At 39.6% G+C, this 105,712-nt stretch overlaps 2 protein-coding genes across 5 annotated transcripts; one reads left to right on the top strand and one right to left on the bottom strand.

The window, feature by feature from the left end:
• Positions 1-16,395: 16,395 nt before the first annotated feature.
• Positions 16,396-50,079, bottom strand: LOC118234078 (sorting nexin-3). 3 transcript variants are annotated; one of them, XM_035430402.1, is made up of 5 exons: positions 49,766-50,079; positions 28,988-29,083; positions 28,119-28,243; positions 26,099-26,142; positions 16,913-17,043 (listed from the first exon to the last, which is right to left on the bottom strand). In XM_035430402.1, coding segments are annotated over exons 1-5 (429 nt in total). In that variant the 5' UTR covers positions 49,928-50,079; the 3' UTR covers positions 16,913-17,041. The 3 variants fall into 3 exon arrangements, with proteins under 3 accessions (XP_035286285.1, XP_035286301.1, XP_035286293.1); XM_035430394.1 differs by lacking the exon at positions 26,099-26,142 and having other exon boundaries at positions 16,396-17,043; positions 49,766-50,044; XM_035430410.1 differs by lacking the exons at positions 26,099-26,142; positions 28,988-29,083 and having other exon boundaries at positions 16,396-17,043; positions 49,766-50,067.
• Positions 50,080-75,914: 25,835 nt separating this feature from the next.
• Positions 75,915-97,995, top strand: afg1la (AFG1 like ATPase a). 2 transcript variants are annotated; one of them, XM_035430111.1, is made up of 13 exons: positions 75,915-76,068; positions 76,836-77,059; positions 78,712-78,763; positions 80,413-80,514; positions 90,682-90,812; positions 90,997-91,096; positions 91,311-91,369; positions 91,754-91,836; positions 92,337-92,407; positions 92,855-92,955; positions 93,486-93,626; positions 93,947-94,060; positions 96,993-97,995. In XM_035430111.1, exons 1-13 carry the CDS (start codon positions 75,960-75,962, stop codon positions 97,119-97,121), a joined length of 1,416 nt encoding a protein of 471 aa, XP_035286002.1. In that variant the 5' UTR covers positions 75,915-75,959; the 3' UTR covers positions 97,122-97,995. The 2 variants fall into 2 exon arrangements, with proteins under 2 accessions (XP_035286002.1, XP_035286012.1); XM_035430121.1 differs by lacking the exons at positions 75,915-76,068; positions 76,836-77,059; positions 78,712-78,763 and adding an exon at positions 89,351-89,463.
• Positions 97,996-105,712: the final 7,717 nt, after the last annotated feature.

The following is a 105,712-nucleotide window of genomic DNA, read 5'->3' as shown; positions in this document are numbered from 1 at the left end:
TGATTGATACTACATTTCAGGTTTTTTTTATTTATTTGTAGTTTTGACTGCTTTCAAGGTTACATGCAACTTTATACACGCTAAATTAGCTACAGTAGAATCCACTTAATTGCATAAAAGAATGAGACAGTAGACAGTGCTGAATGCCACTCAGGCGTCTGCTAAAGACGTGATTTTCAACAGGATTAAATTCCATAAAAATATCCGAAATATGTTAATGATAGTTAATTCAAATATGCAATCTCTTTACAATGGCATGGATTGGAAATAGTTCGGAATTTGGCAATTGTATGCAAATACCCAAATTGTATGGTTCTTCCACCCGCTACTGAGGCTCCTGACTGTTTGTTCAATGAATAAAGCGTATAATTGCCAATATGTCTTGTTTGTTCCTTGTTACTGATAGAGAGTTCACAGGGTTTTCGCCAGTGTATTGCAAGCCCGGCGGCACGCCGGCCCTAAGTTGACCCCCCACAGGGCCTAAGCATCGGGGAATTTTTTTTTTTTTTAATGTATTTTTAAGATGTTTTTAAACTCCAGTTACAGTGGGGCGGCTCGGTTGAAAAGCTCACCAGCGACATCTGTTGGTTAAAACGTGAACGCAATAGGAAAACAGCAGGTCTGAGATCAGTGTTCTTTACCCTCATTGTGCGTGGAGTGACATTCAACCTTTTTACAGTCTCTGCATTCAACACGCTTCCAACTATCACAAGCTAACGTCACCTAGCAAGCCACCATTTCTTATTTAGTAGGCTAACTAACCTCGTTACAAACTGCGTTATCACTTCATCTCGTTGGTAAGTACATTCCTTTTATATTAATTAAGCAGTGCGTAGGTAACGTTAAACTAGTAGCATGAATGTAACGTTCGATATATTGTAACATTAAATGACTTATTTATCGCCAACGAAATAACGACTTCACTTGTTTATTAATAACGTTAGCTTGATGACATTGATGTCCGCGACAACGCTGTCATAAAAACCGTTGTTTCCCTCCCAGCACTTTCGACACAAGTAATATCGGGAAAATCCAAAAATTTCTTCTTACGGTGAAGAGCGCCAGACCGGCAAAGAAATGTGTTAACACAGCGGCAAAATTAGGCTATATCTAGAAATACCATCTTTGGGTAAAAAACGCTACGGTTGAGGTGCAGGCACTCTTCAGGTTAAGAAGAAATTTCAGGATTTTTTCGATATTGCTTGTTTCTAAAGTGCTGAGATAGAAACAACGATAGATTTACACAGGAGCCACATCTGTCCAAAATGTAAACAAGTCAGGCAGTTTTCACGGTCAGGAAAAATTTTATGACAACGTGGTCATGTAGCTAACTTAGCTAGATAGTCAAACAGTCAGTAACACAGATACTTCCTTGGTGCCATTTAGGGATAATGTCAAGGAGGAAAGGTAGCCTACTGTTAAATGTTTAAATGTGCCTAGCATTCCAATGCTTGTTGTAAGATTCAGTAGCCAATCAGGACTTGAATACAAGTTTTTTGTAGAGTGCAAAAACTGTGATATTATTTATTTAAATTTAATTTAATTTAATTTCTTTTGTTGTTGAAAACACAACATTCCAAGACTGTACATTGTTGTCAGATTCTCTGTAAGACTCTGCTATGCTGTAAGTAGTTGTTGATTTTTTAAAATGCGTGTTGAATAAATTACTTATTTATAACAACATTCACACCCACGCCGGGCCCCGTCAAAAAAGACACTTGGTCACCGGCCCGTGCCGGGCCCTGTCAAAAGATACTTGCCACCGGGCCTAACAACTTTCCTGGGGGAAACCCTGGTTCAATCATCCAATCCCCCAAACAACTCAAAACAATAGAGTCAATACCAACAGGAGAATACACTGTTTAACATTGGCAGAGAAATTTGCCACATTTCATTTGGGACCCCACCCACATAATCAGCTGTGCTGCTCATCCCACAAATGCATGATCCTTACAAATGGGACATCATTGTAAAGGGAAATGAACAGGCTTTCCAATGATATAAGATACAATGCTAATAATACAGTAACAACAGAGATATGATCGACCAAACACAAATTTCCAAACTTTTTTCAGTTCTCCAGGGTGTATTCCTGCCTCTTGCCCAATGCACGCTGGGATAAGCTCTGGCACCCCCACGACCCTGCTCAGGATAAGCGGCTATAAATAATGGATGGATGGATGGATATATATATATATAATTGCTTCCTTTGTACAGGTATAAGAAAGCTTTCAGTATCTAGCCTTTTGATTGCCATTATGGGGCTGAGAAATAAGAAAAAACAGTCGGAAACATAGACCAAAGCATAGGCTTACCAAAATCAACTGTTTGGAACATCATTAAGAAGAAAGAGCACTGGTGAGCTCAGTAATTGCAAAAAGCCTGGTAAGCCAAGGAATCAGAGCTTTCATCCCAAAACATTTGTGTCTTTAATGGGAACATGGGAAAATGTACTTTTACATAACCCTGCTGTGCGCTATGCAGTTTTTTTGCTATCGATGCAAAAAGAAAAAAATAATTTAAGAGTTTTTGGACAGCTTATAGATTCTCGTCAGTGTGGTCCACTAGACCTTGTCTTGTGATCACGTGGCAAAAATGCAGGAGAAGTGACATCATTACAGGACAACTTTAAGAGAGTGCATTACATGAAATGTCACAGTGAGTAGGAACACTTCAATTTTTTATTTGTATAGCGCTTTTTACAGAGAACTGTCACAAAGAAGCTTTACAGAGTAGCAAGGCAAGAAACAAAGCAAAAAGAGCAAACGGTGGTGAAAAAAAACAAGAAATCTCGAGAGGAACCCGGCTATAGAGGGGGAGCCCATCCTCCACTGGCCAGCCTGGTGTAAAGTAGGCTAGTAGAATGGAATGTAGCAGAAATGCCATAAGGGATCTATAGCAGCAAATAAAATGGGTTAAGCAGGTTGCAGTTGAGGTGAGGACATAGGGATTTTGCAATTAAAATGGCCATCAGTGAAACACAATACCACTTCTCTCTATAACCCCCAAACATTAATCTTAAATCCTGATTTGGGATCTCTTGGTAAAGAGCCAATTTGCAGGTTTTGCTGTGAAGGGAGGAGATACAAAAGGTATGAGGTCCAGGTACAATATTTTTTACATCTCAGGAAAAAAGCTCATTTGCGCCTCTTTAAAAGTTATTGGCTAAGTTTATCAGAAGTGGGAGCATAGTTTTTTTAAACCCAATTTTAAATGTCCAGTCTGTAAGTCTGTCTCATCACTGTCACCATCTTCTCTCAAGGCAGGACAAGCATGTGCTGTCCTCTGAAGCATGTATTGCCAGTCCATCAGATGAGCTGCACTGTCACTCCGTTGGAACGATACATGCCCATGCTTCATGTTCAGCTGCCAGGTTCAGGTGGCCAATCAATAAGATAATGCCAGATGGGTTTAAGCATTTCTGAGCCCCCATGAGATTTGACATGTACAGACAAGAGTACATACAGTGAGCTCCATAATGTTTGAAACAAAGCCATATATATATATATATATATATATATATATACACTGAAGAAAAATATAAATGCAACATTTACCAATTTCGAAGATTTTATTGAGTTCAAAGGTAATAAACATAAATCAGTCAACTGAAATAGATTCATTAAGCACTTATCTATTGATTTCATGTGATTGGGGATACATATATGCATTTGTTAGTCACAGATTCCCCAAAAAAGAAGATACCATGAAATGAATACCGAAATGAATACCGATCAGTATCTTGTGTGACCACCATTTGCCTCATGCAACGCAACACATCTCCTTCACATTGAATTGATCAAATTTTTGATTGTAGCCTGTGGAATATTGTTCCACTCCTCTACAATAGCTGTACAAAGTTGTTGGATATTGGTGGGAACTGGAACACCCTGTCGTATGCGCCGGTCCAGAGCATTCCAAACATGGGTGAAACGTCTGGTGATTATGCAGGCCATGGAAGAACTGGGACATTTTCAGCTTCAAGGAATTGTGTACAGATTATTGCAACATGGGGCCGTGCATTGTCATGCTGCAACATGAGGTGATTGCGGTGGATGAATGGCACAGCAATGGGCCTTAGGATCTCATCACGATATCTCTGTGCATTCAAATTGCCATGGATAGAATGCACTTGAGTTCTCTGCCCATAGGGTATGCCTGCCCATACAAACGCCCCACCACCACCATGGGCCACTCTGTTGACAACGTTGACATCAGCAAACCGCTCACCCACCCGATGCCATACACGCTGCCTGCCATCTGCCCTGTACAGCTAAAACCGTGATTCATCAGTGAAGAGGACCATTCTCCAGCGTGCCAGTGGCCATCAAAGGTGAGCTCTTGCCCACTCACATCAATTGTGACGCCAAACTGCAGACAAATCAAGACCCTGGTGAGGACGTCGAGCACGCAGATGAGCTTCCCTGAGGTGATTTCTGACAGAAATGAATGAAAACAGTTGTGTTTCATCTGCTGTCCACGTGGCTGGCCTCAGATGGTCCCGCAGGTGAAGAAGTCAGATGTGGCGGTCCTGGGCTGGCGTGGTTACACATGGTCTGTGGTTGTGAGGCCTGTTGGACGAACTTCCAAAATCTCTGAAATGATGCTGGAGGTGGCTTATGGTGAAGAAATGAACACCCATTACTCTGGCAACAGCTGTACAGGACATTCCTGCAGTCAGAATGCCAATTGCATGATCTCTTAACTCTTGAGGCATCTGTGACATGGTGTTGAACAACAAAAAACTCAACATTTTACAAATCTTTGAGGTATTATTTAAATGCATTAAAAATGGCTGCAAAAATAAAAGTGTTTATATTTTGTATGATATTTTTGTTCAGTGTATTTCCTTCAGGTTACTGAAGTGGATGTGTAATGGAGCGAGTCCTCCGTTCCTTAATATTGCGCAAATGATATGTGTAATCTTGTTTACCACAAGGACACGTAGTTTTTGGAAATGGTTTTATTTTTTTCATTGTTGTAATTGAATTGGTGAAATGTTTTTAACTGTTTCCAGGAACTGGTTTGCAGTGTAGTTCTGCCGTTCTGAAAACCCGACCTGTAAAATGTAGGTTAAAGTTATGATTCAAAGCCATAGCTGGGGTGCCACGGTTTATGTGCTACACTGGTTGCTAACTACTAACTAGGCACGTAACTATAAATAATACTGCTGTTGGATTTAACACAAATAACCAGAACATTAGTGTTTGTAATTTTGGTTTGGAAATGCGCACAAGAAAATTAACGTAAAAGGTGAAATGTAGAAGTACAACTTACCGCATTGTTCGGCTGGTTTGGTGGTGTTGGCAGTATCCAGGGACGCAAAAGAGGCGGCGCGGTCTTCTGCAAAACTTTATTGATTCAGGAGAACGTTACAATACTCTAACAGATGTGGGGGGAGACTGTAACCACGGTTTGTCTTCTGTTAGAAGTGTTAGTGTGTTGTGTGTAAATATTTTTACATTAAGTTGTACAATATTGTTATAATTTATATTTTACAGGTAAATATGGTAAATTGTATAATTGTAAACTTTAATTGATTTCTCTTAGTTGGAATGTTCCAGGGGAGGAGCTTAGGAGGGGAATCTATATAAGCCAGTCCCAATCATTTAGTGAAGGAGAAGAGCTGAGGAGGCAAGGTTGTACGATGAAACAATATAATTGAGTATACAAAATGTTTATACCTCTTCATTGTTTTTTTTTGTTCTTTGTTTCCAACTGTTTTGTTTGTAAGATGTTCTGCCGGCCGTAAATTTTTCCTGCACCTGTGAAAAAAATAAATCCCTCAGTGGAGGTGTGCACTTGAATTTTGTGTGGTTCCATTACTGCGGTATTCGCTCGACCATCCCGTCATAGGATGTAACAAGATCTTAACAAGATCTGGAACGAGGCAGTTCTCATATAATATGTATGGCAGAGAGAAAATGTAAAGAAGCTTGTGACAGTAGTCATTCACTTCCAGTCCTCTGGAAAAGACGGCAGCAGACTAGAGAAATTAGAATACTGCACCTGGCAAGGTAAGAAAGCAAAAACATTGCTCCAGCTATGTGGTGCGTGGTCACCGCTCACCTATACCTCCACGATTGGGGCGTCAATCCCAAAAGTAAAATTACGACCATTGCCAATAACTATCAGCGTAACAACACAACAGATAATGTCCAATCGTCATTGTTTATTCAATACAGAGCCTACAGCCCTTGACATGAACCCTTAACTTTTAGCCTACTTTGTGTTTTTTATGTAACAAAATCATGACTTACTTGTACATTCATTGGCATCAGAGCATTTGGCATGCATACATCCAATTAACCATTTCTTCATGGTTTGAGTTTGACTCTTGGGGTCCACCACGTGTTCTGAAAACTTGGTCCTGGTAACCCACTGTGCATGCTGGTTTCTATTCCAACTAATGTCTTGACTGGTCGCCCCCACCACTGCGGTCCAGCCCCTCTTTCATCATTGCCTCCACCCTGCCCACATCCATCGCCACCTGCTGCTCCCCACCACCGCCACCTGGCCCCGCCGATCATCTGAGCCACATTATGAACCCTGTAAAACTGACTGACATGTTGGTCAACAATCAACACCCTGAGCCGACCAGAGGAGGATGGGTTTCCCCCTTGAGCCTGGTTCCTTCCGAGGTTTCTTCCCATCTGCCACTGTTGCCTTTGGCTTGCTCCTGTGGGGGTTTAGGCCAGGGTTGTCTGTAAAGTGTATTGTGACAACTGCTGTAAAATACGCTATACAAATAAAATTGAATTGATTGATTGATTGATCAGTTTATTAAGAATATGTTTAATTATTCTATTGCAGGTTTACCTTGCTGCAATTTACTTTACTTTAAATGCTTCATTTTTCACAAATGGTTTAGTTTCAGTAACTAAGTGTCACTCAGCAATTAGGTGTCAATAATTTAATCAATTTAGAACGTGAACTCTTTCTAAAGTAATTATTTCTCATATAGTACATTACACAGAAGGAAAACATTGGCTGACTTGAAATGCTCTGGGATGTAAAAATGGAACACACATTCTTCACAATGTGCATAAACATGGCTATGTTAAGAGGGAAGAAAGTAATGTCTTACCTTTCTGACAGTGGGTGTGTAGCTTTCACATACAACTGGTGCAGGACTTTTCTGTTACTGAACACTTATAGCTCAGACTAAGAGTGCCGACTGTATGCAAATATAAAAGCAACATTCAGCTCGACCGCAAGTCCAAGTGGTAGTAACGGTATTATTCAAGACTGCTCGTATTTTGACAAAATTTTCGTTTTTTTGCATTGACAGAATTCATATCTTTTGTTCAGAAGAAAATGTAAGATTAATACCTTATGACTTATTGAAATATATTCAGCTGAAATTAACACCCTAATAGGCACCATGTTTTAGTTTTAGCCCTCTGCATACCAAAATCCAGGCAATTGGGAGACCATAATTGCTACAGCCACATTACAAAGTGTTTTGTATATGGTAAACATAATAAAGTAGGTATTTTGCTCCAGACAGAACATAACAGATAATAACAGGGTTGCATTTAATTGTAATGTTTAAGTTAAATGTCTAACAATGCGTCAGTTGGCTATGTTGGCCACCTGTATGAAATGTCCCAGGGCTCAACTGCCAGTAAGCATCTTGTTTTTCACTTTGTTTACAACCTAACTGATGATGCAAAACCATGCAAGTACTGTAATATACTGTTTGTTATTGTGGTCAGCTGTATCACCTATAACCTACATTTCACAGCTTAAACCTACATTTCATCAGCTTAGTGCACAGCGCCTAGTGGTCAGCACACCGGCATGCCTCGATTGTTCACCTCAGACATTCATTGCTCCTGCAACCAAAGTATGAGTTGAAAGCAGAAACACTTTGTTTTAGTCTCATTAGTAGACGATACACGACAACTATACCGAATACGGAGTTTCTAAGCGCCACTACTGTCGCTCTGGTTGTTCATTTAACAAGCACCCCCTCCGTGCTTGTTAAATGAACCGTCATAGCAACAAGATAAACCTAAGATATGCCAATACATCAGTGAAAACGCTGAATAACGAAATAAACAAGACAAAATTTTGAAAAATTATACCATTCTACAGTCAATATCTGGGACTAAATATTGAATAAATATGCAACCTTGCCATTGGTTTTACGAGTAGAGATGTCCCTTAGTTTTAAGACTGAGTGGTCATATATTGTCTTGGACAATCCATTTGTGAAATAATTGTGCATTTGTGATGCCTGGGTACCTTCCAGAAATGCTGTGGGTAATACCACGTGTTGTTTACGGCGTTGTCACCCTTTTTAGTACAGTCTGGCTTGATTGACAATTCAATAATTCAATAGCTGAGAGTAGCCTATAAGCTTTCGTCTAATTTTGCTTTTGGAATAGCGTTTTATAGCTCAGTGTAACCGAAAGTTTTCTCATCATTGCATTCACTTACCCACTCACTCTGTGGTAGCAGAAAAAGACACTGCCCCAGGCGAAACATTAAAAATGTTATTTTTTTGTACTTTTTTGGAAAATACTTTCATTATTGAGGCCTACTGATCATAGCTCAGCCATATGTTTGCTGATAGACCTAGCAGACATTGTTTTCTGGACAGAAGCAGAGGGAACTGTATCATTGATTTACTATCTCTGTCTCTACTGAACACAAATACAATTTAATCATCGCTATGTATTACTGCTCAAAATATTTCAGTTATATAGTATGGGCTCCAAAAAACAATGTGAGATAGGTCAATCAGCAAACATATGGCTTAGCTGTGCCCAGAAGTTCTCAATAATAATAGTATTTTCCAAGAAATTACGAAATATCATTGACAACGTTTTCGTCAGGTTCAGCGTGTGAATGTGTAAGTGAATGCGATGATGAGAAAACTTTAGGTTACTCTGACCTATAAAACGCTATTCCAAAAGCAAAATTAGACATGTTATACATCGTTAGAAAGTTTATACTCTCACCTACTGAATAAATGAAGTGTCAATCAAGCCAGACTGTACTAAAAAGCGAAACAACGCCGTAAACAACACGTGTGGTATTACGCACAGCTATTTTGCAAGGTACCCAGGCGACACAAATGCACGTATGTTTCACAAACAGATTGTCCAAGACAATATATGACCACTCAATCTCTAAAGGGACATCTCTACTTGTAAAACCAATGGTAAGGTTGTATATTTATTCAATATTTATTCCCAGCTATTGACTGTAGAATGACATGGTACCCATTCTTCTTATTGTAAAACTTGGCTGCGCTCCCTTTTGTTACGTCACTTCCGGGTTTGGTGTTGATTCACTGGGGTCTTCAACCTGCAATATACTTTTTAATAATGACGCTCTTGGAGACTCACTGGGGGAAAATTGCCCAACATGGCAACCCTGGTCTCTACTGGAGCGCTGATTGGATAGTTGAAAATGCCTTGAACGATTGGCTCTCCATACCGGATGCGTAAAAACAGTGCCAAAAGTCTGTATGTGTAACTTGCTTCTTGTAAATTGGGAGTTGCATATAGAGGGAGTTTCGCACGTAAGAACTATTTTGCATTCGTACTTTTTCCGTTCACAAATGTTAATAAACCACTTCAGATCACAAAACACATGTTACATTACATTACATTACAGGCATTTGGCAGACGCTCTTATCCAGAGCGACGTACAACAAAGTGTATAACCATAACCAGGAACAAGTATGACGAAACCCCTAGAGAGGAGTACCGGTCCAAGTACAGGGAACAACCGCATAGTTCAACTTGGACCCTGATGGTTAAACTGATTAACACTAACAACGAGAACGATGTAGATTTTAATTTACAGACTTGACCCTCCACCCTCACGAAAATCTATATCCACAAACACAACATTTCTTTACAGGTTCAACTTGCAGAGTACAAACATGAACCATAAGTTGCAAGCACAAGTCATTGCTTACAAGTACAAAATACTTTGTTTCAGTTTCAACTCGCAATGTACAAACACAAACCATAAGTTGCAAGCACAAGTCATTGCTTACAAATACAAAATACTTTTGGCATTAATTTGAGCCCATAAAATAGCCTACGTTATTTTTGAAATTGAGTGTCTTTAAATAGGTTAGTGGTCTTTTATAATGAGGATATTTCACACTGTAAGCGTTGTAATGTAAGTGTTCTTGATTGCTAAGTAGTTTTGTGATGTATGCAACAGTGATGACCTGAGAATTGGAACATTGCCAAAACGTGGTGGCCGGTTGAAAATTGTTTTCATGTCGTCCCATCCCCAAACATTACATACTGTGGATTACAGTAATACATACGAGAGTTAATTATTACACATTTAGGTACTGTACCGCATTGTGTGACAATGTTTTTGTTAATTATTTTTTAATCTGATGTCAATGTTTCATCTTAAACCTTCTTAAGGGGCTCATTTATATGCTTTATAATGCACAAAAAGCTTTTTATTCATTTTTGGAGAGATTTTGGATATGTTTCTTGACCCCTATATATTTGAGACCACTGTATTGACGGATGCTTGTAATTCCCACTTGAAAATGATGCAACAGTGAGTTTTTTTTGTTGAGTCAAAACAGTTGATTTTTTGGCAAAATACGTTTATATTGTAGAGAGACGAGGCTCCATCAATAAGCTGAGACACAAGCAATTCAAACTCAACGTAACTTTATTGAGAAATACATCCCAGAAACAAGCCAACCGCCAGATCCACCCACTTTCCATAGCAAACAGCGGAGTAGCCCCAAAATACAACACCACGGGCTCACTCACAGTAACACATATAAAACTAAACTAGACAGCAACAAACACCATCCAGTTAACACAGAAACACATATTTACGCATAATAACTCCACTATTTACACATATTTAACACTTCGTAGTCCTGCAAGCACTATTCACAAAAGTCTGCGCGCCGTGCATTCTGGAACCTGCAGGAACAGCCCTGGGACGTCACATTATGTTGTGATTTACAGCAATGTGTAACCCATGTTACTAGGCCTTAACTAGGAGACGGTAACAAAGTAATTATTGCAAAATTGATATTTTCCATAAAGGAAATAACTTAGGGTGGATTTACAAACAAAATAGTTCACTGTGAGTGAATATGTTATCCTCTTTTTGGCCTATTCAGGCCGGGTTTTTTCCTTTCTCCCTGTTTGTGTATGCTTTGTATTGGATTCGACATCTTCGAAGGAGAGTGGACTTCTTCTGCTGCTTCTCTGCGCTCCTACAGTGGTGGTAGATTTCAGCAGTTGTGGCAAGCCAAGCTAATTGATGGGACGATCTGAACTGTTATTTTCATCTGAAATCCTGGTAGGACTGATCATTGCCAGAACACTGAAGGATACATTTCATAGACTATATTTTCATTCCTTTCACTGGACTGACAAAAGAATAAAAGGGATGCACTGTTCATTACTCAAGTCATTGTTTCATTGGTTGAAGAACTTTTATTGATCTGTTGATTGATATTGATATTTGGGGAATTGGTACTATTTCTTTTAAAAGGTATTTTGATACATTGATGTTAAAGGAGTAACATGGTGGTTGAATGTGACACTTACCAGTTGTCTTTAGGCAACAGCAAAACAAATGTGCATAATTTTTCTATTATTCAGTCATTTAAATGTATTTTAAAACATATTTTTCTGAGCCTAAATTTCCCACTATAAAAGTTCACCCGAACTGTCTGGGCGTGGTAATGAGAACTGTCAGTTAGCTACGATTGACAGACCGTGCCCCGTTACCATAGCTACCCCCATGATACGCGCTCTTTTTGGGAGACTGATTTTTCACAAGCTAGCTAGCTTAGTAGTATATCAAGTATCGACAGCTAAGGACGTTGACTTATATCCAATAATAATTTTTGCTAGCTAGCTAGCTAGCCAGCCAGCCAAGTTAAGATTAAACCACAACTATAACGTCCTTATGAAAGCAAACTAGCTAGCTAACGTTATCGATAACATTACATTATGAAAGCAAACTACATAGCTAGAAATTAATATAACCAACCAGAGATAGTCTAATAGTCCTTAAAAGGCACTCTAATAAGTGAACCTAACGTTAGTCAAATATTTGCATTGGCTTGCCTGTAAGCCAGCGGCACAAACTATGAGTCACGAGTTATCCATTTAGAATGAGCTATCACAGCAATCTGACTGACTTTAGGGATGGCAAAACGTAGTTTTAGAATGTCGCCAGCAGTGTACGCACATGAGCTTGACAATACATTTTTCACAGAAAAGGTAGTTTGTCGCCTTTTTTTTGTTCATGACAGTGGTGATAGAAGTGACAATAATTAAGCGGTGCTGTGCTGTTAGCCTTTACTGATCGCCGTACAAGGTTAATGTGAAGTAGCTAGCACAATCAGACAGCTCTAACCCATAAAAATGTACTTTGAATGATACTTACTCAATCGAACGGTAAATCTGAAAAACATTTGATTACAGTCAGCGGCACCGAAATTTTCTTTCACACCGTCAACAAACGGCACAAGTCCCAGTAGAAGATTGAATTAAACCTTTTAAAGTTATATATTTTCTGAAACGTTATCGATTTCGCTTGGCCACAGTGAGTGAAACTAGGCGACCTGAGCGTACAGTTTTTATGTAAATTACGTCAGAAGGATTTAGCCTTGTTGTTTGCTACCTAAACTTCACAGCACACTTGTAGCAGGACGGTGTGTCCAGTCAGACTTCTTTACGGGGCGTGGAAAGGGGAGTGATTACTGTACTTGTGACGCACTAAGTTGACGTACATTCTCAACCCACTGAAAATAGGACGATAAATTTAATAGATATAGATAGCTATAGACATACTTTATTGAATTTGTCCTCTGCATTTTGACCCATCCTAGTTACTTAGGAGCAGTGGGCAGCCACAGTGCAGCGCCCGGGGACCAACTCCAGTTCTGAGGCCAGTGCCTTGGTCAAGGGCAACTGCAGGAGTGCACCTAACATGCATGTCTTTGAATTTAAAACACATATTTCTCCAAAAATAAAGAACGGACATATTTAATACTTTACTCATCGTGTTTCTTCAATGCCTCTTGTGCAAATAGCACATAAAACCGAGAAAGTGTGAAAACCACCATGTTACTCCTTTAAAATATATTTTGATGTATATACATTGAGGTTAAAAGGTGTTTTGGCAATACACAAAAAGGGTTTAGCTCATGGAAAAAAAAACCCATAGCGTGTGAGTTAAACTAGTTGGGTAGCTTAACCCTAGGACAAACACCAATATAGGATAACTTAGATTCTAAATAGATCTATGACTAAGTAACCACTAACTACGATCTACTAACTGGTGTTTGGTTATACACCGTGAGTGATTCCATTCAAGAAGGGAAGCAGTACATTGATTTACGGTTATTATATGTTTCATTATTTATTTTTTTAAATATACAAACAGTTAATACATGTTAACTTTTCTCAAACTGTTGGTCTGTGAGTCTTCTTTACTCTTGCTACCTAATGCTTACTGCTTGATACTCCTTTCTCCTGTGAACAAACCTAAAGTCTCTGATGCGCTGGTCCATATGACTACTGATCGATGTAGATGTAGAGATACACGTGTCTGTACCACCCAGTGTCTACTATAGTAAGCTAGAGCTGAGCCTGTTTACAAATGCATAATTTATAAATTTTGAATAGATTTGGAGACGCTGGGTACACTGCTTAGTTTTTGCTTCATAGATCTTTAGTAGTTCTACATATCCACCCTAAGATTTTATGAACTTGTGGTCAAGGAATTTTTGATCCAGGACATGTATAGTTTAACCTGCTGTATATATGCAATCTCTCAGTATTTCATTACAAACTAAAAAAAAAAGAGCAAATTCATTTTTGTTTTTTTCCCTAGACAATTGCATTTGTGGCACTTTATTTCTTCCAAAATTATGAATATAAACTAATCAAAGTTAGTATTGTAAATGGTACAGATGTCTTGCTTCTTTAAGCATTTTTTCAAGTCTCTGTAGTGTTCACACCTGGAGTTATAAAGCTTTAAATAGGGTACCCCCTAAATAGGCAAGGATGGGTCAGATTTGGCATGTGCGCTAAGGGGTTAACTGGCTGCATGTATTGCTTTGCTCAAACATCTACTGTAGTTTAATCCTTCATTTTTTAAATTTGGAAATTTTGTCTAGGTGTTGTAGCATGCAGATAGCCCCACTCCTGCCTTCACTGATTACTTTAGCTTCACATACATTGTTTTCATTTGTTCACAGTTCAACAATCTTTTCCTGCATATAATAAAGGGCAGTGATTATGTATGGGCACCATGGTAATTGAATTTTTGGTATTTTCCAGTGGCTATCACTGGTTAACAACTTGCAGTAAAATCCAGCACTCAACACAGTCTAAGACTCTAAATTAAACAAGGGGTCAGGCTGATTTTAGTTTTTAAGCCGCAAAACTGTACTGGTTTTTATTATCTTATTGTTTTTATCTGTTCTATTGCATTCCTTTTGGGGTGAGAGGTGAGTTTTCCATAAATTATGTCCATTTTGAGTTATGGTTTCTTTTTTCTTAGTACTGTAAATAACTATGCGTTACAAATTTATATGAACAGTACAATATATATAATTATATCTTAAGTGTCAGGACTGGAGATTGGAGGGAGAGGACAAGTGCCACCTTAAACTATAGCAGTACTCAGTTTGGTATTACACATTAATTTCTTATAGCCCAAATTAGATGACGGCATTTAAAAATAGCATTCTCTTAAATTACTACTTTCATTGGTCACTAATTCAAGGTGCAATGCTGTAACACCTACACCATTGGACAGCATGGACTCTTCGCACTTTGATACAAAAAAATCCATATCGATTGGTAAAACCACTAGAGATAACAAAAGAAATAACAAGGTAGTCTCCTTCCCCAAAGGGCTGAAAATTACACCCCAGGTGGATGATTATGGTATTTTATAATCCAACAACTGACCGCAACAAGTCACACAACTGCTGATACTACAGTGATGGTATTGCTATCCCTAAAATCTTCCTGCTCTTTGTATACAGGCTACAAAAAGTCATTTTTTATTATGCATTATTTCCATTAAGCTGAAAGCATTTTCATGAGCATTTGAAAAACAAGCATTTCTATGTAAGTAAATAAAAAAATTATCTCAATCGCAAGCTGCTGCAACTCTCTCTAAGATCTACCCATCAAGATTTTTACCCCTGCTTGGAAACCCTGTATACAGTACAGCAATCATACATGTTGTGTTTTTCAAGCTCATTTACATAGCTTTCGAATATAGCTTACGGGTTACTTTTAGCTGAAACTACGGCTAAGCTATTCTACTGCGTACCGACTTGCTTTCACTTTGCATTTTAGCATAGCACATGAGTGGACGCTTAATGCACACTTTATTGGAGCTTTGTTTATCGGCAAATGCTTGCTTAAAAGACACTGCAGTAGTGATAAAGGGCATAATATTATGGTAAATTGTTTACGACTTTATACTGTCATTTTCCTCCTTGTGAGCTCTGCTGGGATCAGGTTTACAGCTGACAAGCCTCATTTACAGCTGCCTGGCAGATGATTGCAGGTCGGAGCACTCAGCATGGTGATTGTTTTCAAGTGAATATAGTTTGTGCAATAACTAACCATTATGAACACATTTAGCTAATTTGCACATAATAGCTTTCCAAAAGGACAGCAATAGACTGAAATACAAGGCTTAGTGAAAAAGAGAATAGGTAAATACAGTATTTGTTTCATGGTGTTCCAGAGGGTACCACCCTCTATTAACACCTGGATGTTGAATATGGCTGGGAAAAAATATATACACAACATTCCAATTTGGAGAGGTTTGGTGCCATTTGGAGAGGTTTTGGGGACATTTGGGCCCACCTTTGGGAAAATGTGTGTCAAATTTCACTGCCTTGTTCAGTCCACTCCACTTTTTTCTTGGTGTTGTATACATCCTGGGGTATAATTGGAAAAAGAAACCTGGTTTCATCCAGCATTAGGAGTACATATAAACACTACAGAATAAAACAAATACAAAAATGATTTTTGGACTTCTTTGTTGTTTTTCAGAATAAATATGCCCTGTATGTTTACAGAGTGAGACTCCCATAGGATCAGGGGATTTTGTCATTTTGGTCATAATGTGCTCTTTATTTTAAGCTTTGAACCATGTCTGTTCTGTATATAATTTTGGAGATAATAGGGTTTATTGAAGATGGGGGAATTCTTACAAAAAGCCCCGGATTTTAAGTGGGCTTAAGGGGTTAAGTACCTAATTTCAGCTACCACATTTTACCTCAGAAAGGTCCATATGAACTGATACATTTTAATAAATGTTGAAAATGAAATACCATGTCATATGAAGACATTAATGTATTTCAAAATAACAGTGTTCCAAAAAAGCCCAGTCGTCTATCATGCATACAAATTTGTTCCACTTGTTTTATTGGAAAGTTTTAAAACAAAATGGCACAGCAGTGTACAAACTTTTAAAAATGACAGTCTCTTATTGCCTCAGTGTGTTCTTGATAGAAATTCATTTACAGGCTCCAAGTGCTGGTAGACTGCACACATAATATACATCATAAAGTGAACAAGAGTTGTGCAGACAGCCAAATGGCGAACAGGTGAGGCAGTTTGTGCATGTGGATTAGATATGGTAGTGTAGCATGGGCGTTGTTCATTAAAATGACAGATTTTGCAATACAGAATATATATTAGAAAAATACCTTACTGGTAAAGACAACATTTCACACTGAACTTGTGATATTTCAAGAGTAGATAATGTATTAACCATACTGTTTGCTTCAGAGTTCAGTTCTAAAACAGAAGCATTGTGTATTAAGCAAAATAAAGAACTCTGATCTGAAAATATTTCAATCAAGGCTTAAAACGGATCACTCTCAACTTTGGGATACACAATTTGGACATAATCAAAGCAACTTGCAATAAAAATCAGGCTTGTCGGACTTTGGAGGGTGTGTAATTTTTGTCCAGAGACTCATCTTGTAAAAACATGTGGAGGCAGCGTTCGTTTTGAGCCAAGGGGTGTCCTGCCACTCTGAAATAAGAAAGCCAAAGTCAAACAACACATTCATGAGCAGCAGCAAGACAGAAACATGAAACATTAAAAATATGACCTACAACTACATCTGTTATGATTATGAAATCTGGGTATAATTACCAGTGTATTACTGCAGCAGCCTATTCAAACCACAACTTTGTTGTAATGTACCAGTTACATTTTTTCATACTGCACTTACATGTAGCACAAGAGGGTGTGTCTTCTTGGAGCCATTTTTTGCCTATGCAGCCAACTAACTTAGACATCAGTATTACTCACTGGGTTACTGCTTAAACATGCACTTGCACTGTTGCCAAAAGAAACAGCCTTTATTGCATTTTTAAAAATGCAACAAAGTAGCGATGCATGTTGTCCATGCAAGACACTCTCTGCCTACAACCCATAACCTGAATTGGTACAAAAGCTAGAATTGTTAGGGGGTGCAGATAGGCAGGGAACCACAATTCAGTCTGTGTTGGAAGATGGGCAACAATACTGCCAACCTGACCACTGTGGGAAGATCATTCCTGGAATATTCATTCAACACCATACACTGACACCATAAAAATGTGTTTATATGAGGGTTTTCTCACAGCACAATACTTGATTATTTGTCAATACTGGCAGACAGTGAAATTTGTATGTCTGAACCATTTAGGGAAAGTGAAGTTCCACTTCCAAAAACAGGAAAGCTCTCCCTGAAAATAAAGTACAGCAGTTTGATTACCAGCAGGCAGTCTACCCCTGCCGGCCATTTTCAGCTGAGACGAAAACGATAACAGCACATTTATGTCAAGGATTCCTAAAGACTTTCTGTTATGAAAGCAATAAACAGTTTGCTGGTAGTTAAAACCAGAAAACCCTATATCCTGTGCACATGGGCTCTGTAAAAGATGGCAACCATAATGCCCAAGTTGGGCTTGGTCACAAGCTTATAAGTTAATGGAATCTGCTTGACCATATTTCTCCTCTGGATTCCTCAAACATCTCGTTTTTGTTCAAATGGACTGGCAAATTAAATACATATTATGTTAGGAGAATACAAAATCTCAGATTCAAACAGGCCTTTGTAGGGCTGCTGGGTCTACTAGGTTAAGTTTTGCCTCAGGTCTTTACAAGCTGGAATCAATGTCAGGGTACTTATAGTGGTTTTAAATAAATTTCTATAGTTCTGTTTAACACATGATTGTGCAGGTGTTGGTGGGTTAAATGTTCCATCACACATCACATTTGTTTTAGTGTGGGATTTCCAGAATTTTTGTGTACAATGAAAAATATATTTACAGAGGTTTCTGAACACATCTTTACAACAGCTGTAATGGGGTATTTGGGGATCATGGTCTATAGCAAGGAAACACACCTCAAGTAACTGCAAAGCAGTTCGTACAGCATTGCCACATCTCCAGAGGTTGTATGTGTATATGACCCAATTATTTTCAGCAGGAAATATTTACTACAGTGCATGCCCAGCGATCAAATTGTAAAATGTTAATAGGGAGGATGGTGTTTTTCATAAATCACTGAAACGGTTCATTCTGATGAATACGGAGTAGAAAATTAATTTATTAAACAGTTACAAAATCAAGGATGTATGCATTTTGCCAGCCTTAATAAAACCAATAACATTTTCAGAAAACAAAGACAAGTCTGGAATTACAGAACATTTTTATTTGAACTGCTCATAAGTGTACAGTGCCGTGAAATAGTACTTGCCCCCTTCCTGATTTCCTCCATTATTGCATGTCACACTGAATGGTTTCCGATCTTCAGACAGAATGTAGTATTAGGGAAAGGGTTACAAAGTGAACACAAAACACATTCTTTTTAATAGTTAATTTATTTACAAAAGAAAGTTATAAAACAGCCATATCACTCATGTGAAAAAGTAATTGACCCCTTATTTCTCTGAGGGTGCTGCAGCAACTCATCCAGAAGTCACAAAAGATCCCAGAAGAACATCCTAAAAACTGCAGGCCTCTCTAGCCTCAGCTAAGTTCAGTGTTAATGACTCCCCAATAAGAAAGAGAATGGGAAAAAATGGGATTTATGGGAGGGTAACAAGGTGGAAACCATAAACATGTATACATAGACGCCGCATTGGCCTTTGGATCGTACGTCAACGTAGCCGCCATATTGGAGCGGACAAGACTGGCCTGTAAACAAATACAAGTATACGGGGGAGCTGCGGTTTTTCTAGATAAAAAGCACTATTTTTTACATTTCTCAACCGATTTCAAGGAGTCATTTTTATATTCAACGGTTTATGATCTACGTGGAGGAGAAAAAAAAAGTGTTTTTTTTTTTTCAAAACTTTTTTTCTTCTCCACGTAGATCATAAACCCTTGAACATGCCTTGTGGGGGTGTGCCACCACCTCTCATTCAAAATGAATGGAGGCGGTGTCGCATACAGTGGCTTCACAGTCAGTGAGCATTGTATTAGCTAGCAAAAGATAATGTTAACTAGCTAGCCATCATCTTTCTCTAAAATTCAGTTTTATTGGCATACATATTGCCAAAGCATGAGTACAATAAACATATGAACAGAATCCAAGTTAGGGTCTGTATGTGTGTGGTATTTGTGTATGTTAGCTTGTGTAATGTCATGTGTAAATTAGGTGAAACTGAATGCTTTGCTGGCTAGCTACAGGACTCATTGTGGCTATTTCTGATATGGTTCATAACATTTCTGCAAGTAGAAGTAATAAATAGGGCAGTCAATGTTTTTATAGAAGCATTCGGCAAGACTGTACATTACATTAGCTAGTTAGCTAGATACGTTGTCTACTTATGAAAAAGCTACGCCGAGCTAGCAAGACTGAAATGCAGTGCGAAGTTCTGGTTAGCTAGCTAACTAAATAACTATTAGGTTTCACAAGCTAGCTCTTCAGCTGTCTTACTGAATAGCCACAGCCAGTTAGCTAGACAGTAGAACAGTTGAAGATGGCTATCGTTTACATTTCTCAACCGATTTCAATGAGTCGTTTTTATATTCAACGGTTTATGATCTACGTGGAGGGGAAAAAAAAAAAAAAATTTCTACTCTACATAGATCATAAACCCTTGAATATAAAAATGACTCACTGAAATTGGTTGAGAAATGTAAACATTATAGTGCTTTTTTTATCCAGAAAACCCGCAGCTCCCCCGTATACTTGTATTTGTTTACAGGCCAGTCTTGCCCGCTCCAATATGGCAGCGATGTTGACCTATCGCAGCAACGGGCCAAAGCAGTCAATGCGGTATCTACGTTTCTATATCTATGGTGGAAACTACTGCTAACCAAGAGAAACATCAATGCTCGTTTCACATTAGCAAAAAAGTACCTGGATGATCCCCCAGCCTTTTGGGATAATGCTCTATGGACAGAAGAGTCAAAAATTGAACTTTTTTGATGACACAGGTGCCAGATCATCACACCTAGTCAAACATGGTGGTGGTAGTGTGATGGTGGGGGATGCTTTGCTGTCTCAGGATCTGGATGACTTACCCTCATTGAAGGTGCCATGAAATTGTATTCCAATTGCAGTTATATTCCCCAGAATTGACAACTGATTGTCTACTTAATGTTCAAGTTTTTAACCCAAATATAACCGTTAAATTGTAATAAACATCATTAGATTATTGTGACCTGTTCAGCAGACGAGGACAGGGTGGGCGTGTATCCTTCGCTCATTAACATTCATACCTGTAAGACACGTCATATGTAGACCAATTGTCATCGCTAACTAGGTTAGAGGCGGTTAGAGCAGTAACCTTAAGACTACCAGACAGAATGAAAAAAAGCAAAGTAACAGACTAGGCTTTACCATCCTATAGTTAACCCTGAAGATCATTCAATGTTTAATAACGTTGTAACACTGAGCTACTGTACACTAACACAGACTCTATAGCAGTCGCAAACTCCAGACATCACATGTGAATAAAAGTATATGATTCCACAAGTCTAAGCTTGAAAGCTATTTAAGTGTCACTAGCTAAAGGTAGGCCTACTTACCGATCCCACACGTTCAGTGACAAGTTCCAGGTGAAAATGGGCACTGCAAATATTAACTATACAGGTTATTGTAATATTGCAGCGCCCATGGCCTACAGAAATAAAACCCATTTCTTGTAGGCGTCTTCTTTTTCCAGAAAAGAAAAAAATGCATTGCTTTCTCCTCATTCAACTTTGCTTGCCTTACCCGCACAAGAGCGTCATTTAAATTACACGTAGAAAGGATTTCACAGGACTTAAGGTTTGTGTTAAGTAACTAACACCCAGTTACCCCTGCCCACTGAAAATTATAGATATTTTTTTATTATTTATTTTTTATTATAGTTTGGCAAGAATCATTACAAAATATTTCTTGGTCATTCATGAATGCAAAAAAGTATTAAAGCACATCAGCAAAGAACGCACAGTTTCCTGGACCATTAAGGAGAATGTCCGGCCATCGATGATCCAAAACACAGAAGCAAATTCAGATTTAAATGGTGGAAAATATACAACTTTTGGAGTGGTCAAACTCAATAGAGATGCTATGACAGGACCTAAAACAAGCAGTTCATGCTAAAAAAACTACCAATTTGTGTGAATTAAAGCAGTTCTGCAAAGAAGAGTGGCCTAAAATTCCTCCACAGTGATATGAAAGACTGATATCGAATTACAGTGTTTGGTTGTAGTTATTGCTGCTAAAGGTGGTGCAACCAGTTACTAATTTTAAGGGGGCAACTACTTTTTCACATGGGTGACATAAATGACATGCGTATTCTGTATACTCAGATTCCCTTTATCTAGCATTACATTTTGTCTAAAGATCTGAAACCATTCAGTGGGAGACATAGGCCTATGTATTAATAGAGGAAATCAGGAAGGGGCACATACTTTTCCATGACACTACATTTTCTTTTGCCATCCATTGTGCTTCACATAGACAGCTAGATAATGTCAGCCAATCCATTTCAGCTTACCTTAATATGAATGAAAGTTAATATATCAAGGAAACATTTGTATACCAAGGGACCTCTTTTTTCAACTTCAAATAGCTAAAAAGTTTAATCAACAGGTTTCAAGCTGAAATTTCTTTAGAAAGAAAATATTCCAACTACATGTACATCTTGTGTCAACCTTCAGCTTAAAACAACACTGGAACTTGTTTAACATTCAACAGCTTTGAATAAATTGATATAATTGTCACTGTTACATATCAATTGTGATATAGCAAATTGCTCCCAACGAGCTGATTGGCGCCTAGCATGGCAGCCTTTCACCGTTGGTGTGTGTGTGTGTGTGAATGGGTGAATGACAGGCATGAATTGTAAAGCGCTTCGGATAAAAGCGCTATATAAATGCAGTCCATTCACCATTTATAGTACAATAAGGGTATAGCTACCATTAGTTTTAAATTGATAGACCAATATAACCACTTTGTTCATTTGATGCAAATATTTTGAGTTACCGCAAAGAATTGGCAACTCTATCAAACTTGGCAACCAGCCACAAATTAATTCAAATATAATTCAAATACGACATTTTCGACATACAAAAATGCCAAGTTACTCACACATACAAATCACTGTAAGTCATTAAGACTTGCAAAATCTAGGCCTGTCATTAAAAGTGTTGATATCAAAATTAGGCCAAGTTACAATACACAATATTGCCTATCTTAGTAACACTAATTAAACATGCTGTATTCCAAAGCCATGCTGCTACCCAATGTTTCCTAAATTATTTCACGTAACTTGGCCCTTTGTTTTCTCTTCTTACCGTCTCAACACATTGTGGTCATTCAAACTTTTACGTGTCACATCAAAGTATCACAAAAAAAGACAAGAAATGGCCACATGGAAGAACACATTTAAATGAATATTTTAAACACCCGATGAACACTCACACACCAGAAAGCATATGTTTATACTTGTCCAGTTTATTTTACAAAACATACAAGCTCTCAAAATCTGCAACATTTCTGATTGTAAAAATTTAAATAAAATACTGTACACACATACACAAGCACACACACACAATACTTCATTATCCCCATTTTCCAAGCAGCATATAATATTCACATGTACAAACACACATCTAAACAAAGGAACATTCAATGACTTGAAGGGGGGAGGGGAATAAATAAATATCATATAAAAATCTGGAATATGTAGGCTTATAAAATACATATTGAATCTTACAAACCTATCCAGACATGTTTGCCACAATAAAGTACTATAGGCTTGATATTCAAATAAAGTTTCGCCAAAAAAGTACAATAGTATAATTTCTTCTATATATCTTGGCTGAAAACAATTTTCCAAACAAAACCATTTTATTCATGCATTTTATTCAAGATGTGCTTCTCATATAGCCTGAATGCAGGCAATTGTGTAAACATACTATGTAGTCATACAACAGAAATTGCTGTAAAACAGCTGAAATTATTCAACATTATTCCCAGTATGACTGGCATTTGACACTTTAGTATGACACATATGCTTTGAATGACCACATTCTCTTCACATAGTAAAATGACAAAACACAGGGCCTTGTTACTTGAAATAACATAGGAAACACTGGGTAGGAAAATGGCTTTGAAATACTGCATGTTTAATTAGTGTTAGCTAAGATAGGCAATATTGTGTATTATAACTTGGCCTAATTTTGATATCAGTACTTTTAATAGCAGGCCTAGATTTTGCAAGTCTTAATGACTTATAGTGCTTTTGTATGTGTGAGTAACTTGCCATTTCTGTATGTCGAAAATGTGTTTTGTTTCAGATATCATTTCTCTTTGCCCTGCATTTATAATGAGCAAGTGATAACAGTAATGCATATAAATGTAGAATATGAAAGGTATGCATACACATACATGCATGCAAAAGTATACATTGTAGCCAGTCCTGGATCTAGACAGCTGTGATTGGGAGGCAGACAGAGATTTTGGGGGGGCCAACTTGATCACATAATTTGTGATGAGAAGTGCAGCGAACCTGGGTGTAAAATTGTGAACTAACACTTAAAAATGCTTGTGGATTACGGTTATGTTTACGTGAACTTTTACAGTCTGATCAACGTTTACCATTTAGCACAGACGCTTTGCTATATATATATATATAAAAAACAATTGCTGAGAAAAACGGCACGTGGCACAATGGAAACTATAACAGGCTGGCACCATCAGAAACTGAACAGAAATCTCCTTGAAAAAGCACTATGTACTCACTGGTTCGAGAAGTATCCAACGATCCTTCATTTACAAAATTATCAGCAATGTCTTTCAATTTCAACTTGTGTAGCCTTCTCTCATGCTCCGTATTCTCTTTTTTCTTCTGAGATCCACGTTTTGTGTTGATAAGGTTTATAAGGCATACCCTTAGTTGTGCACAAGGACTCGTCTTTGCAGTCTTCCTTAGCTAGCTGGCTGACCTTACAGTTTACAATGTGCATATTTCCCAGCAATCGTTGCATATCATAAAATAAAAATAGTACCAAAGAAATGACCACATATTATTCAATGGAATAGTTTAAACAAAATGTTTTCTACAGAATGGGCATGTATATTAAGTTTAACATGATCACAGAATATTGTACAAAGTAAGCACCACTAACCATGACCGGAATGAGATTATTAACTGAACGATATATAAAACGTCACCCAGATGCTTCCTGTATTCTCTCAAATGAGCATTTGAAATACAATTTAAGAACTTGTGCGTGAAGGTACTTTTTAACATAGACTACTACTAGATATGAAAGTGTTTGGCATGTTTTAAAATCAAAGTGTTTTTAATGGGTGTTGTAGACACGACAGATGTACTAATTGTTTGTATGTTGGTTGACAATACGGCTTGCTAACGTGATGTCAACAAATCTTATCCGGGCTGCAAAAATTATCCGGGTGACGTAATGACTTTCTAAAACAGACGTTATAGCCATTGTGATGTCCTTTAAGTTATGTTACAGTGTCGGTTGCTATGCCGACACAGCCAGCTTGATACATTCTGTGACGATAAAGATTATAAGACAATTCAGCAACTTCTCTGGTTTAACCATACTCCAAGGGTTTAACAGGTTATTTTCCAGCCTGAAATGCGATCGCATTAGTAAACAGCTACACGTCATCCAACTTGCAAGTAGTTGGCTATCTCCCTGAATATGAATTAAATGTTTTTACAGAAAATAATAATAATAATAATAATAATAATAAATGTAATTTTATCCACGGAAATAGTTATACAAAAAAGCAAAATAAATGTCAAAACACCACAGCGGTGGGCTGTTGTCACTTCAGAAAATCAATAAATCTGCCTCCATAAAATGCATATGGCTCCCCATTCCCCATTTTGCTAAATATATGCATTGCACATGGTGATATAATTAGAATATCAATATTACATAAGAGAATAAAGTTATACACATACTTAGTGAAATGTCTATGAATGGCTTTGCAATAAGATGTTGTTTAATGCCGTGCTTTTAAAGAAGATAGCCCAGTAAGCACAAGCGCAAATAATAGAATGTAGACGTCTAAAGGCGTGGAAATGTAGGTTGAAATGTTTTGACGTAAAGGACTAGTTTAGCTCAATTCAACTGTAATTCAAGTCAGGTTTTAGTTTATGGCCTGGCTCCTAGACGGCAAGAAAACTTTCACATTGAACCAGATATAGCTGGTGAAACGAACGTGTAGGTATGACATAATACAGTGTATGTTCAGCGAAAGAGCGGCTAGATTGGGTTGAAATGTGATTCTAATATTTTCTAACCGGCTAGGACCTAGGCAGGCTATATCAGGGTAAGTCATGAACAAATTACAGGTAAACAGAGCTAACCTACCACGTTCGTGAAAACATCAGTGAATGTATTTACATCCCTTCAGACATTTAGATACCTAACTCACCTTCTGTCTTCAGTCTTGTGCTCACTGAGAGAAGAATAATACTCATCCATATTCATGGTAGTACTACGTGGAGTTTGCATGTGAAATGATAGAGTTCCCACAAGGATTGTACAGTTGCAAAAGCAATAGGTTTAAAGTAGCAGGCAATTATAAAATATTAGTAAAGAAATAAGCTTACATTGGAAATGACAGATTTTCCTGAGGCTGGACTCGATCCCGAGCCTGAATGGTCCCAAAGGCAAGCGCCAACAGAGTAGTTACACTGGGAGCAATTTTTTTTTTACATAAGTGAATAAAGTTATAGACACCTACTTAGTTAAATGATCATGAATGGCTTTGCAATAAGACAACATTCTTTAATACTGTCATTTGCTCGTGCTTTTAAAGAAAGCAGCCCAGTAAACATAATGCAGCTCTGGTTTTATTCCATATGGCCTGGCTGTATCCTAGCTGGCTAAAAAACATTCACATTGCAACTAAACATAACCGGTTAACCGAACAGCTAGATGGTATGTCATAATACAGACTATATGTTCTGTTAAAGACTGGCTAGATTTGGTCCACAAGGATCCAGAAGAATTGTAGACTTGCAAAAGCAAGAGTTCAGAAGTAATAGACAATCATTAGTTATCAAGTAAGCGTTCATACGAAATAAAAAATTTGCCCAGCCTTGCGCCTCAACGGTCCTTTAGCAACAACGTTATCAGCGAGCCACCAACAAAGTATCTGCACTGGCCTATAATTTTCTTGGTCAAAAACATGTCTTTTTTGCATGTGTATGTAATGTTTTGATTGGCTGGTGTAGCTAAATGTCTAATGGGGAGACATACTGCTTGTGGGCTTGGACCATTGTGATGTAATCAGGCAGCGGGAGGAGAAGGAGGAGAAGAAGAAAAGTCCCCTAAGTCTGGGGCTTTATTGTGCAGACAAGTGAAGTAGTTTGTGAATTCTGTATGTTGAAATGGGGTCAGAAGGTACAGAAATGAATATTTTTAAGGGCTGAGAGTGTGCAGTAATTGTGATTATTTCTATAGGAAACCCAGAAAAGTTCCAAACTCTCAGTGCTGTATAGTTATGGGGCATGCTGCCCTACCAATTGCATAACTTGGCAGGATGGCATACCTGCCATACCAATCTACAGTATTACTCCCTCACATAATCGACATAACTTTAGGCTTCAGTCAATTGCAAATAGCTTTGCTAAATTGATACTGGAAATAATGTTTTAAACCATTGTAACCACATTCACATAGATGTAGCTAGCGAATAGATAATTAACTCAAGCCATGTTCTCTCCTCAGAATGCGTTCTAGACCAACGATTTCCAGAAGTTGAGATGCACGACTCAAGTGTTTCAAAGAGACTACAGTCAGTGCCGAAGGCATATAGCAACGGCAGGGGAGAAGGTGACTGGCTGCGAGTGAGAGGTGTTTAGTCGGTACGACAGTATAAAAATCATATAGCAATCTTTTAATTAAAACTTTTTTTATTTATTTTTGCCTCATTCTGAAAATCAATTGTGGATTTAGTTTAAGGGTTTAGTTAATGAGAAACACTACACAACCCACCACAACAGGGATTGAAGCACACCTGACATTGAATATATGACAATGAATATTAGAGCAGCTGCTTTGTTTATGCAACAATATTCCCTTTTGTGGAACCAATGCATTTCATTGTAGCTACAGAATTGCTTCTCTTAACTAGGGGAACGGCTTTTCCAACTTCGGTTAACAAGGGGGACGACGCTCCCCAACATTCAACGACGATTCAAACTTTGGCAACACCGCATGCAACTTCAGAATGTTGCAATCAAAAAATCTGTTGTGCGGCTTCCCATGCCAACATTACGACATGCATCCTTGGGAGTGAAGAGCTAGTGCCTCTTAAGAAATGAAGATTATTTATTCAGTTTTTTGTTGTTGTTGTTGTTGCTTAAAGCTCCAAGGCCTGAATGCCCCTGCAACTGTAAAGCTGGCTGATTGTCAAATTTCAAGTATCACAAATGTCCATTGTTGCACATTACAATTTAAAAAATATATATTTTTAAACCGAAAACTCAAAATAAGTGATCACAAGGGAAATGCACTGAAGACCTGCACTAAAAGCATGACTGCACAGTTGTTGGTGTGTTAAAGGTTCTATTATACTCATGCAAGTACATTAAACATGCCGATCGCACAGGTGAATGTACACACTTGTTTATGAACTGTTCCAGGCCTTGCCGTCTCTCTTCAATGAAAGCATCCTCAAAAATCCCGTCATCTCCTCGAAATGGAAGTTGGCGGAACAAAGCCTTCCCAGGGAGAGGGGGAACCACAACCTGGAGGGACACACATAAACGCTTAAAACGCTTTAGCAGTTCCACATGCTGGACCCTGAATTTCCAACACTGGTGATAGTCATTTGTGAAGCTAAAAACACTCCTCAATAATCAATTTTTGTGAAATCCTTCAATGTAAACTTCTCACTGAAAGCTCTGTGCTAAAAGGGTAATTTGTTTACCTTATAATTATTGTTTTAAAAGATCTAAAAAGAAAGCATCCAAAGAACTCCAAGGAAAGTAGCATGAACCCGTAGAACATCTAACCACTCCCCCCTCCTCACATTGTCAGTCATGATTTGCGAAGCCAAAGTGTTGTCTTGCCATCTCTCCCTTGCCATCTTTGGTTTTTATTTATAAGCACAAATCAAGGCTCTGGACTAATTAAACAATAGGAGCCCAAACGTTTCAGTGCTGGCTTCAGTTTGAAGCAGAATTAACAGATTTCACAGGTAGTCACCTTACAGGACTTCATGGTTACCTTCTTATTGTTGAATGAATTATATCTGGGATTCAGGGTCTTGCCCAAAAACGATTAATATTATGTAAAATGTAGCACAAGAGGATTTGCTTTATGATACAAAAAATGCAGCCATGGAGATTACAGGTTGAGTACATGAAATGTTTTGACTTGTGTGACTTATAATTGCTATCCAAAGAAAATTCTCTTTTCAACTTTTCACACCTTAATCGTTAAAAAAAACAAAAAAAAATCCTGGATTCAGTCAACAGCTACCTACTCACCTTGCTTTCCCTCTCCAGCTCGCTTTTCAACCACTCAAAGTCACTGTATCGTCGCGTCACACAGGAGTCCTTCAGCTTAAAAACAGGGAGGTTGGTCTGAAACAACCAAGGGCACTGCTTTGAGAATGGGAACGGGATGGCAGGAAGGAGCCCAACAGGAATGCAACGCACATTTTGCCTGCGCTGCTAATGGTGCTCTACATTCTAGTTGATGTCAGCTATTTACAAAAAAGATTTGCAGGGCTATGTTGGGAATGGATGTGTGTGGAGTGACTAGTAGTTAAATAGCTATAGCCCTTGGGCTTTCCATATCAGAGTTCAGTGAGGCTAACCATATTAGCAATAATTTTAAAATGCCAATGGATATTTGTCGTGCTGCAGCTTTTTCTTGAATGTGTAAGCAGCCAATGACCATGAGTGATCAGGAGGTCTTACCATTTTTAAGTCTCATTATGAAATGAAAGAGAGAGTTCGGAAATAAAAACGCCATTTGGAAATAGCCTAAGTCATTCAGAAGTGTCATTATGAAATGAAGAAGCAATACGACAAGTTATTATAAAATAAAATATAATGATGTTTTCGTGAAAAGGACAATCATGAGGTGGCAGTTATTTAATTGAAAGAAGTATTTATTTAATTATTGACCAATTTATTTATGTATCTATTCATTTACATATTTCTTTGTTTCATTTTGGCACATATAGTCCTCCATAAATTACAAGCAATACAATGTTGAAAATATTATAACAGATACATTTTGATGTTAGTGCTCTCTTTACTCCATCTGTTATCCTCCGTAGTTAGTTACATGTGTTTGTCATATAAAAGTGAAATGTCCCTTTAAATTAGGGTTGGGTATCAAGAGCTGGTTCCGAATTGCAACCGAATGAAACTTAAGAAATGCCAAAAAGCTAATTTCCCGATTGAAGTCCATTAAAGTCGGACTGAATTTGCTTCACTTATATTTTGTACTACCCTTGGTGGTAAAATAGGAAGTGTCAAGCTGTATTATCAAATCATTTACAATTCATAATTTTATGTTTTGAATTATAAAAATTGCTGTTTTAAAAATCACTGCGCCACCCACTGTGCTTTTTTCCACATTTAAAAAATTGCCGCTTCCTGACGTCAGGAAGCAGTCTCATTTGCATGCAGCCTATCACAGCGTGTATTTGCTTATGATTGACATTGTGGGCTAGGCTGCATTTGCCACTGTCAAGTCTGGCAAACATGGCACCTTGCAAGCGGCACTGTTGTGTTGAAGGATGCACAAATAGTGACTCACTACACGCAATCCCGAAGGACACAAATGTAAAAAACAAGTGGGTAGAATTTTTTATCAGGTTCATTAGTGTCAAACAACACAAGAGTCTGCAGTCTGCATTTTAAACCAGACGACCAGATGCAAAAACAGAGTGGATTTTGCAAAGAACTGCGACTGAACCCGGGAGCAGTCCCTACAATTCGATCAAGCACAGTATGGAGGATAACCACAAAGTAAGTTTCTTATTATATTTAGATGTATAATTACTGAGTGTATGAATTACCTTTGCCTGGCTTACAAGGAGGATAGCTAACAGCTACATTTGCTAACGTTAGCTGGCATAGCTGAAAAGCAATCTTAGCATCAACATAATTACTACACGAAACATAAAGCAACAATTCAGGAAAGCCAAATATTATTTATTGAACTAGCTACGGAGATTTTTGGACTTTGCAATATGACAACTCATTTAGCTTTACAGGGCTTTCCGCAGGGCCGTAAGCCGAATGAATGTAAAAACACATACCAGATTCAGAATGAATGTAAAAACAACAGTGCTGCAACGGAAACAGCGATAGATTTACCCACTAGCCACATCTGTCCAAAATGTAAACAAGTAAGGCAGTTTTCACGGTCGGGAAAATTTTATGACAACGTTAGCCAACGAAGCTAGTTAGCTGACGCTACATAAAGATACCTCGACTGAGCTAACGTTAGTATCTAACGTGGCTTGGTCAACAAAGTTGTCGCAGGTCAGCCAACGTGGTTGCGTTGGTCACTCTAGCACGTACAGCACGCCCGAGCTGATCCCACAAGTGTTCAATTGGGTTGAGGTCTGGGCTGTTGGCAGGCCATTCCATTCAACCACGTTGGCTGACCTGCGACGAATCCTGGTTGAGGAATGGAATGCCATCCCACAGCAATGCGTGACCAGCCTGGTGACCAGCATGAGGAGGAGGTGCTAGGCTGTTGTGGCTGTGTATGGTTCTTCCACCCGCTACTGAGGCTCCTGACTGTTTGTTCAATTAATAAAGCGTAAAATTACCAATATGTCTTGTTTGTTCCTGATAGAGTTCAATCATCCAATCCCCCAAACAACTCAAAACAATAGAGTCAATACCAACAGGAGAATACACTGTTTGACATTGGCAAGGAAACTTGGCACATGTCACTAGGGACCCCACCAACATAATCAGCTGTGCTGCTCATCCCACAAATGCATGATCTTACAAAGGGGACACCATTGTAAAGGGAAATGAACAGGCTTTCCAATGATATAAGATACAATGCTAATAATACAGTAACAACAGAGATATGATCAACCAAACACCAAATTTCCAAACTTTTTTTGAGGAGTTTACAATCAAATTATCAAGTTACCAACCACATTTCTATTTCACTTCCTTTAAACATCAGTAACTTGTAGTAGCTAGCTACCATAACACGGAATGGGGCATGCACATTTGACTGCAGAATTTCAACCAGTCAGGAGTTGTGGCTAGCCTGCTAGCTAAATATAATGTTACAGTCGAGTGCTAAAATTTTATTGCATTCTTTGGGAAAGTTAGCCAGCTACAGTACAACTGTTCCACTGTCTAGCAAGATGGCTGGGGCTAGTCAGTAAGACGGCTCGATAGCTAAGCTTGTGAAACATATAGTTATTTAGTCAGCTAGCAAACCACAACTTCTCACTGCATTTCAGTCTGGCTAGCTCACGCAGTAATTTAATGAACAATCAGGTGTTGCCAAATGTTTCTATAAAAATATCAACTGCCTTATTTATAACTTTAACTTGCAGAAATGTTAGAAACCACATTAGAAATGGCCTTGTCACAATGAGTAACTTGTTTTCTTCCACAAAATCCCAACAGCAGCCATCTGCAGTTTTGCAGACCGGCATGAGGCGTGAGCAGAACGGCCTGAAGCGTGAGCGAGGAAGTGCGCATGGGCTTACAAGCGGAAGGAGAAAAACAGAGAGAAAGAGCAGCAAAGCCACACTGAAATAAAACAATCGCTCGTAATTCATGGACCCTTCTGAATTTCAAAAGCAATGGTATCTCGGTAACACTTTACAATAATGTTACATGAATTGGCATTAACTAATATATATAGTTAACATTAATTAATGATGTATAAATCCATTAACAAAGCATTCAATTAACTTTTCATTATTTAGTAGGGGATAGCGGGGTATGTTGTCACACTTCTCACTCTTTCTTACATTGACTGGGCACAATACATCACAATGGTATAAATGTCATACCAAATGAAAGAAAGAAGTCTTGGGTACATATTTTGTATTCATTACATATTCATATCTTATTTCCGTACAAAGTTGTAGACAGTTAAATACGGTGTGCGCACTTGTGACAACTTGCCCCATCATCGGGTAAGTTGTCACACTATGTCAGGTAAGTTGCCACATTGGATTATCAACAAATAAAAACAACTACTTAATTGTGAATATTGATTTTTTTATTTATTTCAAATTCAAAACCAAATTCATCATCATAAAAGAACTCAAAACAACAATCATCCGTAAATAACAACAAAGACTCATCTTCAGAGTTACAGTTCTGGCACTCATAAATTTCCTGGCCTGAGGTGCAAGCATCATGGGCCCATTTGTTGCACCTCACACACTGCACCCAAGTCTTCTTTGGGCGGCTTTTTGAGAATGGCTCCACACAGACGAGGCAGAAGCACTCCTCTTCATCTGATGACTCATCCAGGATTTTTCTGTTTTTAGCTGCCTTCTTTTCTTTACAGATCCATATTTTGACTCCCCCCTTTGCTTCCCTTTCTTCTGAAACAGACGTTTGTTAAATTGTGCCTTTTTCTTTTCCATTTCTAGTGCCTGCTTCACAGGTGTGTCAGTTAGACTTGCTGTTTTGCGTGGGCCAGCTTTGGATAGGGCCAGATGTCCTCTGGAGTTGGTAGACTCGTGTCAGCACTGACATTGCTGGGCAATGGAGAGCTGACGCTAGCATAGGAACTGGGCAGGTCTGCGTCTGAGCTTGTGGCAGGAAGGGCTGGGCTGGTGATGGGGCCTGCCATGGCTGGATTGGTACTGGGGTCTGGCATGGCTCTGTTGGTGCCATAGACTGTATAAAAATATGGACAAAGTGCTTCATGACGTCACCCACTGATTTGCCATGGTTAGTGCTCACTGGCGCATGAAGCCCAAACTAGGGCGCAGCCACATTGCCCATTGCAACCAACGCAAGCGCAGTGTAGCGAAAGAGTGGAGTCCACGACTACAGGAAAATCCACCCCGACTACCTAACATGGTAATTAAGACACGCCCACGTCTGGACAACAAGAGTGGCCTTGCAACCACAGAACCGTACTGTCATAACATTTCAAAAAAGTTAATTGTGATATGTTTAGTGTTAAGATATTAACATAGAAAAATAGATAAAATAGATCACTAGCTAACTAGCTAGCTAGTTATATAGACAGATAACAGAACTCTAGATAGCTAGACAGATATATCACAAGATAAATAGCTAGCAAGTTAGCTAGATAGACAGACAGATCGATAGCAAGACAGTAAGCTTGCTCCCCCTACCTAAGTAAATTCCCCTAACTTGTCTTCTTAAAGCTTCAAAACTGCTTACAAATCTGATTTCACCAACAACATACAAATTATAAAAGACGAGACTTAATGAGAATCAACTGAAACCCCGAAATGGTCAGAAATCACGTTTTGACACAGAACCTTGTTTATCTGAAAATGTCTCAAATGTATTAACCGAAAGAACTGGAGAGACGAATCCTTAGAATAGCGGTTAGTACAGGTGAACGCAGAACACAACATTTTTGGACCTTTGACTTTTAAATGGTGAGACCGTATGTAGCTAGCTAATCGGAATAAAACGGCACAGCATCACACCTGCCGCTGAAGCACTCTGCCTGCCTGCGAGGATGGGGAAATCCTTATATGGTCATACGGTAGATTTGGGAATTTTGGCAGAATTATTTTAAAAAATCTGACCATGGGGAGACATTACAAGGGATGGGATTAACTAGTTAAACCATCATTTCTTGTGTAAAAAATGTATAGACTTCATATTTCCTCTGAAAAAATTGGCCTCTTTTCAGGCTTTCCCCATTGATTTAACATTGGTTGGGCAGGGTTTCAAGTTCTTTTTGCAACCAGGCATTGCAGTTCACGCAGTAGCCACTGGGGCAAAAGGCTTCACTAATAGAGGCAAGTTGTTGCCCCTTGGTTGGTGCTGTGGCATGGCTGGGTTGGTGCTGGGGCCTGGCATGGCTGGATTCTGAATGGGGCAATCCATAACATAGGATGGTGCAAACTCAGTTTCCAAAAATACATCCCTGTTGTAAGGTTGTACCCTAGCCACCCTAAAGCCAGCCTGAATGTTCAAGGGGGTTGCACCCAGAGGATAGCCAATTGTTTTCCCGGGATTGTTCCTCATCCAGGCATCACACGCGGTGTTGATGTGCCTCTTTAGCGGCCCGAAGACAGACCTGTCTAAGGGTTGAAGGTGATGAGAGCAGTGGGGTGGGAATGACAGCATAATTATGCCATTTTGTTTGGCATAATTGAGTCCATCTACGGACAGATGAGTCTCGTGGTTGTCCAAAAGGAGCAAACAGGGCTTCTCCTTTGAGCACTTTGTATGCTCCACGAAATGTTTCAAGAAGTCAACAAAGTGCACATCTTTCATCCAGCCAGAGGGATTTGCCCCTCCTTTGCTCCCAGGTGGTCCATTGATCAGGAAGTGCTCTTTGAATTGGACACGGGGGAATATAAAATATGGTAGTATACTATTCCCTGTGGCTGAGACAGCACAGGCCAGTATGATGAGGCTTCCCCTTTCAACAGAGGTCAGTGACCCTACCTGTTTGAATCCGCGTCTGGCCACCACTTTGTCAGATTTATGTAGTGGTCACCCCAGTTTCATCAACATTCCATATGCCTCCTGGTCCAAACTGATGTCTCTGTAGCACTTCTGCCACATTGTCGAAGAAAGCATTAACATTTTCCCTGTTAAGCTACTTGCCCTGGCAAGGCTAGTTGCCTCTGGCTTTCTCAGCGACAGCGTTGGGTGCCGCTTTAAGAAGGCTATAAACCACTCCGAGCTGGCCTTCTCTTTTTCTGCCCACACTGGAGTGAAGTTCAACTTGTGTGCCACAGCAAACTGGAAGGAAAACCTTCTGACCTCACTTGGCGACAGACCGAAATAAATATCAGCTGACCTAGCAATATACTGAACAAGCTGCATCTCCACATCAGGTGAAAAAACCTGCCGTGGCTTTCTATAGCCAACCACTGTTGTTGGCACGGCTGTCTGACTTTCCACTTCTTCTGTGGGACCATTTGGCCATACCGAGTCAGAGTATGGTAATTTATGCCAAAATCCCTCGCTGTACTTCTGATTGATTTATTTTGCAACTTCACCTGCCTCACCGCCTTTAACATTATATCAGGTGGTGTGCTGCCAGTCTCCGTCTTTCTTTCATAATTTCTAACTATCTTTCTTCCTTCCTTCCATCAAAATATCACAATGTTCTATGTGCCTATTCAAACTGGGGCTAGTTGTCACGTGACAACTTGCCCCAAACTGACGTGTGCTAATGTTGGCTAAATCTCAAGGATAGTTCAACATAGGACTGCAGCTAAAGTATGTCTCCTCTATTCAGTACAAATTAAGAGCCCGACCGATATATTGGTTTGGCCGATATATCGGCCATTATTTGACTTTTTTGACGACATCGGGATCGGCAGTTATGCAGCCGATGTGTCCCGATTTTTAAATAAGTATAATAAACAAAAAAACAATGATTATTTATCTGTACTTGTCTGTTCGAACATTTTTGCTATTTACTAGAATTATCCAGTAGAGGGAGCTCTAATACAAGTGTGAACTGCAGCAGCTGACGCTCTACTTCTGTAATAAGACGTTTGTCACTCGTGCCACATCCAGTATTCTCTACTGCAAGACTTGTCTGCACAGATGAGATTGCCGCAATAAAGGTATGTATTAGTGAAAGTTTTTAATTAAATGCGTTAATACGACCACTGTTTATCAATCCTCATTATCAAGCGAGCGAGCTAGCTAACATATTTGGTTCACTTTAGCAAGCTAGCTGGCTAGCAAGGCTTTATGAAGTGGCAGTGAGCACATAAGCAGCGTAGGATCTACATTTCCAGAGGACATCGCTGTATTCTCAAATAAATAACCAGCCAAAATAAAACGGTGATTGAATGCATCACACATTTGTTTTTTTATCTGAGATAATGATATTAGCTACTATATGATGCTGTGTCAATAGCCAACGCGTTATTGCAAGCGAGTGTGTCATCTAGTCACGCGTCATCGTAGCAAGCTAACCAGACAATAAAAACACCGATAAAACACTTCTAACGTGGATAATTTTAATCCATGTTATCTAGCTTTGTCGTGATAACATGGGAGAAGGATTGCTGTTGGAGAAGTGAATCAACCAACAGTTAGCGTGGGTAACCTGCACGAAAGCGCATTGTAGTTTATTTCACGTATTTCATCCAGTCAATTAAATTTTTTCTAACGTTACACTTGATTCACTCATTAGCTCCGCTAGATAATGTCTTATTCTTTGAGATCATGTAGTAGAAATAAAATAAGAAAATATAATTCATTTAACTTACTGAGAATATATAATAAGAAATAATGAGGCTGTGTCGATAGCTAATGCGTTATTGCGAGCGAGTGTGTCATCTAGTCACGCGTCAGAGCGCATTGTAGTTATTTTCACCACCGAATTCTTATGGACAGGGAAGCTCGCTAGATAAAGTATTACTCTTTGAGATCATGTAGTAGGAATAAAATAATAAAATATAATTAATTTACTGAGAATAGATACTAAGAAATAATAACAACAAATTAATAACAACAATAATAATATTCATAAAAATACATGTTTGAAACTGGAAAACTGATTTTTTTATTTTTTTTATTAATTTTTTATAGACGTCTGGAAAAAAAAGGAGTAAAAGCAAGGTGTGGAGTTATTTTGATTTCACACACTTAAGGATGGTGTTAATATATATATATTTAATTTAATATCATCTTTTATATTTTTTTATCTAAAAAGTTCTTTGTGTGTTTATTTTTATTTGTTTGCTTATAAGTTAAATGTTCTCAAATATAGAAACTTAAAATATATGTTTTTCAAATTGATTTGAAAATGTTGCACTTTTTGACAAAATATCGGTCAAAACATCGGTAATCGGTGGGCTAGGACTCTCCAAAATCTGGATCGGCATCGGACCCAAAAATCTGGCATCAGTCGGGCTCTAGTACAAATATATAATTTTGAACATTCATACCTGACAAAATTTTATTACATAAAATGTAAAGTGTCATTTTTTTACCTTTGAAGGTGAAAAATAATAAAATTGTGCTCAATAGTGACTTTGACCACATGTGAACAGGAAGTTGACCATAGAACATGTTGTCGCACAAAGTAGCTATTTGATTTTTGAGATAGCGCCTCTTCTGCTGGAGGTATGAACAGTGACAACTTACCCGTGTGACAACTTACCCCGTTCTCCCCTACCCTTATTGAAAGTACAAACCTTTAGCTAATGTATTTGTTAACCGTTAACTAACTAATGGTAAGTTTAGCCCATGATAATGGACTTCATTTATCATTAGTTAATGCTACAATCCGTAATCAAATTGCACCCCACTACTACTGCCATTGTTTTGGTCATAAATGTGTATACACATGGTCTAGCTAATCATTTTCTTAGCTAGAAAACCTCATGTCAGCTTCTGAATCAACTTCGGATCAGCCACTGAGGACGAAGATGAAACGTCATTGTAAGTAGCAGCTCGTGTTGTAGTAATATTCAGCTAAACACAGCGTGGCGCAGACATAACAGATTTTACTGTTCATAAACAGTTGACAAATACATTAACTAATGGTTTGTAATTTCAAACCATTTGTTAATGTTTGAAAATACTTTGTAAATGTATTTGTGCATCATTAATTCATATTAACAACTACATTAGTTAATGCCAATTCATGTAACCTTATTGTAAAGTGTTACCAGATAGTCTTTGGTAGTCAAACCAAGGGCTTTGTTCTACCCTCTATTGTCAAACTTTTGGTGGCAGCCACTTATAAACAAATGTTTCCAGTGGATTTTATCATGACATGCATGGCTATACAATGGTATAATTAATTTGAATGTCATCCACTTTAATCACGCCACAGGACCCCGCTTTCTCTCTGTTTTTCTCCTTACACTTGTAAGCGCATGCGCACTTCCTCGCTCACGCCTCAGGCCGGTCTGCGGAGCTGCAGATGGACCCTTCTCCAAAATCTGAGGCTGGATTCACACCAGATCAGCTTACTGCAGGGTTGTGCGGCAAAAACGGCAGTCTTCCCATTCATTTGAATGGGGGTAGTGCGTTTAGGCTGCGGCAGTGGTTGACCGCATGGGGTGCCGAGAAAAAACGCAGCGGCCTGCAGCAAGAAAGTTGAAGCAGATTCAACATTTGCCGGAACGCAACCCGACGTCACGCTGCAGTGGCCAATCACGTAAGTTGTTTAAATTACCATGTAGCAGTCCGCTGTTTACCGAGCAACTGTCAGATGAATTACTGACGCGATTAATTTCCCAAGATTTAATTTTATAATCGCCATCATGATTTGACAGTACCGGGTAATGGGATGAGTACAGAAACAATAATTACTAGCTAAATATCAATTCCGAACGTCGGAATTAAGCTGTATAAAAGATTCGCTATTTAGCAGTTCTTGCATGTTAGTTTACTGTACCTAGCACTATGGAGTTCATGGACCAAACGATGATACTCTCCCAGCTGTGTCCTTGTTTGGTTTATTTTAGCCGCGTTTCCACCAAAATTACCCGGAACTTTCAGTCCCAGGAACTACTTTACCAGGAACTAAAAGGTTCCTTCAGCCAATGGTTGTCTGCGTTTCCACCGGGGTCTAAAGTCCCGCGAAGATTAGGCAAATTAGCCCACTGACGTATGAAAAAGCGACGTTGTCGTCGGTCCATCTGTCATATGATTTCTTCTGTAACCCCATACTACCACCGAAGTAGCCTACATTATTTTCTAATAACCGGGACAGCCCGGAGGGGTGTATTCCACTTATATACAACGGGTTACCAACAATGACTATATATGGTTACTTTTGTATTTATTGATTTTTATCGATTTAATCACATGGAATTGAAATATTCTTCTGCAGCCGTTTGGGCATATTTTACCGTTGTCAAGCAAAACTGTCGTTGGTAGTTGAACTTGGACCGTTATGCAACAAATAGGATATAACAGACCAATAGTCAGATTGTAACTGTTTTATATATCCTCTCAAACACATTCATTATGTTTTTATGCGAACATTCGCTTTCATGTCTTGACATCCGAAGCGACAGAACGCATTCACATTTCCAATATAACTGGCAACAACAGCAGAAAACATGCACACGTTGTAAACAATTTGCTGTTTGATTACTTTCTCATCGTCAATGCTATATAGGCTAATCGCAAAATGACAAGAATAGAACGAAAACTCGGACTTGCGTGAAGATTTAAATTAGTAGTGGTACAGCCACCGTTCGTTTTCCTTCAAAGTTACTGCTAGCCGAGCAGCGAAGTGTGCCCTCCAGATGCGAACCATGCACCATAAATTAGTCCATAGTCTTCCTGGTCTTTTTGTGGAATTGAAGAATGGCAGAGTAAAATTACGGCAGTCTGAAAAAGCTAAAGGTACGATTACTAGAATTAACCTGTTATTTTACCATGCAAAAAGTGCGGAAGGTGATTTCCAGTTTGCTTTTACTGTATCACCAATGTGAATTACGCAGAACTACCGCATACCTCACATAACTGTATCAAACGTTTTGAGTAAATTACAACGGGCTAACAAATAAAATCCGGAAGAAAATATTCAGCAACCGAATTAATCCGTTTGAATGTTTTAGTACGTAATATGCTGTCCCAGCACGAATGCTTAGCATTTTATAAAACGAATACTACAGCAAGAAAAGAACAGAAGAGCACACGTTATAATTCCAAGACGTTGGCAGGCTATAACCAAAAGTAGGCTACTGCGCCGCATAACATACAAGTTTGATTTGAAGTTATTATGAAAATAAACGGGTTGCGCCTGCATACTTTTAAACATGGCGCCTGAAAATAGACACAAAAAAAATGCTACGAGTACTCGACCAATCAGAAATGTTCAGCGCTGCAAGCTCCCCCCAAAAGGTTCCTGTACTTTCGGAAAGTACTACCCCCCGAGCAGGAACCTTTTGGGGGGTAAAACAAAGCCCCCAGAACTAAATTTAGACCCTAGTTCCTGCGGTGGAAACGCACTGAGTTCCTCCAAAGGTTCCTAGTTCCGGGGTATAGTTCCTGCGGTGGAAACGCGGCTTTAGTGTACCTAGCTTCGACGTCTGCGTCTGGCTGGCAGTCTACGCTGCAAAATAACGATAGCAAGAAGCTTCCTTCGGTTTGCGTTTTTGTCCATTTTCTTTTTTTTGAGTTAGCGGACAGGAAATGGAGCTGAAGGTGGTTAAAGTTCACAATACAACGTCACACAAATGGGCCATGTAGTGACATGCCCACACCGCCGCACAACCCTGCGGTAAGGTGCCGCATTGCCTGATTTGGTGGGAATGCAGCCTAAGTCACAGCTCGTCAGACAATTTGAAAGCTTTAAAGGAGTAACATGGTGGTTGGTCACACTTTCTCGGTTTTATGTGCTATTTGCTTAAGAGGCATTGAAGAAACACTATGAGTAAAGTATTAAATATGTCCGTTCTTTATTTTTTGGAGAAATATGCGTTTTAAATTTATCGTCCTATTTTCAGCCGGTTGAGAATGTTATCAACTTAGTGCGTCACAAGTACAGTAACCACTCCCCTTTCCACGCCCCGTAAAGAAATCTGACTGGACACACCACCCTGCTACAAGTGTGCTGTGAAGTTTAGGTAGCAAACAACAAGGCTGAATCCTTCTGACGTAATTCACATAGAAAATGTTGGAAAACATGGGAGCCACAGTTTACCCTTCTGAGGTGTCTCACATTGTAGTGGGCTAGTTGCAGATAACATTGATTGTTTACCACCACACTCAGTTAAATTGACCTTTTAATCACACCCTTTGTGCTACATCCTCTACCCCCTTGCCCACTCAAATTGTCTCCCTTTGATATGCAGTACCATCGTGTGATATCCTCTACCCCCTACTTCAGTCCAACTCCCCCACACCTTGTTTCTTCCCCCCAATGTCTGATTACCTCCCCCCCCCCCCCTTCCCCATGATGTGTTTAAGATAACCATTTGGCCCTTTGTTTCCTTGAAGGAACAGGGTATAAGTATTCACTGTCTCCATCATTTGTTGGTTCTTTGTTTATCTGTACTTGGGTAACAGACCCACTAGTTCCTTTGCTACATTAAACTACCTATTTTGAAACGAAGACGTGTCTGCATTTATTTTTCTACTTACAAAAGTACGGCGGAATAAATTGAACTCTTAAAAATTCCACAACTATACGCTCAGATCACCTAGTTTCACTCACTGTGGCCAAGCGGAATTGATAACGTTTCAGAAAATATATAACCTTAAAAGGTTTAATTCAATCTTCTACTGGGACTTGTACAGTTTATTGAGGGTGTGAAAGAAAATTTTGGTGCCGCTGACTAATCGAATGTTTTTCAGATTTACCGTTTGATTGAGCAACTATCACAAAGTACATTTTTATGGGTTATGACCTGCTAATTGGGATGACAGGTATGCCATGCAGCCAAGTTATGCCTTGGCGGGGCATGCCCCAGACCTATACAGCACAGAGAGTTTGGCACATCTCAGAAATTTCAAAAAAATTTCTGTACATTCGGACCCCATTTCAACAGACAGAATTCATAAACAACTTCACATGTCCACACAATAAAGTCCCAAACTAAGGGTATTTTGCATTTTCTCCTTTTTCCAGGCAGAAATGCTCCTAGCCCACAAAGAATGTCTCCTCATTGGTCATTTTACATACACCAGCCAATCCTTCACCTACATCAGCCAATCAAAATGTCACACACACACACACACACACACGTAAAATGGACTTATACCTTCTTCCCCAAGAAAATTGCAAGTCCCTACAGCTAGTCAGTTCGTGGCTCAGTGGTAATGTCGCGGTCTATGGATTGTCGAGTCACAGGGTCAAATCCCACCTGAAGCAAATTTCTAATAATTAGCCTATTAGTAAGCAAATAAGCTTTTGTCTATTACTTCTCAACTAATATTATATCATTACTGGAGCGGCCGAAACAAAGGAGCTTCTCAAAATTCCGTCATTCAAATACCATTAATTCAAGCGAATGCACAGCACTATTTGCTACTAGCTATTAGCTTGCTTCCCACAGTCTTTTAAGAGAAGAAGGCGCGATGTGCCAGTCGTAACCATACCATAGGCTGTATGAACGAGACATCCTTTGTCAATCTAGTGTCATTTTTAAGTGGCATAACGGTCACTTCAGTAATGATATAATATGATACGTGTTAATTTTACATTTTTATACTATTATCAATGTTGCGTTTATTAAAAAAAAAAAACGCTACTTACCCATGGGTTGTTTGAAGATCCAAATGGCTGGCCTGTCTCATTGACAGCACCCATCATAATCCAGGTGAAACTACAGGTTCAGCTTTATGTTACATACCCTTATTTTTAGACTTGCTTGGCAAATTGAGTATTCGTTACCCTTAAGTAGAATAAATTAATTATTCAACCTCGCGTGCAGTTGACCACTCTGTTTTCAGTTTTTGCAACACCGTAAACTCTCTTGCCTGCAGTTACCGGCTCATGTTACAGAATTTTAAACTCGGCGATTGGATGTTTCATGTCGAAGCGCACCATGGGAGTCGTAGTTAACCTAGAAATCTCCACACACATTTGCAAATCGCCACACGCATTTGCAGATCTCTGCCACGGCTGAAATGTAGCAAAAATCATGTGTAAAAAGACAGCCAACTGAGAGGCCCGCCTGAGTTCTAACTGATGATATAGACATTTACAGATCTATGCATGCATTTACAGTTCTGTGTATGCATTTACAGATTTATGTATGCATTTACAGATCTGTGTACACATTTACAGATCTGTGTACGCATTTACAGATTTATGTACTCATTTACAGATCTGTGTACAGATCTGATTACGCACACACAGACTGAGATAGTTACACAACTCTCCACACACATTTGCAAATAATTCTGCTACAATAGCAGCCCCATAAAATAAACTCACGCTGTGGGGCCGTTGGAAATATTTTGCGAAAAGGTTAAAACATTATTTAAAAACATGATTCATTCATAATTATAACTATTAGTACTGAACATGAGAAAAATGCAAGTGCAACAACAGTTTTCCTACACTATTTCACACGTTACTTCAACAACTATTTAAATGAGTAATTAGTAATATTGTCTGTTTTACATACCGTTTGGCAAGGAAACTCATCTCGCTCATAGTCACTATTTTCTTTGTAGTCTTTGATCATGTCAGAATTCACCTACCTGCCCATTCAGCTAAAAACATATTGTTTCAACTACTCAATTTCATCATTTGTCCTCATTCCTCTCGTACTACTGTTATTTTCTAATATGCAAAGATTGCTGGGACATACGTGTGTGCTGCTATTCTCCACTGTTAAGTGTTCCTCTTCTACTACTTCCAATTCTCAAGTAAGGTCAGTGATCTAGCTAAGCAAAACAGCGAAGATGAGTCCTACCTACAGTTAAGTGTATCAAAATGCCTTTGAAACACAAAGTGCATCTTGACGAAATAACAGAAAACGGGAGCAGGACAGAAGGGTACACAAGTTGCGACCTAGGGAGCTCAAAGTCTACGAGCTTGCTAATAATTTGTCAATTAAGGCTCGTTGGATGGCCGTCAAATCGGTGAGTACATACACTGGGGACATATGTGTTGCTTTTCTGATGATGGAAGCCTCTTTTATACTTACGCCACTGCACCCTTTGTCACAGCCATTGTTTTACATATATAGCAAAGCGAAAGTGTTAAACAGTACACGTTGACTCGCTCTGCCTCCCAATAAAACCAGTCTACATCCGGGACTGCCTACGCTGTATGCATGTTTTCATGAATGTATGTGTACGCATACTTCTGATAGTCTACATTTAGGCTATATGCATTACTGTTCTCACTTTCTCATAACAAACACTCTGCAAAAACAAATGATATCTCATAAAAAAAACATGTTTTCAACGTACAAAAATGCCAAATTACTGACACATACAAAGCACTGTTTATAACTCATTCATTCAAACTGGCAAAATCTAGGCCTGCCATTAAAAGTATTGATATCAAAATGACGCCAAGTTACTGTACTACAAACTATAGGCTATTTTGCCTCACTGAAATTAAAGAAGCTGTGTTCCAAAGCAATACTACCCAATGTTTTCTAATCCAGTGTTTCCCATACATTGATTTATTTGTGGAGGCCCGCCACAATATCAACATTGACTGCCACATATTGATTTTCTATTTTTTTTTAACCATTTAAAATTGGTAAAATCTTATTTCACTGTAGAGCTGCGCGCAGCACATTGATTCGCTCTGCCCCTCCTTGCCCCGCTTTTGCTCTCTCTCTCTCACAAACACATTGACAACGGACCCATCTGTGAATAGCCCCTCCTCTGCGTGCACACTCTGAATCAAAACAGAATCAATCCGGAGTTCACGAATGGTTTATCATGAACACAAATTTGTCCAAATCTGATGCATTCAAGTTAACTCTGATAAGTTAGTATATCTATGTTCTTAACACAACGCTGTCAATCTCGGAAACCCAACTCTTCAAATAACTTATTAGCAAGCATGTAAGGAGCCTAGCTAGTAAAGATAGCTATAAGTTAACGTTAATACATCTGGGTTGTCAGGGTTAGCAGGCTGTACATAGCTGCTAGTCAATATCAACTGCTCGTGCAAGTGGATAACGTTAATGTTAATTCTTTAACTCTGACGCTGAATGTTTGCCCCCTCAATCCAGATGAATACTGAAAAATATTTTCAAAGACTCAAAAGGGCGAGCCCTGAGGAGGCGCAAAGACAGTCTGGACCAGAGGCATTAGCAAAACAAAGTACCTAGAAACTTAAGAAAACACGCGTGGGAAAGCTGAACAGTCCGACCAGTGTGATTAGCTATCCAATTCATTTGTTTCAAATATTTCCAGGCTGCAACCAGTGCTGCTGTGGCAGCTGAAGCAGCAAGAGAGGGTCAGGAAGGGATAGCTGTAGCTAATAGAGAGAGAGATGTAGGACAGGAGGAGGAGGACAGCAGCCAACATGCTGCTGTGGGAGAGCCAGCTAGGGCAGAAACAACAGGTGAGTGACAGCAAACACAATAAATCTATTTATTAAAATCTGTTTGATTTGATACATTGAAATGAGGGTTGTTTGCGTGTCTGACCAATACTAAACAGCAGCTATTCTTTTTTAAATTTAGGTTCCTGTCACAATTCAAACTCTGAGGAGCATCAAAGAGGCCGGACAGACTCCACTCCCTGGATCATTCCTGTCTCGCCTCCATCAGGACCTCGATGCTCCCCAAGGACTTGGAGCCTTCAACCTACAGCACGAGGAGGAGAGGAATAGGAGAGGGCGAGATGTCCAAGAAGTGCCGAGGGAGGAGCAGTGGGCCAGATTCCAGCGAGAGGTAAATGCCTAAGTTTAAAACTAACTAATTTTCCCCTTCCTCTTAAAAGAAAATTTTATTATTTGTATTAATATTATTTGTACTCCTGAACAGACTCTATGGCCTGGCCCTTAATGACTGTAGTAAAGGTGGGTGTAGGCTCTTCCTAAAAAAATGTTGATCTGTTCATTGTAGGTCATCCACCCTTACATAAGTGGCCTGGAAACACACCTGGACAGGAGGTTCCATGATCTGGACATCCTTGGGGCCTTCAGTGTCTTGGGACCGCACAATCAGCTGCTCTACAAGATGATACAATCAACATCTCTCATCTGCAGACTCTTGCCAGGAAATTTTGCCCTCAACATGAGAATGAGGTCCTGCAGGAGTGGTCCTCGTTCAAGAATCATGTCCTTACTGGGGCATTCAAGGTGGGTGAATTAAGATGATTGTGACTACAAATGTTGTTTCAAGAACAAGAACCAGGAGGAGATCATGAGTCTGCTGGCAAGCGAGTTTGATGAGTGGGCCAACCTCTACCCCTGCCTGAGCCTCCTTGCGGGCATTGCACTAGCTATCCCCGTTTCCAGTGTGAACTGTGAACATGATTTCTCGACGATGAACAGGGTAAGAGCATCACTTTGAAAAGTACAACAAATATTTACGCATTTTCTTTATATTAGTGCAGTCTGTGGTATTTTTTTTTTGCTTTATCCTCAGGTGAAAACAGACCTCTGAAACCAGCTTCAAGGAGAACACCTGGCTGCCTGCTTGAGGATCTCCATAAATGGACCCCACCCTGAGGCCTTCCCATATGATAGGGCACTGGAATATTTTTTCAGAAAGCCCCGTAAAATAAGATTTTCAATCAAAGGGTGCAAACTTTGCAACAAGTAGGCTGTGGAGCAGTCACTTAAAGTGTAACAATGGAGCACTCACTGTATATAATTTTTTCAGTTATTTGACACAAAGTGTTGGCAATGGAGCACTGTATATTTTTCAGTTATTTGACACAAAGTGAAGTAATGGAGCACTGTATATATTGTGTTATTTGTTTGACACAACATGAAGCAATGGAGCTGTATATATTATTCAGTTATTTATTTGTCACAAAGTACTTGGCAATGAAAATATTTGCCATGGAGCACCTTATATACGGTATTATTTAATAATTAATTTAAGAAAGCCTGGGTGTGCCTCCCTCCTCCCACGCACGCATCCCCCCCCCAATTCTAATTCTGTGGGAAACACTGTAAACTGTTTCAAGTCACTTGCTTACGTGTTTGCAAAAGCTATAATTTGCTTCGAAAAGTAAGATACAGCTCATGAGAGAAATTGAACAATGTTGGTCATGTGGAAATTATTTTTTTATTTATGTTACGTTCACTTCACATGTATTTTTTAAGCTGTAATAAGGAAAGATCAGATACCCAGGTGTCACACAGTTTTCTCCTCAAAATCTAATGGTCTCAACATTGCATCACGTGTGTATGAGAGAACAGGAAATAATGTACATCTGAAACTGTGTGGATGAAATATTACTCCACCGTCTGCAAATAAGACTCCAAACAGTCTATATAAACAAATACAGTAATAAAATCCTATTGAAAAATGGACATAATAGATGCCAATTTCCCCTAAAAATGTAAAGGTCTCAAACTTTTGACATTTAAAGACAGAAGGGGTCCTGAAGTAGCACTGACCTGATTTTGGTGAAATATTCCTGAAGCGTTTTCAAATAATCCCACCCCAAATATGTAATAAAATATAGGTTTACATATAGTAAAAAAAAAGTAATATTTTGGATTGGAATATCCTGAAATTTTAAAGGTCTCAAAGATTTGACACTTGTTCATGACAGAAGGGGTCCTGGTCTACACAGTACCCAATTTCCGTGAAATTTACAGTAGCATTTTTACATAATCCCACTTCAAACCTTCAGTGTAATCCAATAAAGGGCAATTTAAAAAAAATGGAAATCTGTATAGCAATTTCTCTATAAATGTAAAAGGTCTCAAACTTTTGACACGTGTTCATGACAGAAGAGTTTCTGTGGAATTTTACTTTAGCATTTGTGAATAATCCCACATTAAACTTTCTATGTAATCTAATACAAACCTAATGAAAAAAAATTAAGATTTGAATTTGAATTTCTCTCCATATTTAAAAGGTCTTAAAGTGTTGATGCTTGTTCATGACAGACGGGGACCTGGTCTATCCTACATTTGGATTAGAAACTGGGTAGGACATAGAACAGGATCTCTTCTGTCATGACCAAGTGTCAGAAGTTTGAGACCTTTTATTTTTTGGGAGATATTTAAATCCAAAAGTTCACTTTTTTAGATAAGTCTTTATTGGATTACATGGAAGGGTTTAAATGGGATTATTCAAAAATACTAGAGTAAAATTTCAAAGAAATTGGGTGGGATGTAGACTATCTGTCATGAACAAGTGCCAAAACTTTGAGACCTTTTAATTTTCAAGAGATATTCCCATCCAAATTGTTACTTTTTCACTCAGCCTGTATTACATTACATAGTTTGGAGAGGGATTATTTGAAAACGCTTCAGGAGTATTTCAACCAAATCAGTTTCATTTGCATACAACGCAATGATATTTAATTCCACATCATTTCAGATGTACATTAGTTCCTGTTCTGTCATACATATGTAATGCGATGTTGAGACTTAGATTTTGAGGAGAAATCCTGATCCTTCAACATCACCGCTATAAAAACACATGTAAAGTTAACGAAACATAATTTAAAAAATAATTTACACATGGCCACCATTGTTCAATTTCTCTCTTTAGCAGTATCTCACTACAAGAAGCAAATTACAGCTTTTACAAACACGTAAGGAAGACCGCGAAACCATCAGATCATATAACGCAACCGATTTCAGGGGGACCGGAATTTTCGAATCGGGAGCCAACTTCAGCCTCGTGAGGGACGCGGCTAATTTTTTCAATCGTATTTTAGGAAACAACACTGTTAAACTGCGGCAAATCAGCGGTTTATATGTTGTTATCTGATTAGACTGTAGTATGACATTATGCATGAAAAATGAACCGTCAAATTATTTTCTGAAAGATCGCCAAAGCAGGTTTGACCTCCCTACAACTATTTCACCAGAAAAATAAGACCGGTTGTTTTCACAACCTGCTTAGCTGGCCAGGACATGAGCTTTGATGCTGCCTGAAAACATATGGATCCGTTAGCTACCTAGTAACCACATAAGGTTTATATCCAATACTGTAGGTCTACAAAATATCAGTTGTGATTCAACTTATTAATGATATCTTGTAACATGTAAAGCGTGTTTACTGTGATATGTACTAAACAACGTTTTAACCCGTTACAACCGAAAAGCGCTTCACTTTAACGTTTTAATGTTTTATTCAACAGCTGTAAAGTACAGCCTCAACATGTAGAGGCTAACATTATACCAAAGAGATCATATCATCTAGTTAATAATCTTTGAATAGCTAGCAAAGACGCTGGCAAAACAACTCAAGCTAACTAGACTAGTTCGGGTACACAGCGAATTTGCTTCTTATATGACTCGAGCTCACGACCAGCGCAAGTGGAACCCTAAACGACCTTTGCTTTGATTTTTTATATTTGTCCGGCAACCACAACAGTGGTTGTTGGTCAACGAATAACCACCGAGCTATTATAGAGATAAATGTTAAGTGTAAAATCGCAACGTTATATTGCGCTGGCACGCAACAGCATTAGCTTACTTGCTAACACAGTTAGCGGTTTCTGTGGTCCGGATTCCGTTCATCGCTACGTTTTACTTACCTTCAATTTAATTTCATATGTAGTAAACCTTCCTCTACCCACGCCGACCGTCTGTGGGTTACTCACGTCAATCTCTAAAAAATTACTCGGAGGTCCATAGGCGTCGTTTAAGTTCTGAGGCTTGGAGAACAACCTCCTTGTATCAGCTATGGCCTCAGTCATGTCTCCCACTTCACTTCTTCCTATGCCAGTGATTTGTCTTATGAGAGAGTTCTCTCCTTTGCCTTTCAGAGAACGCACGTCACGTGGTCTGACAGTCAAGTTCACGCGCAGGAAACGCGCATTGGCTTTAAAATGTGATAGGCCACGAATTTATGAAAGGTGAATTTTTCGAGAACATCACCCTGAAACGATTAGCCATACTTGATATCTTTGCTTGACTTCTGAAGCACGGATCAATTATGTGTTTGTATGAAGAGCTCACACACGGGCCCACAACGTCAGAGGCAGCGCTAGCTCACACAGTAGCCTAGTTTAGGTCAGCCTCTGCAAGGCAAGTGCTGTGGAATCTTATTCTTACTCTCACATCTATAATAGGCTACTGGATCATAAGCGGAAGTTTTCTAAAAAAATTAATAAATGAAATAAATAAAAAGACATGTATTTTCCTTCCTTTTTTACTTTTTATATTCAATTTTAAAATGTGTCTTTTTCAGAGGCGGTTTTAGTGATTTGAGGCCCCAGGTAAAGACCAATATGAGGCCCTTCTCCATTTTGCTTAACGCAATCATAGCTAGTGAACAAAAACTATTTGGAGACAGCTCTTTTCAGTTAACAAAGCCACAGAACTAAAGGACAGACCCAAATGAGAATTCTAATTGTTCTAAATGAAGAACTTCAAATGACCTTCAATCAGTTAGAAGACAATATGGCAAGAAAAAGATTATTATATAGATTATTATAAGTATATAATCTTTAATTCGTTCAAGACAAAAGTATTGTACATGCTTTTTGATAAAGCATTTGAACATCCACTATTCTCTAGGGGTAAAAGTCCCGGTCCGAGCGGGTATCTGGTTTGTGGTGGGCTGCTGCTGTCTGTTGGTGTTACCTCTGACACTTTCCTCCCACACTGTAGCTGGTTCACCGCAACCAGCAGAGACACTGACACTAGAAGTTGTAGTAGGTGCACAACAGGCTGAGGCAACAGTAAGGCTGCTAACGTTAACTAGCTCAGCTTCTGCAATGTTACACCAGGCTGTTGTAACGTCAGCTAGAGTGAGAGCACCTATTATCGTCCACCTTGGTTCGACAGACAGGAAATCGTAAACTGTATATGAAATAGGCGAAATATCGGTAACAACATGTACCTAGTTATGTAGGAGAAAATGTCCTTGTTATCCTCCAGTGGTTATTTTTTCAGTACTTTCGCGATTTTTTTATGTGCCAGCAAATAACTGGTGGTGGTGTGCTGGTGGTCCAGCGCTAGCTTTTGGTTGTTAAGGGGACGTGTATCGACCACCCCATATAAATTAATGGAACTTGACATACATTTGCTAGCATACTGTGTAAGTGTCCTGTCTTGCGTATTTGAGGTTAGCATTTAGAGAATTCGAACAGCTCTTATCATGGCTGCCACTTAGATACTTCTGGGTCATTTCACTCAGTTAGGAACAGAGACTGTAAAAAATGGTTAGGAACCTTCCTAAGCAAAAAAGACTATTCGGACGCAGCCCTAGTTTCAAACTGCTTTCCTAAAGGCTATTTTGCATCCTGCAACTTGGGTTACAATAGTGAATATGTACGGATTCCTAGACATGCTGATAGCGACCACCCTTTCTCATATTAAGGAAAGGTGCTTCAATGCTTCCTATCTTATCTCCTTTACAATTTAGCCGTTCACGAAAACAAGCGATCATCATGACTACGTTGTGTGGTGGTTCTTAAGCTATTATATGCATAGGCTTATAATCAGATCATAATCAGCATATTAATCATAACACAAAAGTCTGTCTTTCAAGAAAAATGGATATCAGACGTTTTTAGCCAGATTATGTTTTTAATTCCACATGTTTGAAACTTATGAATGATGTACAGTAGTAAATTTGTAGGCCTAACATGTTATGCCTATCTTGCATTAAATTTAATGAATTATTTTCATACAATCATACTAATTGGGATTCATGTCGATAAATATGAGTGGACAGGAGGGTGAGCGTGCAACCATTCTCAATGTGACAACCATTTCGTTTCACTTTTGTGACTGGTAGCCTATATTCCTTTTTTATTTCAATTCCAACCTTGGTAATGAAGTAATATTTTTCACCGGGTTGTCCACGTTTATATAGCCTGCATGAAACAACACGGAAAAAACGCACGGGGCAAAGTATCTAAGATGCGCTTTTAGTAGTTCATCTTCTGAACATTGCAGTTTTACCACGGCAGACTCACGTCAATAACATCCGCCGTCGCATAATTACGTAGCCTAGTGTAAGTGCAGTCGGATTCTCTTAGCACCCCGGTTGTCTTTTCCTAAGTCCTTTTGAATTATCCTTCACATCTTTCCTTAACCTAATGATGCTTTCCATCGAGGTCAAGGAAAAGTGGTTAGGAAAAGACATAGGACGTAATTTTTTTGACTATTCAGACGCAGCCTAGAAGAGTGCACTCAGTAAAGTTCAGATCTCCGCCAGGCGTGTTAGCTTTGCTGATGCAACAAGGCTACACAATCAATGCAACCAGACAAATACAATAGGCTATTACAAGTTTTTACCATGTGCCACTGAAAATCTCAAAAACGCCGATTCAGTGAAGTAACGCTAAAGGTGGTGAACGTTGACGTTATAGTTTGGCACTTTCATTTCAAATCTGGACGGGAACAATTCCAAAAGACCAGCGATGTAAAATATTAATTTCAGCGTGAAAATGGCAACAAAATAATTGCCACAGATTCACACATTAACGTACCCCGTTAATTGGCGGATTATTTTGTTGGCATTTTAACGTTGAAATTGACATTTTACTGGTCTTTCGTTCCAAACGGAAGCAGTTGTTGATCACTTGCGGCCCCTACCGGCCGGTTAGTAGGAGTGTGGCGTTAGCTGATACATTTCTATCTGCTTCTGTCTTACACCAGAAAACGATGTCAGTTAGGTCTATCAGCAAACATATGTTTTAGCTATGCCCAGAAGTCCTCAATAATAATAGTATTTCCAAAGAAATTACGAAAAATCATTGACAATGTTTCGTTATGAGCAACGTCTTTGACTGCTACCACAGGAGTGAAAGAGATTTTAACGCCGGGCACCCACCGCACGCATAGCGTAAGTGGCACGTAAAAGCAGCATGGCGAAGCAGCACGGCGCAGTGCGTAGCATATCTACACTGGTTCCGTTTGTGTCGCGCAAAGGCTTGCTTAAAGCTTTATATTCCTAGTAGTCTGCAGTGGGATTACATTGTGTATTTCACGTTTGTTCACGACTGTTGATTATGGGTTAAGTGAATACTTGGCGAGAGACCTTTTTCAGTTTGTTAATTTGGTAATATTTCGTTAACTCATGTAAATACGTGAGAAAGTAAACGCTTTCAAGAATTACCATAAGCTTAAATCGCAACGTAGCCTGCATAATAATCAATCTCAAACTGTATTAATTTATTTGCTTGGTTAACAAGCGTGCCAATTTCATGAAGAATATGTAAAGATCATAATAATAATAAATAATCCGTAATCAACCATTGAGAATTCCCGTGTTGTCTTGTCATTCACGTCAAAACATTTATAGGATCAGATTTAGTAAAATCGGCTAATCATCAAAAAGATGAACAGCGTAACAGTTTAATCTTGAAGGGATATGAACACCACAACACCATGAACACCGGAAGCTTTGAAGTACAAGTGCAATAAAGGCTTGCTTACAACTTCATTTATAAAATAGGTGCATTTTCATCGGCAAGACCACTAAATAATCTGATTTTTTAAAGCTCTGTGGATTATCTGATTTTTATTAACAAGCCCTTTTTGAAAGCACGGCGAACGAAGACATCGGAGAAGTCAAATATGTTGAGCAATGGTTGGTTAAAAACTACCTTCCAATACTCGAGCTAACAAACCGCTGCTCGGTGCATTCACTTCTACATCATTCAATAGGCTACGTCTTTCTGTGGTGTATTTTCAAATTTACCCCACCCCCTCCGCAAAATAAGAGAGCGAAACTAAGTTTGCCTTTTCCCCAGGTTCCAGTTTTTTTTCTTTTTGGTTTTTTTGTCTGCAAGGACAATATAAAAACGAAAAAAGCTTGTATTTTTTTAGCTGCTTATAAAATATCTGGGAGGGAACTATGGACACACCCCCAGTAGCCTAATATAAGGATGAAATATAAATCAGAGCATGTATACCTAGCATTTTAGGGCATATTTCTGTGTATAAACAGGTCATCGTGACACGCGACAAGCTGAAAAAATAGAACAAAAGCGAAAAACTACACCTCAGTTCGCTTGTGTCGCGCAAGCTTCGCAGCCGGTTCGCGTTCGCATCTGGTGGAGAGGACGTTGCCCGCTGCCGTTAACAGTACTTCAACTACGCTTCAGTTACGCGCGTAGTGCGCTCGCGGTCGATACGCGTGCAGTGAGTGTCCGGCTTACGGTGAAGCCACACTATAGGCCTACACGGCGGCACTGCCTCCATTTATTTTGAATGAGAGGTGGCGGCCAGACCCCGCAATGCATGTTGGGCAAAGCCGCAGGGGAAATGGCAAAAATTCTACTTTGACCCCCTCACCGCGTCGTGGTAATCATTAGATCAAATCAGGTCAAATCTGATTTGATCTAATGATCCGTCAAGTAAATTGTCCCTATTTTTTTCTACTTTTAGTTCCACATTCTATCGTTCCACAATGGAGGACCTAACTCGTAATTTCCGTATCGGGTTTCCCAAATTAATAAAATCTCCTACAGAGACATTGATAAGAGGAACGCAACGTGGAGAAAAGTCCCTGAAATTGTCGGTGGCTCTGCAATGTAGTTATCGCCGTTAGCTACTATCACTGTCCAGTCTGAATAAAAATCATTTTTGCAGTAACCTAGCTCTGAAAAATGTTCATAAGCTGCCTAGCTAGGCTGTCTAATGTCTAGCTATAGTGAGTAACAACAAACAAAAAAATCTTCCTAATGCATTAGTTGCAAGTTGTTCGTTTCTACCAGCCACCTAGCTAGCTGACCAGATGTAGCCTAACTCTGAAGGCATTATCTGGCTAATTAGCCAGACAATGTTTTTGTTGTTGGTTGTTACTCACTAGCTAGATATTAAACAGCCTAGCTAGGCAGCTGATTTTCGGTTACGCTTACCCATAAACACTTGTGGCCCCTATCCACCGGTTAGGAGGAGTGATAAGTAGCAGTCAATGTATTTCAATGGACAATGATGGAAATTAATTCAAATAAAATACTTGTCGTTGACCGATTTGCAAAATATTCGAGAATTCAGGTCATTGACCTGCTGTCAGCATGCACAACAAGTATAGGCTATTAGGCTGATCGGCCCAGGAGTATGCGAGATTAGCTGCGGACAGATACACCCGCACACACACGCGACAAAACCAAGCGGCCAAAACCAGACTTCGTCGCTAGTGAGCAACCAGGTCTTGTTGTTCCTGATTGCTCACTAGCACCACTACGGTTGGCTCCAGTATAGGTGTTTTCATATCCGGTTTCCATGTCGGGCACCCACCGCACGCGTAGCGTAAAGCCGGGCACCCACCGCACGCGTATCGGCCGCGAGCGCACTACGCGCGTATTACGCGCGTAACTGAAGCGTAGTTGAAGTACTGTTATTACAACGGCAGCGGGCGACGTCGTCTCCACCAGATGCGAACGCGTCGCGTACCAGCTGCGAAGCTCGCGCGACACAAGCGAACTGAAGCGTAGTTTTTCGCTTCGGTTCTATTTTTTCGGCTTGTCGCGCGTCACGGTGGCCTGTTTATACACAGAAATACGCTCTAAAATGCTAGGTATACATGCTCTGATTTATATTTCATCCTTATATTACTGAGGGTGTGTCCCTAGTTACCTCCCAGATATTTTATAAGCAGCTAAAAAAATACAAGCCTTTTCGTTTTTGTATTGCCCTTGCAAAAAAAAAAAAAAAAAAAACTGGAACCTGGGGAAAAGGCAAACTTAGTTTCGCTATTTTATTTTGCGGAGGGGGTGGGGTAAATTTGAAAATACACCACAGAAAGACGTAGCCTATTGAATGACGTAGAAGTTAATGCACCGAGCAGCGGTTTGTTAGCTCGAGTGTTGGAAGGTAGTTTTTAACCAACCATCGCTCAGCCTATTTGACTTCTCCGATGTCTTCGTTCGCCGTGATTAGCTGATTTTACTAAATCTGATCCTATAAATGTTTTGACGTGAATGACAAGACGACACGGGAATTCCCAATGGTTGATTACGGATTATTTATTATTATTATGATCATTACATATTCTTCGTGAAATTGGCACGCTTGTTAACCAAGCAAATAAATTAATGCAGTTTGAGATTGATTATTATGCAGGCTACGTTGCGATTTAAGCTTATGGTAATTCTTTAAAGCGTTTACTTTCTCACGTATTTACACGAGTTAACGTAATATTACCAAATTAACAAACTGAAAAAGGTCTCTCACCAAAGTATTCACTTAACCCATAATCAACAGTCGTGAACAAACGTGAAATACACGATGTAAGCCCACTGCAGACTGCGAGAGCTACTAGGAATATATAGCTTTTACGCAAGCCTTTGCGCGACACAAACGGAACCAGTGGAGACACCCTACGCGTCGCGCCGTGCTGCTTCGCCCTGCTGTTTACGCGACGCATACGCGACGCGTGCGGTGGGTGCCCGGCGTAAGTCTACGGTACAAATGCGGTCAAACTACAAAGTGAATATTTTTTTCTCATGAGAACAAATAGTCACAATATGTGTAATTTTATTCGTCTTATGACTGTCCATGGGTCGATTTCATGATTCATTGTGTCATTTGGGCACTGTTATAATATTTGTTGTGGACCAATTAGGTTTTTTTTTACATTCTCTGCTCTGAACCAAACGCATAATCCCCTCCAGGCTCTCGCCTGTAGTGTTGTGTCGTTCCCGAACGATTCGTTCAAAAGAACGAATCTTTTGGGTGAACGAAGTGTGCTGAATCACTTCGTGAAACAATTCGTTCGCGAACGTGAACTGGTCGTTCACTGAACGTAGCCTACTACGCCCGTCCCGAATCGTTCGCGATCGTTACAGTACAGTACACTTGCCCGAATCTATGGCGTCAATTTAATGCAAATAATCAGGGCGAGCAGATATTCACTGCGCGAGCAAAAAACCACTTTCACGCACGCAAATTTCAACACCGAGAGTAAACAATAAGCCGCGCGCGAGCTGGTTCTACTAGCTCGCAAAGTCAGTGTGGGGGCGGGGATGGGGTGGAGACTTATGCTAATGTATTCACTGCTATGATGGGTCACTTTAAATAGGAAGCCCATGCATACACTTCTTATGCCTTCTAACGGCAATGTTCTTGTTAGCTAAGGGACGATATGGAGACACAAGTTGTGAGTAGCCTACCGGAGACAATGCAGTGCCATTAAATGTTTATTAATATATGTAATTAAAGCCCCATTCAGATCAGATTTAGTGGGTTACTCGCGCAGTGAATGTCTGCGCGCGCGGCTGCTTGTTTTACTCACGCGGTGAATATCTGCTCGCGCTGATTATTGGCATTAAATTGACGCCATACGAATCGTTCGCGAAGGACACAACAATAGTTAGTTCCTCTTGTTGTAGCAAACGAGGAGCCTCTGGTGAGGCAAGTGGGTACGGTATGGAAATATGGATAATAAATGGATAATAATCGAACATCACTGTCAAGTGTGCTGTTTATTTTCAATGAAATAACAAGCCTTTTTTTAAAAAACGTCTCAAAGTAGGCTAGCCAAGGCTACTATATTATCGACTACATTTTATGAGAAAACGATAGTCTATACTTAGCGAACGGAAATCAGCACTTTCTCTTTCAAGCAGCCGTTAGAACAAGTCACGGTAAATAAATCAGCATCTAGGGCTAAGACAACACATTTTGGGAAATTTAGTAAAATAAAATGGCCATATCACACACATTCTTTGAAACTAAATTGTTTAGAGTAAAATTGAAACGAAAACAAAATTTTATTACAAATAGGGAAAGAAAGTGCTTGGTTCTTTGGCTGTTAAATATTCTGTGGGAAATGCTAATAGCCTTCTTTTTAAACTGGAAAACTACATTCAATTAAAATAATGTGCTAATATATGAACCGCGGTTCGCCTGTTTTCATTTTCGGTAGGCTACTAACCGTCAGCTGTTTTCGGTACGATTTTTCGGTACACTGGGTTTTTTCACACCCCTAATCTTTATCCAACTAAATTCTCAGCTCACTGGCTTCTTCACGAACGACCGTTCTCAGTTCACTGGTCAACAAAATTATGAATAGCATTAAAATATGTGAATTACAGCAATAAATATGAATGACAACTCAATATACATGTCAGCAGAATATATGCATGGCAACGAATATATGAATAGCAGAACACAATATGAATAGCAGAGCAAAATGAAAAAAAAACTGAAAAATAATACCAATCAATTGCAAAATAATTGTTCATAGTCCTCAGGCAGCTAGTGCAAAAAAAAAATTAAGCTTTTACTATATGGGCTGCTTGATCAAGTAGCCTACTGAACGAAATATGATTTTATATTAGGAAACTTTGTTTTATTTCTTGTACCTGAGAATTCATTGCAATGCAAATTGTATGCTTGGCTTACAATTAAATTGCACTTCTATATAACAACTTTTTGTTTTCTTGAGTGTTGTTTTCTTCTGAAACTAGCTGTCGCCTGGTCCTGGATAGGACCCAACCATTATTAGTGAGGTGTTGTCATGGTTCTGTGTTTCCGTCTCTGTCTTTCCTTGTTGGGCCGCCAGATGGCGGCACATCTGTTTTGTGTCCTGCTTGTACCCTGTTTAATTGTATTATTGTTTTCAGTTGTTCAATTATTGTTTTTTGGTTGTCTCGTTTTCCCTTCCCTCTCTGTGGCCTGATTGCGCATTGTGCCCTGCTGTGTCTCGTCAGTGTCTCGTCTATTTAAGTTCCCTTCTTCCTTGACTCAGGTGCTGGATCCTTGTTTGGTTTTTGTGTCTGTGTTTTCTGATGGTGTTTCGGTATGTGCTCCCTCGTCTACTTGTGACTCTGTATTTTAGTCCTGAGTGTTTTCTTCCCTGCCCGAGTTATGTTTTTTGCCTGGTTATGTTTTTCTGGATCTTCCTTGTTTTGCATTTCAAGAACTCTTGCTTAGTCCAGTTTCGAGACTTGCCCTGCGTGGCTGAGTTTTTGTTCTCCTTTGTCTTTCGTTCTTTCCCGTTTGGTTTTTGAATATTTTTCTCTGCGTTTGGGTCCATTCCCTCGCCCACCCTGACAGGTGTGACCACACAGCACACACACACACACACACACTTTTATTGACAGTTATCAAAATCTGCAAACAATCGCCGTACACTGAAAAGAACCATCACTACTCGCCTAGCGGAGATAATTAGGCTTGTTTGAGATGACTTTCGGCTTGCCTCGAAAACAGGCGAAAGTAGCCGATTGCAGTCGGGGGAGGAGTAAAAAAAATCGGACTCTTCTTGGTCGACTAGCCTGGTCGCCTCGTCTAGCAATGGCAAATATTATAATTATAATATTTGGCCAGCTAATTATTCTTTTGTTTACTGGGAGGTATACGAGAGCAGCTAGAAATACTATAACACTCACTACAAATTGATGTGAATCAAGTCTTCATTTATTATTATTATTATTATTATTATTATTATTATTAATAATAATAATAATAATAATAATAATAATATTGGATACATGAGTTTGTGTACCAAGAGCTTCTTCTAATTACTTTCTCATTATATTTTATTCAGGGGTTTTGATACAGTTATTTCGATATAAACTCCATTGCCGAGATATTTACTAAAGCCGCCTTTCCACCAAAATTACCCGGAACTTTTAGTCCCAGGAACTACTTTTCAAGGAACTAAAAGGTTCCTTCAGCCCATGGTTGTTTGCGTTTCCACCGCGGTCTGAAGTCCCGTGAAGATTAGGCAAATTAGCCCACTGACGTATGAAAAAACGACGTTGTCGTCGGTCCATCTGTCCTATGATTTCTTCTGTAACCCCATACTACCAATAATGAAGTAGCCTACATTATTTTCTAATAACCGGGACAGCCCAGAGGGGTTTATTCCACTTATATACGGGTTACCAACAATGATTATATATGGTTACTTTTGTATTTTATTTTTTTTATCGATTTAATCACCTGGAATTGAAATATTCTTCTGCAGCCGTTTGGGCTTATTTTACCGTTGTCAAGCAAAACTGTCGTTGGTAGTTGAACTTGGACCGTTGTTATGCAACAAATAGGATATAACAGGCTAATAGTCAGATTGTAACTGTTTTATATATCCTCTCAAACACATTCATTATGTTTTTATGCGAACATTCGCTTTCATGTCTTGACATCCGAATCGACCGAATGCATTCACATTTATATGTATAACTGGCAACAACAGCAGAAAACATGCACACGTTGTAAACAATTTGCTGTTTGATTACTTTCTCATCGTCAATTCCATATCGCAAATAGCAAAATGACAAGAATAGAACGAAAACTCGGACTTGCGTGAAAATTTAAATTAGTAGTGGTACAGCCACCGTTTGCTTTCCTTCGAAGTTACTGCTAGCCGAGCAGTGAAGTGTGCCCTCCAGATGCGAACCATGCACCATAAATTAGTCCATAGTCTTCCTGGTCTTTTTGTGGAATTGAAGAATGGCAGAGTAAAATTATGGCAGTCTGAAAAAGCTAAAGGGACGATTACTAGAATTAACCTGTTATTTTACCCTGACAAAAAGTGCGGAAGGTGATTTCCAGTTTGCTTTTACTGTATCACCAATGTGAATTACGCAGAACTACCGCATACCTCACATAACTGTATCAAACGTTTTGAGTCAATTACAACGGGCTAACAAAGAAAATCTGGAAGAAAATATTCAGCAACCGAATTAATCCGTTTGAATGTTTTGGTACGTAATATGCTGTCCCAGCACGAATGCTTTTTATAAAAAAAATTTATAAAACGAATACTAAAGCAAGAAAAGAACAGAAGAGCACACGTTATAATTCCAAGACGTTGGCAGGCTATAACCAAAACTAGGCTACTGCGCCGCATAACATACGAGTTTGATTTGAAGTTATTATGAAAATAAATTGGTTTGCGGCTGCATATTTTTAAACATGGCGGCTGAAAACAAAAAACACAAAAAAATGCTGCGAGTACTCGACCAATCAGAAATGTTCAGCGCTGCAAGCTCCACACAAAAGGTTCCTGTACTCTTGGAAAGTACTACCCCCCGAGCAGGAACTTTTTGGGGGGTAAAATAAACTAAACTTAGACCCTAGTTCCTGCGGTGGAAACGCACTGAGTTCCTCAAAAGGTTCCTAGTTCCGGGGTAAAGTTCCTGCGGTGGAAACGCGGCTTAAGACAGCATTCATGAGGAATGTGTAAAGCGTTCAATGTCAGTACTCTAATAAAAATAATTTGGTGTCTGTCTGACAGTTCATGAAGTTTATCTTGGAATAATGATGGATAAGATAGAAGTCTCATAACTTCCTTGTGGGTGGTGACAGCTTTTCTGAGCCAATAGGTGCTTCGCTCAAACCAGAGCAAGTTGTTTCCCATCATGCATGAAGTTGTGCAGTCGGTGGAGAGCAACTGCGTCGCCTAGCCTTGAAAACTGCGAGTGCCTCGCTCCCATGAGATTTCCGCGGCTCGCGCAGTCGGATTTCCAGAGCAAGTTGGACAACATTCTAACCGTCATACAATGCACATGGCAAGGCGGTGGTCAAAACTGCGCAGGCCTAGCTAATCTCAAACAAGCCTATTATGAAGCAACGTCTGCGCCATAGGATTTAATGGGTGGCGATGAGATAATAACGAGCGTGTTGCTTGTCTTAAAGTTGATATAGTAAATAAGGCTGCGTTAATATAACTAAATGTATATGTATGATATATGTTGGTTTTTTACATTTAGACAGTTTATTATGTGTATTTTTACAGGACTTACATTTAAATAGGTAACAATGTCCAGTTCTCTCTAATAAATACGAAGTAAATACACTAGCAGTTAGGGTGGTCGATAATAGGTGCTCTCACTGTACTTGCTGCTCCTCCATCGTGGAGACTCTGGCTGTTATATTTATTTCATCAGTTTAGGCGAACTTTCTTTAAACTGGGCATCTTCCTTCTTCCTCTTTCTCTTCTCAGATCCACTTTGAAAACACTTCATGGTAACAAAGATAGTGACTGTCTGATGGTAACTCGAATTGCTACGTCATTGATTTGGCACAAATGCAACATGCAAAGGTACAGGAAGGTCAAGGTGGAATAGTCCATTATGTGAAATGTGGGTGATAATAAATATTGGCAAATATAGGGTGAATACTGGTAAAGTGGGACAATGGGTAAAGTGGGACAGTTAAGCTTCATCATTTTTATCTTTACATGTATATACTTCCATTACTAAAAATCAACACTGAGCTCATCTTAAGCAAGTATGATATACATAGGTTCTGTGGCTACGAGATCACTTCCGGGGGCGTGGCACACCATATTCAACATCCTTGCAGTGAACCATGATGGTAAGTAAAATGACATAGCATTCTGAGGTGGATAATGTTATGGTTATAAAAATAAAAAAACTGATGGATTTTATTATTATTATTATTGTTGTTGTTGTTTATATTATTATTGCGTATTTAATTAATTAGGCCTACACTTGAATAACAATTGAATATGTTTTAAGTATCTGAGTTTGCCAATAAAGGTGTCCCAGTTTGACAGTAGCGCCTGGAAAAATGTGGTTTTGGGTCAATGTGTGTTTGAGGAAGAGTCATCCATCCTGTGTTTAATGTTTCTTTCTTTTTTCTTCTGTATAGTATAGTACAGCTCTTAAGCTATTTAGAATAGTATCATATGTGGGGCTAAGACATTTGGATCATAATTAAAAATGACGCAGAAGATGAATTATCAGAAAGTGTCCCACTTTACCGGAGAAAGAGTGCATGAGTCACATGCACAATTTAAAAGGAAACACAAATGTGACGGGTGCTGGAGGAAAGGTCCACAAATCGCAAATCTTGAATAGGAGGCAAAAAAGGTTTTTTTTTTGTTTGTTTTTTTTTTTTTTTTACTGTTTTCCTTTTTTTCATATTATGAAAGTTAAAGTGTTGAAGAAGTCACTCAATATAATAAACAACATTTTTAGGATCACTAAATACTCATATCTTTTCAGAAAATTTGGCTTGTTTTAGTGATTCTTACAGCGGGGTTTTGGGGGCGTGATGGGGGTGCAGTTTGATTAGCATGTTTGGTTTCGTTGGCTATTGTCACTTAGTTTCGGTCAAGCCACCGCCCATAAATAAAGCTGCGTGGTAGTATGTTTGTTTACTGTGAGGTTGCTACAATGGCAGACACTCATTTCACTTGGCTATTGTCATTAGTTTCGGTCAAGCTTCGTTTCGGTACCACTTTTTAGTCCCTCCAGGAAATCGCGATCTTGCGATCGCAATAATTAATGCAAATTCAACCAACGAGACAAAGTTTTAAAAAATTATACCATGTCATTCTACAGTCAATATCTGGGACCAAATATTGAATAAATATACAACCTTACCATTGGTTTTACACATGTGAGACTGAGTGGTCATGTATTGTCTTGGACAATCCGTTTGTGAAATATACGTGCATTTGTGATGCCTGGGTACCTTCCAAAATAGCTGTGCGTAATGCCACACGTGTTGTTTATGGCGTTGTCACCCTTTTTAGTACAGTCTGGACGATTTACAAGTCATTTATTCTGTAGGTGAGAGTATAAGCTTTCTTATGATGTATACCGTCTAATTTTGCTTTTGGAATAGCATTTTATAAGTCAGCGTAATCGAAAATTTTCTTATCGCATTCACTTACGCATTCACTCTGTGGTAGCAGTAAAAGACGCTGCACCTAACGAAACGTTGTCAATGATCTTTCGTAATTTCTTGGAAAATGCTGTTATTGAGGACTTCTGGGCATAGCTAAGCCATATGTTTGCTGATAGACCTATCGGTCATCTTTTTCTGGGGAAAAACAGAAGTGGATAGAACAGTCATTGATTTGCTGTCTCTATCTACTGAACACAGATAACATTTCATCATTTCTATGTAAGTATTACTGCTCAAAATATTTCAGTTATATACGTTATTTTTGAAATTGAGTGTCTTTAAATAGGTTAGTGGTATTATATAATGTGGATATTTCACACTGTAATGTAAGCGTTAGTTAGTACTGTAATCGTTTTTGTGAAGCATTTGGCAAACCTCAATTCAATTAGGGTACACAATGTTACCTTTAGAAGCAACCTTGTTAGTTTGGTGGTCTTTTGTAGTGTATAATAATAATGGTTCAGAATGAACAATCACAGATTTCAATATAATACACCTGTTTTAGAGAGGACCCACAGTCAGTCGATCATAATGACCATAACTTTCCAAAGTACATGCAAGATCAAGTTATAGCAAAGCAGATATGAGGAGAAATGTACAAAACATTGTTTCAGTCTCTGAACCACATGGGGACAGTCCACCATATCATCAAGCAATGAAAGAAGCATCATACAATACAAATATTGTCAAATCAGGCCGTCCCTCCAATCTGTGCACCTAGGCAAGGAGCAAACTGGTAAGAGATCACAATCCGAGACCAAAAATAACTTTGAAAAAGTTCAGTGGCAATAAGAGAAAGAGTGCATGAGTCACATTTTCTGAATGCTGTACAAGTATGGCCTATATGGCATGATGGCAAGAAAGAAGCCATTACTTTTTCTAAAAAATGGGGGGAAAACTCATCAAAGATCCAAGTGGCAAATGGCCCAAGGTACCGTGGTCAGAAAAAATTACATTAAAGTTGTTGACTTCATACAAACCCTCACTTTATTGTGCAGACTCAACACAGGGTATCACCCATGTACCCCAATCCCAAAAGTGAATAACAGGTTTATAGTCTGTCACTTCAATCTTGGAGTGGCTGTGATCCAGTTCAAGCCATGTTTAGGATGTTATGAAGAGTCTGTGCTGAGACTTGGAAAATGCAATCTACAAGTGAAGTCCATGCAACTTGATAGAGCTCAAACTGATTTGCCAATGTGCACACAACTGTGTGTGTGTATATGTTACTGTAATTAAGAGTTGTCAATTTGTTCAGCTACTCTCTGCTGACCATTTTAGCCCTGTTAATAAAAGCATTTCCTCTTATACATCAACTATTCAATTATGTGACTAGAAAGATACCAACAAATCTGAGAAAACTTACATTAATGTTGAGCCACAAAGCCATCACTTGGTTTATAAAGGTTATGGTATTATGCAAAATATTGAATAAATGAAAAAATAAAGAGAGTCACATTCTTCATGAACTACCAGCATCAAATTAAAAGATAATAAGGTGTAAACAATAAATGAATACTAAATAAAGATTGTTTTAAAATTGGCTCAACTCAACCCAAACCCCAACCCATCTTACCCTAAGGTACAATGTCACTTAACCCTTCACTCCCCTTTTGCCTTAAAACATCTCTGCAGATCATTCCTTCTACTTTGGGAGAATTAAGCTGTGTTGCCTCACCTTGAGGGTGGAAAATCTATCAATCACTTTTTGGTGTTTGACTCTCTCGAGCACCTCCTTCTCAATTGACATCACAGCCAGGTGCTGAAGTCTGCTTTGCCCCATGGTCCTCCTGAGCCAGGTATGGAGCCGACGCAAGCCACTAAAAGACCTTTCACAGCTACAGCTGCTAACTGGTATAGTCAAGGCAACCTGAATAATAGCTTTCAGGGAAGGGAACATATCAGAATCCAGTAGGTTGTACTCTGTGAGCATGTCTTGAATAGCACCAGCCTCTCTCTTGCGCCTTAGATAGTTTTTGGAAACCATCACTTCCTCTAAGGTCAATATGGTAATGCAGGGTCAGTTCTGACAAATGTGGCTCAGACAAGAAGTGGTCTGAGGTTGGACTGCACGCCTGAATTCCATTAAGCAATCTTCTTCATTCACACCAGAAAAATGCTTCTCAAGTTCAGAAGTCATTCTGTCCATACAGGGAAATAACAATTCCTTTTGAGTTCTTCTGACTCGGAAGAACCACTGACTTCACTAGCTGCCCCACAAGTCGACTCAACAACGAATCCATCCATTCGCTTTGTCTTCCGCCTCTGTTCAGAAGATGACTCTGGGACTGCTATCTGGTTAGCCTCACATAAGGCCTATTGTTCTGGCGTGAAGATCTGCAGCAGTGGCATCACTGCGTTTCTCCTTAAGGGAGTCAATCACTGCATCTTTATATTTCACTGCTTGGGCAAGATCAATGGTCTCCTTCTGTAGGTATCTGTGTCAATATGCTGTTACAGACAGGAGAGCCTGGAAAACAATCAGCAAATACACTGAGGAGAATTTACTGAGTTTTGCCTTCAATCCCACTGCCATAGGTGTGTTGATGGTAGAGAGGCACTCAATGATGTATCTTTATTGGTTTTTAACATTTTACATTTAAAACAAATTTCCTTTTAAAAGTCAAAAGGTCAAAAAAGGAAAACCAAACACATTTAAACATAGACACGAGCAATAATCACAAAACAAGAAACTAGCCAAAAAAGAAAAAACCGAGTCTACAAAACTTTGCGAATTATGAAAAACAATCAAAGGAGAAACCCAATCTACAAATCAAGAAACACATAATGTTCATAACAACAATCGCAAAGACCATAATTATTTTAAGAAGCTTTACATTAAATAGTAGTTAAAAGAAAGAGTGAAGTACGTGCGCTCGGGAAGAGTGAAGGGTGAAGAGCGGGTGCCCCTCCTAGGGGGGTGGACTATATGATTAGTTCTTTCCAGTGGTCCACCCCCCATTTCTCTCTCGCTAGGTCCTTATTTTTCCGACAGTCCACCAGAACGCCGTCCTGGAGGAGGTTTTGAGTCGGAGAGTGACCAGGTCCACAGTTGTTTTTTTGTAGACCTTGATATTCTCCCACAGGACCTGCTTGATGGTGTTGATGATCCCCCACTGACGCTGGAGCTCCTTGGTCTTAAGTCCCTCTCGGGGACCATAGAGGACTCTCTCAGCTGTCAGGGAGGACATCGGCAGCAATCTGTTTAGGGAGACAGAGGAAACAACAAGGCCCCAGACCCGCCTAGCCACGGTGCACTCCCAGAACAGATGGTGAATGTGTTCTGAGTCAGTGCAACTGTGGCAGCAGCGTTCAGTTAGAGCTAAGTGCCGGCGATACATGAATGTTCTTGTGGGGAGACACCTATGAGCTGTCATCCAGGCAATGTCTTTTTGTTTATTTGTGAGACACTTGTATGTCACATTTGCCCAGATGACTTGCGAGTCCCGGGCCGGCCCTGACCTCGGGAGTGTGGCTGTTTTGTTAGATCTTAAATAAGCCATGATGATTTTATTGCTCCACGAGGTCAAGCCAGCCCTGGGAAATCCTGCCCCAAAAGCAAAGTCCTTCAGGGCCTGATAGACATAGGGGGGGTCCCAGCTGTACGGTATGGTAAGGTCCAGCACACCCAGGCCCATTGTCCTTAGGAAGGGGGTGGCGTAGTACCTAGCAAAGGCACCAAAGGCCTTTCCCTCCTTCCCAGCATTCTGGACCAGGGCGGCCAGACCCTGCACCATGATGATTTTAACTATGTCCGGGACCCCCCGCCCCCTATTCCTCTCCTCTTTGAGGAGGGTGGCTCTACTCAATTTTTCCATATTGCTCCCCCAGACAAAGTGAAAGGCTAACCTAGCGATTTGCTTGCTCGTAGCCTTGTCTGGAGGAAACACCCTCCCCACATTCAGAAGAATGGGCAGGACAATTGCCTTCAGGACGAGGATCTTACCCGCAGGGGCTGTGCACTCCAGCTCCGGGTTTTATTCCGGACGTGGTGTAGGGCTCCCTCCCAGCTCGTTCGTCCTCCTCCGTCAGCCAGGAAGGTCACCCTGAAGAGCTTGATGTTATCTCTGCGCACAGGGAAGGAAACGGTTAGCGGCTCGCTATAAGGAGACAGAAACAGTTCACTCTTGTCCCTGTTGACCAGGGCGCCAGTGGCCGCACAGAAGTCGTCCAACACCTTGGTGGCACAAGCGATGGAGCGACTATCTGTGGCGACGATGGTAATGTCGTCCATGTACGCCATCACCTTCAGCCGCTCTCCCCTAGCCCCTGGCAGCGGGTAACCCACCACACCTGGGCTGGCCCTGATGGCCTGGAGAAACGGTTTGAGGTAGATAACATACAGGAGAGATGCTAGAGGGCACCCCTGCCTGACGCCAGATCTGATGACAAACGGGTCAGAGGGCTGCCGGTTGACAACCGCTCTGCCCGTTATGTCAGTCAGGCAGATCTTCATCCAGCGCAGGAGGGGGCCAGGAATGTTCATTATCTCTAGCACTCTCTCCAAGCACACGTGACTCACCTGGTCAAATACCTTCTCTTGATCGAGGCTGAGAAGACACAAGGGGGACCGCCGCTCCTCAGAGTGGATGATTAAGTCCCTCACGAGGAGCAGGTTGTCATTAATGGACCTCCCCTGCATGCTGCAGGTCTGGTCCGGTCCGATCACCGATGTTATCAGGCCTTGGAACCTCCTCATCAGCGCCTTTGCCATGATCTTATAGTCGACTGAGAGGAGGCTGATCGGCCGCCAGTTACGGAGGTCCTTCAGATCCCCCTTCTTTGGGTCAAGAGCTACTGAGCTCTGTCTCAGTGAGGCCCCCAACCGCCCCTCCCTCTACGCTGCTCTAAAAACTTCCGCCACGTCCTCCTTCAGGAGATCCCAGTAAGTTTGGTAGAACTCGGCTGGGATTCTGTCAGGACCCAGAGCTTTGTGCTGGTTGAGGAAGAGCACGGCCATCTCCTGGACCGCTCGGGACTGGAGAAGGATCAGTCTCTGGAGGGCAGCATTGTGATATACAAAAACTGCCCTCCTTTCCTTCCCCTTCCTCCCCCTGACTGCCCGGAAGTAGCCTCGCACTCGCTCCTTCACCATCTCCCACCACTCCACCAGGGAGTCAAAAAGGTGTTTCAGACTCACCCACTCCAGGTAACGTCTCGAGAAGGAGAGTCGCACATGGGGGTCTCGGAGATCTCATTCGCCAGAGCCCCTTACCCACCCGTATTTTGTTGAGTTTTTGGTTTACTATGTCCTGGTTATTGAGGCGCCTACTCACCCCTGGACCATGTGCGCTCACAGGCCTCCCCTCCTGACTGCCTGGGAAGTTCCATCCTGGAGAGGTGGGGGCAGGTGTTCTTGCCCCAGGCTTCCCCCCAGTCCCTGGAGGGCCCTGAGAGGAGGATGATGCTCCAGACCCTTTAACAGGGTCTGGACCGGAGGCTGGCTGGTCCTTAGTGACTCTGGGGTGAATAGTGATGGCGTTCTGAAGTGTTTCCTTATGATGCGTGGGCGGTGGTGAGGATGGTTTGGCAGGACGAGGAGGGGGCTCAGGCCTAGCTGTAGATTGTGTATTATGTTCCGGTTTTGAGGTTGTTGAAATATTGCGGTTGGTGATCTGATACGTTTGCCCTTTCTTCTCTTGATTTTTTGCCACGGTGTGATTGAGTTGGAATCTGATTCGGATGTTGAGGAGTCTGACTCCAACACCATAATAGAGGTGTCGGAGTCAGGCTCCTCTTTAACTGTGACGGGGTTGGTGGGTCCTGATTCGACGGGGGGGCTGTGGAGTTGGGGGTTCTGAAAATAGTGATGCAGAGGGTAGGGTCTTGTGCTGTGTCCTGTGCTTGTGGGAGTGGGCTTCCAGGCTGGGAAAGGGTGGGAGTGGGTGGTCTGGTGCATGGCATGGGGGTAGGCGGGGGAGGCGGTGGAGCCGGAGGGGGGGCAGCAGATGGTGGAGGGGGCGTGGTGCTCCTAGCCCTGTTCGCGTATGAGAGGGGACAGTCTCTAAAGAGATGCCCCCTCGCTCCACATAGATTACAGGGCTTTGGGTCACGGCATGCCCTGGTCTCATGCTCGCCGCCGCACGTCTTGCACTTGACCACCGTGCAGGCTGTGGCTAAGTGGCCTAACTCGCCGCAGTTCCTGCACAGCTTGGGCATGCCGTAGTAAAACACCACACCCCTATGTCTCCCCAGCGTGATAGAGCTGGGGATGTGGCATACCCCCCCCCCCCCCCCCGGTGCAGAGGGGTCGAGCCATTTTCTAGCTCCTGTCCAGACCCTGTCCTCATCAAGGACTCTCCGGGCTTCAGATTTAACAAGACCATACCTGCCCAACCACATACTCACGTTGTGGTCCTGTACAGCTTCATTATAAAACTGCACAATGACCACCTTGCTTTCTGTGTCGGACAGAGGCTCTACTTCGAAATTACTGAGGGGAGCCTTATCCTTCCCCTCTCTATAGAGGTTCCATAACCTCTCCAGGATGTTCGCGTTTCTAAAGCTAAATTCTAGGCGGGTCAAACCTGTCACTCTCCTGTTTGCATTTGGGGCAACAGCATTGTTTGCCCCCCTCAGTGGCTGCTGGCTCAGTGGCGCCCCCTACGGCTGCGCCCTTCGCCCCTTGTGCCACCTGGGGGGGGGGGCCACTAGCACCGCTGCCCCCTTCTCCACTGTTTTGGAGGGTCATGCGGACGGCGTTGTGGCATCTGACTCCCGGCTGTCCTCCCAAAGCCATCCTCCCTCTCACTCAGGTCGGACCTAAGCAGGAGAAAAGAAGCACAGGCACAGCTCTCAGTTGGTTGCTGGTCCGTCCCAGGGGGACCGAGCAGTGCTGGAACAGAGGGAGCTGATCTGAGATCAGATCCTCCAGCTGCAGAGGAACCTCCCTTTCGGTAGAGGGCGCCAGGCATTGAGGTGTGGTCCCCGGATGGCGAGAGTTTTCTGGCAGGGGGGCCTCCAAGCGCTGTCCTGGCTTCGGCGTTGGGGGTTCAGCAGGCCGTGGTCAGGCCACTGGTACCTGCCTAGCCCCAACGCTAAAAGGGTCCAGCCTGGTCCGCCGGTCTGGTGCTCAAGACACAGCCGCGGTCAACCCACTGGTAATGCGCTATCACACCAGACCTTCAGAGAGAGAGAGGAGGAGAATGTAGGAGGATAGGGAGAGAGAGAGAGGCACGTCTGCTCAAATTACACCCAAAATCCACGAGCCCACTGTCCTCAGCTAGTTAACCAGCAGAGGGCAGTACACTCGTGAACAATGAAGAGAAACCCGAGCACTCAATGATGACAGGGAAATTGTCAAGCACTGCATTCACTGAAGGAAGCTGGAATGCCCAATGTGTGTTTGACAACTGCACAAGTTCACTTGACGGCAATCTTAACTTCCTTTATGTGTCTACAAACTTATGGCGGTTCACGAGCGAGACGCTAAAAAAAGAATGGACACCTTCCAGCATGCTAAAAAAATCTGTGGCCTCAGAAACCGCTCTGCATGTGTGACATAAGACATGATTCAACTCATGTGCATAACAATGCACATGTATCGCTTCAGGGTGCTGCTTTCAAAAATGGGCTTGCACACCCCCAACTTCCCCACCCATGACTGCTGCCCCGTCATAAGTCTGTGCCACACATTTCAACTGATCAATTCCTTTCTCTACCAGTTGATTCTCAATTGCAGCAGTTATTGATGCAGCATCAAAATTTGTCATCTCTGTAAGGGCTAGGAACCTCTCCTTCACTGTAGCCTCCATAGAAACATACCTCACACAGAGTGCCAACTGTTCTGTCTTTCCATCTCAGGCTTCATCAACCATAATGGCATACATCTGTGATTTCGTCATCTCACTGATAATAGTTGAAGTTACCTCTTGTGAACAACACTCTATCATCTCATTTTGACTGGCAGACGAGAGGTATGTGCTGTTTGATGGGGGTGTATACCTCTGCAAGAAAGGATCAAACTGCCTCAAAAGTGGCATGCACTCTAGGAAATTGCCTTTATTTTGGCTTTCAACTGTTTTGTCATGACCTTGAAATGGTATTCCTTGCTTCCCCAACATGCAGGTCACCGCCACAACACGTTTCATTTACCCCCTTTCTTTTGCTAATTTCAGTGGAACTCGGTGTCTCTATCTGCTGTACAACATTGCCTTGTGATAGACTTGCTTTGTAGCTGTTCCAGCAAACTATACTGTCCTTGTGTGACTGGGTGGTTTCATGTTCTTGAAACATGCTCAGTGCCTTTCTCCAATTTTTGACTCTACCATTCACAAATACATCCTGTCTGAGATTTTTACCGAATACCTGGCAAGCGAAGCAGAAAGCAGCATTTTTCCTATAGTATTCCACCCATTTAAAACTCTGGAACCAGTTTTGTTGGAAGGCTCTTTTTGCATGCCAAACTGATCGGGTACTGAGACAACATTAACTGATTAGGACCTGTGTCCTTATCCCCTAAATCAAAAGAAACATCTTGAGACCCTGCAGCTTTGGCTTGGCCGGTATGCTGCTCTCTCTCTGTCTCTTCATTTGTCTCTCTGGTCTGCTGTCTCTCTCTCTCATCTCCCAGAGATTCTCCATGTTCTTCTCTTTCTCCTTGTATTATGAAAATAAACAAATAGCATATGTAGTTAACTAGGAAAGTGATAATGAAGATGTCCCGTTTAGAATGAAGTCCACTAACATATGTTCTACTGTAAGTGTACTTCTGGAAAGCGTTTAATGTGGGAAAAAACACATAGCATCCATGAAATACATGTAAAATTCTATTGTGAATGGAATGGGTTTTTTTTCCTCGGCTAAACAGTTACTGTTTTTCCACTATAACAATCTTGACTTCGCTATCTGTTCACTTTCTCACCTGGTTCTTCCTCCTCTCTCCCTCTCTGCACTGACAATCACAAACATATTGTATGCAGCTAAAAAATGACATATAATCTGATAATAAATAAAGTAAACAAACAGAGTATTTATGATGTAAATAAATGTAAGAGAAGGTTGGGGCTGAATCCACATTTGATAACAGTATATCAATACAACGCTTAGTAATGTGCAATTAGAATTAGAATAATGTTATAAATTGATACGGGTTCTCCCCATCTTCCTACCTCTTATTATATTATAAATATTCTGTTTTGTTGTTATGTTTGCCTTTTGGTTGACAGCACAAAGAGGGAGAGAAGGAGAGAGAGCAGGATGGAGTCGGCACAGAGAGAGAGCAAGGACCAGGTGAGAAAGTGGACAGGTAGTCTAGACCACATAGTTATAATGCCAAGTCAGTTACTGTTTTGCCCACATTCATTGCAGTGGACTCCACAATGATTGCACATTACTAAGCAAGAACTGGAGACAGCTTCCGCTTCCGGTTCCATGGAATCCTACGGGAGCTGAGGGCCAATTCATGGAGGCAGCCATGTTTAACTATGGGCTTTTGGCATCAGAGCATGTGCACTGGGTACCTTACCCTGCGTTCACACAGTGAGCGACTTGCTTGATGGGTTACTCAAGTTTACTAGGCTGAGGGAGGGGCAGGAGCTTCCCATTGTATCCTCTTATTGGTCTTGTGCAGCTACATGTTATTGAAGAGAAATAACGGCATCATCAAAGATGTATATTTGCCATATAGCCACATATCATCTCCTTTTGTTTATGTAGTTATGTCAGACACTGATAAATATTTGTTATTGCTATCTTGTTAGCCATCTATCTCTCTATCCCTAGTTAGCCACCTACCTAGCGACCTCTCTATCCCTCTTACTAGCTGGTTAGATATATCCATATCTCTCTCACTAGTTAGCTGCCTAGCTAGCGATCTCTCTATCTCTTTCACTAGCTAGCTAGCAAGCAAGTTGAAACTGCCATCCAAGAATTATTTTTTAGACGCTTGTCCCTATACTCTTTTTTAAAAATGTTTTATAACACCGGGTGTGATCGTGCCATAATGATAAGTTGTTTTACCATTTGGTACTGACATAGCTAACCTCTAAGCAGTACAAGGTGGAAATCATTCAAGATGTCATTGCCTAGTGCTGATAAATACCCATTCACTCAAAAACTGTCCCGGTCAATTGTACTATGTGTGTGTGTGTGTGTGTTTTTTAAATTTATTTTTATACCATGAAATACACGCTAAGAGATGGTCTGAAAAATGAACATGCTTTGAAAAGCAGTGATTTACATTTCATGTTCCTCCATTCCAGCACTTTTTGTACTTTGTATCATCCTCCTGTTGTTGTTGCTTGTAATGCTTCCTAGTTTGACTTATCATAGGTTAGGTCAGAGTAATGTTCATTGTGTGAACTTGACTTTCTGTGTTCTTGGCTATGAATAACTGTACAAAATGAGTATTGTACCTTATCGGACTTGTTGTCATGGTTCTGTCTTTTTGTTTCTATTTTTCCTTTTTTGGGCCGCCAGATGGCGGTAGGTTTGTTCCTTTTCCCTGTTTAATTGTATTATTGGTTCCAATTATTCTATTATTGTTTTTCAGTTGTGTCTAGTTATCCCTTCCCTCTGTGGTCTGATTGTGCATTGTGCCCTCCTGTGTCTCGTTAGGGTCTTGTCTATTTGAGTTCTCTTCTTCCCTGACTCGGGTGCTGGTTCCTTGTGTTTTCGCTTGTGTTTCCGTGTGTGTTTTTCACCGAGTGTCTGCCTATGTTCCTGCCTCCGTGTTGCCTGAGAGTTTGCCCGTGTTTCCCCGTGTCTGTTTTTGTCCGCCTGTTTCTGCCCTGCCTGTTTGGCTTTTTGTGATTTTTGGATTTTCTGTTTTCTGTTTTTGGGATTTGCCTTGCGAGGCATTTTTTGGTTATCTGCGTTTGTTCTTCAGTTTTTGTTATTAAAGTCTGTCAATTTCCCTTTTGGAGTTCTTGGGTTTTTTTAACTCTGCATTTGGGTCCATTCCCTCGCCATTCCGTGACACTTGTGTTTTGTAATTGTTCCAATGACCTTTGGTATGCACTTTGTACGTCGCTTTGGATAAAAGTGGATGCCAAATAAATATAATGTAATGGTGAGTAGTAGCCTACAATAAAAAGGGGACTGCGAAGCATTCAATAACAGTGGTATTATGCAAACTCCTGTAGCCACTATTGTGATGGTCGGTCAATAACAGCACACAGGCAAAATTTCACAATTGCTGAGTGCACTGAACTATGAGGTAGCGAAGAAATAATAAATACATGGGTAAAATGCAGAAATTATGTAAACTCTTCATAAATTTGGATTATGTTTTATTATTATTATTATTATTTTTGAATTTGTTGGCCTATTTATTTTTCATTTCTCGTTGTCATCAGCACCATCATCATGCAAAGACAGAAATAGTATAACATTTTGATGATAGTAGGCTATTAGTAGCAATATAAGAATGAAAATGTAGTCAAAGTAATATGGTGGAATCAGCATATTAGCATCTTAATTTAAGAGCCACATATTCCAGCTTTATTACTAACCATTTATTTATTCGTCACGATTCATCACCATGAAAAATGGGGAAAATAATAAAAGTATGGCAGGTAACATTTTTATTAGTAATATAAATGATAATAATATTAAAATAACAATATAATCAAAACAGTAATGGCGGTGGATTCATGTAATACTAGGTCTAGATTTAATGCTCTATGTATTCTGATACAGCGGTTCTGTGCAGGAAAAGCTCAGTTCAACCCTTTCAGTATCGATGAGTCAATCACAGTTTCATACTCATTCGCGGGCGCGTGTGTACGTTTAAGCAATTGTAGCGTTTAACGCAGAGCCGTAGCTCTGGTTTAACGTTTGAGCGTGCTGTGACGTAAAACCTTGCGGAAATAAATCTTATATTTTCTTCTGTGGGACCTGGAGAAAAATTAGTTCGATGTGAATACATTTTAGAGCTTAGAAGTACTGTCCCAAATAATTGCACTTTTTGTACGTCGCTTTGGATTAAAGCGTCTGCTAAATAAATGTAATGTAATGCAATTGAATTTGGCCAGGGTGAATTTGTAGTTTTGAATGGGCTTCAATGGGGACATTAGCTTTTTGACACCCGAGGCTTAAACTGCAATACCTCGAGTAACCACTGGAGTTTACGAGCTTCACTGAAAAAGGCAATCCCAGGTCCCCGGTTAGCTACCCTGCGAGCGTAGCTAATAAAGTTGCACAATTTTGAAAAAAATGGCAGCTTGCAGGTCGTCCTTGGCTGTCGGTACTATTCAGTATGTAATAAAAGATCTTTTTTTATCTCAAAAGAAAGTATGGTGTTCCGTGAGCAATTTAAAAAGAGGTGAGACTTGTGTGAACCACACATTTTAATTTCGAGCAGCGGTATTACTTGTCAACGAACATTTCCTGGCAGTACGCAGAATGGCTTGTATGGTAATGTGTTAGCCACATAGCCACATACGTATCTATTGACCACTACCAGGGCTAATTCGTTAGTTTATCATAACTAACTCAGGTAATTGTTATGAATGAAAGCTATATCCAGTTTCAGCTAAGCTAGCTGAGTAGCTAACCTTATATTAATGGCTTTAGATGTTGTTGTGGTCAGCGGAGTGTATATATATATTATAACCTATAATTGCAGAAAATGTAGCTAACTTACAGGTCAGCAGTAAGTATTGGTTACAAGCTCGCCCCGGCGAGCTATCCACAATCTCTGAGCCTGTACAACTTTTGAGAGCAAGCTAATACGAAAATGGCACCTTGTACCTTTGCTGTCTTTTGTCATTGAATTTTATTTATTATCAGCTTTCCAATGAAATGATTATTTTAAAAACACAGTGCCCTTTGGGAAGCTGCTTTCAGTTAATATAACCCATGTTTTGGAGTGTTGCTGAATAAAGAATTTGATGCACTGGTTCCTCTTCATGATTTAACCTTGAGTGTAAATTGTGGTGCATGTTGGAAATGATCAGTATGAGCTATATTTTTACATTGCATTCTCTTGCACAGGCCTAAAAATGATGCTAAAACATTGATCCTGGCAATGTCACCCTGCCTGTTAGGTGTGATTGCTATAAAATTGGCATTGTTACTTTTCTGTTTTAGGCTATATTGCAAACGCAGCCAATGCAACTTCACCAGACTCAGAAAATCACAAAACTGATGAGGGTACCTGCACTTTCAGTGGACCGCTTGAGCACTATAGTAGTCTCATTCAGGATGGGACACTACGAGAAGACCAACAACAGAGATTGGTGCTCCAACATTTGGATCAGATGCGAGAAACCATGAATACTTACACCAACAAACCCACATCATTATTTTCAAAGGTGAGGATACTTGACCTGCAGTTTTCAGCTAGAACTACATTTCAAAAATTCTCCTTCAGCCATGAAACCCTTGATGAGTGCTATAAGTTTGCTCATGCTATATCACCAATCAGTCATTGCCTGATGGATTGAGGGGCTGAGGGTTGGTAAAAAAATAAAATAAAGCAAAATTTAGTGGACACCTTAAAATCAACATTAGTTTGGCAGTGCTATCCTGACCTTCAGAGGCATAGCTGGGGGAAGGGGGTATGAGCATTTTGGGGTCCTTAAGAGGTATAGCTGGGGGAAGGGGGGATGAGCATTTCAGGGTCCTTCAGAGGCATAGCTGGGGGAAGGGGGACAAGCATTTTGGGGTCCTTCAGAGGCATAGCTGGGGGAAGGGGGATGAGCATTTTGGGGTCCTTCAAACGCATAGCTGGGGAAGAGGGGATGAGCATTTTGGGGCCCTTCAGAGGCATAGCCAGGGGAGGGGGTATGAGCAACCCTAAGAAGTATAGCTAACTGTAATCCCGCAAAATTCTGGAGATGCGTTTAAATTATACTGAAGTCGATTGCACTGAACCTGAAATATTATCTGCGTCAAGTTATCTAATTACCACAAATCAAGCTTCTAAGCTTGAACAGGCTTTGAAGTAAATCTATGGTGAAAATGTATCACTTGCTTTTCTATTCAACTGTTGAGAAACAGTCGATGAAAATTAGTATTGCGCATTTGCTTGGTATCAACATTTTAACTGCTGTGAGAAATTTGTGTTAAAAATGTTATTTGTTATTGCAAAATGATGCCCAAAATGCATCTCTCAATATATCTGTTTCTTTAAAAATCCTCTAAATTTGAATGCCCTGCCTTTGGGCAGGAACATTTTAATACCACCAGCCTCTAGAGGCAACATACATCTGGTCGCTTCTACTCCAGACTGAAAGCCAGGTCCAGTTGTGCAGATGGCTTTGGCTTGTTTCCTAAAATCAATGAGATAGTTGGATTCATTTGGCCATATTTGTAAGAAGTCACTGTTTTAAATATTGTGACTGAGTTAAAAATGGTATTCACACCTTGCCATCTTTCTGATGTGATGCTACTGCAAATTTAGCCTCAGCCTGCAGACCCACCGGACACAGTTGGCACCGGCAAGGTTGGAAATCAGTCCTGGACTGATTGAGTGCATGCATATGCAAGAACAGTGCCTTGCCCAGCAGCTGCTGTCTTTCTGTTTTTTTTTTTTTTTTTGCAGTGATTATTTTGTGAATATGGTAGTTTAGTAGTTGATAGTTCTGGCAGATGGTTTGGTTAGATGAGGACTGATTTTATTACCCAGGATCAAGCACACCAGTAAAATAAATTGTAAACTCAACTTGCATGTTTTATGTTTAACTAAACTTTTTTTTGTTTGTTTCTTATTTCTACATAATTTCTTTAGATTTCAGAGAGTAAAACTTATGTAAGAAATTTAAATATTTTTACTTTAGTGTACATTATGTTTAGAATGAATAAAGGTATTGTTCTCATTGCAAATCAAAAAAAGCTGAAAAGAGTTGTTACAGATAACTTATTTGAATGTTATTTATATTTACTAAATCCAAAAGGTAGGGACCACAGCATTTTGTACAACAAATATTTATTCTAGTTTGTTTAAATTCTTTTATTTTTACAGCTTTTCTCAAAACCCAAGCCCCCAAAAGGCTTCTATATCTACGGTGATGTTGGTAAGTTAGTCTGAATAATGATTATGCAACTGGTCAATATGATAAAAAGGTTTAAGCAGGTACCATTAAGGCTGGAGTTCCACCAGAAGGTATGTTTTGTTTTACAGAATGGAGTGCAGTTTAACAGATCTGTTCAGATTGCTTGTTCACACTGTATGTTACACAGTGCCTCCTTGTTACAGTGTATGTATGCATAATGAGCAAATGTAGTGATGAAAGTATAGTTAGATAGAATCATTCCTATTGAGAAGCTGCTTAAATAATATTTGGATATGAATCAAGACACTTAATATTAATAGGATACACAATCTATTCATACCTCATTCATTTTTCTTTCTAGTGAAAAATATGAGCTAATTAAAGGCCTTTCTTAAAAAATTGTATTCTCTTGTTTAGTCTACTCAATATCGTGTGGCCTCAAATAAATTTGTTATTGTCTGTTCTTCAACATGGTACCTAAAACAATTTCTGTCTGTACATCACGCACTTGAACTGTATGGGACCCCTGAAGAGTCATTCTAGTCAAATTAATGATTGATTATATTTTGGATTTTGTGTTACACAAATGTGTACCTGCTGAAGTAAACTATAAATGTCAAATCAGCTTATATATAGTGTGTTGGCTCAGAAAGTACTCCCAAGCAATTCTCCAAGTCAGCTGTTCAACAGTAGGACATTACTGTCTTCAGCCTTGGTTTTCCTTCTGATCTTAAAGGCATATTGTGCATTCTCAGCCTGTGTTTACAATGAAAGAAGTCTCCGTCTTCAACTCGAGCGACAATAAGAAGGCTGATTCGATTGTAACTTGATTAATTCCATTATGTTGAACATTATAGTAGTTTTATCGTTGGAACTTTAATTTGAAAATTTCTGAGTCTTGCGAAAGTCCTTATTGTCACCAGCTTCACATTACCAGTGACGTTACTTGCAGGTCCAAAAGAAAACAACCCAACTTTGCATTGCTTTTCTTGGCCAACATTAAGCTGATTCCACCGAGGGAAAGCAATTCAAAGCTTGAACGAGCCTTGTCGGATTGTCTCTTTGCTTTGTTGTATCTGGACTTATCTGCTAGCTAGCTCTGCAGCCACACCCACCCCTCCCCACAGAAAACAGCGCCACACCCAGAAACATCCCGAAAACATTTTAGAATAAAAAATACAGGTAAATGTGCACAAAAGTCTGTGAAGACACAGGTTGCCAGTGTTATAGATATGCCTCAGCATGGTTATTTTATAATATTTTCAAGGTAAAAATCCTGCATAGCATGCCTTTAATGAACCACGATCAAATACCTGTAATAAATGATAACTCTGGCAGAAATGCATGTCCTTATCTCTGACAAAATTTGAAACTGGATTTTTACTTGCCCATCAGTGGTTACAGAATCTGAACATTAGGACAAAACTAATTCATATTTTATTGGAAATTGACCTCTAATGTACTTTTCAACAAAGGTAATTGTTTTTTTTGTTTTTTAAAAGACACTCCTTTTTTTTGAAATTTCAAATTTTATTAGGTTGACTTGGCTATCAAAAGGTTAAAAAGCAAAGCATGCATTGCAATCCCATGAGGCCTTCACGTTCTCTATAACTAATTTCTGTGTTGTTTTGTAGTGTAGTTTCAACACTAACGTGTTCTATTTTTTTCAGGGACAGGAAAGACCATGGTTATGGATATGTTTTACACTTATGTGGAAACTGAAAGGAAAAAGAGGGTCCATTTTCATGGGTTCATGTTGGATGTGCACCAAAGTAAGTATACTCAATAAACTATCTCACCTATTTCCTATAGAGCTTTCACTATTTGATACTGATATGGACAAATTCACTTAAAGATGGAAAAACCTGTATTTTTAATGTATGTAGACAATATGTACAGCCAGTGTGTGATGTGTAGTGCCCTTTTTCATAAGATGGTTCTCACAAATTATGATATAGGGAGGCTTATCAAGCAGTCCCGCAGTCCATTAATCCATTGTGTTTATAAACAAAGACCACAGCCTTTTTAAAAGCAATAACAAAAATTTAAAATAGCAATTTTGAAATGGGAACCAAATGAGAGATTTTTAATTTGCCATTTTCTGCGTTTTAAGTTTTATTGTCTCCTAGCGATTTTCTTTCTGACTTTCTGGATCATTCCAAGTGACAAGATTTACATGCATACTATATTCCGAATGACAATTATTCTGGTTATGGTCGTATTCGATTTTTGCAATTTACATGTGTCATGAAAAGAATAGCCTAATATTATTCCTGAATGCATGGTTAGCTCCATTTACATTCTTTGGTCAGTGCTAAAAGACAGGGTCTATTAATTCTTCAATGTGCATGAGGTGATTAAAGTTAGCTGGGTGTGAACTGCTGGTATTGTTTTGTATTCGAATTAGGGCTATCAACATTAACGCGTAAAGTCATGCAAATATTTTTTAATGATTAATGCGTTAAACTTCTAAAAAGTCACATTTTTTTATTTGGCGCTGGCGAATAAGTGCAGATTTATGACCACATTTCTCATCTACCATCCTATTTTAACAATTGTACTTGCATTGATAATTGTAATTAAAATGAATCACATGAGTTAGCATTGACAGCCCTTCTTAAAATACAGTGAGCGTCATAATGTTTGGGACAAAGGTATATTTTTTCTTGATATGGCTCTGTACTCCACAATTTTAGATTTGTAAGTAAACAATTCATGCGTGGTATATACAGATTCTCAGCTTTTATTAAAGGATATTTGTATTCATTGTGGTTTCACCGTGTAGAAATTACAGCACATTGTATACACAGTCCCCCCCATTTCAGAGTATCATATTGTTTGAAGACCAGAGTTGTGCCAATGAAATACAAGGAAGCCATTATGAGGCTGAGAAATAAGAAAAAACAAAGACAGTCAGACATAGGTCAAACCATAGGCTTACCAAAATCAACTGTTTGGAGCAGCATTAAAATGAGAGAGCACTGGTGAGCTCAGTAATCTAAAGGGCTTGGTAGGCTAAGGAAGACCACCACTGTTGATGACCGAAGAATTCTCACCATAATGAAGAAAAACCCCATAACATCTGTGCGACAGATCAGAAACACTCTTCAGGAAGCAAGCATGGATGTGTTTGTAACTACTGTCTGAAGAAGTCTTCAGAAACAGTACAGCGGCTGCACTGCAAGATGTAAACCACTAGTTAGCTGCAGAAACAGGATGACCAGGTTATGGTTTGCAAAGAAGTACCTAAAGGAGCCTGCAGAGTTCTTTTGGACAGATGAGACCATTCCAACCACTTATTTTTTATCTAATATCCTGGTATTTAAGGCTAGACTGGTCAACAATACTTGAAATTGACACCTGGAATCAAGCATTGTCAACATCGTCTCATTCCATTTACTTATTTAATCTCGTTGTTTCCTTTCCTTGCTTCTAGCTCCGCCCATCGGAGGATGCAAGGAAAGGATGTGAAGGCGGAGGAATCGATTAAATGTTTATAAGGCAATCTGAACTTTCAAGCATCAGTTTGAAGCCATGTCAATTACAGACGTGGTAGATGGGGAGAGGTGGATCCACAGGTCAATCATTATACATCACGCATATTCTGAAAAAAATAATGCAATGGATGCACTCGTGTTTCCTTTCTCAAGAATTGTTTGGCTGCTTCCTAGCCCCTTGAAGGAGAATTTAATGGGTTGGAATGTTCTCAAAGATGGCGCGCCTTGATCGATTGCCAACAATGCCGAAACAGTCGAGGTCAAATAAATAAAGTAAGCGATTGTACCCATGTTCACAAACACGTGATTCCAGACATCAATTTCACATATTTTCTGACTTGTTTGGCCTTCCATACTAGGAAAGGAGGCAAGAAAAGGAAGCATGGATGTAAAAAATAAGCGGGGGTGTTATGGTGTGGCATGCATGGCTGCCATGAACTGGTTCACTTGTCTTCATGGATAATATAACTGTTAGTAGCAGCAGCAGAATGAATTCTGAAGTGTACAGAAACATCTTAATCTGCTCATGGTCAACCGAGTGCCTCTGACCTTATTGAATGGCTGCTTCATCCTAGAGAAGTACAATGGGCCTCATTCACAAAAATCCTTTTCACTTTTGTTTGTAAAAATTCCTATGAGAAACCAACGTGGGATTTACGGAACATGCCGGCCATCAATTTTGTCTGTATCCCAGGTGTATCAGATGAATGCCAATTGTTCACCCTAGCATTCCAATAAAAGGCATGCCACCTGTAGGGTTGTGTGCAAACATTAGCCATTCATTGCTCTCTGCAAACATATGTGCACCTCATATGGGTGGTCCCATGCAGGTCTGTAGCTGCTTAAAATGACTAATGAATAATAAAATTGTTCCAAATAGGAATGTCTTTTGCATATCCCTTTTTGCGTTTCCAAACCCACATAGATTTTGATCTTACCAAAGAACATGTTCAGATTAAAAAAATAAAAAATAAATAAATATATATATATATATATATGAATGCTGAAATGTTCACGGAAACCTTTGTATGAACTGTTAATGATCAAATTTGATTGTATGCATGTTCTGTGAATGAGGCCCAGTGATCCCAAACATACTGCTAAAGCAACAAAGGAGTTTTTCAAAGCCAGTTACCTGAAAATTCTTGACTGGCTAAGTCAGTCAGCTAATTTGAATCCAATGGAGCATGTGTTTAATATGCTGAAGAGAAAACTTAAGGCAAATAGCCCCCAGGACAATTAAGAGTTGAAGATGGGTGTAGTTCAGGCCTGGCAGAGCAACGCTAGAGAGGATACTCAGCATCTAATGATATCTGTAGGTCACAAACTTCAAGCAGTCATTGCATGCAAAGAATATCCAACAAATTACTAAACATGGCAACTTCATTTTCATACCATTAATATGTCCCAAACATTATGCTGCCCTAAATGGGAGGACTGTGTATAAAAGTACTGTAATTTCTACGTGGTGAAACCGAAGCTTTTAAAAATACCCTAGCATAAAAATTGTGCGTGCAATTTAACCACTTGTGAGTTGATTCATTACACATCCAAACCCTGTTGCTTTCAGGGTCTTCCACCTGTCTACTTTGTTCTGTGGTTTGCCTGAACATCATCTTTCATTTCATCTGCTGCAGCCTTAACCCCTGAAGTCACACCGCAGTGGGCTTGTTTGCGTTAATTCTGTTTTTTTACTGAGAAATTTTCAATCAATCTGGTCACACCGTTTGAAAGTGTCACAGTTCTAAGTCTGAACTATTTTACAATACCAAAGTTTTAGTGACAAAGGTTCCTTATTTTGTAACATGGGGTGGCAAAACAAGCTTATGGGTCCTCACCATTGCGTTTTGGAAATCCGCTGACGACACACATCATGATAAAGTCAGCAAGAATCTATCATGCAAAATCCATAGTCATTTCTAGTCCCAGAAATGTGCTACCTCAGAGCAACCTCGATAGAATGTCCATAGTTTACTCAGAAATTCTCCGGAGGAATTATTGTTGTCCGTTTGTCCATTGCATACATGACAAAAATATTGTATACAAAAGAATGTTCAGAATTCAGAAAAAAAAATGTATTATAAAATTTTACTTCAAACAGCTTTGACATGTTAGCAGTCATTAGCCGTTTCAGTTACATTCATAAGTTATTTGAGTTGGAAACAATTAAAACTAAGGTACACACAGCCCGATGTTACATTCTTGTAACCTTACTAAACCCGTGTTCAGCAGTTGTCTACGATCATGAAAATGCACTTTTTGTACGTCGCTTTGGATAAAAGCGTCTGCTAAATGAATGTAATGTAATGTAACATTCTTACTACCTGGTCGGTATGCTTGCATAAGGGTTACAGAATAATTGTTACAGTAAATGAAAACACCCTGTTATCTGCATACACAGTTTTTTTAAAATCACACACTAATGCTAATCAAGGAAACACATTTCCATTGATAATGTGAGACCAGCCACAGATTATGAAGCATTGGGCTTTATTCATGAAAAATGAATAAAATGTTTGTAAACATTGACACACAAGCAACTTCGTAACTAAACACAAAGTGAGTTGTGGTAACATCCAAATAGATGAGGAAAGCTGCTTTTGTTGGTTTTTTGTCACCCTGTTAAGCTTTTACATTGCAAAAAGCCAAACATATGGATCAATCTGGTGTGTGTTTATTTTAAATGCCTGAGACCAGGTTTCTTTTCCATTAATCCCAGCATCCTGAAGATGAGGCTATGTTAATACAGCTATCAAATTAGCTGGACACATTTAACATTAAACACTGAACTTAAAAAGTCAAACACGTTGCTGAGAAAAATCTTTATTTATTAAAGAATTTAAACATCATTTAAAATGCCTAAGGCCTCCCCAAAAGGACACTACGTGTAGATGGTTTGTAACATCATCTAGTGTCCCTAATCTCCAAATCTGAAGCCCCTTCATGACCTCCTTGGCTACAGACCTTCTTGTTTTCTCTTTAGATGGCATTCTGTAAACATATAACAGCAAAAGCACCTTGTTTGTTATAGTTTTATCAGAAGTGGCATAACTGAAAGAGCTGTAACATTTATACAGACAGGGACATGTAAAGTTTTTTTGGTCACCTAGCGAACAGTTCCCACTAAACTTATCTTGACTTGAAATTGACTTTAAAAAAACCATACAAACTTTTCAAGGACAGATAACTTCTTTAACTGATGATTTGATTTCTTGCAAGGTCATATCAGCCTGGGCCGTCTATTTAGATATTTTAACGATACAATTGTAAAATTAATTTTTAAATACCCAATATATCTTATCTTCATCTCAATTATTAGCAATATAAACAATATATATGGTTAATACTTACCTCTAAATGACCATGGATAGCTGTGAAAGTGCCATTCTGTTTGGGTGAAAAGTTTGCTATGATGAAGGCATGTCAGGCTCTTCCTGTCTCGGCAGGATGCTCCTTTTGATTCGTAGACCCCTACCAGAACTTGGATCCCCAAATAAGCATGTAAAAGTGTCTTGTCAATGTCTTTCCACTGCTCCCCAAAAACACGGCTACCCCATAGGTTGGTCATTTCTGAATTATTTTTTAATTTGAGCCAGGAAGCCGGTGGCAAAAGGCAAACATGATGTCACATGTTACACTGCCATATGTGTGGGCACTGGGATCATCCTTATTATTTGGCAGCTGAACATGGTGGCACTCTCATTGGAGCTGAGGACCATTCAACCTGATCGTTCTTGGAAATATATGCCCTTTTTGCTGCTGGCTTGGATGGTGATGGTGATGGTGCTGGTGCTGGCTGGGGGGTCCTCTTCCTAAAATTCACTGTTATGATCAGAAGTGAATTCCACATTGCCCTTCGTGAAAAATTAGCTCCAGGGCCTTCTGAACACTGAATCATTTACTCATAATTAATTCCCAAACAGCGTGTGGATGATTGTGGAAGATATCCACCCTGTTAGATACATAAGGCTCATTATTTTTATTTTTCCCACGCACAGAAAATTTGAGAATGTATCAGTGTTTATTTTGAATTTTTAAAAACGGGTGAAAATAGGTTTTAATAATTGCCAAATCCAAAAATCCGGGTGAAAATCGGATCATAAAAATAACAATGCAAAGGATGGAAATTTGATTTTAATTCCAAACATTGATATCTTACTGCTTTTCATCACATAATCAGCAGCTTTCTGCCCAGGGTTCTCTCCAATTTCTGTTTCTGGAAGTTCCGAGCCGTACTGCATGCTTGCCTAGCTGAATCACCAATCAGAGCGCTTGTGTGCATAGCGATTATTGCCAGCTGTCCACACAGTCTGTAGCTGTTTTCATTTAGGATTGTCACTAAAATGAGGAGTTGTAGCTCATCTGTATGTCAAAACTAAAACAAAAAATGGTTAAATGGTGTACCCTGGGGGTAAAGATTAGTAAATGAATTTTCCATGTCACATAGAGTAGATAAACAATAAATTTAAACATGATGTTCAATGAAATTGTTAGCTTGTTAGTCTACCCATCAATGCACGGACAGTTCTACCCCGTTATGACAGACAGAAGATGAGGCTTCTCTCATTTACGCTGATAGCTATAACATTATGTGCTAATATTCCTTATTGTTTGTTACATCATTAATAAAATCCTGGACTGCAAACTGGATTCCCTACTGTCGACATCTGGATGAGATAAGAGATCCCTGGCTGCATAAGTGGTCATAGATAATCAGGGGTGACTCAGCGGGCGGGATTCTGACGTTAACGTTAATAAAACTTTTCCATTACATTTATATAGCAGGTGCTTTTATCCTAAGCGACGTACAAAAGTGCATACTAAAGGTCATTGGAACAACTGCCACAGAGTGGAGTGGTCAAGCAGGTGTATAGAATTGATTCATGTCCTGTAAGTAGACAGGGGCCATCCTTTTGGCTGCAGTGTCGGTGATGGTCAGGACTTTGAACCTGATCCTGCCAGTGACCGGTAGCCAGTGCAGTGATCTCAGCAGAGGAGTGACGTGGAAGAACTTGGGAAGGTTGAAGACGAGTCAGGCAGCAGCATTTTGAATCATCTGTAGTGGCTGTATGGCATAAGCTGGCAGGTTTGCAAGGAGCGAGTTGCAGTAGTCAAGACGGGAGGTCACCATAGCCTGGACAAGTAGCTGGGTGGGGTGCGTAGTCAGGTATGGTCGAATTCTCATGAATCTGCAGGACCGTGATGTTGCCTTGATGTGCTCCTTGAGGTCCAGCTGGTCATCCAGGACCACCCCCAGGCTCTTTTCAGCGTGAGAGACAGTAACTGTGGTGCCATCAACCGTGATTGATAGCTCACGTAGTCGGGAGGTCTTGTAGGGGAAGAACAGCAGCTCAGTCTTGTTGAGTTGAGCTTCAGGTGGTGGCAGGCCATCCAGGTTGAGATGTTTTCCCCATTACATATAAATCTTAATGTCAACTATGATCAGGAGAAAAGTAGCCTGTACAACTCTGACCTCTCAGGATAATGGGAGCACAAATATAATAAAATAAATATGACGCAGCAGTTTATTTGATTGGATTACTTGGAAGCATTTAGTTAGTTACTGGTTGGATACTGAGCCAACTGGTCAAACTCTTTAAGTGCCCTACAGTAAGCACTAGTCAAGTATGGTACTGTAGCTTCCGTTTGGCTGCTTAGGAAAAAGATTTTCTGTATTTTTTCAAGATTTTCATGAAATGAATTAAATGCAGTGCATTGTATTGTTCCAGGGTGTTGCTTGATTAACAAGGGGGCAATCCGTACAAATACAAGTGAATTTAACTGACAGGTCTTCTCAGTGGCTTTTCTATGCAAACTTACATTCCAAAGCAAAAGCTTGATGGAATTTTCAACAGTAACTAAGGAGAGCGGGACTTTGGCAGGCCTTCACAAAGGGTCAGTTTCGCCACAAGAGGACACTGTTTACTTAATCTCACACTAACAAGAACAACTTTTTTGATGCAGGGAAACATTAAATGGGGGTGAAAATCAGTTTAAACCAATCAGCTCATTTTTAAAAATCCAGGTATTTTCTGTGAAAATTGGTAAAAACCAAAACAATGAGCCTTAGAGATGCACAACTCCCTTCCCCAATATGTGCAGCTGTGAGGGGCACAGTGTTGGAAAATTTAATGTTCTCAGGCCCTATTTTAGTTTCACACACTGCAGAGGGTAAAAGGCTGAGGCCTGCACACTGTGGTGCACAACTCTATTTTCCCCTCCCCTGCGTTACACAGTTACATGTTGAAATTGATTTACGAGGTTGGTTCTGCTTTACAGTAGACGTTAGAGCCACTGGCTGTGTTTCAAACTGTATTGTGTTCGATCTAGAGCAGATAGCAGGTACGGAAGTAAAACAGCCATGTGATCAAGTGTGTCCCAAACTCAAGAACGCAACAAGGCAGGAATGTGAGATTTTACTGGAAGTTCTCTACGTGGACTTAAAAAAAAGTATGCTGCGAAGCACACTTTTTCATACTTTCCTTTCACAGTAGCCATTGTGTTTCTGCCGAGTAAGAATTTTTTGCTCAGCTAAGAAAATGGACGACAGAAGGCAGGAGCATTATGTATACAATTGTAAGCATATTTTATTTATGGATTTTTGTAGTGTCAATGTGTTTCTAAGGTTAGAGGTCAGTAGTGGTGTCATCAAAGGTCAAGTATGTTTAAAAATTACATGTCTTACACTCAGTAGTGTATTATTGTAAGTATACCTGGAAGTGTATTCTTACAAGATCATGAGAAAACAAAACACAAGCATACAGTTTAAAACTCACCTAATTAGCTGAAAAGATAGCTAAGTAGCTTAAATAATTTATGTTATTGCGTTAGTATGTTCAAAGGCAGACCAGGCAGATATCGAGGAATACTTATTGCCTTTATTGCAAACAAAAGCTGCCAATGCATGCAGGATTCGACTGAAAAAACTGACACCAAGAACATGTTGCATAACTTAGCTAGCACAAAGTTGGCTGGCTAGCTACATTACAATCTACAAAAAAGCCAGGTTTGTTATTTATGTAAAAAAACGCTCATGCTTTTTATAAAGGACAACACTTAGCTAGCCCCTCAGTGGTTAGCTAACTTGAACAGACACTCTGCTTTTTTACAGATTGCCTTCGAAATCTCTGTGTCATTCCTCTGACTTTCATTCAGCTGGTCATGAAGTGGGCCCTGTCAGGGCAGGACTTCCAAAGCAGCTTATGACTACAGTAAATTAGTCAGGTTTGTTAATTATTGGTATTAGTATAGTTTTATGGCCTATATTACCAGTATTTTTTTTTTACCTGTCTGTGTCTCTGAGGAAGCTAAAAAGAGCATCCTCTCCAGCTTTCTTGAAGTAGCCCATGACTGCACAATGCCGTGGAATTTTGATCTTTATCTATTTTGAGTAGTGTGTCTATTGTTGTATTCTTGCTCTGTCATATAAATTATTTAATATGAGTGATGTTTATGTTTATGTTGCTTGCCTGGTTTTGTGTATAAGGTGATAGTAAATAACTGCTCACAGAGAGCATTACAGCCATTAGTAGCCTATTCCTTAGCAACAGAACTTAAAAAGTTGCATTTAAAAAGTATACTTAATAGCATACAGTAAGTGTCGGACAGATAAAGAAGGGACAGCACATGCATTTTCCTCAGAAAATATTTGTTACTCTTTTTAAGATGTGTTTGTTTGTTTTGTTTTGCAATCCACTACCTCCATATGCTACGTCGCAATGCAGTCGCAAACACCTAAGTGTCCAGTTCGCCTTAAACGGCCAATCAGTGCTATTTAGACGCATCATGCTACGAATGTTGAGTTGAAATATATATATATCTAAAAATCAGAAACAAGTGGTCATGTGAATGGTAGGATTTGTGAATACTCAGTACTTTCCAGAACCTGAGGGAAGTAAAGAGCGAATGCTTTAAAGCAGAATGAAATACAACCATTTAGCTGTATCTTTCCCAGTCATTTTAGAGGTTGTTTATTAATTGGAGGTAGGGGGCGCTCAACGAAATACGGTTTGGCACATCATCTCTCTGGTACCTTTGGTAAAATCACCTTTTTGTTTCATATTTACAAGGACCAGTCAGCTTCAATTGATGTTTCACCTTTTTTTTTTTTAACACATTTTGCCTTGTTATTCTTGGGACAGAATTATCCAAACATAACCTCTGTAATATAAATCTTTTTATAGCATATGCACCAAATGTAAATTTGTTCTTGTTCATGTTCATTAGAGGAATTGAACCGAGCACATCGTTTGATTTTGGAAAAATATTTTTTTTTAGTTTTGTTCCACCTGTAGTAAAAATTTTAAATGGGTCATTTTGACCCAAACAGAACATAAGGGTTAAGTACACAGAGGGAAGGAAATGTCAACTGTAGTATTCCCAGAAAACTGTTTGGGCAACTGTCTTCCAAGTTCATTCCATCCAACTGTGGCCCTCCTTTAGGAATACATCGCCTTAAACAGAGCCTACCCAAGCGGAAGGCAGGGAAAATGGCCAGATCCTATGACCCGATTGCACCCGTTGCTGCAGAGATCAGCGAGGAAGCCTGCCTCCTGTGCTTCGATGAGTTCCAGGTGAGTGGGGTGTTGGATCAGCCAACAGTTCACAATCAAGCTTCATGTCCTCAAAATAGCTCAATACCTTATGTGTCCACCACTGCACACCTTTGGTTTAGTTTATTAGCAGTTTAGTTGGCAGCCACTCACTAAGTATCATTTTGGTTGGCCAGACAAACAAAATATGCTCTTCACCTCACAGGTCACAGACATTGCAGATGCCATGATACTGAAGCAGCTCTTTGAAAACCTCTTCCAGAATGGGGTGGTAGTGGTGGCGACGTCCAACCGCCCCCCTGAAGGTGAGACTTGTGCACAGCTTTCAGATTTGTTCTGTTGAGGAAGCCACTCTCCTGCAGTTGCAGTTCAGGAATGGCCACAGCTGTGTGTGCTTCTGAGGGGTTTATTACATTTTACATCTTTCCATTCTCCTTTTTAAAAGGAAGAAAAAGTCATGGCGGAGAATTGAGGACATTAAGGCTAAACAGCGAATCTAATGCACGTTTCCTCTTTCAGATCTGTACAAGAACGGATTGCAGCGGTCCAACTTTGTACCATTCATTGCCGTGCTAAAGGTTAAGTAGTAATCTACAGTGATGGGGCAGCACATAAATATAGTGTTAACCACGGAACCCTGGTCGATACAGTCATTTATTCCACCATTAACCAACTCTGATCCCTATTCAGAGTTGGTTAATGGTATACTCCCCACTACCTGGAAGTGTTTAAATATATTGTACAGACCAAGCACCTTTACCGACTGTGCAGTCAGGAACCCACGGTCACGCTTTTGATGTTTTTTCATCCATCGTGTGTTGTTGCTATTATTATTAGTATTAGTATTATTACTACTCTTTTTTTATTATTTTATTATTAAACAGGACATTACAAAAAAGTTTATAAAATACGAAATAAAGATTACAAGTGATTGGCACACGGTCCCTTGTTTTCACTTTCAGAGATATTGCCAAACCCTGAAGCTGGACTCTGGGATTGATTACCGCAAAAGACAACTACCTGCAGCAGGAAAACTGTACTACCTGTAAGAAAACAAATTCTACTTTTAAATGCCTAAGTCCATGTTAGGGACTGTGAAATGTAGCAGTGTATGGATGCAAGTGGCACTGAATAGACATGACACAATTCTTCATAACATGTTACGCTGTTTTTTTTTTTTTGTGATCATGCTGTTTCTTTTGGCTGTCGTAGTTAGGTTGGTCACCTGCAAATCCACAAAATTCTAGAACAAAAATACCATGTTATTCTGGTAAAGTATGTTGCAGTTGGATTTTATTAAAATATGCTGCTCAGGCATGTATGTGTGTGTATGTTTATTAGGTAAGATATTAAGGCTGTATTCAATTATGAATCTTTCCTAAAAATAGGACTGAAAAATACACCCAACCTATAACTTAAAAAAAAATTAATATTTTAATATGAGCAATGTGCTTAGCTGGTCCGGGCTGCTATTAGAATAGTGCTATCCTCCTTTAGACATTCTTTAAATAGATAATTATTTTCACATTTGATTTTTTCCTGCAGCACAAGTGAAGCTGACGTGGAGGCTGCCTTGGATAAGCTGTTTGATGACATGGCTATGAAACAAAATGACAGTATGTACATTTGTTTCCCTTTAGAACACCTCCAATTAGGGTTGGGGTCAGTTCCAAATTTCAATAATTCAGCTCAAATTCAAATAGTCTAAATTCTGTTCCCAAGGTGGCACTTTTATAATTCCAGTTCAAGGCAATTCAGTTTTACATTTACAATGCCATTTCTTAAAAAATCTTATAATTGTAATTGATAATCAGTTCCCCACATCAGGTTTTAATTGAAATGGTCTCATTTAAATTGTCAATTTAAAATTTATTTGACCCCAGACCTGATCTGCATACAGTAAAATGGCTGTGCGATGTAGTGTTTCGGGAGGCTGGGTTTCCAAGGTTTGAAGTTTGATTCCCATTTGGGGGCATTGACCCTGTCCCCATTAGCTAGCTGGGTACTTAACTGGCTTCCTTCAGAACATTTCCAGCTGTAATGTGGTAAACATGTCTCCATAGTCACTCGACCAAGGACTCTGAAGGTGCAAGGCCGGAAGCTGATCCTGAGCAAAGCATGTGGGACCATCGCAGACTGTACCTTTGAGGAGCTGTGCGATCGGGTAAATGGCATGCTTATCCTCAGCTCCTTTTCTCTCCTACCCTCCCATTCTGTCACTGTCCCACTCAGTTTCAAATAAACAAAATTATTGTTTATTTTTAGGAAAATATTTCATATTCATACAGTTGGAGCTTAAGTTATATTCATACAGTTGGAGCTTAATTTAAGAGCTCCAAAATGAAAGTGTGTGTGTTGTATTTTGTAGTTTTCCAGTGACCTTTGGTATGCACTTATTGTACGTCGCTTTGAATAAAAGCATCTGCTAAATAAATGCAATGTATGCAATGGAAGCAAAATGGGAGCAACTGTCACCCCCTCCCCCACCAAACTGTTGTTTGCGCTGCCCCGTTCTTTTCTCTTTGACATCCTCTTTGCTTCCTGCTCACTTTTAATGAGCTTGCTTACTGAGGTAATTATGAAACATCCTTTTTGTCTGAATAAAAGAATAGCAGAATGGCATTTGTGTGCCAAAACACATCACCCATTTGGCTCTTTGAATCAAAATATTGAAGTGAATGACAATTGTTTCAGCCACTGGGTGCCAGTGACTACTTGGAGATCTCCCGGCTGTTTGACACCATCTTCATTCGGCACATTCCACTCCTAACTCTGAACCAAAAGACCCAGGCCAGGCGCTTCATAACCCTCATCGACACCCTCTATGACCACAAGGTGAAGTGAAAACTGTCTGCTGTACATTGCTGGGCTCTCAGAAATGCTATTTATTCTGCACTGTATGTACAATAGAAGACAGCTGGCAGTGTATCACAAGGAGATTTTATCTGTCGGATTTATTATTTTTTAATGTAAATAAAACTTTTGAAGCAGTCAATTGACTGTTCAGGTGGTGAAAAAAGATTTGGCTTGTGATCTAGGTTTTGATCATATGATTGTCAGTCAGTGCTTATGTGTTTCCAGTTGTATGTTTCTGTCTGTGTGTCTGTCTGTGTGTGAGTGGTTCAGAAGGTCACAGGTTCCCTTACCTCTTACAGGTTCGAGTGGTGATCTTGGCTGAGATGCCACTGGGGAACATTTTTGTTCACGATGAGAATGCAAACGATGACGAGGATCACCGAATTCTCATGGACGACCTCGGTCTGACCAGGGTAATAGATTCCTGTTTCACACGAACTTTTGGAAACCACCTCCAACAGAATGAGATCGTGTGCAATATGCTTCGAGTTTTTTTAGAATGCTATGTACAGTATTATGTGAGAGGCAAAAACATGTATCCCCTGCTTAAATTTGTTACAGAAACTTACAATTGCAATACTAGACCAGATGATTTATGCATTTATTTATGCATGTTAATATATGGCGCATCAGCCTGTGAAGTGGTGTAAGGCTGTAACTGCCTTGGAGATGTTCTCTCTCAGAATTAGGCCTTTTTAATGTCAGTGTATCTTTTCACAGAATGTGTCCCAACAAAATCTAGCCTCCTGATTCCATTTGTCATTGACATTGGGTCAATATCGTGCCCCTCTTCTATGTTTCATTATCCATGGTAATATACACCTTTCAGGAAAATAGCATATACACCTGCTTTTAAGCTTTTATATGTCAGGTACTGAAGGTCAGAGTTGAATTCCAGGTCCCATGGAAAAGGACAGTGGGCAGGGCTTGACATTAACACCTGTCACCTGCCAAATGCGGGTAGAATTCGGCAGTGGCGTGTACCTTTGTGATTCTTACCAGCCACTTTAGCGGGTGACCTTTTGGTAGCATTTTCTATTTTTTAAAAATCATTGTAGTTTACATAAATATAAAAACGACTCATTGAAATCGGTTGAGAAATGTAAACGTTATAGTGCTTTTTATCCAGAAATACCGCAGCTCCCCCGTTTACTTGTATTTGTTTACTGGCCAGTCTTGTATGGCAAGCCGTTTTAGCTTTAATTCATTTATAGACGATATCACAAATTCAAATTCTAACTAGTTAGAATGCAAATTCTTGATATCAGAAATTCAATTTTACCTAGTTAAATACATATTATTGATATCGGAAATTAAATTTTAACTAGTTAAAATGCCAATTTGTGATATCGGAAATTCAATTTTAACTAGTCAGATTGAAAATGTTTTTCTCATTCATTTCAATGGGAGTTGGAATTTGACCTAGTTAAAATACCAATTTCTAATGTCATAAAATCAATTACTGATATCAACAATATAATTTCAACTAGTTAAAATACCTATTTCTGATATCATGAATTCAAGTTTAACTAGTAATAAAATGGTTGTGGAACCCTAAAAAGATTTTGTGTAACATGAGGTCATATTATTTGTGGATGTAGATTTTGTATTACATTTGATGACAATGTAACGTTACTAAATTACATAGCTATTTGCACAGCTAAGGCTAGCTACCACCATGTCAAGAAAGACAACAATAGTTTAGACAACATTGCGCACAGTATTCATCTCTCATATCAGGTAACGTTGCGTTAGCTAGCTAGCTAATGTAATTAACACAATCTAATGTCAGCTAACAATTAGAAAAAACACTAGCTAACGCTACCGACCGGTACCGACCTCGCAAACCATCTCTAGAATGCAATGCTACCTTGCTGCAACGTTGCAGTGTAAAGGCCAGTTCAGATCAACGATTCGCAACGAGACTGGATATAGGTGGAGCAGAGCTGGGTCTGATTTCTGTGTAAAGATGCCAAGCCGGAGAAAACTAAATAAAACAATACGGCAGTATGGATTAGCGTTGTTATTATTTTATTACGCTTCCTCATATGTTCCTTCAGAAATGTTTCTGAAATCTCCTTTGTTTTTGTTTTATTCTTCTTGTTCTGATTGCTAATTTAACACCCAGCTCAGCTTTATTATCGAACAGTTTAGCTAGCAAAACCAGAAACACCAGGGCAGTTGTTGCAAGGCAGTTTCAAAAATATCACACAACAATCATTCACGAAAAAGACTGTTTATTGTGCACGAGATACATAATTGCAGCGAATCCCGCGAATTCTTCTCTTCAGTGTAAAGATGTTCATACCGGGCGAAAGGATAAAGAACGTTTGTAGAAATTGATCATCACTAATTCTACCCCAGGTCTCCTACAGCATTTTAACCCGACTCGGCAGTGTAAAGACAGTTTAAGTTAGCCTAATGTTAGACAACGAATGAGTATGTACATAACGCTACTTTTATAACAACCATTTTTTATTCAGTAAATAGTGTTATAGTTGGCGTGGCCCAGGTGCCAACTGACTGACGTCACACCGGCGACACTGGTTGGATCCGGTTGGATCTATGGGAAGTGAGGTCCAAAAACACACCTGCAATTACCTTTTCTCGCCATTGGTACCGCCAAAGAGAACGAAACGGAAATCTTCGAGATTGTAACTTTAAAACTAAAATAAAAGCAAAAAAAAAAAAAAATTAAGTGCATCTGCAAAACTTGACGTTATTATATGTATGTAAGCACATTATATTCACACAATGCTCAATACTATGTGATATAGCCAAAGTAATAAAATAGTTTTTATTTTCGTGTCAATATTGTGCACATTTCGCTACTATTAGAAATTGTGGCCACATATACTTTTTGTTCTCCACACGGACACATGGAGAATATTCATGGCAAGGATCTGAAATTTGCAGATTTTGTAAGTTAAACGATCTTCAAGTGCATGTTTTGTTGATAACATTTATTATAGGTTGTACTTTCATGAAGTGTAGGCTAGTGATTAAAACTGATTTGTCCTCTCTCTCTCTCTCTGTCTCTCTCTCTCACACACACACACACACACATACACACACACACACACACACACAGTTTACTCAGGTTGGATATCCATAATAGTATAGGTATTTTGGCCTGTGAAAATGCTGAGTGACTAGTGACTTGGAAAACCATTAGCCACAGTGGCTGGTGAGCCAAAAAGTTAATGTGAAGCCCTGAATGTGAGATATACTGTAGAGGACCATGAAATTTCCTTTGCTAAAGTCATTGAATTCCTAATGCTGAAATGGAGCAACAAAAGACATATAGATTATTTGTTTTTCTTGGTCTCTCTCTACTGGTTGCAGGAATCGGCTAGTGGGCTGTCGATCTTCAGCGGAGAGGAGGAAGTATTTGCCTTCCAGAGGACAGTGTCCAGGCTGTCAGAGATGCAAACGGAAAAGTACTGGACTGAAGGGGACAGGAGCGCCACGTAGCTGTGTGACCGCCCACCTGGCCGCCTGTTCACTGCACAGCCCCACCGCCCTAACCAGGGCCATGGAAAGAACAGCAGCAGGATATACTGTTAAATCAGTGCGATATATTTATAGCTTCTGACTTTTATATGATCTTAATTTGCTCTGGCACTTCATGAACTGACAGGGCCTTTTAAAGCAATGCCTCATTTCACTGAAGTTGCAGTGTTTTTATATGGGGATACTGTGGCGTGACATGGGGTTTACTGTCATATTGTATCTGAGGAATAAGTTATATTTTTGTATTATTTTGAGAGGGGTGGTGCTTGAAGTGTTACCCAAAACCAGACCACGGTGTTGTAATGGATAGTATTTTATTTTTTTGTCTGTCTTTTATTTGCATCTTTGAAAAGCGCACTCATAACTAATGTATTTTTTAAAGGATGAAGATGCAACCTCCTAGTAAATCCCTACTTGGTAGTCGTAAGAGCTCTAAATGAAGGGTTGCAAGTTCAACTGCCAGAGTTCATATGACTTGCAAACTGATTTTGTTTCACCAGAGGTACTAGGGTGGGTCAACTTTGATGAGGGTGTTCGTGTTATGGCTGCAGTAGTACCTAACATCAACATGCCAGCTGCAAGCCAGTTGTCAGCAAAAGCAGCTCTCCTTCAGTCTGAATTAGCCCTCTGCTGTGAAACTGTTTGTCAGACATGGAGATTGGAGACATGCAAGCACTTCAGATGCAGTATTCCTCTCTCAACTGGAGGGTAACCCTTGTAGTAAGGGGAGGCATTGTTAACTGAATTTGGGAGAAGTACTAGAGAACGGTTGTTATATATATTGCACTACCTCGTCTAAATTGCTCATTTGATAAAACTCCAACTCTGTACATCATTTTTGTTGTTGTCGGTGTCTGTGAATTTCATCCTGGAGTTCCCCAGTGTATGATGGTTTTGTTAGACAATCTCTTGAACAGTCAAGATTGTTGAAAAGATGCTTCTGTAACGTTTGTCTTCCAAATTATTGTCTTTGAACACAAATGGTTTTACTATCAGTGACCAGGACCCTTTTTCCCCCCAGTCTCGCACAGGTACAGGTTTGTCATTTGAAATCATACCATACCGATGCATAACAAGTGGCTGAAAAGTAACATGCAAGCTACAGACACATTTTCTTCCTTAGCCGAGTCATGTGAAGACCTCAGACTTTGTGGGTCATAGTTATTTAAAGGACATTTTGGTACCAGTTTGTTTCAGCAAGTGCTGGTAAAATGACAGTTAATCAGTGACCATGAGGTACAATGTCACACAAATCTGAATAGCCATGTATTACTTATGGAAGGCTTCAGAAATGAACCTGTGATTTAATAATGAGAGCCAAAATGGTTATGGATTCTGTTATAATACAATGTTTCCACCTGCTGGCAGTTAGATGAAAATACAGCCTTGTCTTGCCAGGTTTTGGCTGGTCTGGCAAACCCTGGTCCTGGAAGTGCACAGGGTCTGCCGGTTTTTATTGTTACCCAGTGCTTAATTGATCAGAAGTAGTTGATTACACAATTAATGCACTTGTTTCTTTGGTATAAATGTGTTATTGATTTTAAATGAAAACAAAATGTAATTTCATGGACAATAACACATAGAATAAATTTTCCCCGAGGAAAGCCAGTCAATTTGACTTCCATTGAGACCCTCCTGTCTTGCACATGTTATTTTTAAGGCATAATGGGGGAAAAACGATAGCAAAAAAATTGGTTCCAGTATGAGCAATGTCAGTGGAATGCTCCTCAAACTGTTGAGCAACTACGAGTGTTCTGAGGATGGGGGAGTTGTCATCTTGAAGTACAATCCTCTCTGAAGGAAGTCACAAAAAACATGAAACATGCATTCTAAAGGTATGTCTGCACCCATTACAGCACCACCAATACCCTTCAATGTTGGAGCAATATTGTTTTTCCAATTTATTTTTTCAGTATCTGCATCTTTCATTACAAAAACATTACAGCGCAATTAATTTGTTAATTATTTATAATTTCTATATTAATGAAACATTTTGGCAATATTAAGCAGCATTTATTCAAAATCTGCTCCTGCAACCCCACAACTCTTCTGTTACTGTTCTAACAATTGCAATTGAATTTTATTAGAATCAAATTTGTAAAATGGAAAAAAATGTTTATTAAACAGACTCTTCAGAATATACAGATAAGTCAAAAATATGCAGTTTGCTGGTCTCTTTTAATTTAAGTCTGGTAAGATGAAGTGGTTTCTCACTGAGAGCTTTGACAGCTGTTCTTCACACTTGTTGTATGCGCTTGTTGGATGACTCCTTCACAGACTGGCTTCAGTCACAATTTTCAAGACCTGTTCTCACTCAAATCATCACAGTGAGAACTTCTCCTTGGGCTAATCAAAATTACTTAGTGCTTATTTATTTAAAACGTGAAACATTTTGTCTTGTTAAATGTTCTGTGATAACATAGTTGCTTTAATTAAAACAAAAGTCAGTTTGTGGGTCATAAAGGCACTGTAAATACAGCTTATGGGAAGTAGTAAAGGTGAACGTGTAACTGCTTCATATTTAGTACCTAAGTATCTACAAGAAATGAAATATGTGTGTGGCAGGGCATATTGTGCAGCCTCAATGATGTAACAGACATACAGTTGGCTTGCCCAAAGGCTATTTTTAGCTTTTTAGGTCCATCACCACCATGTCTGCTCCAGAAACCAGATGAGAGAAGCAACTCTTGAAATATCTCTTACAAGGTCTAATAAATTAACAGAAAATTATTTTACTAAAAAATGCCCACAAAAATAATGAATGCTATGTTAAATGTATGTTTTTATAAGAATTACTTCTCAACCTCAAACAGATAGTGATGCATAGCTCATTAGCCCAAATACTGCTAATTACCTAATAAAAACAGAGTATGACAACAGATCAGGAGTTTCACCTTTCACTAGATGGTAAAGGTACAGTACTCATTGAGATAATATTACATAACCACTACTGATAGAGATGATGAAATCCATACTTCTGGGTGATACCTCACTTGGTGCATTAAGCCAAGGAAACCTGTTTTAATTCTTCATCTGCAGTCTCACCTCACAAGACTTGCTGTGAGAAAGATCAAAATTTGAGTGTCCCATACCACATGTAAATGATTAAACTGATAAGTAACTTGGAAAGCCTATACACATCATGTGCCTCATTATAAAAACAAAAGACTCAATCAGATCTTAAGATTTTTTCACTCTTTGATAAATAAAATTATTCTAGGATTCTAGTACACTACATTTCCAAAAGCACGTGGACACCCATTACAATTAGTGGTTTTGGCTATTTCAGCCACACCCATTGCTAACAGATGCATTAAATCAAGCATATAGCCATGCAATCTCTATTGACAAAAATTGGCAGTAGAATGAAGAGCTCAGTGACTTTCAACATGGCACTGGCATAGGATGCCACTATTCCAACAAGTCAGTTTGTCAAATTGCTGCCCTGCTAGAGCCTCAGTCAAGTTCTGTTATTGTCAACTGGAAATGTATAGGAGCAACAACAGCTCAGCTGCAAAGCGGTAGGCCACACAAGTTCGCAGAACAGGGCGCCCAGTGCTGAAGCGTATAGCGTGTAAAAATCATATGTCCTCGGTTGCAATATTCACTATTGAGTTCCAAACTACTTCTGGAAACAACGTCAGCACAAGAACTGTTCATCAAGAGCTTCATGAAATGGGTTTCCATGACTGCCCAGCCGGACACAAGCCTACGATCACCATGCGCAATGCCAAGCGTCAGCTGGAGTGGTGTAAAGCACACCGCCATTGGACTCTGGAGCAGTGGAAACGTGTTCTCTGGCGTGATGAATCACGCTTCACTATCTGGCAGTCTGATGGATGAGTTTGAGTTTGGCAGAATGCATAGTGCCAACTGTAAAGTTTGGTGGAGAAGGAATAATGGTCTGGGGCTGTTTTTCATGGTTTGGGCCTGGCCCATTAATTCCAGTGAAGGGGAATCTTAATGCTTCAGTATACAATGGCATTCTAGGGAATTGTACTTCCAAATCTGTGGCAACAGTTTGAGGAAGGCCCTTTCCAGTTTCAGCATGACAATGCCCCTGTGTAAAAAGCAAGGTCCACAAAGAGATGGCTTGCTGAGTTTGGTGGGGAAGAACTTGACTGGCGTGCACAGAGCCCTGACCTCTACCCCATCAAACACCTTTGGAATGAATTGGAATGCTGACTGTGAGCTAGGCCTTACGCCCAACATTAGTGCCCAACCTCACCAATCGTCTTGTGGCTGAATGGAAGCGAATCCCCACAGCCATGTTTCAAAATCCATTGGAAAGCCTTTCAGGAAAAGTGAAGGCTGTTTCAGCAGCAAAGGGGGTTTCAACTCCATATTAATGCCCATGGTTTTGGAATGATATGTTCAACAAGTACATATGGGTGTGATGTTCAGATGTCCATACTTTCGGAAATGTCTTTTGAGGTGTTCTTTCAAAACAAGTGTGATGTGATTTCATGTGTAAATTCAATTCAATAGCTATACTACTGCAAATAGACAGTCTTGTGTATATATCAATATGTCATATATGACATACTCTATTCAAGATCTGATGAAAACCTGTTTTTCCTTACAGTAAAACATAATGGTGTCACAATTTTGTAAAATGATTTTTGTAGAATCAGGCAATCAAATTCAGTAAAAATTATATTGAGGAACATTCTACATTGTCAGTTGTGTTTTACCTTTTGTATTTCTGTGTGGATCTAGCTGAATATATGATCTTGTAAACAGGTGACAGTGAGTTTAGTGTTGTTACAGATATTAGCTAAACATACCAGAATTTCAGTTTGCAGCAGAGTTCAGATAGACTTTAAAAATGAAAGTTTGCATAGCCAACTGTATTGAGAACATGAACTTCTCTTTGGTTACATGTGCCAAATCATAGGAGGAAAAACTGAGAACCCACTGTGGAAACTGAGATTTGAATTTTTAGTGCTGGATGCACTCTAGACTGTAGGCAAAATGATAAGATTGGTTATAATAAAGTACCTATTCTCATTATCAATCATTCTTATGTGTTTGTGTAAATGTGAGTTCGAATTTTTCATAAATATTTTATGAAATGTTGTTTCCAGTATAGTCCACAGGAGGGTGACACCCCAATTTTGCTACAATAATCAAATCAGTTAATTAATTTTCTACTCATGTTGTACACCCTTTCCCCCCAAGAATATGTAGTGTCAACACTACACATGGTTTTTATTATCCACACTGACTTCCAACAATAATTGTTATACTTCACAATATTTATAAAATGCAAGAGAAGTTTCATATTCAGAAGTTGGTTCACAGCACATGTTGAGTGTGCTTCTGTGTGATAATGAGGGGTCAGCCTTGATTTGGAGTAATGAAAGAGTGAACAAAAGTGAACATTCCCAATTTAGAACACAGAATGAAAAGTCACATTTTAGAGTCTGAGGTTTCGTGACTCTGCAGGTCTTGGTGTGGTTCTTTAAGAAAGGGAAGTGAAGAAAGGAGACATGAACTAGAGACAGCAGGAGGAGGGACTCTTTGGGTTTGTCCAAAGGCTCTGCTGTTGAATCTCTGCTCTCTCGAGACATTCGTCAGAACCATTGTTTCCCCCACTCACTGGGGAATGAGACAAAAGTCACGGAAACAGAATTAATCAAGAAGTGTCAAAATGCCATTTTGATGATATGCTGATGCCAGTCTGACAAGATGTGAAACAGGTAACAACGCAGTTTTAATTTCAGGTGGGGTTAGGACTATTGTTCCACAATTTGACTGGTAAATTAGACTGGTTTGTACGGAGGCCCCCTAGGCATCTTAGACAACAACAACAAACAAAAACATTTCAGTGTGGAAATCTGTACTCTGGGTTTTGCAATTTGTGCGCTCAGTTTTTCAATCTGTTCACACGGTTTGGCACACGATGCGCAAAAAAAAATATCTCAGTGTGGAAATCCATATTCTCAGTTTTTGCAATCTGTACATTAATTCAATTAAATTGCTAAACAGCTAATGTAGTTTCTATGTAGCCAGTTAAAGCAATGTTAGGTCCAAAGAAGCAATTATCATCACTTAATAACTTAATGAATTCAGCAGGACACACCATGCAATCGATTAAAACATTATTCTTAAAGTTGTTGCAGTGTATTTTTTTGAATTATTATAAGATATATAGACACTTCTATAAAAGTGATATGGCACTCAAAATCATGGTAAATCATGAATATTGGCACAGTGAGATGGTTTTCCGGGGTTCTCCACTTCGAGTCGTGCCTAACATCACCCCCTAGCTGTGCTAATATTCATGCTATAGGCTACCATGGCTTCTTGTACGATATAGCTATATTTGTCCTGTTTTCGCAAGTGTGAATTGTAGCTATGACTAACTTTCTTGCAATGAACCCTTTATTTACAAATGGATTTAACACTGTAAACTCGAGTGAACTAAAAAACCGTGTGCACGGATTTCAAAACTGAGTTTATGGATTGGCAAATCAAACCCATGGATTGAGATCACCAAATTGAAAGCTGAGTGTACAGATTTCCACCTTGAAAAGTGTCTAGGGGCGCTCTGTAGGTTCGTAATGTGTGTGATGTGTAAAATGTCTCCCTGGGTGGTGAAAAATCAAACAAGTGGAACAAAGTATCACAGCCATATGAAAAGTGATATATTAATTAAATATTATTAAATCGGGGAAATTACCCTAGCACAAACAGAGAACAGCTAAACCTGAAACTACCAAATATGTGGTACTGTTACTTTGACCAGGGCATCTGCTAAACAAATAAATTATTTCCAGAAATAATTGCTGACACCTGTTCTGAGTGATGTCATTGTCAAGTATGTCATGTGAAGTCATGATTTTAAGCCCATTTCCTAAATTCTGAGAAACCCCTCACCTTATTGTGACATCACCATTTGGTTTCAAAACGGTTACTAAAACAGGTCTGCACACAAAGCCGAGGTATTGCTATACTTAAAGTGGAAGATGAATACTGGTGTTTAATAATTTGAAAAGCAACTGTGATGTTGATGTGAGCACTGTCTTATATGCAGCAAGGCATTCCTCCTGTGAAGATGTTTCAAATTTTTCACACAACATACTCAGCAAATAATTAATCAAGTTAAAATGAATAGTGTAGTTGCAATGTTGTATATTATAAATATATAAACAGAAGGCCATCAGGACCCATGCTGACCACACTGCTAACCTTGCACCCTGCGGGCAGAACCCCCAGAGTCTCCAGCTAGCAGGAACGTTCTGAGAACATGAGGCAACTTTCCTGCCTACAATATGATTCCAATGTTTCAGAACATGTCCAATAACCCAGAATGTAGCAGGAATGTCCTATGGACATTTCGTTAGCTACCCCCAATTCATCTTAGGTTTTTTGATGCAATTTTGGTATTTAAATGCCATTTACCTACCTGCTCAACTATAAATAGGAGCAGCAGAATACTTGGGATCTACAGATCTCCATTGCTGTACTAAAACTTTTTAAAGTCCTGGTTCAATGCTGCCATAAGTGAAGTGCAACACAGTTGACAGAGACATTGTGGAAGCATAATGTGTACTGTGACAGTAACCTCCTTGTGGTTTGCATTGTAGTTTGGCAAGCTTTGAGCAAAATGGGATCAAGAAGTGTGACTTTTGTGCTTACCTTGGGAGCAACAGGAAAATAATCCCACTCAGTTGAGGTATATTTTCAGTCGTTTATTAAAAAAGAAAAAGTCCAATTTAAAAGTTGTCTAAAGCACTACAATGTTTATGAAGTCTACCAGCACTAATTAGAACTACAGCTGTACCATTTCACCTATCTGTATACTTCCAGCTCAGGACAGGATAATTACTTTATCTGAATATATTTTAGAAACCAGTATATTCCATTTACAGAAATATCACCATCATATCTTCATCATAATCCAAGATGTATAAAACTTTCCATTTATTTTGGACAGAGCCAAATAACACGACAAGTAGGCCTAACCTCATAACATTCTTGTCGAACAAAGGCATCAAAGCTATGTCTCTCACCGCGAGAATTCGGAGGTGGGGGATGGACTGAATCGTCACTTTAAGGATGGCTTGCCCTTGGATTCCTCTCTGATTCACAAACTAAATGACGTCATTAGCTTGAGATAGTCGCAGCAGCCTGAAGGAGGTGTGGCCTGTCTTTACTTGATGGACAGCAGGCAGGGAAACAAAAGAATGTCTAAGGTGTTTTTTTATTTTTATTTTTTTAAACTATTTAATTTAAATCTACTGGCACGTTATGCACATTAAATAGCATATATAGCTACGGACATGCAGATTACAGTTAAATACGCGAAGCTAACACCATTCATTTTGGAATCAAAATAGTGGATGATGTGGATTACCAACACTTTAGTGCGCACATGCATGACTAACTATTACCTAATTTAAAATGAACTGTTACTAACTCAAACGCCAAACACAACTGCAAAGGCATTTCATTTCTAGTGATGTTTAACTCTCGGCAGAACTGGATCTAGATTAAATCAAAATCTTCACCATGTTGACCTCAACATTCATTTGCTCAGTAAAAGC

The sequence above is a fragment of the Anguilla anguilla genome, chromosome 1 (genome assembly GCF_013347855.1).
Source record: "Anguilla anguilla isolate fAngAng1 chromosome 1, fAngAng1.pri, whole genome shotgun sequence".
Lineage (NCBI taxonomy): Eukaryota > Metazoa > Chordata > Actinopteri > Anguilliformes > Anguillidae > Anguilla > Anguilla anguilla.
The sequence above is the reverse complement of the archived record's forward strand: the minus strand, read 5'-3'. Positions and strand labels throughout refer to the sequence as shown.

Bases quoted from the DNA above. Each gene is read 5' to 3' on its own strand.
- afg1la (XM_035430111.1), top strand. From the start codon at position 75,960: ATGGCAGCTTGCAGGTCGTCCTTGGCTGTCGGTACTATTCAGTATGTA. The intron at 91,097-91,310 runs GTGAGACTTGTG...TTCCTCTTTCAG, and splicing joins GTCCAACCGCCCCCCTGAAG to ATCTGTACAAGAACGGATTG. The intron at 91,370-91,753 runs GTTAAGTAGTAA...TTTCACTTTCAG, and splicing joins CATTCATTGCCGTGCTAAAG to AGATATTGCCAAACCCTGAA.
- LOC118234078 (XM_035430394.1), bottom strand. From the start codon at position 49,927: ATGACTGAGGCCATAGCTGATACAAGGAGGTTGTTCTCCAAGCCTCAG. The intron at 28,244-28,987 runs GTGAGTAGGTAG...GTGTCCCTCCAG, and splicing joins AGCTGGAGAGGGAAAGCAAG to GTTGTGGTTCCCCCTCTCCC. The intron at 17,044-28,118 runs GTGTGTACATTC...TTCTTATTTCAG, and splicing joins CTGGAACAGTTCATAAACAA to AGTGGCAGGACACCCCTTGG.